This window comes from Malaya genurostris, chromosome 1 (genome assembly GCF_030247185.1).
Source record: "Malaya genurostris strain Urasoe2022 chromosome 1, Malgen_1.1, whole genome shotgun sequence".
NCBI classification, from domain to species: domain Eukaryota; kingdom Metazoa; phylum Arthropoda; class Insecta; order Diptera; family Culicidae; genus Malaya; species Malaya genurostris.
This window is the reverse complement of record NC_080570.1, coordinates 160808305-160952483: the sequence shown is the minus strand read 5'-3', so window position 1 is coordinate 160952483 and position 144179 is coordinate 160808305. Positions and strand designations below refer to the sequence as shown.

The 144179-nt window shown below is 37.5% G+C and overlaps 2 protein-coding genes across 2 annotated transcripts; both read right to left on the bottom strand.

Annotated features, from left to right (window-relative positions):
* Positions 1-23252: 23252 nt before the first annotated feature.
* On the bottom strand, positions 23253-135361 carry LOC131426504 (cholecystokinin receptor type A-like). The gene is made up of 5 exons (XM_058589297.1): positions 134517-135361; positions 47886-48083; positions 47381-47665; positions 42242-42572; positions 23253-24776 (listed from the first exon to the last, which is right to left on the bottom strand). Exons 1-5 carry the CDS (start codon positions 135004-135006, stop codon positions 24257-24259), a joined length of 1824 nt encoding a protein of 607 aa, XP_058445280.1. The 5' UTR covers positions 135007-135361; the 3' UTR covers positions 23253-24256.
* A 6269-nt stretch (positions 135362-141630) lies between these two features.
* On the bottom strand, positions 141631-143226 carry LOC131428626 (uncharacterized). The gene is made up of 3 exons (XM_058592674.1): positions 143036-143226; positions 142786-142981; positions 141631-142722 (listed from the first exon to the last, which is right to left on the bottom strand). Exons 1-3 carry the CDS (start codon positions 143185-143187, stop codon positions 141631-141633), a joined length of 1440 nt encoding a protein of 479 aa, XP_058448657.1. The 5' UTR covers positions 143188-143226.
* Positions 143227-144179: the final 953 nt, after the last annotated feature.

Below are 144179 nucleotides of genomic sequence, written 5' to 3'. Positions count from 1 at the left end.
AAGCAGTATAGTTCTTTATAATAAAAAAATGGTGACGATTTGAGTTAGTTCAGCACGCAGACTCTGAATTCTAAACCCATATTCCAGAACTAAGCTCTAAAACATGAAGACGATTTTTCGCCATGACTACCAGAATGGGTTTTATAGAGTACAGTAAAGTAAATTTCCGCATAATTCTTTAGGAGTATTATTATGGTTCTAAAAAGAACCGAATAGAAGAAGTCTGGAATAAAGAACTGGATCCTGAGTTCAAGAACTAAATTTAGAACCAATAACAGACTCAGAATCCAGTTTCAATTCTAGAATTGCAATTTCGAAACTCAAATTAGTTCCGGAATACAGTTCCAGAATCCAGTTTCAGCACGCAGGCTCCGAATTCTAAACCTATATTGCGGAACTACAATCTGAAAATTGAACTTCTCGTTATGATTACCGAAAACCAAATGATGGCAGGTGCTCTCTCCGTCGCTGATGGTTTAACTCTCGCGATGGCAGTCTGCTCGCCTTGAAGGCCAGCAAGCGAATGAAAGTTGCTACCTGAGCGTTTGAGGTTTTAACCACGCAGAAGGCGCTCTCTCCGTCGCTGCTGGTTGAAGGTTTAACTCCCACGACGTCTGCTCCCATCGAACGCACGAAAAGAAATGATCGATTTTCACCACGGTTCCCCTTTTATACGCATTCAGTTGAAGATATGTGCCTGACTACCTCAAAATCGTCGTCCTTGCGCGAAAAACCCAAGCGAAAGTAAAGAATTTTCCGCATTATTTTGAAATTTTGAGAAAACTTAATTTTTGAGTTGTTTGTGGTTATCTCACGCTGTTCAAAATATTATCCTAAATTCCTGATCATATTTTTGATGAAATGGTGAAAGAATTATGTTGCTACCATTAATACAAGTCGAGATATTCACGATTAAGTTCTGCCCATTCTTCCATATGGCTAATTTTGAAAAGGCACTCCATAGTGAAGTAAGTCGTATTCACGACAAAATGTTCCGAAAAGTGGTGAATATCGCAGTGAGTTCCTCAATTTGGTCCTTCTGAATGCTAGAAACGAATCCCTACAGCACATTGGTAGTTTCTTTCAATAAATTATGCAAATCCGAAATGAAATAATCGACATTAAATTTCTGTATGCTGCTATTTTTATAGCCGTTAGGACCGCCCATTAGTGAGAAAGCTACAAACGAAATCACATAAAAGGAAATCTCTTAACAAAAATTGAATCAGTTTGGATTCTATCGCCACTGCGAGCAGATGTGTTTTGTGTCGTCTGCACAGCTAGTTTCGCTTTCGACAAGAGCGATTACGTCACAGCTGCCAGTCATTAGCATTGAGAAAAAAAACAACGGTGGAGAGCATTACACAATATCAGCCGTTCTAATGGCTTCAAAAGTTTTCTAAAGAACTATTAAAATTTGTTGTTCGTAATTATCCTTAGTTTAGTGCAAATCAAGAACAGTTTGGTTAGATTTGTGCACTTTTCGCTGTGTGAAATTCACAGTAATCGAGATCAAGTGAAGCTCTCTTTGTTTTTGCGAAAAATGTGAAAAAAGGGGAATGCTTGCATAATTCATACAATTGATATTCGGAAATGTTAAGGAACATGTCAGTTGTTTTCGTATTCACGACATCCAGTTATGTCTCTGACATTACCCACCCGCCTTTTATTGTCGTGAATACGACTTACTTTACTATGGGGTGCCTTTTCAAAATTTACCCTCTGAGAGAGTGATAAGTTTTTGATCGTGAATATCTCTTGTTGTATCTAACGAATCAATATAATTTTTACTACATGCCATCGGAAATATGATCATAATTTTATGATAAAATTTTCAGTTGTGTGACATAATCTCAAATAATTCAAAATTAAACTTTTCTGAAATGTTTGGTATAAACGAGTATCAAAGAGTATCAAATTCATAAGGCGCGTTCGCCTTTCTCGTATTTTGAAAGATCATAGCTCAGTGATCTGTAGAAGGATTTATATAATCTAACTACCATTAGATTCGAAATTTTTCAACTTAAATGTGTATAGCAAAAGCATTGAAGTATTTTAATAGTACACTATTGGAAAACCTATTTTATTTGACCCATGTCAACACCAGCCAATCAGAACGCGTTCTGAGGAAGAGAACAAAATATCTGCTGCTGTACAACAATTCGATCGAGAAAAATGTTCCAAAAAGTGGTGAAAATCGTAGTGATACGATTTCCGGTTGCGGAATGGAAGACTAAGGTTAAACATTTAAATTTCAAGAGCATGTTTCCGTTAATAACCATAGAAAACCTAGTAAAATACTTTCAACTAACCGTATATTTCTTCAGGTCTGGTTAGTTGATGACCAAATACATATACCGGTTCTGTTTTCGGTTCCGGAAGCACCAGAAAAAACTACGAAACCGGAAATGACGCCGATTTCTGGTGATATAGTCCCATGGGCTACTATTGAATTTTGTCCGGATCCGACTTTCGGTTCTAGAGCTATAGGGTGAAGTGTGTTTAACATTTCAGTCCGTTATTTAGACCGACAATGACAAAAAACGGAATTCTAAATTTGGCTCAAAATTGTTTGGAAACCGATAAGCTTATCCCAAATAAACTTTCCTGTTAAACTAAATTCAGCATTTTGTTAGATTACGAAAAATCACTCAAGGAAACTTCTGACTGCGACGTACATTGACGTTAAGATATAAAGTAGATGCAATGAAGCGGGAATGTGCCTTTGTTAAGTGCATTCAATTGAAAACGATTGCACATGTGACGACAGGGTTGCAGAGACTGAAAACCGAAAGATACGGAATTCTATACCATTGTCATGCAACTAGATGATTAAAAACTGCTGCTCAAGCATCGAAAAAGACTTTCTGCAGACCATTTTCATTCCGTATCGAATAGAATACCTTCTTTATTGTCGGTGTTTGTTTACCTCCCCCGTTCGGATCCCATCACCAACGAGTCAAACAAACTCGGGCCACCCGCAGAGGCGGTTACAAAATCGATCATCACGGGAAGAGGCTTAAAAGCATCTTTACCGTCATCAAACCAATCCTCCAAATCGGTTTGAATACGATTTCGTTTGTTTGCTAACCAGGGTTTGGGGAGTTTGTGAAACGACTTTGTTATGATTCCAGCTTGGATACAAACAACAATAACACGCACATATGATTCATCCCCCCCTCACGCCATTTCCCGGTTTTTTAATCCTATCGGGTCTTGTTGACTGTTGATTGTTGTTACCAACCTACTGTTGTTTTGATGCCTGTCAGACCACACACACGGAACGGGTCGGTTTAGAGCTTTTCTGTAGTATAATAGCCTGTCCGCACTATACCGGGACGACCGGGACGGGACCGTCCGGGACTATCCGGGACGTTTTTTTTCCTCATCGGCGATGACTGAGCTGCCGGCGTGTGCATGTATTGGAATCCCGGACCCGGCATAAAATCCATTTGCTTGCCGCCGATATTCCTCACCGAGTTTTTCGCACCATGCCGACAGCCCACACAGAAAGAGAGTGAATTGAGAGAGCAAGAGCGAAAGGAAGACCGAAATGAATCCAAATCGTTTCATTGATATTTCTTAGCTTAATTGATTGATTGATTTAGTTAATCATCAAGAGTCCTTACAATCGAGTAATGTCATTATAATTAGCCATTACATTACATTTTATGATGGTGATTTTTAAATTATTGCTACTCATTACATATTGAATTACACTACAGATCCTCGTCTATGGTCCCTAATTGATTATGTTATCATTGAATTAAATAGAAATGTTCATGGTTCATTGTACATCTATTCGAAAAACTATTTTAAATAGAATAAATAAATGGTAGTTCAGTCTTATTATTATTGAAAGGTTTGGTCTGAAGGAACTAGGCTTATTTTGATTTACAGCAGCGCCGCTTTTACGTAATAATGGGCTCGGGAGCAACATATATTTGTGTGCTTATTACTAAGACCGTGGACACGTGCCCCACTGTCTCTCTTATTATTGTTATTATTAGAGATTGGAATTAATATGAAACAACGCAAGAAACAAGTACGATGTTTTACTTCAATTCGAATCCACTGCCATACATTATTAATAAAGCTATAAAGTGATAATGTGACGAAACTTCTTTACAAGCACAGTTACTTGTTGTATCTGAGATGTTTTAATAAATGTACTTATAGAGACAATGGGTATTTTTAACAATGGAGACGTACACTAAACATGAGGATTTAATTTAACCATATATTATGATTTTAAATTTTTTATTTTAATAAATGTTTATTGTTTGATTTATGAATAGAAGCTCTAGACTTAAGTAAAAAGAGGTGCGTGACAAACGAAGATTTTTACCCGCGAAGGAGAGGATTTGGAGGCAGCCAACGGGTAGATTTAGTTCATTCCACTAACTAGCGTCTTGACTCGTACTATGGCAGCAGTTTTGGTATTTCAGGTAGCCTTAAAAAAAACTGTTACATCCGGCAACTCTAGGAAGCCAGAAATACTTCTAGATTAGTATGCGGTGCAAACGGCTGTTTGAAATCGATTTATTTTCCCAATATTTCTCTGTATTCAGATGACAATGATTTTGCAGGTTTGAGTACAATTGTTTAACGGTTCGCTTCTGAGTTAACCAACCTTGAAGAAGGATAAGGGCCAGACTATGTCAATTTTCAACATTTAGTACTATTATTAAATTTTCTTTCACTTATTCAAATCAAATTGGACTGAATATAGTGAAAATAGATGGATTTTTTTCTTTAAAAGCGATTTAGTTCATTCCACCAACCGCTTTAATAAGTTAAGAATTTGGAGTGTGGATTGTTTATTGTAAAATTTGTTGCTTTAAATTATTTTGTGTACAAGTAGCCGGGTCAGTCCTTTACATGCTCTACATGCGGATTTTCGACTCGATGGGCCCTTCTCTATAGACACATAAAATCAATTATGTTTAATGGTTACCTGATAAAATGAACACTATACCACGTTCACAATTTCGTTACCTATCAATTAGCGAATCTGTGTACCTATATATTTATATTTTCAATAACGTTTGAATACCTACCAACAATTATTTATTGACTGAGTTAGGTGTAATAAAAGTAGTTTGAAACAAGTATCAGAAGCGTTAATATACGATATATTTCATGAGGGACGACGTAAAAACTTATACAGTGACGAGCGTTAAGTGTTAACGTAAAGTGATAAATAATATTTAGTTAGTAGAAAATGGAGAACTTCACTGATGACGATGTTATGATGATGGCTATTGCATTTGAAGACGAAGAGGAAGATGAGGATCAAACTCCCTCTGCTAAAAAAAAGAAGTGGGTTAATGAAGCTTGGACGAAACGTGAAACGGAGGGAGAATTTGCTACACTTTTCAAAGAGTTTGTAGCCGATGGATAAAAATTCCACGAATACTTCAGGATGACGCAACACTGCTTTGAATTACTTCTACGCAAACTAGAAGTTTATCTAAAAAAGGAAGACTCCAAATTTCGACTGGCGATGCCATCAGATTCTATCTTACCTGGAACTGATACAGGCACCTTGTTGGAGACGAGGCGTTCCCGTTGAAAACATATTCAGGACAAGATCTGAACAATCAAAAACGGATTATAGTTTAAGTTGGATGTTATGTCGCTGGGATTGATTATTTCCATAAAATTGTTGTTGATGGTATTGAATGCTGTTTTAACGACTTCACTTGGAGGCGTGTTCATATTGGTGATAATGTTGGTGTCAATGGTGATATTTTCAGATATTTTCTTATCATTGATTGAAGTATTGTAGGAGTTTTTATCGTCGCCGCTGTTTCCGCTTCCATTAATTGAACTATTGTAAGGGTCTTTATCGTCAGTGTCGTCGTAGTTATAAGGAGTGTCAATCGTGTTGTTCATGTCTTGTGATATTTCGCTGTTAAAGTCACTGCAAATCGAAATATTTATATATAATCAACAGATGTAACAGAAGCAGATACTAGTATTTTGGTCTGCTTATTACAACTTTCATCAATGTATCAGTTTTAATTCTTATTAGCGGCGGTTGGGGAACCACTGTATCCAATTTGATTTGAATAAGTGAAAGAAAATTTAATAATAGTACTAAATGTTGAAAATTGACATAGTCTGGCCCTTATCCTTCTTCAAGGTTGGTTAACTCAGAAGCGAACCGTTAAACAATTGTACTCAAACCTGCAAAATCATTGTCATCTGAATACAGAGAAATATTGGGAAAATAAATCGATTTCAAACAGCCGTTTGCACCGCATACTAATCTAGAAGTATTTCTGGCTTCCTAGAGTTGCCGGATGTAACAGTTTTTTTTAAGGCTACCTGAAATACCAAAACTGCTGCCATAGTACGAGTCAAGACGCTAGTTAGTGGAATGAACTAAATCTACCCGTTGGCTGCCTCCAAATCCTCTCCTTCGCGGGTAAAAATCTTCGTTTGTCACGCACCTCTTTTTACTTAAGTCTAGAGCTTCTATTCATAAATCAAACAATAAACATTTATTAAAATAAAAAATTTAAAATCATAATATATGGTTAAATTAAATCCTCATGTTTAGTGTACGTCTCCATTGTTAAAAATACCCATTGTCTCTATAAGTACATTTATTAAAACATCTCAGATACAACAAGTAACTGTGCTTGTAAAGAAGTTTCGTCACATTATCACTTTATAGCTTTATTAATAATGTATGGCAGTGGATTCGAATTGAAGTAAAACATCGTACTTGTTTCTTGCGTTGTTTCATATTAATTCCAATCTCTAATAATAACAATAATAAGAGAGACAGTGGGGCACGTGTCCACGGTCTTAGTAATAAGCACACAAATATATGTTGCTCCCGAGCCCATTATTACGTAAAAGCGGCGCTGCTGTAAATCAAAATAAGCCTAGTTCCTTCAGACCAAACCTTTCAATAATAATAAGACTGAACTACCATTTATTTATTCTATTTAAAATAGTTTTTCGAATAGATGTACAATGAACCATGAACATTTCTATTTAATTCAATGATAACATAATCAATAGGGGACCATAGACGAGGATCTGTAGTGTAATTCAATATGTAATGAGTAGCAATAATTTAAAAATCACCATCATAAAATGTAATGTAATGGCTAATTATAATGACATTACTCGATTGTAAGGACTCTTGATGATTAACTAAATCAATCAATCAATTAAGCTAAGAAATATTAATGAAACGATTTGGATTCATTTCGGTCTTCCTTTCGCTCTTGCTCTCTCAATTCACTCTCTTTCTGTGTGGGCTGTCGGCATGGTGCGAAAAACTCGGTGAGGAATATCGGCGGCAAGCAAATGGATTTTATGCCGGGTCCGGGATTCCAATACATGCACACGCCGGCAGCTCAGTCATCGCCGATGAGGAAAAAAAACGTCCCGGATAGTCCCGGACGGTCCCGTCCCGGTCGTCCCGGTATAGTGCGGACAGGCTATAACAGCAGGGTAAATGACCGGGAAAACTGACACTTGCCAATATTGAGTCAAAAAATATCACCACCATCTGATTGTTTGCTTTCCTCCGGGCAAAGCCTACTGCCGTAGGAAAAATTTAATCCATTAGAATTCAGTGCCGTATTGCATGCATTCGACCGGGGAAGCTGGCTGCGGATGAAATGGCCTGTGGGGAAAAGCTGCGGTAAAAAATTGTTTGCCGTAAGGTGCTTCGCGTTAACACTGGACCGGGGTGGGGCGGTGCGAGTGGTGCACGTATTCCGGCATGAAGCAAAATCGATTTACCGTGAATTAGAAGTTGGGATATTCGTTTTTCTTTTTTTTTCACGGGAAAGCGTCGACTTTACACCGAAAAGTTTCTTCATTAAACGACTACCGGTGCGAAGCTTGGCTTTTATTATCGCCAAAAATATTATTTTCGAACAAGTGTAATCGACTGGAAATGCCAATCAAAATGTTCAGCACAGATTTTTGTTACCGAAGTTGAATTAAACTTTGGTGATCTGCTTCTTGCTTCCCCAAATGTAAATTAAACTTTTCCCGATAACATCAACGCATTACGTACTAACGCGTAACACAAACAACATAATTTTCCTGTGGATGCAAACTAAAACAAAGCGGCAACTTGGGATCGCTTACGTTCATCATTTTCTCTAATGACCCTCTCAGTATTGATACCGTTACTGTTCGGGTTGTTGTTTTGTTACATTCGTCGAAACTTTGCACGTAAATTTTCACTACAAGCTCTCGAACGACCACCGAACGCCCGGGCGGGAAAATCGTAACCGTAAATAATAATGAATCGCAGCACATATCAGTGACAGCTTTCATTCATTGAATTTATGAAATGGACCGTTTCGCCTTTGGCAATTGACATTTTTATTTGCCCGATGTTGCCGTTAGGGCTGGCCAGAGGACGTGGTCCAACAGGTGGATGGTGTGGCCACCTTCAGTGGTGAAATTTCTCCATCATATTGGTTATTGCTGCGGTAGCTTTTCCTAGTTTCAGGCGGTGTTGATCTTTAAATGCGGAATCGAAATTCAATCTGGAAATTTACCAGAAACTATGCACCCGTAGTGGGAATTTGTGTTTGTCCGAATTGGAGAAAATGCACAAAGAATAAGATAAATGAGACCAAATTTAGGTCGGAAGCAAAACTTTTTTAGTTTTTTTCACACACTCGAATCGCGAATTTGAAATGAATCGCCAAACCATGAGTACTCTGACTGCTTCGCGTTCAAGCAAAATGCTCCGAACAGTGTTTAATATCGTAGAATATACCACAATTTGGCTCTTCAATCTTTAGTATAAATGCATCGTTACAATTCTGGAAACGAAGCAGCACAAGTCTTCCCGTTATGTCTGTGACATTACTCACCCGTCTTTTATTTTTGTCGTGAATACGACTTACTTTACTATGGGGCGCCTTTTCAAAATTAGCCATATGGAAGAATGGGCAGAACTTAATCGTGAATATCTCGACTTGTATTAATGGCAGCAACATAATTCTTTCACTATTTCATCAAAAATATGATCAGGAATTTAGGATAATATTTTGAACAGTGTGGGAAAACCACAAACAACTCAAAAATTAAGTTTTCTGAAAATTTCAAAACAGCGCGGAAAACTCTTTACTTTTGCTTGGGTTTTTCGAAAATCGTTCGAATAAATGTTCCGAAAATTGCTCGAGATAAATGTTCCGAACTGTGCTAAATATCGTAGAGAATTCCACAATTTGGTCCTTCTAAAAGGCAGAAATGAATTCTGTACAGCACCTTCATAGTTTCTTTCAATGAAATATGCAAATCCGAAATGAGATAATCGACATCAAAACTCGTTGAAAATCTTAGTAGTGAAAAGGGGGAAAGTTTCGCAATTCACACAATCAATCAACTATCAACTCGGAATCGAAAGTGCAAAGAAATTGTGTCAGTTTTATTCGTATTAACGACATCCAGTTATGTCTCTGACATAACACACCCGTACTTTTTAAGTTCAAATGAAATTAACGAAGCACCCCTCACAAAAAAAACTTAAAACTAAATCAAAACCCAATGGATAAATTCATGCGAACTTAGCGGAAAACTCGAAAAATAAAAATATATTGAGCAAAAATTTAAAATTACCTTAACTAATCAGCTACTTATTAGCAACAACAGCCTCGTTAAGTTCATCTTCATCGTTGCATCGCTAGTGCTGCGATCCTATTGACACTGAAAATCCTTTCAAGTCGATGTTCGAACATACAACTGATTTGTAGGAACAGCGCTCTGCGTATTGAACCACCAAGCACGAGGTTCAGATCTACTATGACTAAATAATGCGTATTTCCCGGCATAGTGAAGTTTTTTGTGGACGTCTGTTTTTCAACATATAACAACAAAGACTGTCCCAGAAAGTATGGCCGCAACCAAAAACCGCTGCCATTTCGCAATGAATCAGAATCTGTCAATTTTTATGGCTGCGTCCTGTTGTTTACACTCTTCTCTAACCACTTGTGCAGTTGTTTATTCGTTTTCATTAGTTTTTGTTTCGAAATGCGTACACTTTCAGAAGAATAACGTCGGAAAATTGTGTACAAATGGTGCACAAAACGCGGACTGTCACTGAGAAAGATAGCAAAAATGGTAAGAGTATGTGAAAAAGCCGTGCGAAATTCAATCAGGAAGTCCGGTGAGGATAACACCTTTGAGAATAAACCAAAATGGGTCGAAAAAAAGGTCCTGCTAACCCTCAGTTGGATAAACGTATACTGAAAGTCGAAAAATTTGGTAAAAAAGCTATGGTCTGGCAAGCAATTTGTAGCTGCGGTAATATTTCGAAACCCTTCATCACCACTGCTTCAATGAACAGCGAAATATACATCAAGGAATGTTTACAAAAACGACTTCTACCCATGATTCGAAGCCACAAGGATCCTGTTGTCTTCTGGGTAGATCTTGCTTCTTGCCACTACTCGAAATCAACGGTAGAATGGTATACTACCAAAAATGTCACTCGTCCCAAAAGACATGAATCCACCAAATTGCTCACAACTTCGACCAATTGAGGAATTTTGGGTATTAACGAAGGCACATCTTAGGAAACATCTTTCGGCAGCCGGAACCATTCAACAGTTCGAAAACGATTGCAAAAAAGTGTCAAAACTTGTCGCCAAGAAGTCTACGGAATTTAATGAGGAACGTTTGCAAGGTGCGCCAGCTAGTCTACAATGGCTAAGTAGCAAATGTTGAGAATAATATTCTATTGTAGTCTAATATTATCAGTATATCGAATAAAATTTGAATATCTAACACTTGTGAATTATTTACAGCGAAATCAAAGTGCGTCCATACTTCCTGGAACAGTCTTTAATCAAATACGATTGGTGGTGTTATTGTAAAGAATAAACTAGAAAGGGCTTTTGCCATTTATGAATAAATAATGAAAATCTACTATATGTTCAATACTTTTCTTTCGGGGGCGCAGAATGATTTGTTTCTTTATGTTTTATGTTGTTTTCCCACCTCACCCACTTCACATGTCCCTTCAATGTTCCTTTTATCCTTCCCTTCCCAATCCGGAAGATGATGAGACACCACGGCAAGGCACAAAGCTCCAAATAACTAGGGGAACGTGCCACTTGAGCTAATTAGTTCTGATTCCTAATAGGTTACGTATCACTCCAAAATAATACAAAATAAATCGATATTTTCTCGACAGCCTGCTGCCAAAAATGTAACGTTTACTTTCAGAATTTTCAATGATGCACTTACACCATAGTACGACTTAAACTGAATGAAAAGAGCGGGAGGTAATATCAGACAAACTGAAATGAAAACGACAAGAACTGACATTTGAGCTATTCCAACACCTTCCTATCTTGTATTCAATGTGTATAGTGTTCCGTCTGAACATGTAGTGCGTAAAATAAATACTGAAAATATAACGAAATAAAGCTAGGATTCGAAAATTCCAGAGACAACCACGAGATTGATGTAGGACTGCATTTGAGCTGCGTGTAAATACGTGACAGATCTAATCAAGGTCTTGCTGCAGATATTTTGAATTTTCTAAGTTCGTGTCATTTTTGGGGTCCTGAAAAATTAGGATTTTGGAGTCTTGAAGAGAATCACTTGAGATTTTAGAGTTCTGAAAAGGACCTTTTGGTTTCGATTGTGTTGGTGTGCAAGGAAGCATGGCGGCAGTTTAAGTTTGCTTTTGTACTCGTTTGGTACGAATTTGCATTCCGAACGGTGCACTAAACAGATTATTTTACTACAAATTTTCTCCAAACGGATTATTTTTACTACCGATTTACATAATTCAGTAGAAAAATAATTCTAATACTCCTTTGGGAATCATTTGCAGTCGTTAGATGGGGCGAATAATTTATTTTTCTCCGTCGTTTACTATCGAGTGTATTTTTCTCGAATGCAAACGACCTGCAATCAAACGGATGATGATGCAATCGCTCTTGTTCGAAACGAAACTCACACTGCGATCGTCTTGCAGCAGAACTGCTCACAGTGCAGATTGATTCAATACTGAAGCAGTTTTTTTGAAGGGTTTTCTTTTTACGTGATTTCGTTTGCACTTTTCGGCAAATGGACTGTCCTAACAGCCATAAAAACGTCAACATAACATATAGGATTTTGATGTTTTAATTTCATTTTGGATTTGCATGTTTTAGTGAAAAAAAAACTATCAAAATGTTGTACGGGATTGCTTTCAGGCTTTCAGAAGGCCCGAATTGTGGAATTCGCTACACTTGAAAACAATTTGGTGCATTTTTCTCAAACGAATGTTGGTTTTATTTGCTCTTATTCTAGATTTGCACTAAACTGATAATTGTTATTTCTGATGTAATCTTTATAAGTCTTTAATTAACATTTGGAGCCCTTAGAAGGGTCGGTTAGTGGACTGTTTTCCTTCATTGTTCACGTTTCGGTTTGTTTTTCTCGTATGCATACGACTAGTAGGTCCAGAATTTCTCACATCGAGAGCGTTTCGAAATCCCTCCAGGTTTGATTTAAAAAATTTTGGTGCAAATACGGTTTTGTTTTTTTTTCGCTGAAATTTGTAAATCCGAAATGAAGAAGTAATCAACATCAAAAATTTCAATGCTACATTTTTTGCGCCCGTCAGGACTGATCATTTTGATGAGATTGAAAGAGCAGCCTCATCTCAAGGGAGCTTTTCGCAAACATCGCTTCAGTGTGACATCAATCCGCACTGTGAGCAGTTCTGTTGCGGGGCAGTTTTTAGATCGATATTAGCATTTGAAGGAAATCATTGATTCCAATGTCTCAAACGGTTCTTTTCAGAGCCCAAATAATCATCTAGAAAGGTAAAATGCAGACTAGTATAGAGACTGCATTTTTATTTATCCCAGATGAACTCTTACGTCAATCTAGCAGTTATTTAACTAACATTATCTACCTCCCAATATCTATCATGGAGAATGTACTAAGAAAGAGCTAGTGATGGGCTGTAGGGACCAGTCTTGTAATTACTATTTTAAACATGAAATTATATCGTTCAACAGCCAAGAGATTACTGCCTTTGTTTTACATAAAAATGGATTGCAGATGTCCTCAGCATCACAGCTACGGGATGAATTGAACAGATTGACTTTGACTCCACGCATCGGTTCTGCACTTAATTGAGCAAAGATTCTGTTTGAGATTGTTAATTAATTTTACGCCTCCAGGGCCGGAGAATCTTGGTCTTTTGTCAGTTGTTTTTTTTTACCTTCTAATTACTATGGGATATGACAGTTACCATCAATGGAGCAGAACCTGCATTCAAAATTATGTTGACTTCAGCATCAGTTCAGATTAATAGCTTCGGGGTTTAAACTTTCCTTTCACGTGATCATACTTCTCTACTACCGTTTGAAATGCACCAAGTATCCGAATCATATTTCAACAGACGATGTTCATTGTTCCACATCTACAGTTCAGTATAAAGTCTTATGTCGTTTTCGTTTTTAAATTGCACTACACAGGTGTAGCGAAAGCTGCACTGAAACCGTTCGTTTTTACCAATTGCACTACACCAGTGCTACACTTTTTCTGCACCGATACCACTAGTGTAGCACTCATCAAAAGTTTGGTGTAGCTCTGTGCAATGGAATCGTTTATTGTAGTCAATGGTTACTGTTTATGTTTTCATCATTTTTGTTCGTTTATTCATGCCATGGTGTAGCACTCCACCGGTGTAGTGCAGTTTAAAAACGAAAACGACATTACATAAATAGTTCGATTCAGATAACGAACACAAGACGAGAAATCACACACAACGATGCGAAACGTGCCGTTTGCAGAACAACACATCACGAACGTGTCATTTATGCATTCGCAGGACTAGACTTACGTCCACGTCCTTTCGTAAGAGACTCGACTCAAACCCGGTTGCTTTGATGTGTTCCCTTTTTTCCCTCACTGCCTTTTGTGCTTGACAGCTCCGAATCGAAACCATTCGGTCAGTTGTTGGAGACCGTTCAATGCAAAGGTTAGAAAGTCACGAGCAGATTTCTTCCCTTTTGTACATTTGTGTGCGACTGTCGTTACGTAGCTGTGCGGTAGCCGCAGTCGTCGATCCCTAAAAGAAAAAGAAAACCCGATACGTATCTTGAAGTCATCGGATTATATCAGGGCTTAGTGTGCAAACTTCGGCTTTTTGTTGGCAGATTTAGACTGATATTTGCCAGCCGTTGAAAATGATTGTGTTGGTAGCCACTGATGTCATAAGTAAGTGTCATCCTTTCTGGAGTCCATAATATTTTGAAGCGCTATTGTGTCAATGTACAGTCCGATTGTTTAAACATTATTAATCGCTTCAATAATGAGCAGTAATTTTCGCTATTGATAGTTTTTCATCTTTTTTTCGACAGTCTGAAAAATATGCCACAGTAATCTCAGAAAATCGACACCATTGAGTCTCCCTAGGTCACTTCGGAGCACCCGGCACGGCCTCAGTCCATTGCCGAGAACTTAATCGGTTCTCTGGCATCCAATAGTGGATTGAGGTTGCTGCAACAATTATCAATCGACGCCAAAAGTCCAATCGATTTCAAATCAAAATGGCCAAACACGCTTCCGAAGTGCACTTGCGTTCGTGTTTGGGATCCAGAGCCCTGCATGCGCGACTTTCAGTGGTAGAAATATTTCCCATCTGCAGAGAAACCAAAAATATGATGTGCGTGGTTCAATACTAATATAATTTTACCAATCAACATTTTATGTTTTATTTTAGTCTTGTGCAATGGCATCAGAGAGCCTGCCACTGCGAACTTCATCGGCAGTGGTGTTTCGGTTATCGCAAAACTCGAGACCAAACAAAAATTCAATCTAAAGGACAACTAGAACTTATATATTATTTCAACTTTCACTAACAAAAATTGGCCAATTTCAAGGGTTTTGGTACCTCGTGGTTAGCTAGTTTGTGGGACGTTTATTTCAACATAATCTGATAATGGGTCGAAGACGAAACGCAAATTATGAAAATTGGCTGTCGAATCAAGCAAATGGCTAATCGCGCTGAAAGTTCACAGGTCTGCCTGAGCATGGTTATAGTAAATTCCATTCCTAATAAATTTACCTTTCCAATGGTGATACAATTTTCGAAATCAGTCAAAAAATAGCTAAGATGCAATCGATCAAAATTAACATTCCAACATTTTTCATCCCCTTGGTACCGCGGACCCACACGGACCGAAGAATACGGCCAGCATAGATATTCACCATCGCCATCTGGAAGACTCATGCACTATTCAATTCATCGGCCACTGCCGATCGCCAGCTGAAAGCTGGATTTTCGAGAACCCGAGATGACATAGTCTAATGATACTATTCTAGTTTTAAGTTAGTCGTTAATTAAGATTAGAAAATACCCTTGGCATCTTAGAGCTTAAGCAGTGTGCCTAAAATTATATTATATTATTGAATACAAAAATCCCCTTGGTAGTCTGCGTAACTTTTTCCCCTTCGGTATTTTATTGTGTGGCACTGTATTTTTGAAGGTTAGTCATCAGAAAAATACGTTTAGCCTTTCTCTAATTAATATTCTCATTAATATTATTGTTGGGTTCTTCGAAACAACTTCATTGACTAGGACAGAAAAAGATGTTCTTATGACCAGTAAAACGTTGCATGACGGTTTGAAATTTCTGAAACTTTCGTATCAACTTTTGACGCCATATAACAGGTCATTCGAACTCAAGAGGGGCTGGGGTCCACTAGGAGATTGATTAGCTCTCTCCGGACAGTACCAGCCTAGATGCCGTGTGGAATCCGGCGGAGAAAAATGAACCAAGAATAGATCCACTGGGTTCCTGCTTCCATGTCGTAAAAGGCGACAATTCGGGAGTTTCTTTTTCCTTTCAGTTATCAGATATTTTCAACGTTTCACTTCTGATTACTCTATTTTACTAAATTATCTCTTCATTCAACCTATCAATTTCCGTCTAGCTTTGGAGAAAAGTTTTATTTAGAATGTTTTCTTCCATGTTATTGATTGTCTTTCAGGATTATAAATTGAATGATAAAAATCAACTATTGCGCAAATCCGTTGATATTACAAAGTTAATAACAGCGATAACATATATCGGTACATTGAATGCATAGTTAAAAAATATTTGATATTAATATTTCAAACAAATTATATATTTCTCGGTAGCCGGCTGCCCAGATCAACCAATATAACCAATTAATATTTTTAATAAACAAGACGCGTGTGAAATCTGTTGACCTTTATTTGGTGATTTAAAATGATTTTAAACAACTATTTAGAATGTGTAAATGCAATGAATCAACAATTTTGTCTTAATCCTATTCAATCGTTTATTTTTATCACGTAATTTCATTTATAAAAATAGGGAAGTTTTTTTCTTTACACGGTAGTATTGCAAAGTTTTCTTCAGTTTCCTCGAATAAGGGCTGTTGATCAAGACTTCCCGGGACTTCAGTATCGGATATTGTTGAAATGTTCACTCGGGGAGTCATCGAGTTTAGTGGTGCATCCGAGCATAATTAAATTCTGGGATTACCAGAAGATGTACATTGAAGCATGATTTACCAGTCCCAGGTCGGATCATCTAGAAACTCCCTGTACAATTTCAGCTAATCCCGATCAGCTCAAGCTCATATAACAGGTCATTTGAGCTTAGGCTCGGGAAAATCCTGTTAACTGTCCGAGGAATCGTGGTGAGTTCCGTTCGTTCTAAAGGTTGAACCACTGCTTAAGGCTAGCGATGCCAGATAGTCATTACCGTAAATTGACATTTTCTCCGGAAACTAGACTGCTCTTTTTGCTTGCCTAACAAAATAGTCTCCCTAGTTTTTCGTAAAATGATTCGAATGTTCATAGATTTTGACGTGAGTACGTCTTACTTTAATATGAGGCGCATAACCAATCGAAACAATATTCAGAAATATACGATTAAATTTTCCAATAGTATGAGATAATATAAATATCAAATAACTCAAAATTACAGTTTTCTAACATGTTTGGTATGACCGAGCATTGCGGTGAATTTCAGTGCCAAAATATGGAGCCGTATGAATTGAACGAATCATCGCACAAAGCGTATCGTGTAAAGCCGACACAGAAATACGATTTTTTTAAATGATTGAGTGCAGTGCGCTTACAACACGTTTTGTTAGCTAGTAAAACAAGCACTAGCTTTTATGTAGTTATAAACCATAAGCATTTTCAGTTGACTAATATGACAGACACACTTTTGTGCATGTTGAGAACGGTCAATTGAATTATTTTTTGAATTTTCAAACGATTCATTTTTTTTGTAGAAAGATGGTGGCTTTCGGTATTCTTTCAAATCGCTATAAAATTGTATCTTCGGGTTTGACAATTGAGATGTTGAAATTAATGTGATATCAATTCTTTATTGAAATTAAGAAAGCCTAGATGACCACAAATAATCCAATACAAATGCGAATATTCTGTCCTATTTTATCAGCCGTAAATTAAAATAACCACATTTTTCTCTCGGTAACCGGCTGCCGAGAGATTGAGAAACAAAAAACTATAAGTTTAGAAACTAACATTTTGCCCTCCCGTGGTTGGTGGGCTTGACGGTATTGCAAACATCATCAGATACAATCAATTACCGTTAAAATTCAGTATAGATATATATTACAGCTTTAGCTTAATTATTGAATTTAATGAATCAAATACGGAACGACTTGAATAAGATGTTGATTGCATTACGCTCCAAACATCCGGGGTTTGGAGAGGCCGGTAGGGCTTAACTGAGCTCTGTTTTATGTTTCATTTTCATACTACCGGCCTTTATTACCAATGTGAAGTGAAATTTAAATGGAGTGAACGTATCCCAATTGGGTTTCACATGATGACATCAAACGAACGGTAAATGCAGTCCATCTTTGACGTTTATTGGAGGTTGGTGTACCATGGAATACTGTGGAGTGAGATAGAATATTGTAAAATAGAATAAAATAATACAGACTGAACATATGAGCAAACCACTGATAGCTGTCAAACGATGTTCATCCAATTCATTTTGTGAGGTTGTGTCGTTTTCATGTGATATATGTGAGTGAAGTGTAAGAAGAGGTGTATGCACGTTTCAGCTCAGGACTAACGATCGACCAATAGTAGAGATAAAAATTTATCTCAGCTCCATTCGTCATCTCATATACGAAAACCATTAGTTAGAGTGAGCTCTGTTGTCTTTGTTCGATAGACTGACTTCAAAAGTAAGATGAAATTAGGAGCATTCGCTTCAAGTTTTCGCGTCGCTATAGCAACAGTATTGAACAATTTTCGAACTACTTTTTCTGCGTTAGTGCTTCACAAATCCGAAGCAAAGATATTGTATTCAATTTGAGCACAATGCATTAATCGCTCGAGTCGAGTAATCACTAAAATAACATGGTGACACTACTAATGAGATGACTATTGGTACATTAACCCTAGTCAGAATCTATTAAGCTTTATTCACACTGAGAAAACTGGAAAATCGAACTAAGAGAAGCTCTTAAACTTGGAAAAGAAGGAAGAAGAAGAAAGAAGAAGCATGATGCAGAATACTAGAAATATAAAAAAGAAACGAATAAATAACGCAAGAGTATAGATAAGTATGTAAAAAAATACATCAAGTACCCAACACGTAAACCCATTTAAAAGCTTATTATTATTGTTATTACTATTACCTTTATTACATTATTATTACAATTATTACCACTACATTCCATACACACCATTACAAGAACCACATACCACAACTTACATTATCACAAAACCAGATGTACGATCATTGTCATTACAAAAACAACAACTAAACAATAAAACACAACCACACATTATGAGGACAATTTTATATAATCTATTTGAACAAAACAGTGACCAAGTGGGCACCATACCCTAAGAACTTCAAATCTTATCAAGGGTCCAGTGTAGAACCGAAGCAAGGGACTGCTGCCACTGTGACTACTTACAAAAAAAGTAGGAACTAACACTGCACTATGGTCCGAAACGGGAAATTAGCGTGACAAAAATATTTTCACTATTACATATTAGTTTTTTGTAGTTGGTGTCTTCACAAAAGTTGTTTGTAATCAAATGGCGCTCCTTTGGATGAAAAATGTTACTAGGATGGTCCTCATTTAGATTGAAATCTGAAATCTAACTTTCTTAATTGAACTCAAAAATGATTTTGTTTCTACAATTAAGTCGTAGAAAATTTGATTTTGAGCAACTTTGCTGAAAAAAGCACCTCTCTAGCTTTTCATTTGATCGAGTTACATCAATTTTCCCGAATAAAAGTAGGGTGGCTCCTGAAAATTGATTTTTGCCTTTCTCATATAGAAAGGCTATGCAATCACTGTGAAAATCGACTTTTTAACCGAGGCCCGGAGGGCCGAATGTCATATACCATTCGACTCAGCTCGACGAACTGAGCAAATGTCTGTGTGTGTGTGTCCGTCCGTGTGTGTGTGTGTGTGTGTGTGTATGTGTGTGTATGTAACAAAAATATGCACTCACTTTTCTCAGAGATGGCCAAACCGATTTTCACAAACAAAGATTCAAATGAAAGGTCTCATAGTCCCATAGCCTGCTATTGAATTTCATTCCGATCCGACTTCCGGTTCCGGAGATATAGGATGATATGTACCAAAAAAGTGAAAAAAATATGCACTCACTTTTGTCAGAGATGGCTGAACCGATTTTCACAAACTAAGATTCAAATAAAAGGTATTATGGTCCCATAGATTGCTATTGAATTTCGTTTAAATGTGACTTCCGGTTCCGGAGTTATATGGTAATATGTGAAAATTTGAGAAAAAGTTTACACTCAATTATCTCTGGAACAACTCAACCGATTTTCGCAAACTTAGATTCAAATGAAAGGTCTTATAATATCCTAAAAATTTGTGAAACATTTTATCTGGATCCGACTTCCGGTTCCGGAACTAAAGCGTGATAAGTGGAAAATTACCAATTTTATTAGTATTTTTCCACGAACGATGGTTAAAAACAGGTACAAATCCCATAAAACTGTCTGATAAATTCTTCTAGTTTGCAGAGCTTGTTAGTTTGTGGGCATAAAAACTTAATTCGGCACTACTGGTCCCCTCTTTTCCTGTTCCGAGAGCACCGACAGTGGAGAAGAAAAACTCCTAAAACTAAATTCACTTCGATTTCTCTGCGATGCTTGAACCGATTTTCACAAATCTTGATTTGAATTAAAGTTCATACTGTCTTTAAATCTACTGTGAAATTTCATCTGGATCCGACTTCCGGTTCCGCAGTTACAGGGCGATGAGTGTCAAAGTTTTCAAATCGCCATATAGAGTGACAATATGTACCACACCGAAAGAAGAAGAAAACAAAAAACGAACAAGGCGTGCTTGTTCTATTTCATACACGTTGTGTAGTGATGTCAATAATAATAATAACAATCCTACTACATGTTTCATGCTGCTGATTCATGCTGTTTAGCACGCAGTAGTAACAGAAACGCAGGTTCGTTTCGTTAGATTTAGTTAAATTGGTTTAAACGAAATAGAGCATGAGATAGTAAGTATAAGTTTAACTACGTTCAAAACTGTTCCAATTATTCGAAATTATCGTCTACCAGTTTATTCTCCGCCAAACCACTAGTTACATTTCACCTGACCAGCATGGATTTATGCCAGGCCGATCCGTTTCAACTAATCTACTGCAATTTGCGTCAACTTGCATTAACCATATAGAAGAGAAAGCACAGGTCGACGTTATATATACTGATTTGAAAGCAGCCTTCGATCGTATCGATCACGAAGTTCTTCTTCGTAAGCTCAGTTTACTTGGCGCCACACACCAGCTAACTACTTGGCTACGATCTTACCTCACCCAAAGAATTATACGTGTTAAATTAGGTTCTTGTGAATCGTCCGCATTCACCAATAGATCAGGTGTGCCACAAGGTAGTAATCTGGGTCCCCTGCTGTTTACTCTCTTTTTCAATGATGTGGCTACGGTTTTGGGTGCTGGATGCAAGCTTATATATGCTGACGATCTCAAGCTCTATCTAGTAGTAAAGTCGATTGAAGACTGCTATCGATTACAAACCGTATTAAATAGTTTCGTGGAGTGGTGTCGCTCCAATCTGCTGATCATTAGCATCGCTAAATGTTCCGTAATGACATTTCATAGGAAGAGCAATCCGATCATCTTCAGTTACAGTATTGATGGTATAAACCTACATAGAGTCAGTGAAATCAGCGATCTCGGCGTTATTTTTGACCACAAACTGAATTTTAACTCTCATATAGCTAACATAACTAAAAAAGCGTATAGGCAACTGGGATTCATTTCAAAAATATCCCGCGACTTTACTGACCCATATTGTTTGAAATCACTTTATTGCTCTTTAGTCAGGCCAATACTTGAGTTTGCATCGCCAGTTTGGAATCCACATCAGCTAACTTGGAGCTTGAAACTTGAAAGAATTCAGAAAAGGTTCATACGATTAGCGCTCAAGAATCTACCATGGCGTGATCCGCAGAACCTTCCACCATACAAAGATCGTTGTCAGCTACTAAACCTTGAATCATTAGAACGTCGTCGTCGTATACAACAAGCCGTAACAGTAGTGAAAATCCTGAATGGTGAAATTGATGTACCCGAACTGCTATCCCGTATAGATCTACGAACCTCTAGGAGAACTCGCGATGTATCGTTACTATCGACAAGATTTCATCGCACAAGTTTTGGATATCACGAGCCAGTTACTTCTATGATACGCACTTTTTCACAAGTAGATAGTGTCTTCGAGTTTGGCGACTCATCAAAAAAATTTGCATCTATCATACGCAGACTACAACTTCTGTGATATATTTTATTTTATTTAATTTTTGTATGTATTCTGCTTTTAATCAACGACAATTATATTAGTGTTATGTGTATTATGTCATTATTTTTAGTATAGTTGAAAAGATAGTGGTTTTTATGCCTGTTTGAGAACTATGCCATTGGATGTGTTGGTAAACTCAAATGGGCTTTTCCCCACTCAAATCATTTAGACTGCAATGTCCGATGATTCAAAACAAATAAATAAATAAATAAATAAATAAATTTGTAGGTCATATTTGTTGGTAGCAAACGAACCAACTTCGGCTATTCCGTTCATCTGAATCCGGTTTCGAGAGAATTGGAAATAGTGATTAGAAACTGCAAAAAAAGGATCTCACTCTTCTTGGAGATGGCCGAATAGATTTTCACAAACTTATAGGTTCAAAAGAAAAGTCTTACAGTTTCATACGGAATTCCTTAATTTGTTGTGGATACTACTTTCGGTTCCGGAACTACAGGTTAAACAGGATTTATAGAGTTTGTGCGATTAGATCCGAACAAAATATCCTATTCCTATTTAATAAACAGTTGTTTTTGCGAATTTCACGGTTATATTTATGATGTAATGAGTAATATGAGAACGGCATCATTACACCACTAGGTGGATTAAAATAGGTTTTTAAATCTAACTTTGTTGTTAAATGTTCTACGGAAAAGTTGTCTTCAGAAGAGTTGTTGTACTAATGATTGCGCATAATTTTGCTCAACTAAGCTTTTTCATATGAGCTACCTACTACTGCAATCTGTCTCATTTCTCGAAAGGACAATGTATGGAACACTTGTAGAACTAATTTGATACTATCATTTTGCTGAAGGAAGTATGTTAATAAGTTACGGCGTTTAAGAGTTATGCAATGTTTTTGAGTTTCTTGAAGGTATTTTTAAAACTAATTTTAATAAGTTAAAAAAATAACACCCTTCCAATTTTCTCTTAAACTTTTACTTATATTATGACGTTTCAGGAAACGCATAGGATACATTTTTATCGATCTGTCATCTAATGAATATTGATATTTGAAGCTTGACTAGTTTTTGATGAAAAAATAATCATAACTTTTTACTGGTAGCTCATATGAAAAAGCTTAGTTGAGCAAAATTATGCGCAATGATTAGTACAAACAACTCTTCTAAAGACAACTTTTCCGTAGAACGTTTCACAAAAAAGTTAGAACGAAAAAAGTGAATTTTCAGGAACCACCCTACTTTCATTCGGGAAAATTGATGTAACTCGATCAAATGAAAAGCTAGAGAGGTGCTTTTTTCAGCAAAGTTGCTCAAAATAAAATTTTCTACGACATAATTGTAGAAACAAAATCATTTTTGAGTTCAATTAAGAAAGTTAGATTTCAGATTTCAATCTAAATGAGGACCATCCTAGTAACATTTTTCATCCAAAGGAGCGCCATTTGATTACATACAACTTTTGTGAAGACACCAACTACAAAACACTAATATTTAATAGTGAAAATATTTTTGTCACGCTAATTTCCCGTTTCGGACCACTGTGCACTGTAAGAAATTTATCAAGACATTTTAAATATTTCAAATCAGACACCTATTATGAATGAGTCTTCGATATTGCGTTTCGAGGTACGATAGGGGATTTGGTCGGTTTAAAATCGAGTAATAACCATCCGGAGAATTTGAACATGTACTAAAATTCCTCTTCCGTTCCACAACCAATATAGGTTGCACTTTGAGCATGATCTACTATTCCCAAATATTATCCATGTGATTCAACATAGAGTGCTTAGAATCAGAGTGGCGACAGCTGTTCGTTTTGGAATGACAGCTACCAGTTCCATACGAGCAAACGACCTGTCAATTCAATGTAAAGCTAATGGAATGTTTTGAATTGTTGCCAACATTACGGATGAGATGTCGTCACTCTGGTTATAGGCACTCTAATTCAACATATAATTTCAACTGGTTTTTGATCAACCATAGGAAATGACCGATCAACTAAGCTAAACTGAGGGTCGTTGAAATCGGCCAAGCAATACCTGAGAATGCACCGAAATGCTACCTACACACACAATTCAAAATTCAAGGTTATGTTTCCGCGCAGTATTTATTACTGTACAATTGCATGAATTTACATTGGGTTGAAAACCTAGCGCACGAATGTCTAAATATTAATCTGTTTTTCAGTAGCCTACTACGATTGGCGCCTTTGAGCCAAGATACTTTCATATCATTGTTTTGTTTTTTTTTCCGATATCGCTCTATGGTAAATACGAAACACAAAACTGTTAGGTCGTTAAATTGAACTTTATTACGTACTTAATCAATCGAACCATGCATTTCCTGGTATGCCTCTTCAATTGTCCCTCAATTTGGTCCAAAAGCAATCCGATTTATTATCAATGCTACCGCAACCCTCTCCCGATATGGCGACATAACTATCGACTAGCGCTGCTGATGTAATCGATGCTGCAATCCCTTTGGCCGCTGTTCCCTGCCGTTCACCGTTGTTAGTCCATCATTGTTGTTTGAGAGCGCATCCGGCGCTAAGTCCGTGGACAGACCGGTTTCCTTTTCCAGCAGTGGTTGTTTGTTTCGTTTGCTGCTTCCACAGCTGACGTGCACCGAACAGTTCGCACTGTTCCGACGGTTACGCACGCTGGCACTGGTGGACGTCTCGCTGCTACCGCCCCGGAACCAGCGGAATAGGTTCAGAAATGCTTTCCGGAAGCCACTGCTCATGAAGCAGTAGGTGATTGGGTTACAGCACGAGGACGAATAGGCCAGCAGCTGGAGGAAGCTGATAGCCGTGTAGCCGAGATTGTGGTAGACCGTACTGGGCCAGAACAGGGCCATCGTGTTGATCACGTACAGCGGAGTCCAGCAGAGGAAAAACTCCAGCACCACGACGAACAGCATTTTGATGATGCGTTTCTTGTTCATCAGGCTTTTCTCCATGTTGGATCTACCGGGACGAAAGGAAAAAGAAAAGAAAAAATGAAATAAGACGAAGCAAGAACCGCGCACAATCTGTTACTTTATAACTGTAATTAGTTCGGCTTTGGGGCGGTCATGTGGCGTCACATGCCATCGCCGCCGTGGCCGTCGTATGTGGGTGTTCGTCGGTTAAAAGACAGGGTTTATATGTTTTAATTATAGTGATTATTTCTGCGAAAGTGTGCACTTCCGAGTGTGGAGGCTCACCGGAGCCACATTACATTAATCTTCACACAGTTTTCTTTGATCGAGTTCGCTTCGGAGGCTTCATCTTTCGTATTTTGCTCCCTGAGGGACTGGGAATAACGATCCGACTAACGACCGTTTCGCTTCGTTTATAAGCTTCTGGCAACATGTGGAACTGACACCGAACTCGAGTTAAACCGAGATGTCGTTTTTTGAATTGCTTTCCACATTTCATCAGGTTAAATAACGCACGTTTTTGCTCATTTATTTCTTTTTTTTTTGTGACACTAAAATTATCTCAACTGTCGCTGGCTTTGAAGAAGAGCACGTGTATTGAGGCCACGAGAAAACGTAAGAGTTTCCAAAAAAAGATTCATTCAAGCTGCAAAACGTTAACTCACTCTTCTAGAACGTAGTAATATTTCCTTGTCCTTATGTTCGTTGAGTTCCAAAGCTTCCTATTATTATTTATTCACCATAAGACAATAGAAGTGCACTTTGAATAACTATGTATTTTTTTCTGGAGGTCTAATTATTTTGTTTTCATGGTGACTCGTCCGAAACTCCGGAAGCTTGGGAAGTTTTGATGCATTCACCATATATTCCAGACTGGGCTCCAAACGTTTGCCTTTCTTCTATTGCATTGAAAAGCTCTCCTAAACGTTAATTTTGTCGTGAATACGACTTACTTTACTATGGGGTGCCTTTTCAAAATTAGCCATATGGAAGAATGGGCAGAACATAATCGTGAATATCTCGACTTGTATCAACGGTAGCAACATAATTCTTTCACCATTTCATCAAAAATATGATCAGGAATTTAGGATAATCTTTTGAACAGCGTGAGATAACCACAAACAACTCAAAAATTAGGTTTTCTCAAACTTTAAAAACAACGCGGAAAACTCTTTACTTTTGCTTGGCTTTTTCGCGCAAGGACGACGATTTTGAGGTAGTCAGGCACATATCTTCAACTGACTGCGTATAAAAGGGGCACCGTGGTCAAAAATCGATCATTCGTCATCTAACACTCGATGTGGATAGACGAATAACTCGATGTGGACTACGACTAATTTCGATTTTGTTTTATTTTTTATTCGCAGTTGTCTACCTACCCAAGCTATGGGTAAAAACCGCCATAGATCCGAGAAGGATCCAAAGGATGCTAAGCGTCTGAAGCCAAGTGATGTACAGGTAAACGACCGTTTGCTGAGTAAAAACCAATATGCTGATCTGCCAGTAGATGTCGAAGAGGAACTGCAGAAGAAGGAAAAAATGCCGCCTTTCTACCTGAAGGGCTTCCCACCAACTCTACGCTCGGATTTCAACACACTGATCAGCAAAGGACTACAGGCAACAATCCGTTTATGTACTGAAGGCTACAAAATAACTGTTCCGGCTTTGAACCACTACAAAGGAGTGGAATGCTATCTGAAGCAGACAAAAGCGGAATACTTCACACACGATATTGCCGCCAACAAACCTATGAAGGTTGTACTTCGAGGACTACCCGACATGATGGAAGCCGAACTAAAGCAGGCACTGTCGGAGGCTGGACTAAAGCCTTTGATGGTATTTAAAATGAAGCGACATAATACGGACAAAAAGTTTAGAGATCAACTGTACCTGATTCATCTGGAGAAGGGCTCCATCACCATGAGTCAACTGAAAACGATTAAATCGTTATTTCACATAATCATCGAATGGCAAAAGTATAAACCGGTACATCGGGATGTCACACAGTGCAGGAACTGTTTGAACTACGGCCATGGAGCGAGGAATTGCCACATGAAAAGTCGGTGCGGGAAATGTGCCGAACCACACAATACCAACGATTGCCTACTAGATGAAATCGCTGTAAAATGTGTGAACTGTGATGGCGACCATCCATCTACTAGCAAATCGTGTCCCAAACGTGCTGAGTTCACAAAAATTCGACAACAGGCGTCCCGCAAACAATCAACGCGCAAGAATGTTCCACAGAAGGATGAAGTTAATTTCCCACGGCTCCCACCGAAGAGGGATATTCCGAATTTGCCGCCACTTCCTCGCAGCAATCCAAAGACTTCAGCCGCTGGATCTCAAAAAGAATCTTCCTCAAGAATCCCTCCTGGATGGGGCAATGATCAACCACAAGCAAAGGATGACTCTGGTGATTTATTTTCTGCTGAACAACTGATCGTCATTTTTGAAACAATGACAACAAAACTACGAAACTGCAGAACGCGGTTAGATCAAATCAACGCCTTAGGCAAATTCATCATCGAATATGCAATATAATGAGTTGGTTATAGTAAATTGGAATGCTTGCTCACTCAGGAGCAAAACTGCTGAATTGTCCGACTTTCTTCAAGAGAAGAATGCCGATATTGCTATTTTAACTGAAACTCATCTTAAACCTGAAATTTCTATTTTTATTTCCAATTACAGGATTCACAGGCTCGACAGGGCAACTACCAGAGGAGGGGGAGTTGCCATTGCCATTAAACGATCCATTCAGCACAGACTTCTGTCAGCCTTTAAATTGCAACTCATAGAAGCCATCGGAATTGAGATTACAACGACGATGGGACCCATCATCATCATTGCAGCGTACTGCCCTAAACAAACAAATCTTCGAGATGGTACGTGTGCATCATTGAAGCGAGATCTGGCTATGCTCACTCGACGGCAGAACAAATTCATCATTGCTGGGGACCTGAACGCACGGCATGAGCTGTGGGGAAACAGAAGACAGAATCGAAACGGATTCGTACTTGCCGAAGACTACGAAGCTGGACAATACAACATCTTCGCTCCGGATCAACCAACGCGACTTTCCAGATCGGGAGTTCATTCCATTTTGGATATATTCATCAGCAACATCGCCATAGACAGCTCTCCGATTGTCTTCAACGAGCTCTCTTCCGACCACTTTCCAGTAATATTGACGTTGGGATCTTCACCAGAAACAGTGCCTATTCAACCTCGGAGGAACTATTATCGCACCGATTGGGTCCAATTTCAACAAATCGCCGACCAACATATTAATATCGATTTACCACTTGATTCCCCGATGGAAATCGATGCAGCCCTATCTTCCTTCCAGCATTCAATCACAGTCGCTCGTGATAGGACGGTTCCAGTACAACATATGCCGAGTTCCTCTCTTCAAATCGACAGTGTCACCAAGAAACTCATCCGACTTCGGAATATCTACCGGAGGCAGTATCAACGAACTGGCATCCTAGATAGGAAGACTTCTTATAACAACTTAACTAGGATAATCCAGGAAAGGATATCTGAGCTTCGCAACAGGAACTTCCAGCAAAAGCTTCGAGAAATTCTCCCACATTCAAAGCCCTTCTGGTCCTTAACGAAGGTGCTTAAGAAAAAACCGAAGCCTATTCCTCCTCTGATGTAACCCCAGGACGCAGCTGAAGGAATACCTTTAATCACACCAGTAGAGAAGGCAAATGCGCTAGGCCAGCAGTTTGTGTGTTCTCACAATTTAGGACTTAACATTGCTAGTCCATATGAAAGAGCCGTTGCTGATAGCGTAGCTGAGGTTGACCAATCAGACAGCTTGGTTCCTGAGGAAAGTAGAGTCACTGCGAATGAGCTGATGGCTATTGTGAACAAATCCAAAAATATGAAGGCCCCCGGTTTCGACAACACATTCAACATTGAGCTGAAACATTTGAGTATTCGCTCATTTGTCTTCTTAGCTAAAATTTTTAACAGGTGCTGGGAGCTTGGTTACTTCCCTTCAATGTGGAAGTTAGCTAAAGTCATCCCAGTTTTGAAACCGGGGAAACATCCTTCCTTTTCCAAGAGCTATCGGCCCATCAGCTTACTCTCTGCCCTATCCAAGCTGTTTGAAAAGTCAATACAAAGGCGAATTCTTGCTTTCGCAGATGAACAGGGCATATTTCTGGAAGAACAGTTTGGGTTCCGGAAAGGAAGATCCACCATCCACCAACTCACAAGGATTAACAACGTCATCCAGCAAAATAAATCAGTGTCCAAAACGACTGCCATGGCAATATTGGATATTGAAAAGGCATTCGATAATGTGTGGCATGATGGACTGGTGTTCAAACTGCATCGGTATAATTTTCCCATGTATCTTTTAAAATTATCAAAAATTATCTTGCAGATAGAGCATTCCAGGTTTCTCTGAATAATGCACTTTCAGAAAGATTTACTATTCCTGCTGGTGTACCCCAGGGAAGTATCCTAGGTCCCATTCTATACAACATTTTCACATCAGACATCCCACCTCTTCCGGGTGGTGGTGTTCTGTCACAATTTGCTGATGATACTGCCATTCTTTACAAAGACCGTGTCATTAATGCTCTGAAAAATAAACTACAGACAGGTCTGGATGCTTTAACGGAATATTTTACAAGCTGGAAAATTGTGATCAATGCAGCAAAAACTCAGGTCATCTTGTTTCCACATTCAAGATCTCCAAAACTTGTTCCATCAGACGAATGCAGAATACGATTCGGTGATGAGGTCATTCAATGGTCCGATGAAGTTATCTATCTAGGACTCACCTTTGACAGACATCTGATATTCAGGTCACATGTTGACAAAATCATTCAAAAATGCAGCACTCATTAGGTCTCTGTATCCGCTGATTTGTAGAACATCAAAACTATGCCTGAAGAATCAGATGGCTGTCTATAAACAAATCATCTACCCCGCAATTGAATACGCAGTCCCTGTTTGGCGGGGCTGTGCACGAACACACAAACTTAGGCTTCAGCGCATTTAAAGTAAGATCTTAAAGATGATTCTAAATCTACCCCCTTGGACAAGGACTAGTGAAGTACATGAGATGGCCTCACTGGATATACTAGAACAAAAATTCGAACAATACTGCACGAAATTTGAAGAGAGGTGCTCAATCTCTGAAACACAAATAATTCAAAATTTGTACGTATTAGGTTAGGGATAGTTATAAGTAGGTAGACATTTTATAAATAATTAAAATAAATATTATGATTAAACATTAGTATGTAAAACAAGAGTAACTAAAACACCTAATATTAATAACGAATCGTATTAACAACAAAGATGAAAGGCCAAAGGGTCAAAACACTTGTACTGTAAAATGTTGATGTAATACACAAAAATAAGATTAATAAACAGATATTTATGCAAAAAAAAAATTTATGCAAAAATCGATCATTTCTTATGCGTTGGACGGAAGCAATGCGTGGTACCAAACCTCAAACGCTCAGGCTCTCATTTGGACTTCAGCCGTCAGGTGGAGCAGTCTGCAATGCTTTTATATGGACTTCAGTCGTCAGGTGGAAATGCTTTTATAGGGACTCCAGCCGTCAGGTGGAGCAGTCGTCAATCAAAGCAGACCTTTTGCATGGTATAAAGCCTCAAACGCTTAGGTCATGCTTTCATTTGGACTTCAATCGCCAGGTGGAGCAGTCGGCAATGCTTTCATATGGACTTCGATCGTCAGGTGGAGCAGTTTGCAATGAAAGCAGACCTTTTGCGTAGTATAAAGCCTCAAACGTTCAGATGGCAGTGCCAGTTTCCCTTCGAAGAAGATCGATTACATCATCCTGTTGGTGGTCGTTTGCATTGGAGCAAAATACAACGGGAAATGGACGGCAATGTGGAATATTATGCAAAATCAGCTCTTCTAATGGCTCTAAATGTTACAGAAAGAACTATAAAGATTGCTTCTTTGTAAATCGAAAATTAAATTATTTTATCATAAAGAACTATACTGGTTATTTTGTAATATTTGTGTGCCAGAATGTTTGATGTAACTAATCTGTACTGTAGTTTGGGTGTATCGTTTCAAATTCTAGTAGTGAAAAATGGGAAAGCTTGCACAAGTAACACAATCGATCAACTAATTGATATTCGGAAGTATAAAGAAAGAGTGTCAGTTTTATTCGTATTCACGACATCCAGCTATGTCTGACATTACACACCTGTACTTTTTGCAACAATTTTCATAAAAACTACAAGCTTCAAACTCACTTTTCCGTGCCAAACTTCACTTGAATCGGATCAGGATTCAAGTCTTACCAAAACTAATCAGTAATTTTATGCAGCTTCCAAAGTTTCAGCATAAACCTAGTTTTCTTGTCAAAAATCCAAAATACTACAGAATACCAAACACAACTTTCTAACTCATCATCCAAAGCCTGTCTAAGCTTCAAAGAATAGCGCTCGGTTCCGGTAATAATGGCTCTAAAGTGACATCCCTTTTCCCGGTTCGCCGTCGAAACGATGCGAGCCATTCGTGCGCACGGAAAGCTAAACATGTTGCTCTTTTCAATTTTCTGTTTCATATGTGTGCGTGCTCAGCATATGAGACCGGGAGCCTGCTTTGATGGGTCCGATTGTATCCCATGATCCGAAATCAATTAACTCCGGAGCGCGAAACACGGAAACCCACTTCGCTCGTGATCCCCCAACGAAGGACGCCAGCCGGCTGTTTTCTTATTCATGTATTTCGGTTGTACAGTTTCTGTTCATTTGTCTGCTAGCACACACACACAGAGAGTAAATATATGTCGTCGGTCGGTCGGTCGGGACATTGTATTTGAAAGTAGCGCCGGTTCTCCGGAAAGCAACTAATCGAATCGGGTATGTAAATCAGCTTAAATTTTCATATCCACTCTGATGACAGTAGGTGTACTCCGAATCAGAATATGCAACGATATTCGTTCGTTTCGAGACGTGGTTGATGTTCTCAACCATGATCGGATTATCGAAGCCAGCACCAATTGATCGCGCTTTATTTACATAAACTTGATTAAATTTATTGTCATTAGAGTTGTTTTACTTTGATTAATTTCCATTAACTGAACGTTTTTCACACAAGTGAGATGATGACTAAAAACCTGTTTTAATACACCTAGTGGTGTAATGATGACTTTCTCATATATAATACTGTGGTTCACTATTAAATGAACTTCCAGCACCGGAACCTGAAAACCGGTATAATCGAAGTCGTACAAATTCTACTAGTTTTTATTCAAATTTTGAAGATTTATAAGATTTTGCCATCGTACTCTAAACGATGATTGAAATTTTTGAAAATATGCAGTAATTTTTGAACAAACCATAAGACCTTTCATTTGACCCTAAGATTGGGAATAACGGTTTTGAGTCCAGTTTAGAACATTTTTTAGGGTTTTCGTCTCGCCGGTTTAAGTGACGTTGTAAAGACTGTCCCAGGAAGTATGGACGCAACCAAAAACCGCTGTCAGAATCCAGGTTCCGAGGTTAATTATTGAACTTGAACTTAGGAACTGAGATGAGGAAGTAAATTCTGAATCTGAATTCAGGTTCAGAAGTCAGATCTAAAATTTTATTTTAGAATTCAGATCTAGAATTTACATCTTTAATTTTGTTTCAGAATTCTGAATTTTGTCCCAGAATACGAGTTCCGAACTTAAATTAAGTCACTAAATTCAGTTCCAATATCTAGTCAAAAAACTTCTTCGAAAAAACTAGTTCTAGTTGGAGTCTGTGCAGACTTCTCTGCCACCGATTAGTTGTTTTGACCCAAGATTTTCGAAATTTTTTTTCTAATTGCAGTATGCTGTTTAAAGACTGTCCCAGAAATTATGGACGCAACAAAAAATCGCTGCCATTTCGCAATGGTTCAGAATCTGTCAATTTTTATGGCTGCGTCCTGTTGTTTACTCTCTTCTCTAACCACTTGTGCAGTTGTTTATTCGTTTTCATTAGTTTGTTTCGAAATGCGTGGACTTTCAGCAGAACAACGTCGAAAAATTGTGTACAAACGGTGCACAGAACGCGGACTGTCACTGAGAAAGATAGCAAAAATGGAAGGAGTAAGTGAAAAAGCCGTGCGAAATGCAACCAGGAAGTTCGGTGAGGATAACATCTTTGAGGATAAACCGAAAACGGGTCGAAAAAAAGCTCCTGCTAACCCTCAGTTGGATAAACGTATACTGAAGGCGTTCGAGCAAAAGAAGGAGGTTTCAGTTCGGGATGTGGCCAAAAAAGTGGGCACTTCGAAGTCAAATGTTCTTCGTGCTAAAGAACGTTTGAATCTTCGAACCTATAAGAAGCAGAAACAACCAAAACGTAGTCCGAAACAAGAAGCATCGATCAGGCCGAGGGTTCGAAAGCTGTACAATATAATTCTTGCTGGAAATCTGAACTGCATAATCATGGACGACGAATCCTACGTGAAACTCGATTACAAATCCTTGCCTGGACCACAATATTATACGGTGCGAAAAGGGCAAGTGTTGAACCAGTCCGAGACATCGATTGAAGTCGAAAAATTTGGTAAGAAAGCTATGGTCTGGCAAGTAATTTGTAGCTGCGGTAAGATTTCGAAATCCTTCATCACCACTGCTTCAATGAACAGCGAAATATACACCAAGGAATGTTTACAAAAACGACTTTTACCCATGATTCGAAGCCACAAGGATCCTGTTGTCTTCTGACCAGATCTTGCTTCTTGCCACTGCTCGAAATCAACGGTAGAATGGTTTACTACCAAAAATGTCACTTTCGTCCCAAAAGACATGAATCCACCAAATTGCCCACAACTTCAACCAATTGAGGAATTTTGGGCATTAACGAAGGCACATCTTAGGAAACATGTCTCGGCAGCCGAAACCATTCAACAGTTCGAAAAAGATTGGAAAAAGTGTCAAAACTTGTCGCCAAGAATTCTGTACGGAATTTAATGAGAAACGTTCGCAAGGAGGTGCGCCAGCTAGTCTACAGGGTCCGGCACTCGAAGTGTAACCAATTAAAAAGGCCATAAATTCAGTTTGGAAAATTACTTTTACTTAATTCAAAGTACAAAATGTGTAAAAATAATACAAAATTCAGAATCAATTCACTTTTGCTCGATATGACCACCTTTTGCCTTGACTTGATGACTTGAGAGAGCGAAGGAGTTACTTCGTTTGGCCGAATGTGACTTGCAGGTATTTTGGCCCACTCGCGGACAATAACTTTTTTCAGCCCCTCGAGACTGGTGTATCTTTTAGTTCGGACTTTGCTCTCCAAAATGGCCCAAAGAGAATAATCCATTCGATTCGCATCTGGTGAATTCGAGAGCCATTGTGTGGACGTGATGAAGTTCGGAACGTTGTTTTTCAGCCATTCTTGGTTCACTCGAGCTTTGTGAGACGGTGCCGAGTCCTGCTGAAACGTCCATGGTCTGCCACCGAGATGTTTGTCTGCCCACGGCTTCAAAGCAACCTCCAGAATACTTTCCCGATAATATGTCGCATTTACCTTGACGCCAGGCTCGATGAAAACGATTGGAGAGCGACCAGGTTACACTTCGAGTGCCGGACCCTGTACAATGGCTAAGTAGCAAATGTTGAGAATAATATTCTGTTGTTGCCTAATATTATCAGTATATCGAATAAAATTTGAAAATCCAACACTTGTGAATTATTTACAGCGAAATCAAAGTGCGTCCATACTTTCTGGGACAGTCTTTAAATAAGTACGGGTGTGTAATGTCACAGACAACTGGATGTCGTGAATACGAATGTAACTGAAACGCTGTCTTCTTACTTTCGAATATCAATTAGTTGATCACTTGTATTAATTATGCCAGCTTCCCCCTTTCACTACTAGAATTTGAAACGATGCACCTAAACTAAGTCGGTACAATGTATTTTATATAGAAAACTAATAAAAAGTTCCTACAACAACTACGAACTTCAACTGGTTGAAAAAAGGACTGTATATAGTACAGTAAAGTAAAATTTCGCAGTTATTTGGGATTGGTTTAATGGTTCTAAAAAGAACCGACTCAAAGAATTCAGAAATTAGGGACTGGACCTGAGTTCAAGAACTTAAATCAGACTCAGAATTCAATTGCAATTCAGATCATGCAGATTCTGAATTCTATAACCTGTATTCTGGAACTAAGCCCCTGAAACATAAATTTGTAACTAAATTCTCCTTCCGACAATCGAAGTCCAAATGAAAGCACAACCTAAGCGTTTGGGGCTTTATACTTTATTTGTTCTTACTGATGTTGGCGGGAGAACCTCACCTCGACATCCAGTTCCGTCTGAAGCACTAGAAAAAATGAACGACTACCGTGCTTGACTACCTCAAAACCGTCGTCCGGGTGCGAAAAGGGCAAGCAAGCGTGATGAATTTTCCTCATTATTCCCAAAAGTTTTAGAAAGCTTCGCTTTTCAATTATTTGTGGTTTTCTCACGCTGTTGAAAATTCAATCACAAATTCCTGATCATATTTCCGGTAGCTTGTTTAAAAAATTATGTTGTTGGGTTAAGAACATCAAGAGATATTCGCGATAAAGTTCTGACCATTCTTGTACAGGGTAAATTTGGTGAGGCACCACATAGTAAAGTAAGTCGTATTCACGACAAAACCTGTTTTAATCCACCTAGTGGTGTAATGATGCCTTTCTCATATATAATACTGTGGTGTTCTATTCAAAATGTTTCTCTTCGATTTTTGAAAGAAACCAAGGGATTGTTTGCGCATTAACTAGTATAACATAAAGAATGAAACAGTTCTCTGATCGGTTAGGCCATCCATTAGAAAACAAAGTGGGTTCACTTCCAGCACCGGAACCAACCGGTATAATCGAAGTCGGTTCGTACGGCCACCAATTAACATGACGTACAAACTACTAATTTTTCAAATTTTGAATATTATATGATGTCGCCATCGTACTCTTAACGACGATTGAAATTTTCGTTGTATCCAAAAATATGCAGTAATTTTTGGACGTACCATAAGACCTTTTATTTGACCCTAAGATTGGGAATAACGGTTTTGAGTCCAGTTTAGAAATTTTTTTTAGGGTTTTTGTTTCGCCGGTTTAAGTGACGGTGTACAATATTGAACACACTTTACCCTATAACTCCGAAACCAGAAGTCGGATCCGGATGAAATACAGGTATTCCGTATGGGATCGTATGACCTTTCATTTGAATCTAAGTTTGTCAAAATCGGTTCAACCATCTCCGTGAAAACCTAGTGAGAATATTGGTATAGAATGGTATATGACAATTTTTACTAGTCGGTTTTCCAAGTGATTGCCTAACCTTTCTCTACGAGAAAGGCAAAAATGTACGCCTTTAACATTTAACAGCTTTAGTTCTGGTATGAATTTTTTGAGATTTGAATTTGAATCCACTGTAAACATTCGTGACGTTCAACAATTCAGTCCATCTAAAGACCAAAAATCGATCCCGGTGAATTATTTTTGACACTTTCGTCACAATAGTTAACGAAGAAATTTCGTTTGCTGTATTTTGTCGTGAATACGACTTACTTTACTATGGGGTGCCGTTTCAAAATTTACCCTCTGAGAGAGTGATAAGTTTTTGATCGTGAATATCTCTTGTTTTATCTAACGAATCAACATAATTTTTGCTACATGCCATCGGAAATATGATCACAATTTTATGATAAAATTTTCAATTGTGTGACATAATCTCAAATAGTTCAAAATTAAATTAATTTTCTGAAATGTTTGGTATAAACGAGTATCAAAGAGGATCTCGTATTTTGAAAGCTCATAGCTCAGTGATCTGTGGAAGGATTTATATAATCCAACTACCATTAGAATAGAAATTTTTCAACTTAAACGTGTATAGCAAAAGCATTGAAGTATTTCAATAGTACACTATTGAAAAATGTATCTCATTTGACCCATGCCAATCAGAACGCGTTCTGAGGAAGAGAACAAAATATCTGCTGCTGTACAAAAAATCGTTCGAGAAAAATGTTCCGAACAGTGCTTAATATCGTAGTGAGTTCCACAATTAGGTCCTTCTGAAAGGCAGGAATGAATCCCGTACATCATCCTGTAGTTTCTTTCAATAAATTATGCAAATCCGAAATGAAATAATCGACATTAAAATCCTGTATGCGGCTATTTTTATAGCCGTTAGGACCGCCCATTAGTGAAAAAGCTACAAAAGAAATCACGTAAAAGAAAGCTCCTAACAAAAATGGAATCAGTTTGGATTCTATCGCCAAAGCGAGCAGATGTATTTTGTGCTGTTTGCAAAGCTAGTTTCGCTTCCGACAAGAGCGATTACGTCACAGCTGCCAGTCATTTCGATGGATGAAAAAGCATCGTTGGAAAGCATTATAAAAAATCAGCCGTTCTAATGGCTCTAAAAGTTTTCTGAAGAACTATTAGGATGTGTTGTTCGCAAACCGAAAGGAAATATCCTCAGTTTAGTGCAAATCTAGAACAGTTTGGTTGGATTTTTGCACTTTTCGCTGTGTGAAATTCACAGTAATCGAGATCAAGTGAAGTCTATTTTGTTTTTGCGAAAAATGTGGACAAGGGGAATGCTTGCATAATTCATACAATTGATCAACTAATTGATATTCGGAAGTGTTAAGGAACATGTCAGTTGTTTTCGTATTCACGACATACAGTTATGTATCTGACATTACCCAACCGCCTTTTTTGTTTTCGTTTGCCCCGCCCTGCGAACACAACCGAATATTTAAAGGTTCAGTTTCATTCAACATCAACGTTTTGTGTTCGTCAGGCATAAGCCAAATGATAAGTTTGAAGATGAAGATATATGATAGTAAGCTCTTCATTCAATATTACTATCACAACATGGGATTGCAGGTCACTGATAATAGATGACGGACGTCAGTGACATCCATCGAAAATGAAATTGAACTCGTCATTCTTCAACACCGACATTACTTAACCAACAAGTTTTATACTCACATGGATTGTAAAAATTACATGCGAATACAACCAGGTAATGAGAACCGAGAAAAAGCTGCCGCATAGACGGGACTCGAACCCGTAGCTAGCTGCTTTCCGGGGAAATCGTTTTCCCAATTAAACTACCCTGCATGTGAAAACAATTCCTCAGTTCATCTTCGGTACACAATTCGATATTTTGACAACACGGTGAAAAAATATGTTAAATCTCCCAGTATTGGGAACTTTTAGTGAATTTCGTTCAATTTTAAAGTAATTCAATCCCAAGCTCTTTGTTCGAGTTATCACTCAAATATTGTGGACAACGTAAATTTCAGCGTAAGACCATCACAATCGATGGAAATGATGAAAGCGAGCTCATTTGTGAATAGAATAATTTAAAACAACAGCCGTACCCGGAAAATAGTATTCCAATAAAAATTCTAGAAGATTTAATGAAACCATGTCAGCGGACGCAGCGGCAGTGAAGCTTTTTAGTTTGAAAAACGACGCACTGGTAGTCGACCCATCATATTTTACCGGTGAACTTGTACTCAGAGGCGGCAATGTTTCGCTTGATGCAGCGGAATTTGACGAATGGTTTATTAATATGCGGAATGCTTCGGAGCGTGGGTTCGCTTGAACAGGGAAATCATCAGAGTAAGCAATATAACGGGTTTAATGTTTGTGAACAAAAGAACATCATTTCGTTCTGCTGTTCTATTTAGTAATACTGGCATGTCGAAGCAAAAGCGAAACAGTTGTATATATCGAAACACAATCCTTCGCTACAGTATGAAGTATGTTAGTATTTTTTTTATTGTGGATAAATCAAATAAATCTCATCTTACAGTGCTTAGCTGTTACGAAAGGCGAGCTTTCCTTTCATTTCAAAGTGTTTTTGCAGTCACTTGATGACCTGTTTGTTGCGCTCAACGACTATATTTTCGCTCTGATAAATACAAACACTTTCTCGCATACACTTTTTTAGCCGAGCGAACTTGACTGTGACTCGGTAGTGAAGTATGGGAAACGTGAAAGCATCTTCGCTGTCGGAAACCCGCTACACAGTGGGAAACGTTTTTGATGTGGAACACATCTTTATTTTCTATATAGTGGTGCAAATCAGAAACTCAAGAAAAACTACAGGTAGAAATGTGGTCTGGTTTTAAACACTTACAGCTCAGTCTATTTTGTATCAATTATTAATATTATTTCATCATTTGATAGGAAATATTTCTACGTTTCGATTTGAATGTATCAACCCACGTATTTTCATTTATATATGATTGAAATTTTGATTAGTAGCGAGCAGTGTCCTATGTCTGCTAAAAATTTCCCTGCCATAGACGACGGTTTTGAAGGAGTAAGCGATGAATCAAAGAGAGAGCATCGCTCTGATTGGTCAATCGATGCAAAAGCGAAGCTGTTGGAAGCACGCGAATCTATAAATAGAAGCGAAATTATAGCTAGCGTTTCAGTCGTACTCGTAGCATGCTAGAGGTAGGTTGCTGCTAGACAGCAAGACAGAAACGTGCCATAAAACGATTTGAAGCTTTAAGGGCTGAGGCCAGTTAGCGTAAAACCGTGTCGCTCGCTGTGCGTATTACATTTCTCTCAATGCTCTCGTAAATGTGTAAAATGACTCGATGTGGCCAAGAAAGTTTTGATATTTTCGGTTACAAGTTTGACTACATCTAATAAAATCCAATAAAGCTACCGCTTGTTTGGCAGCCTTGATGAACCGATTTTATTTCTCTCATGTTGCGTTACGTTACCAGGATACAAGAGCAGAAAAAAATGATGCCGTCATAGAAATGGACTTACCTTCACAAAAATAACATTCACTAAACTAAATTATCTAGACATTGTCAGGATAGATTTTTAATCCATGATTTTGAAGGCGAGATATTCAATGAAAAAGTTGAAAGTTGCCGTTTTCAGCTATGCAATTCTTCCTTCAGAAAAAAGACTCCCGACCGCTAAAGTCAAACAATCATTCTGAAATTTTCACAGAATAATTTAAACTAATTTTCTATAAGATTGTCAGTTGGGTTTTTTGATATTCGTCATCGTTTCTGAGAAAATCAGATTTGAAGCGTGAAAATAGCTCTTTAAAACGCCCTAAAACACACTGGCCTCAGCCCTTAATTAGTATACTCTGATCTTGTGTCATGCAAGCTCGGAATTCCATGTTATGTCGTTTCGCCATGAGAAATTGACAACTACCTCTGGATAAATTTTGAGTGCTTAAGATTAATTTCTAATTTATATTAGATGAACTCGATTGATAATCAGAAATAGTTTATCGCTTCAACCGAAATCGCAGAATGGTAGAGAAACTTAACGCTGAAAAAACTGCTTGCATAAAAAACTTGAACATAAGCTTGGCGTAGAGAAGCTTAATTATCGAAATCGCAAGTATGTACAAAGATATAATTGCATACATTTGGGATAATGGTGTAATTTCGTCGGTTATAAAACATGCAAATCAAGACAAATGAAATTCGGTGTTGGTTTGGATTGATTGAACTTTTTGAATGTAGATCATTAAAAATTTTGGTTGCCTTGTTCCACATCAATGGCTCGAACAACCCCATGTGACTGATCCTTGTAGTTTAAAAAAAAAAATTGAAGAATGGGAAAAGATCCAAGAAATGAGCCGGATCTCGCAATTCGCGCGGCCATTGAATCCATTGATATTCTTACAAACAAATTTTGTGACTCAAGGATTTCCTTTTTCATGCGGTTGTTCAAAGGATTGCTCCCATTGCACAGTGGTCCGAATCTACAATTTAGGGGGACAAAAATATTTGTGGCTTGGCCTTATACTTTAGAGCTATGATGTCTTCAGAACAAATGATCAGTGAAAGATAAGCCATATTTTGAAGCATATGGTAATAGGGTGGTTCTTATTAGGGTGATCCAAAAATTATTTTCCGTATGTGTTGAGATAGAGGACTGCATCCTTCGGCAAAATTGTAGGAAAACTTATATCAAGCAACTTTGTCGAACACTTTATTGTAGTATCTCTAACGGTTTTTGGGTTACAGCTATTTTAATAGAGCATCAGGGTGTTTCTAAAAAATCAGATTTTTTGCTCTAGCTTTCTTAATTTTCATTTCAGCGCAAGAGTCGAAATAAATCAATTCACAAGTATAGGCAGTTCCATCCGCAGAAATTCAATCGTTTAGTGAATCTAGAGGATGTATTCAAACGATTTCTTTTAACGTCTGATCCTGTAATAGCATTATTGAATAGAGTAACAACCAACGTAACTGTACTCCATCTTCCCGATTATGCAGCTGAATTAGTTTTAACACGCTTGAAGACAACAATACCTTAGTTTAATATATATAGCTAATAAATGTCTTACATGAAAGAACATTTTTGAATGAAAAAACCTAATGTTTGAACACAATTTAAAAAATTTAAAAAAATATCTCCACCACCATTATTTTTATAAACATGCTCGAAAGTATTTTTTATCAAATGAAAGAAACCGATTTTTTTTTTCATTTGCTCCAATGTTAGAAGTAACAGTTTAAAAATGATCTGTTTTTGAACTAGTTTTGCTCATAACTTCGGTTCAGAAAACGCTACCTGAATGCGCTAGTCATGAAAAAATTGGTTTCAACAAACTCTAAAAGATATTCAAAGACACCAAAATCGAGAAGTGAAAATTAAGAAAAATCTGATTTTTTTAGGAACACCCTAAGTTGCTCTATTAAAATAGCTGTAACACCAAAACCGTTAGAGATACTACAATAGGATTTTCGGCAAAGTTGCTTGATAAAAGTTTTCCTACAATTTTGCCGAAGGATGCAGTCTTCTATCTCAACACATACGGAAAATAATTTTTGAATCACCCTAATAATAAGAACCACCCTAATACCATATGCTTCAAAATATGGCTTATCTTTCACTGATCATTTGTTCTTAAGACATCATAGCTCTAAAGTATAAGGCCAAGCCACAAATGTTTTTGTCCCCCTGAATTGTGGATCCGGACCACTGTGCATTGTGCGCTAGATTCAATATCCATCTGAGCAGTTGACGGAAAGCATCATCAACGTGTCTTCTGAGAAACCCGACCATTCAAGTCAACGACAGGTGTCATAAATTTGATCTCAGTGGCAACGGAGTTCCGAATACTAAATGTAATAGTTTTTAAGAATAAATCAATATTATCGTCCTATGTCAACCATTTGCAAACTACCGAGAAGGCTTTTCCTTATTTATGATGACGAAAATGTCGCCCTTCATTTTGTTTGGTAGGTCGTACCTGACGATGATAAGTGCCAACCCATGTTACGGCAGTTACAACGGAAACGCATTTCAGTGATTTAAACATGAGATTGTCATCTTACACGAATCGGGCTTTTGAATTTTAAATCAATTGCGATTCGATCTAGCTTCCACTTTGGATGGGGCAGCTTTAGTTCAATGTTAATTATCAACCTAATTATCGACAACAAACAAAAGATACAACTACGGAGCTTTTCCCGTGCTAACCGACCGTGAGAAATCAGTTCGTTTCAATAGCAGCTTACTTTCTCAGAGCAGGATTCTTGGCCCGCATTGATTCCTTTCCACTAGAATCGCCACTGGCAGCGGAGCGTCCCCCAGGGCTGGAGCCGGTGGCGTTCGACGAGTAGCTACGGAATGGTGGCGATAGCTGCTCCGGAGGCCACTGAATGGCTGTTGTCTTCTCGTGACTCCAGCCGGAGCTGAACGACGACGTATTGATTTCCTTTCCTGTCGCATTATCCGCAAGTGCCAGCTGCCTTGCCGGTAGTGACTCTCGATGATGCTTCATCGATGGGCATCGGGTGCGGGTGCTACCGTTTGGTCGGATGTAAACCTCCATGTACTGATCAGCCGCTGTACGTACGACACGAGAAAGAAACAAAGAAGAAACAAGTTTTTAAAGATGCGAACGTAATTAGATTTTCTTCATCGATATATATAGAGAGAGAGAGAGAGACGGACAGAACAAATAGGCGAAGCAGGCTGTGAAACCGATCCTGGGGGATTGTTTGCTATTTGTTCACCGTTCCGGTGGTAATCAGTTTGACTGAACCTGCTGTCGCAATCAAGAGTTTTCTTTACACCCGGTTGTTGTTCTTGTGAACACTAATAAACCGTGACGGAGGTTTTTGATTTGCTTTCTTTACGAAACACGGAACAGGGAGCTCACCACCGAACGGAGAAAATAAATTCGATCTGGACGCTTATTACGAGATTTATATTCAATCAATGTCGAGTAAATATTAATTGTATGATTCTTCACAGGTACTGCTGCACAGAATCAACAGTAAAGAAGAATGCACTGATACTCAGTGCTGAGGTAGGTTAACACTCCTAATACCAAGCCTAAAAAAGTTACGCGAAGCACCAAGCCTCAAAAAAAGTTGGAACGGTAACTTTGAGCTACCATAGCTCAGTTGTTACTTGACCAATTTCGATAAATTTTTCACCCTCGATTTTTGTGATGTTTGTAGATTATTTTAAGTATATCATTATTGGCAATCTTTTGGGAAAAACTTATGAAAATCAGATTTTTCCCGTTCCAAGTTTTTTTTCGAGCTCAAAACGTGCCCTATCTGCATTCATGCGGCACCTGCATCGCGAATCGGATATTGAGAACTTCAACTTTACCGAGTCATAACTTTGTTGTTAGTCAACCGATCTTCAAAATTTGTTCACCATTGGAAAGGTAATACTTCCAGAAATCAAATGCTTTGAAAAAACCGAAAAATTGGGTTATCTACCCAAAGTTATAATGAAAACTGTAGATAGATGACCTAAGAAAAGATGAGACTTTTTACTATGATCGTAAATATCTCGAAATTCAAAGCGATGACCTATATATTTTTATACATCATTCGATTGCTAGTGATACCAGCTACAATTTTCGCTCAATTACCATTCCTACACAATCAGAAGAAAACATTGAGAAATCGATGAATTTATAAATATATATGAATTTTTCATTTTTTTCACATGTTTGTATATAACTCGAAAATTAAAGCGATGACATGTACATTTTTTTGATTCAAAATATTGGAATCATTACCAGAAACAATGTATTGATGATCAAAATTATATATCCGTTCAAAGAATCTCAAGAAATTTGGTACAAATACAGAGAATTTGTGTTATTGGGAAAATTTTGCCAAACAACATGAAATCAAAACTTTTAAATTTTATGACATATATTTTTTTATTATTTTAGTTGGAAATTTATTATAAACAAAATTTACAAAAAAAAAAACTGAAACTTGGATTTCACTGAAAATTTTAACATTTTTAGTAAATAACCTAAAACTCTTAAAATATTTTTATATTGGACAAACGATCTAAACAATTTTTATGCACAACACAAACGCATTTGATAACTACTAAAATTCTGGTTTTGTTGTAGGTTTGCCGTAGAATCTCAAAAAATAGATAAAAGATCGGAAATTTTAAAATTTCCGAGTTAAATTGCATTGCACAGTGGTCCGGATCCACAATTTAGGGGGACAAAAACATTTGTGGCTTAACCTTATACTTTAAAGCTATGATATCTTCAAAGCAAATGATCAATGAAAGATAAGCCATATTTTGATGTACATGGTATTAGGGTGGCTCTTATTATTAAGGTGATCCAAAACTTATTTTCCGGATGTATTGAGATAGAGGACTGCATTTTTCGGCAAAACTGTAGATAAACCTATATCGAGCAGCTTTGCTGAGGACATCATAGTAGTATCTGCAACGGTTTTAGTGTTACAGCTATTTTTAAAGAGCAACTTAGGGTGTTCCTCAAAAAATCAGATTTTTTGCTCTAGCATTTATATTTTTCTCTTTTCGTATAGGTATCTTTGAACATCTTTAAGAGTTTGTTAAAACCAATTTTTTAATGACTGGCGTGTTCAGGTAGCGTTTTCTGAACCGAAGTTATGAGCAAAACTAGTTCAAAAACAGGTTATTTTTAAAATGCTATATCTAACATTGAGGAAAACGAAAAAAATCCGTTTCTTGTATTTGACAAAAAAAATTTTCGAGCATGTTTATAAAAAAAGGCGGAGGAGATATTTTTTAAAATTTTTTTTTAATTATGTTCATACATTGGATTTTTTCATTGAAAAATATTCGTATCAGTCATTTATTAGCTATATAAGGTATTTTTGTCTTCTAAAGTGTCAAATTAATTCAAGTGCATATTCGGGAAGAAATCGTTCTGCATTCTTCGGGGAATGCAGAATGGTGTCGCTTTTGTAAAATCTCTAACGCCTCTCGGTGGTTGGAGGTTCTATCAACCGTGCATTTTGGCACCTGCAGATCGTTCAGCATCCTTTCGGGGATGCAGGACGACTTATTTTTTTATGTTTTGTGCTGTTTTCCCACCTCACTCAATTCTCAATTCCCTTCCATGTTCCTTTTATCCTTCCCTTCCCATCAGGAAGTTGATGAGAAGCTACGCAAGGCACGAATCTCCAAATAACTAGGGGAACATGCCACTTGAGCCAATTAGTTCTGATAACATAGGTGCAGGATTTCATTCAGTAAAAAGCATTCAAACGAAGAGGTTGTTTTTCGAGACGAAGACAACTTTAAGCTGCGAATAGATTGGTTGGTAGGTGCTAATCGCAAAGGCTACTTCAAAGCCAATATTCGGGGCGATTCCAGTTTCACAAGTACCTGAAATAGTGGAACTCACTTCACTGAGAAAGATGGCCCAACCAATTTGAGAACTGTTTCAATTTGTAGGTTACACTAGTTCATGCACTAGCTTTCATGTTTTTCAAAAATCAAACAAAACTGTTTGAAGAATACATTTTTATATGAGAATAAGAGAGATATTAGAAAGGCATCATTACACAACTAGGTGGAAAAAAACAAGTTTTACTTAATTTCGTATGATTTTTGTGCTAAATTCAGAATTCTACTTTTTCTAAATTGTTTACTAATAGAAAATTCATATAATTTTCGAATTCTATACATTCCGAAATAATTCTAAGTTTGTGATATTTAAATTCTAATATTCTATCGATTATAATTGATGTCGTTTAGGATAGCGGAAAATTTAAGATATATTTTTAGTTCTTAATTGCTAGTAAAACAAAAATCAAGCAATATTTTTGATTTTAATTTTAGTTGGTTTCTTTGGCCATGGGTCAGTACATGGAATTCGTAAAAATTTACGTTCTATTTCTTTTTGTACAAAGCCATTGAAATAATTTAAAATTTTCGTGTTGTCAAAAAATGTATTTTATTAATAGAAACAAATTCTACGTCTCTTTGAAACAGATGAAATCAAAACGGATTCCAATATTTTCACTTTGATTTGCAGAAACGTTGGAACGCAGTATATATCAGAAATTTTGAAATTTCCGATCTTCTACCGATTTTCTGAGATTTTATGGAAAACCTTAACCAAAAAAACCTAATTTTAGTAGTTAACAATTCCGTTTGGGTTGTGCATAAAAATTGTTTAGATCTTTTGTTCAATACAAAAACATTATTATTTTTAGAGTTTAGGTGTATTTACCAAAATTTTTATTTCAGTGAAATCCAAGTTTCAGTTTTTTTGTAAATTTTGTTCATAATAAATTTCCAACTAAAATAATAAAAAAATATATGTCATAAAATTTCAAAGTTTTGATTTGTTTTTTTTTTGGCAAAATTTTCCCAATAATAGAAATTCTCTGTATTTGTACCAAATTTCTTGAGATTCTTTGAACGGATATATAATTTTGATCATCAACACATTGTTTCTGGTAATGATTCCAATATTCTGAATCAAAAAAATGTACATGTCATCGCTTTAATTTTTGAGTTATACACAAACATGTGAAAAAAATTGAAAAATTCATATATATTTATAAATTCATCGATTGTTTAATGTTTTCTTTTGATTGTGCAGGAAAGGTAGTTGAGCAAAAATTGTAGCTGGTATCACTAGCAATCGAATGATGTATAAAAATATATAGGTCATCGCTTTGAATTTCAAGATATTTACGATCATTGTAAAAAGTCTCATCTTTTCTTAGGTCATCTATCTACAGTTTTCATTATAACTTTGGGTAGACAACCCTATTTTCGGTTTTTTTAGTGCATTTTATTTCTGGAAGTAATACCTTTCCAATGGTGAACAAATTTTGAAGATCGGTTGATTAACAACAAAGTTATGACTCGGTAAAGTTGAAGTATTCAATATTTTCTATGCGACGTTTATGCCAAAGGAAAGAAAATTGGAAAGCAGATAGGGCATATTGGGCGCGTGAAAAAAACTTGGAACGGGAAAAATCAAATTTTCATTGGTTTTCCTTTGCCAATCGTCAGCTACAAAGTTTTGGAATCAATCTACGAACTTCACAAAATTCGAGGGTGTAAAATTTATTGAGATTCGTTGAAAAACAGCTGAGCTATGACAGCTCAAAGTTACCGTTCCAACTTTTTTTGAGGCTTGGTATTTGGAGTGTTAAAGTACTATGATAAATTGTAGAAATTCTTCGAAATTTGAGGTTTAAATTATCGGGCGTTGGTGTTATAAAATGATGATGACAAATCATCATTTTAAATGTGAATTAAACTGTGGAGCAGACAATTTTCTAATCATACAAGGTAAGCATTTCATTTTTAAAAATAGGAATCGCAACTTTAAAATAGTAAAACCAGAAACGCCGGAATTAGCCACTTACCTCGATTATTATTCTTCCGGTGGGACGACCATCGATTTCCCGGACCGGCACTATCAAATCGAATATCTTCTGCACCCGTCGCTGGCCTCGGTTGGCGAGACGTTGCCGTTGCCTTTGAGCACCGCCGAAAGCCTTGTTTCATCCCACGGCACAGATTTCGCGTTATCAGTGCGTACGTCACGCCCAGTATGACCAACGGCAGCACCAGCAGCATCACATCCAGAAACAAATTGTAGGCCCGTTCGTAGCCCCGATCGAACCATAGCTCCCGGCACTTGTGATGGCCTGTATGGAGGTGAAAGTAACGAACAAAAAAACATTGAAGTGTTTTCTTTGATGAGGCCAAACCTCCCCCGGGCGGGTATATGATAAATATCACAGACAGAGCAATGCAAATAGGTGATTAAAAGTTTTCCCTGAAAAGTTTTCCACTTTGTCACCAGAGGTAAAATTAATTCATTCACCCATTGCTAATCGGCATTAGGCGTGGGGTTTTGGTTCTCACCTTGATTGGTTGGTATAAGCTTGCTGAGGGCGGCAATCGGTAGCATGAAAAACAAACTGCCGCACCAAATAAGCGCAATCAGACGATAGGCGTGGCTCAGTGTTTGCCAGCGACGCGACCGCAACGGATGGCAGATGGCGTAGTAGCGCTCCACCGAGATCACCACCAGCGTCCATGCCGATACCGCCACTGAAGACGCTGTGGAAGATATAATGGTTGGCATTAGTTAGGATCTATATAGGTATCGAGTCGGATATCCTCGTGACGGATCAAATAATGTGAACGATTTACTAAGTCTTTGACTAACCTACATAAATATTCGATTGGGAGTCTCATTTTTTAATTGGATTAGAAGATTATAGTCATTCAGTGCGGCGAACAGCTGTAGCAGCTCATTACTCATTGACCGACCCAACGGTCGACCGGTTGAATTCGAAAAAGGACTTTTCCGCTTAAGAAGTAAATTTTATCGCCCACTCAATTTACAGTGTAGATCCATCGTAAGCTGCAGATTTATACAGTCAAGCAGTACTGCCTGATGGCTTGCGGTTAGCTCAGTCGACCCAAATCAATTCGGTGAGCCTCAAGCCTCAATTTCTGATTTCTGCTCGGCATTCATTGTTAAATGAGTAGGTGGATTGATTACGGAGTGTAACCTTTTTCAAACAGTTGTCAAATCAGTGGGCATCATCGACTGTGTGTAAGTTTGAGGTTGGCAACAGGTGTGGACAGAGAAATTGTTGACCGGTGTTTTTTAATTAAGCCTTTTGAAAGTCTCCGTGATTTCAATATTCAGCTCGTTCATACCAAGCATTTAAGAAAACTCATTTTGAATTATTTGTGGTTTTGTCACAGCAAAAAATATTATAAATTGTTCATATTTCCGATGGTATGTAGCAAAAAATATGTTGATACGTTAAATACAATAACACGGAAAGAAATCCGTTACTGCTGTTATGATTAGAAAATCATGAAACCAATCATTTTAACTTATCATGAAATCATGAGCAATAACTCTTCTCCCACGAAAATTAGTCATGGTTCGAAAATGCGTTACTTGAATGCATTTCTTTCAAAGCTCGTAACTCTAATTTTCTACCCGGATATCACTTTGAACCCTCTGCCTCAAGTGATGTGATAGATTAATAGATTAATGGTAAACCACAAAGCAGACATTGAAAAGCAAGTTCTACTGAAAGTGTTTACTTGATCCTGAGGCATGCTATTTAATAATGTGTTGTTTTACCAACATAACACAAAAATAAAGATAATGAACTGAAAATTGACATCATAAGAGACACTTTTCATTTGACAAACATCAATGTTACAATTTGTTCGAATGTATTCTTACATATTTGATGTGATCGTTGTTGCTAGAATAATATTCCGAGAGCTGGCGTTTAATTCGATTGTGAATTTGGAACACCATCAAACGAAAATCAGAAAAATATTTTGTTCAACCACTTTGATTATTTGTTTCATAGATATAACAACACAAGCTGTATTTATGCACCTAAATATTATGAATAAGACGATTTTTTTGCAAGAATTCGACAAAGTTTCTTTTTAAGAGGCTTGATTCACTCGTGTTTTTTCATGCAGTTCGTTTAAGTGTAATTCTGAAACACAAAATCAAAACTGAAGTAATGAACACGTTATCTCTTGCGTCGTTTTTCAAAAACAGAATATTTTCATTTTAAAAGAAGTTCGCCGTGCTCTTCACTGAATTTATATTGCAAAAATCACATAACGCCTGAAGTTATTTCCAACAACTTCAAGTGCGTTACCTTTAAATTTCTTCGAAATCAGTCCGAATGGATCATGATCCGAGAAATTGTAATGGTGTATTATCATAACATGAAAATATATTATTTTTCCCAAATCATGACTCGTTTTGCTCATTTCTAGAATCGGAATTTTGCCCGTGAAGAGAATTCACAACCAATAACTTATCACTCTCCTAGTGGGTAAATTTTTAGAAGGTAAGTAAAGTAAGATATCTTTCAGGAAAAGCCTTATTGTAATTCATAACTAGTAGCGACGAAGGATGAATTTCCATCGAAAGTAAACGATCAATCAACTTTACAAATAATTTCATATTTATTCTCGTTGCCAGTATAATGATTCGCACTAGATTAATTCTTTGAAATGAAAAAGTCACTTCACTATGGGGTATCTTTACAAAATTCGCCCTTGAACAAATTGATAGAACTTAATCGTGAGTACCTCGGGTTGTACTGTTTTGAGGTAATATCAGGCAAGGAACGCAATTACCTTCAACCAGCAGAGGCAAAAACAGACCTGTAGGATCTGCATAATCAAACGCTCAGGTTGTGCTCTCATTCGCTTTTGAAGCGTCTTTTGGATTGGCTCTAACTAGATTCTAAAACTAAATTCTGGTCCTGAATTTTGAACTTAATTTTAAGTATACAATTTAATTTTAGAAATCAGATTCAGAATTCAGTTCCAGGATACAGATTCAAAAGTTAAAATCAAGACTATGGAACAGTATTCTTATTCTAGATTTTGGGACTTGATTTTTGGAACTGATTTAATTTAAGTTCGGAATTCGTATCCAGAATAAAAATTCTTCAACGAAATTCAAAATTCTGAAACAGAAGTCAAGAAATAAATTCTTGATTCTGGAACAAAATTTTAGGTATGAAATTCGAACTAGTTTTGAAACTGATTTCTGAACTTGAATTTAATTCCTGATATCAGTTTCAGAATTAAGGTCCTAAATTCAGTTTCTCAGTTCATTTTCCGAATTTAGATTAAGCATACTGGAGTCGAATTCGGAACTTAGGTTCTTGAATTAGATTTTGGAACTGAAAATAGTGCCATTGTTTTGTCGTGAATACGACTTACTTTACTATGGGGTGCCTTTTCAAAATTTACCCTCTGAGAGAGTGATAAGTTTTTGATCGTGAATATCTCTTGTATCTAACGAATCAACATAATTTTGGCTACATGCCATCGGAAATATGATCACAATTTTATGATAAAATTTTCATTTGTGTGACATAATCTCCAATAATTCAAAATTAAACTTTTCTGAAATGTTTGGTATAAACGAGTATCAAAGAGGATCTCGTATTTTGAAAGCTCATAGCTCAGTGATCTGTGATAGGATTTATATAATTCAACTACCAATAGAATCGAAATTTTTCAACTTAAACGTGTATAGCAAAAGCATTGAAGTATTTCAATAGTACACTATTGAAAAATGTATCTCATCTGACCCATGCCAATCAGAACGCGTTCTGAGGAAGAGAACAAAATATCTGCTGCTGTACAACAAATCGTTCGAGAAAAATGTTCCGAACAGTGCTTAATATCGTAGTGAGTTCCACAATTTGGTCCTTCTGGAAGGCAGGAACGAATCCCGTACAGAATCCTGATAGTTTCTTTCAATGAAATGCAAATCCAAAATGAAATAATCGACATTAAAATTCTGTATGCGGCTATTTTTATAGCCGTTAAAACCGCCCATTAGTGAAAAAGCTACAAACGAAATCACGTAAAAAGAAATTTCTTAACAAAAATTGGATCAGTTTGGATTCTATCGCCACTGCGAGCAGATGTATTGTATGTCGTTTGCAAAGCTAGTTTCGCTTTCGACAATAGCGATTACGTCACAGCCCCCAGTTGTTTGCATTGGTGAAAAAACAACGATTGAGAGCATCACACCAAATCAGCCGTTCTAATGGCTCTAAAAGTTTTCTAAAGAACTATTCGGATTTCTTGCTCGCAAATCGAAGGTAAAATCTTCAGTTTAGTGCAAATCTAGAACAGTTTGATTAGATTTGTGCACTTTTCGCTGTGTGAAATTCACAGTAATCGAGATCAAGTGAAGTCTTCTTTGTTTTTGCGAAAAATGTCAAAAAGGGGAATGCTTGCATAATTCATACGATTGATCTACTAATTGATATTCGGAAGTGTTAAGGAACATGTCAGTTGTTTTCGTATTCACGACATCCAGTTATGTCTCTGACATTACCCACCCGCCTTTTTTAGTTCGGAATTCGTATCCAGATTTTTTTTCAATTATAGAGGTTTTAACCTTAAGGTCATTCATCTCTTCGGGCCAGAAACACTTTCTGACCCTATGTGCGGGGTTGGAAATCGAACCCAGGTGGGCTGCATGAAAGGCATCGACTAACCCATCACGCTGTACCCGTCCCCTACGTATCCAGACTTCTTATTCTGCGACAAAATTCTGAATTATGACACAATTCTAAATATAATCTTAAGATCTGGATTCTGAAACAAAATTTTTAATATGGCCTCCGTATCCAAATTTTAAAACTGACTAATTCCTGAGTTCATTTCCAGAATTAAGATTAAGCATGCTGGAGTCGCTTTCGTAACTTGGGTTCTGGGACTTGATTTTGGAACTGATTTTGGTACCTCAATTCAGGTTCTGAATACAAGTTCAACATTCAGCTCTAAAATTAAATTCGGATTGTAAAAATTAGATTCTGAAACTGAATTCCGAATCTGAATTTTACTACTGATTAGTCATTCCCTGGATCCGTATTAATTCCTCAATTCAGTTCCAGTCATACTTTAGAAAATTACCGTTACAATTCTGAAAGTGAAGCTAAAATAATGCAAAATTCACACAATCATTTATCTAATACGAACATTTATTGGTATTTGGAAGTGTGAAAGAAGCATGTAAGTTTATTTCGTACTCACGTTCTCCAGTTATGACTCCTGCATTACCCTCCCATCTTTTTTGTACGGCACATTCTGTTATGAATTGCAGGGTTTAAAAATGGAAGTGAATAAAAAGACAGGGACAGTCAATGTCACTGATAAAATCTTTGTGTTAAAATTGGAAAAATCACAGTGATATTAGAAGTTTAGCGTCATGTTAGTAGTCGTAGTATCGACTAGTGATGGGCGAGCGCTCACGAGCCGTTCATTTGAATCGACTCGTACCAATGAGCGGACGAACCACGGCTCTTCAAAATTGAACCGCGGCTCTCAAGCAGAGCTGCCATTTTAAAATCTGCGTTTCAACTTGGAAAATCTGTGTGCCTGTGTACGCCCAAATTTGATTGCGTTGTTGGTTAAACGATGATGTTTTCTAATGAAGCAGTCAAAAATACATAGAACATTTATCCAGCAGTGAATTTTCAAAGAATTCTGTCGTAATTGGAGAAGAAAAATAGATTTTTTTCCGAAACGGAATTTCAACTAATTTATTTCAATATCCCGCTTCCCCGCACACGGACACCTCTAGTTGTGAAACACAATTTTAGATCGCCCATACCGCTCATGCATTTCCGTGGCTCTCACACTCACTCTCTCGAACCGCTTGTCCACATTGACGTTTATTGAAAAAGAGCCAATAAGCCGTTCAATTGAACCGGCTCTTACGAAAGAGTGTTCGGTTCAGAGCCGCTCATTGAAATGAGCCGTATTGCCCATCACTAGTATCGACAGGGGCTAAAAATAAATTTGGACAAATATGGTTGAGAAAAAGTGAAGGTTTTGCAGTGCGTTTGATGAAATGGATGGAATGAAGTCTTGGGGCTCTCACAGAAAAGATCAAATTTCATGACATTCTATCCACTAGTGTCTGAATAACAGCTGATCGTGTCAGTTCTAGTTTTCATCGAGCTATGGAAAAAGATGCACCAGCTCATTAATGAATAAAAAGTACGGGTGTTTAATGTCAGATACATAACTGGATGTCATGAATACGAATATGACACGCTTTATGCTTCCGAATCCGAATCGGTAGTTAATCGATTGTTTGAATTGTGCAACTTTCCCCTCTTTTATTACTAGAAATTTAAACGATGCGCCTAGAGTAAATAACAGATTAGTTACATTGAACATTGGGAAACGCAATTAAATATTATGAAATAAGCAGTATAGTTCTTTATAATAAAATAATGGTGGCTCTTAAAAGAAATTTTTATGAAAGCGTTTGTGATGGAGAGTGACGAGTTGAGTTAGTTCAGCACGCAGACTCTGAATTCTAATCCCATATTCCGGAACTAAGCTCTGAAACTTGAAGGCGATTTTTCGCCCTGACTATCAAAATGAGTTGCATAGAGTACAGTAAAGCAAAATTTCTCATAATTCTTTGGAAGTATTATTATGGTTCTAAAAAGAACCGAATATAAGAAGTCTGGAATAAAAAACTGGACCCTGAGTTCAAGAACAAAATTTAGAACCAATAACAGACTCAGAATCCAGTTTCTATTCTAGAACTGCAATTTCGAAACTCAAATTAGTTCCGGAATACAGTTCCAGAATCCAGTTTCAGCACGCAGGCTCTGAATTCTAAACCTATATAGCGGAACTACAATCTGAAAATTGAACTTCTCGTTATGATTACCGAAAACCAAATGATGGCAGGTGCTCTCTCCGTCGCTGATGGTTTAACTCTCGCGATGGCAGTCTGCTCGCCTTGAAGGCCAGCAAGCGAATGAAAGTTGCTACCTGAGCGTTTCAGGTTTTAACCACGCAAAAGGCGCCCTCTCCGTCGCTGCTGGTTGAAGGTTTAACTCCCACGACGTCTGCTCCCATCGAACGCATGAAAAGAAATGATCGGTTTTCACCACGGTTCCCCTTTTATACGCATTCAGTTGAAGATATGTGCCTGACTACCTCAAAATCGTCGTCCTTGCGCGAAAAACTCAAGCGAAAGTAAAGAGTTTTCCGCATTATTTTGAAATTTTGAGAAAACTTAATTTTTGAGTTGTTTGTGGTTATCTCACACTGTTCAAAATATTATCCTAAATTCCTGATCATATTTTTGATGAAATGGTGAAAGAATTATGTTGCTACCATTAATACAAGTCGAGATATTCACGATTAAGTTCTGCCCATTCTTCCATATGGCTAATTTTGAAAAGGCACCCCATAGTAAAGTAAGTCGTATTCATGACAAAAGAATACAATTTGATGTGCTGTTCGTATATATCCATTACTTAATTTGCTATCGTTTTGGTCATTTAACGGTTAAAAGATCAAAATTGAAAGCAAAAAAGTACGGGTGTGTAATGTCAGAGACATAACTGGATGTCGTGAATACGAATATGACACGCTTTATTTATGCTTCCGGATTCGAATTGGTAGTTGATCGATTCTTTGAATTGTGCAACTTTCCCCTCTTTCATTACTAGAAATTTAAACGATGCGCCTAGACTAAATTACAGATAAATTACATTAAACATTCTGAAAAGCAATTAAATATTATGAAATAAGCAGTATAGTTCTTTATAACAAAATAATGGTGGCTCTGAAAAGAACTTTTTATGAAAGCGTTCGTGATGGAGAGTGACGAGTTGAGTTAGTTCAGCACGCAGACTCTGAATTCTAAACCCATATTCCGGAACTAAGCTCTGAAACTTGACGATTTTTCGCCATGACTACCAGAATGGGTTGCATAGAGTACAGTAAAGCAAAATTTCGCATAATTCTTTGGAAGTATTATGATTCTAAAAAGAACCGAATAGAAGAAGTCTGGAATAAAGAACTGAACCCTGAGTTCAAGAACAAAATTTAGAACCAATAAGACTCAGAATCCAGTTTCTATTCTAGAACTGCAATTTCGAAACACAAATCAGTTCCGAAACACAGTTTTAGAATCCAGTTTCAGCACGCAGGATCTGAATTCTAAACCTATATTACGGAACTAAAATCTGAAACTTTAACTTCTCGTTACGACTACCGAAAAGCAAATGAGAGTTGCGACCTGAGCGTTTGAGGTTTTAACCACGCAGAAGGTGCACTCTTCGTCGTTGCTGGTTGAAGGTTTAACTCCCACAACGTCTACTTCCATCGAACGCACGAAAAGAAATGATCGATTTCCACCACGGTTCCCCTTTTATACGCATTCTGTTGAAGATATGTGCCTGATTCCCTCAAAATCGTCGCCCTTCGCGAAAAACCCAAGCGAAAGTAAAGAGTAAACTTAACTTTTGTGTTGTTTGTGGTTATCTCACACGGTTCAAAATATCCTAAATTCTTAATCATATTTTTGATGAAATGGTGAATGAATTATGTTGCTACCATTAATACAAGTCGAGATATTCACGATTAAGTTCTGCCCATTCTTCCATATGGCTAATTTTGAAAAGGCACCCCATAGTAAAGCAAGTCGTATTCACGACAAAACAACGGTAAAATTAAATAATTTGCGGTATGCATTGGTCCACCATCCCCCGTATTCTCCAGACCTGGCCCCCAGCGACTATTATCTATTTGCAAACCTGAAAAGGTTTCTCCAGGGAAAGAAAGCCTATTTTTTATCGCTCTAGTTGTAGATTATACGGAGGAATAAAATGGTTTTCACGGAAAAAATGACATTTTCCTAGTTAGACCCGGGACTTCTCATTCCGAGCTGTATGTGGTTGAACACTAAATCGATACATCTGCTGTGTACAATTCGCCTTTACAACTTGACTCGAAATTTACAGAACTGTCCGACAGAGGTGGTGTCATGTTTCATTAAGATACGACTCAAAAGTTTCTTAAAGCTTAAATAGATGCAAGTTACCAATTATTTCCTTGTTATTAAGTCAATAAACACTTCTAACGGACTATTGGTATTGAATCAATTGTAACATCTATCCCAATGCAAATCTTTCAATAAATTCGTAATCAGCTGACCTAGATATTCCATATCTGCTTCTAACTGAAGGCTTCATCTATTCGCCAAAACATCCGTCAAAAACTTAAAACGTGGGTTCGCTGAATAGATGATTACTTCGAAGCCTGTATGGCACTAAACATACCAACCACATACAGCAACATCGCTCATGGCAGTCGCGTCGTAGTTCATAGTCATATGCCTAATCAAAGATTTACAATTCGTCATGGCAAACCGCGATGAGACGGATGATGTGCGGGCTCTGCTGTGTAATTTTTCCCTTTTCTCTATGCGATTTCGTTCAGCTTTTCGTATTAACATCAGCGGACAGCTGCAAGTCAGTGGAAATAGAAGATAAAGTATATGAGCAGTGGTTCGCGTAAAAGCTTAACCCAACCACAATCCTCGTTCCGTCGTCCAAAAGAGTGGAGTAAAGGCCCGAGTCTGTTGTGGCGGTAAAGGGTCTGATGTTGCCATTCGTTTTCAATCTATTCAAGACAGAGATTGTGCATCATGGAAGGGACCATTCATGCATTCGCATGGTGTTTATGGGAATGCCAGATACCAGGCGTGTCCATCAAAGCAATCGAAAAACCGTTCTAGTGAGGCACCATTTGATGGTGTGGTGAATATTGAATTTAAAGCAGAAAAATGTTGCGATCCAAGGCAAGCTTATCCCTTCCCGGAATTACATTACATTTCTACATTTCAAGTTCGGCTTGTCAATCAAATGGCACGCAGTTTGAAACGGAGCTTGTTTACTTCCTGTTGGATGTTTTGTATGTCTACATCTAGATATTGTGGTGCTTGTAAAGCCACTTATATTTATTTCAGAATGTTGATGTCCCTACTTCACTTCGACGGTTTACATGATTTGTTTCGAAATGAAGCAATGATTACGAGACTGCGCTTCGAATTTTCTTAAGAACGATTACTACGAATGTGAGTGGAAATTTGACAATTGCACGTGTCGAAAAACAGCGAATTGCCAATCAAAGTCGAATTTGTTTATTTCCTCCATGGGACTCCGGCATATGACGAGAGTTTTCCTGAATTCGGAAAGCTTCAATATCATCTCAGCGTGTTGATATCTATTCTTTGTGGCAGCTGTCAACATTCGCTCAAATTTCTGCAAACGAAACTTCTAGGCTACTTCCAGTTTGCGAGTGGTTCGTTAGCTTAACTAAACAATTTAGAGAACACCCATCAAACACGGTTTAATATCAGTTCTCCGTATGCGGCAGCCGGCACTATCCAACCAACAGGCAAGAGTAACTCTAACTTCACTCTACGGGGAACTTATTGTCATTATGTTGACGGTGATGCTTATCAAACATTCAGAAACAACACATCAAACAGCGTAGCACGTGAACACCTTGTCGAATTTGAAAACACTGATTCAGACACAGCCTACTGCGGGGGATGTCTCGTCAATATCATGTCACTTGATGTGCTGTCATGGCGACAACCGCGATAAGGGCCTCCGCACTGACAGTAAACACCACGCTGCGAACATCATATATCTTCATTAGTTGCTTTCTTTTGTACTATAGTCAGTTAATTTGGATTATTTGGAAGAGTGTGACACACTGCAAGTCACTATCACCCGGAGAACAGTTGACCACCGATCCTATGTGCGGTCGGTTTGCAGGCGTTGACTCCATCCATTGTGTTGTGATTTTGATGATGACTCCATGAGGGGTCATTTCCGAGCGTTCTCTCTCTCGCTTGCTTTCTGTGCCGACGAGTACGGGTGTCATTTCATACATGGCGCTGAAAACATTATCTGTCTGTCGCACGTCGGATTTTATATGATTTCGGTACCTTCCCGGAGGATTCCACTTGTGTCGTGTAGGTTGACGATTTTGCTCTAGATCAATGAAACGAAGTTTGGCCATTCAAGCTAACAAAAGAAAAACAAAAACCCATCAATTTAATGATGGCTTTCCCTGTACTTTTCAGAAAGACTGAACGTCTTCTGCGGGGAAGGCTTTGAAAGTTGAAATGGTCACACATCAGTCCTAATAACTTACGTTGACAAAAAAGAGAAACATCTCCGCTGTGGCATTTTTATTAATTATTTATTATTCGTGACAGTACTAAACACTAGGGCGAGTCGGGTTCGTGATGATGGAAGAATACAACTGCAAACGGGGAACATTTTCTCAATCGCGGATTCTCATTTTGCAATCATTCAAAATTTCAAATCTATGAATCCCACAATGTCCATTTCGACATATCGGAACCCAAAATTCTGGAGCAAAATTCTAGATTCTAGAACAAAATCTGAACTTCGAACAAAAATTTTAGAAACTTCTGAACCAGAATTTGATTCCTAAATTCAGCTCCGAAATTCATATCCAGAACTCTGAGCCTGCTGGTTGGAATTGACTTCGAAACGTAAATTATGTAACTAGATTCTGAAACTGAATTGACTTCTTCAATTCAGGTTCGAAGTTGAGCTCAGTATTCAGTTCTAGAATTGAATTCGGAGTCTGGATTCTAAGAATGAGTTCAGTTCAAGAATTCTAGAATCAAATTCATGAATTACCCTCAATCTAGATTCCGAACATGAATTCTTTAACTGAATTCGAAGCGAGTCTCTAAATTTAGTTCTTTAATTCAGTTCCAGTCCCTGAATGTTCAGGTTCTAGTGCAGATATATAATTATAATAGCCAAAAGTATTCAACAGTTGTAAACATCGGATAAATTTTACATATCTGTTCATTTAAGAACTATTTAAATTCCCTCATTTGAGTATGTAAATCTATTGAAAACAATTATAATATTTTTGTATTTTGTTACTCTCATTAGTTCCGTATTATTTACTGGTATGGTAGAATATGTTTGTCGTCAATAAGTCAAGTTTTAATATAGGATTCTGGAAGTTAAGCAGTAAAAGTTGCAAAATCACACAATCCTTCAACTATTACAACGATTATGGATATCCGGATGTCAGTTTAATTCGTTTTCACGTCCTCCAGTTATGACTGGCTTTTTTCATGCGAACCAGTGAAATTTCAAAAGAAATGGACACTCAATTGTCACTCCGAGAAACACTCCCGATAGTAAGGATGTGGAGCTCGATCATGCTTAGGTCTGAATTCTGGACCAGAGTTTTGGGTTCAGAACCCAGTTTCTCAATCCAGGATTAGAATCCAGTGAAGCAGAATTCTGGCTTAGAAATCAGTTTTCTGATTTAAATTGCACAATTCAGTTCCAGAAATGAGGTTCAAAATTTGGACTCAGAATGCATATCTAGATTCCGTTCCATAATTCAGGTCGGAATTCAGTTTTGAAGTTTTGGTCCCAGCATTCGGTTCAAAAATGCGGGTGGGTAATGTCAGAGCAATAACTGGATGACGTGAATATGAATAAAATTAGAACGCTTCCTTCAAACATCCAAATATCAGTGAGTTGATCGATTGTGTGAATTGTGCAAGCTTACCTCTTCTTCACTACTAGAGTTTGAAACGATACACCTACATGAAAGTTCGGATTATTTGCATTAAACATTCTGACACAGTTAAATATTACGAAATAATTTGTATAATTCTTTATTATAATGGATTACTGAGTTACTGATATCGCATTTATAGCGTTCATAACCGATTATTATCTTCCAATGAAGAAAATTAATTCGATCAATGATACAATACAGGCCTATGATATGAAAAGTATGAAATATATCTACGGCTTTCTGCATTGATGTTTTTAGCAAACACTAAATTGATCATTTTCACTTCCGCTTTGCATATTTTAACAGATAAGTAATTCTAATAGTTCTTTAGATAACATTTAGAGCACTTAGAATGTATGACGAAATCGCTCTTGTTTACAACTTTTTCCCAAATGGGCAGTTATAGCAGCTCTCTGAATAACAACAAACTGAATTTTGTTGTTTATTATTTCATTTCGAAATCGCATATTTTTGTGAAAGAAACTAACAAAATGCTGTACGGGATTCATTTCTGGCTTTCAGAAGGGTCGAATTATGGAATTCTCTGCGATATTAAACCATATTGTTTCGAATATTTTTCTCGAATGCGAAGCAGTCAAATGCTGGCTTTATTTGTGCTCATTTGGTGCGAAGTTCGCACCGCGAAAGTGCACAGAGCTAATAAAATGATTCTAGATTTGCACTAAACTGATTATTTTTACCTTCGATTTGCAGAGAATTAGTCCAAAGTTGTTTAGATAACATTTAGAGCCTTAGAAAAGGCTGAACTTGTAGAATGTTCCCCATCGTTGTTCACTTTTCGTTGAATTTTGCTCCAATGCAAACGACCAGCAGCTGGATGACACAATCGCTCTTGGTTAAAGCGAAACTCGCACTGTGAATGTTCCGCAGCGTCTTTGATACGCGCTGAACCAAACCTTTCAGAAAATTTTTATTTTTGAATTATATGTGATTGTCATACAACTGAAAATGTTACCATAAATTGATGATCATATTTCCGATGGCATGTAGCAAAAATTATATTGATACGTTAGATACCACAAAATATATTCACTATCAAAACCGTATCATTCTCCCAGAGGGTAAATTTTGAAAAGGCATCCCATAGTAATTTAAGTCGTATTCACGCAGAACATAGTTCCATAATTCAGGTCCAGAATTTTGCCCTAGAATCCAGGTCCAGATTAAGGTTCCCGAATTCAGTTTTAGAATTCACATCCAGCTCCTGAATCCAGAATTTACTACAGCTCCTGAATCCAGACCTTTAATTCAGGTTCAGACACCAGATCCTTAATTAAGAATCCACGTCCAGAATTTAGGTATCAAATTCAGGTTCAGAACTCAGTTCCAGAATCCTCGTTTTGAGTTCAGTTCCAGAATCCAGAGCTATGATCTATAGAATTTTTCTGCTACAAATTATTCGAATCATTACCAAAAACAAGGTATTGAATAACAAAATTATATATCCGTTTCAAGAATTTCAAGACATTTGGTACAAACAATTTTTAGTATTGAAAATATGTTGCCTAACATAGTCAAGTCAAAACTTTCAAAGTTTATGACTTACATAGTTTGTATTAGTTTAAAATGTATTTTGGCCACAATTTACAAAAAAAAAACTGAAACGAATAATAAGAAGTCCCAAGCCTAACAAATGTGGTATACCTAAACTCTAAAAAATATACATTGTATTGGACCAAAAATGCACACAAGGATTTGAACATTTTTTTATGCACAACACAATCGCAATCTATATTTTCGAACTGTTGAATGGTTTCGGCTGCCGAGACATGTTTCCTAAGATGTGCCTTCGTTAATGCCCAAAATTCCTCAATTGGTCGAAGTTGTGGGCAATTTGGTGGATTCATGTCTTTTGGGACGAAAGTGACATTTTTGATAGTATACCATTCTACCGTTGATTTCGAGTAGTGGCAAGAAGCAAGATCTGGCCAGAAGACAACAGGATCCTTGTGGCTTCGAATCATGGGTAGAAGTCGTTTTTGTAAACATTCCTTGATGTATATTTCGCTGTTCATTGAAGCAGTGGTAATGAAGGGTTTCGAAATCATACCGCAGCTACAAATTGCTTGCCAGACCATAACTTTCTTACCAAATTTTTCGACTTCAATCGATGTCTCGGACTGGTTTAACACTTGCCCATCTCGCACCGTATAATATTGTAGTTCCGGCAAGGATTTGTAATCGAGTTTCACGTAGGTCTCGTCGTCCATGATTATGCAGTTCAAATTTCCAGCAAGAATCGTATTGTACAGCTTTCGAACCCTCGGCCTGATCGATGCTTCTTGTTTCGGACTACGTTTTGATTGTTTCTGCTTCTTATAGGTTCGAAGATTCAAACGTTCTTTAACACGAAGAACATTTGACTTTGAAGTGCCCACTTCACTTTGGCCACATCCCGAACTGAAACCTCCTTCTTTTGCTCGAACGCCTTCAGTATACGTTTATCCAACTGAGGGTTAGCAGGACCTTTTTTTCGACCCGTTTTCGGATTATCCTCAAAGGTGTTATCCTCACCGAACTTCCTGATTGCATTTCGCACGGCTTTTTCACTTACTCCTTTCATTTTTGCTATCTTTCTCAGTGACAGTCTGCACCATTTGTACACAATTTTTCGACGTTCTGCTGAAAGTCCACACATTTCGAAACAAACTAATGAAAACGAATAAACAACTGCACAAGTGGTTAGAGAAGAGTGTAAACAACAGGGCGCAGCCATAAAAATTGACAGATTCTGAACCATTGCGAAAAAATATAAAAACTACAAGGATCAGCCCCATGGGGTTGTTCGAGCCATTGATGTGGAACAAGGCAACCAAAATTTCTAATGATCTACTTATATCTTAGATCAGCTTAGATTGATCTTGATTAGAAACCAAAACCGAACATTGTTGGTTTTATAGCCGATGAAATTACACCAATATGCCAAATGTATGCAATTATATCTTTGTACATACTTGCGATACGATTTTGATATTTAAGCTTCTCTTCACCAAGCTTGTGTTCAAGTTTTGTATGCAAGCTGTTATTTTTGTAGCGTTAAGTTTCTCTACTATTCTGCGATTTTGGTTGAAGCGATAAACTCTTTCTCATTATCAATCGAGTTCATCTTATATAAATTAGAAGTTAATCTTATGCACTCAAAATTTACCCTGGGGTAGTTCTCAATTTCTCAGGCGAAACGACATAACATGGAATTTCATCCGATCTTGCATGACTCAAGATCAGAGCATACCAATCAAAACTTCACATCGTTTTATGGTACTTTTTATCTTGCTGTCCAGCAACATCCTACCTCTAGCATGCTAAGCGTAGGACTGAAACGTTAGCTATAATTTCGCTTCTATTTGTTGGTTCGCGTGCTTCCAACAGCTTCGCTTTTGCATCTATTGACCAATCAGAGCGGTGCTTTCCCATTGATATATCGCTTACTCCTTCAAAACCGTCGTCTATGGCAGGGAAATCCGATATGCCGGAGATTTTTAGCAGACAAAATAGGACACTAATCAAAATTTCAAGCATTTATAATTGAAAATACGTGACTTGATACATTCAAAACGAATCTTAGAAATATTTCCAATCAAGTGATGAAATGATGTTTAAAAGTGATACAAAATATACTGAGCTGTAAGTGTTTATAACCTGACCACATTTCTACGTCTATTTTTCCTTGAGTTTCTGATTTGCATCCCTATACAGAAAATAAAGATGTGTTCCACATCAAAACTGCAAAGCTTCTCGACAATGTTTAAAACATTCCTGATTTTGGCATAGCACGGAACTAACACATCCCAAGTAACCATGAGGCGATAGCACGAGGTTGGCATGAAATCAAAATTAATACGACATAAAAGTCGAATTGTAGCCTTAGCATTGCCGCTATCGAGCAATCAATCTGTGCATTATATCATTTATATCAGCTTTACAGTGGCATGTAGGACCGAAGAGTCTTCACAATTATGAGTCAATAATTCGAGATAACTGAAAGGGTTATTTTCATACTATTGTTGTTGGAGAAAAAGCTTGTTCATCGTGATATTACAAAGTGCCGAAACTGTTGCACCAAAATTGCAGTCAGCTCCAATCACACATCCCAAATGATTACCCGCTAGATGATAGATATGTTAAATGCATACATTGTGTGACGGTGGTCAAACAACCAAAAGTAAATCGTTGCTCCAAGGTACCTTAGCTCATGACAATTCGAAGCCAGACGGTCTACTCGTGAGCAAGAATATTATCCAATTGAACGAAACAAAGTACCCGCAGCTAATGCCACGAATGAACACATACCCGGTTGGGAATCGCTTCCTTCGCAATCAGTCGTAATGGTGAAGCTGCAGCAATGGGGATGGGCGCTTCTTTGCCAACCCCATCAAACAATCCATGTTTCCATTTGAACTTCAACTTTTGGAAGCCATTGCGATTGTGATTACATCGACAAAGGAAGAAGGGACCAATTGTCTTCAGTTTCAGCGTTGCACTGCCCCAAGCAAACCAGCATCCAAGATGGTAATAGTGCCGCTATTAAAAGCGTGATCATTTCTGGGAACCTGAACGTTTGGCACGGGATGAGGGACAACACAGAAGACGGAATCCGAGTCGGGCGCGGTTTGATGTGAAACTTAAGCTTTGTATGGAAACACTTTACGACAAAAGCGGTAAAGGAAATGCACAGTAAAGTGGTATACTTGTGAATACCACTCAAATAGGGCTGTTTGAGTTGTTCTAATTCTATATTTATCTAATCTGCGGATGCCTGAACCACAATTCGACTGATAAAAATCTGATTTTCATAGGTTAACGATGTTGTCTAGGTGCACAAAGGGCCGTGACCGATGGTTATGAACGATGGAATCCACAGGAACAGAACAGCAGAGGGAGCAGGGTTCCATTAAAGCAGAAGTTTTTGTCAATATCCTATTTTTTTCTGGAAGCGTAAAATTTTCGTCCAGGAGCAGCTTGCTTTGATAGTCGAAAGTTTTTTACCTGGCAGATTATTTCATGCTGTCTCATTTCCATCTGCGCTTTATTAAAAACGGTGGCCTAAATATGGCAACATTGCTGTGGACTCCCGCGTGACGGTGTCATGAAACCGACTACCATTAGCACCTTCAACCGTTCGACGGTAGAAACAATGTACCCCACTTACATGCATTATAATGATAATGATGCCCTGCAGAGAGAGAGGTATCGTTATGAAAGCCTTTCACTTCGGTTCGCGAAGTAGCGAAATATCACTGAAAACTCAGAGTGGTGCTTTTTTTTGTCCATTTCCACTAGAACGTGAAGGGAAAATTTCAAGCCGTTTTAGTTTCCAAAATGGTACTGCACTACCCTGGGGCTGTGAGTGGAATATATAAATACGTACACTTTCCCAAGTGAATGTCACATCAGTCTACCAAAACATGATCCACTTGAGCACTGAAAGACTCGCTCGGGTTGGTTGTTGAAACCAAAACAACAAAAAAAAAACAATTCTGAATAAACTTACTTTGCACCCAACCCAAATTTTAGTGCCATGCTACCTTTGAACCTATGCCGTAGCTCGACTGCCAAATTAGTCGGTTTGACAGCAGTTAGCTCAAAAGCTTTAGCTAGTTTTAGCTTCCGGCGAAAACGACATAATTCAACCATCTCAGAACGATCGCAGCAATCTGTTCTGGTCTTTGACAGCTGAAACGACACAAACAAGATAGTTGTTTATCATTATTTCTCCATCGTCGGGTAAATTATGTCTCTGTTTGGTTAAGGCAAACTAATTTACACTATCAGATGAAAGTGAAAACTAGAGAGTCCTATGCTTTCAGTTCCCATCAAGAACGAATGAATTCAGACTACCATTTTTTGTGGATTTTGTAATTTATCCGGCACTGATTTTTGGGTTTCGAATAAGATAATTACTTTTTGTCGTCAGAGTAGATAAGCTGTTATCAAACAATAATTGGTGGTTTTACTGTATTATGAATTGGAATATTACGATTCATTTGGCAATAAAGAAAAAGTAGTTTCAAAGGCCGATGAGTAAGTGAGGACTTACTTCGGTTATTCTGGTTCCAAGTTCACGGTTCCAGAAGTACCGGAAATAGTGGTCAAAAAGTAAAACGAGACTCAGTCAATTTTTAGATTTGAATAAAAGTTCCTATCGTCTCATAGGGTCTAGTGCGATAATACAAAATAAAGAAAAAAATTAATAACTTGACAACTGTTTACAAATTGAAAAGGTTATATTAGTTTCTACCCAAAGAAGGTTTCTTATTTTAAAAAATTAATTAAAGATTGAAAAAAAAAATTTCTTCACAGAATCTTCTAGTGATATTTTTGAAAATATAAGTAATATGACAAAGGCAACGTTACACCATTAGGTGGATTGAAAAAGGTTTCTTCTTTCAAACTGAGACAGTATGCTTAAAATGGATTGAATAGTACACCAGTGTTAGTACTTTAGCTGATTTGCTGTTGCAGTAAAAACCTGTAAGATATTTCACACATGATTACACAAAACCTCGATGCGGTATGTACCCAATAATGCTTATGACAGACATGTGATATCGGAATCACTGTACACCATGAAATCACATGTCTGTCACCCTGAATCACGGTGGTATCACGCGAGCATCATGATACAACGGTGATATCCGTACTACGGTCTTGCATCGTTGTACGTGCAAAATCACATAACTACTTACTGTCACCAGCGCCATTGACGAGTGGTGGTGAACTCAAGAACCGATATTTCTCGCTGCTAAATGTCAAATGATAATAAAATCGTCATAAACAGTACTTTGTAGGCTTTTCATTTTCGGAAACAATAAATTATCCCAACTAACATTAAAACATGAATTCTTATAAAGAAATTCATGGAAAAAACGCGGTAAAATATTGAGTTCTGTTGAAATAAATAAAGTGATTGATGTGTGGAGAGAAAATGTAGCCAAAATGTATGCCAAAATGTGCAAAGAACTGGAATGTTACGGAATTCTTCTAACCCCGAACGAATTGCGGACTCGTATCAACAATTTATCTAGAAAATATAGGTAAGTTAAATTGTTTTTCAACTATGCATAATAATTTAATCTGTTTCTTTTTTCGTTTTTAGATCGGAAAAAAATAAAATGGGTAAATCAGGTGGTTCACGATCTGTATGGGCATACTTAGAGACGCTCAATGAATTTTTACAAGCATACAAACAAAACAATACAGTTGATTTGATGGATGAGAGCTTAGTTACAGGTGAGAATTTCCAATGAAATTCGATTTTATAAATATTAAATTTATTTTACTTCGTTGTTTCAGTTTCTCATACATCATCTGAAAAATCTCTTGGTTTAGAGAATTCGAAGGAAATGAACTTGGAGGATTTTGAGTTCGACGAAGACTCAGAATACTGTGTGCTATATACACAAGTTTCAGAGCCAATATCTCCTCAATCGCTTAAGGATGAGTTTCCGAATAATGGTAAGTGAACCGTTAAATTCTATTCTTAAGAATAAAAAGAATTTAAAAAAATGGTCTTGTAACTGTCATAAACTCAAATATCCATATTATAAAATGTACATCGATTGCTTTATTGGTGTAGACATAGGATATTTGTTATAAATCTTCAATATAATTTATTTATTCGATATTGAAATTTTCTTTCAAAAAGTATTCAAAATTTTGTATTCACTTTCCAGATGAACCTTCGACGTCCGGATTATATTCAACAGAAGCATCTATACCGTCATCATCTAGTCTGTTGTCCGTATCTTCTACGAAACCGTCTAGCTCAGCTAAACATTCAAGAAGAAGAAACATTCAAGAACAGTTATTTGAAATGGCGCAGAACGAAAATGAAAAATTTGAACAGTTCTTGAAAGAATCGCAAAAGATTGATCAGCAGGTGATTGAGTTGATGAAAGAAAATAATCAACTGATTGAGAAAATGATAAACAAAATGTGATTTTCTTATAAATGTCCAATTTTCGAAAAAAAAATTTAAATTTACCCAAATGTCTCTTTAATGCACTTCGCACGGCAAATCCTGATTCACTGTCAGCTCTAATGGGTATTCCCCTTTGTGGTTGCGGTCTTGAAGGATTCGTTTTCCTATCTGCAGTCCATGACTTGTTAATTTTATCGTTTCGATCATTGCATATGTTGTGTAATATGCAACATGCTTTTATAACACGATTAGCATTAGAAATATCTACTTCTAATCCTCGACCAATCTTTTGAAATCGTGATTTAAGATGTCCGAAAGCGTTCTCTACCACTCTTCTACATCGTGATAGATTATAATTAAACAAACGCTCATCATTATTTTGATTGGGGTCAAATGGAAATGGTTTCATTACGTTTGGAGAGAGTTTGAACGCCGAGTCTCCTATGAGAAGAATTGGCTCATTCACACCGCAAAATGTTCTGGTATATTGCTGAAATAACGGATTTGAGTCATGTTCGAATTTCAAAGACGAAATTTCGTAAATCGTTGAATCATTTGATCGCCCTGGTACTCCAACATTTATATAAGTAAACCGATATCGATAGTCAACTGCCGCGAACAACACAATCGAATGCCAACCTTTAAAATTGTAATAATCTACGGCTTCCGCTTTCGGTACGTTAACTTCGATGTGGCAACCGTCAATAGCGCCATAGCATTGTGGAAATCCGAGGGTTGAGAATCCTTTTGTAATTTCTTCAATTTTTTCTATACTTGGTGGATAGGATGTAAATGCTTCATTATGGAAAGAAGAAATCATTGCATCACAAACTTCCAAAACAAGTTCTCCTACAGTGGTTCTCCCAGCACCAAATAAACTTGCTACGGTGCGATATTCAGCAGAAGATCCCAATGCATACAGAGCAATCGCAATCCGTTTTTTTAGGGTATTGCCAATCGCCAACGTGTATCCTCCTTTGTGAGAAAAAAACATTTTTTTTACTGAATGATCCAATGTTTTCCTGTCCACTCTGAAAGTGTTCTTACACTTTTCATCGGAAAATTTTTTAACCTCTACTTCCCAGTACAATGATTGTTCTACCTGAAGTTTAAGAAATCATATTGTCATTTATGCTAATTATATAATGTATAACTACCGAACCCAACCTACCATCGACCAAATTCGACGATTCGGACTCGATTTTATCATCATCACAATTTTAAAAAAATAGTTTGTTTTCATTTTATAATAAAGTGCTAATAATTTAAATCTTCTTCGCTTATTCAGGAGCGAAATTATTTTCAAATAGTTACTGTAGAGTAAAATAAAATTAATTCTGTAATCGTACATTTTCAACTATACTGCACGAATATGTTGTGACTTGGATTTGTTTGGAAATGAGCTGTCAAAACTTATGAACGACAGGGTCTAGAAGTAGAGTGATGACATCTCATTATGGCTCACGACAATTCAAACGATTATAAATACTTTAAATGCACCTGTAGTAATACTGAACGATAAAAATCCATTCCATCAATACGCAATTTGTGTAATTATATTTGTTATATTTGACACAAAGGTTTTCTATACTCACTTCCGAAAACTCTAAAATCCTAATTAAAAGTGCAATAACCGTATTTCTATTGTATTCAAGTAATTACTCCAATTACAATGTTCATTACTTTATTGTTCTTTAAATTTTTTTTAAAGAATTAAAACCCGTTGGACGTTTTTTTTAATTATTAAAAATAATTTGTTTGTTGAGTATGGCAAACAGTGAAATATGTCTTTCACTGTGTGTAAATAGAAGTTGAATACATACGCTATTATGTGCTAAAATTGTTAGTTCCGATGCCATTATTCGAAGCAAGAAAAATTAAACTTACTTTTGTGTTGTTTCGTGCCACTGGCCCACTGTATATGCATTCTGTACGCAAAAAAACATGTCTGTCACCTCATCGTTGTACGCGTACAGCGTTGTACAGAAATCATTGTACGGAAATCACATGTCTGTCAGGGGTATAAGTGCGATCATTTGAACTCCGTTTCAGCGCAGTAGATACCCGCACCAGTGCATTCCCTCCAGCAGTGAACTACCAGTCTGTTAGTCTACATGCTCTAGCTGTTGCGGATTTTCGAGAAAAATAAAATTGGGACTCCTGCAGAGAGGGTATTATGTGAAATTTCTACTACGGAAAAAAGTGAAGAATACTCGAAAAGTAGGGACCGTTCGGTTATAAATAAAAGTGGGTGGGTTATATAAGAAATAACTGGATGACGTGAATACGAATAGCACTAACACGTATCTTCACAATCCTGAATATATGAAATCGTTCGCATAAGTTGCTATATTGTGTGATTAGTGCAAGGTTTCACTAAAGTATGACCAGTTAACGACGCACTTATTTTAACACACAAATTTATGAGACAGGGTAAAAAAGAATAAAAAAAAAAGGCGGGTGAGTAATGCCACAGACATAACTGAAGGACGTGAATACGAATAGGAATTACGATCGTTCGTATTAGTAGATTGTGTGAATTTCACAAATACACTTATTGGCGACAAATATTTCCTACCACACAATTAAATAACACGGAGTATATGAAAGTGAAAAAATAGCAACATACAATATTTTAATGTTGATTATTTCATTCAAGATTTACATATTTCAGTGAAAGAAATGATCATTTCTGGCTTACCGAAGAGCAAAATTGTGGAAATTTCTACGATATTAAACACTGTTCGGAGCATTTTTCTCGAACGCAAAGTAGTCAAATGCTTACTTTATTCCCACACGTTTCGTGCGAATTTTGAACTGCGAAAAATGCATAAATCTAATTAAATTTTCCTAGGTTAGCACGAAACTGAAAATTTTTATCTCCAATTTGTAATAAAACGATCTTTGTATTTCGTGAGCTAACATTTGGAGCCATTAGAAGGGCTGATTTTGCATAATGTTCCCCATCGTTGTCCACTTTTTGTTGTATTTCGTTCCAATGCAAACGACCAGCAGCAAGACGACGCAATCGTTCTTCTTTGAAATTGTAAAAATTTTGCTGAAACGTTAGATACAACAAAAGATATTCACGATCAAAAATTGTTTGCCTGCAGAGGTACACACGGTACGAATTATAATAATTTCCTTCGAAGAAAATATCAAAAAGTTAATTAATAATCAATTTACTGATATTAAAAGTCAGCTGTACAGACTAGAACAAATTAAACGTGTTTTATACCTATCCAATTGGTAATGCAAGAATGCAATGTAGCTGCATCATAACCGTCTTCCGAGCATGAGAAAGACCAGTAAGCGGCATGACTTTTTCTTTTCAATACTCGTAGAAACCAAACATTTTAAAAAACTATAATTTTGAGTTATTTGTGTTTATTTCATACTACTGAAAATTTTATCTTAACTTGTTTATCATATTTCCGATAGCATGGAGAAAAAATTATATTGTTGGGTTTAATAAAACAAGAGATTTAGTTCAACCCATTCTTGTACAGGATGAGTTTTGAAAATGTAAGTAAGTATTTACGACAAAATTTAAAACTGGCGCATATCTGTACGTACGATGTTCGTGCAACTATTTCAGTTTCCAATATTCAGAAGTTCCGGTGAATGTTGTAGGCTCATTCTTCCGTTGGATCGGAACCACTTCAACACGTTTCGGGCATAGTGGCAGGATGCTAGATCCGGCCAAAACTGAATTGATTCTTTTAATGCTTTCTTATAAAGGGAAAGAGACGCTTCGCAGACCTCATCCGCAAATCGCCTATCAGATCGGGAATTTTTATGCAAAATTTCGAAAATTTATTCTCTCGAACGCCCTTTGGAACATCGATCTTAGGCTTGGCAACGAAGTTGACGGAAGTCCAAATACAAATAATAATACCCCTAAGTCCCATACAAACGAACCGCCAATGTTTGGTTCACAGCCTGAACAAGTAAGCCTAGCAAATTACTCCCTTTCGTTGCGATAGTTTGAAAATGTGGAAGGAGATCGTTTCTGGCAACGCTTTATGCTAGTTGCTACGGCGCAAAACAAGTTTGTTTGTTTATGTTTTCCGTTGTTGTATTGCAACAAATTCAAAGATACACTCCAGCTAATCGATGAATGAAGAATTGCGATATTTTTTGGCAGTGATGGGACTTTATTTCATAGACGGGCCTTGGTGTGGAACATGGGTACGGTTCGTATACGTACCACGGAAACAGCGATTAGCGCTCTACACGATAAAATAAAAGTTAAAAGAGAAACAAATGCAAGCTGTGTATGCGTTTTCCCAATAGTCACTCATATATGCGTGACCCAGACAAATTGATTATAGCACGAACGGTGGCAGACACAACAGTTTTTCTTTCATGATGGATAAACTTATTAATTGAATTATTTTCTATTAGTATTATGACGTAAAGGTTCCCCGCATTTAGCAGATGTTGGAAAAATTCCTACTCCTCTGACGGGAGTGATTTGCAATGTGAAGAACGGATGGCTACCATAACGATTCGGTGAACAGTGCCGAGACATTCTAACATATAATACTGAGCAATTTCCGAAAAGCCAAGGAGCAAATTTCTGAAAAGCCAAGGAGGACAAAAAACAAAATCCGATATGGAATAACCATATCTCATACACAACAACATAGTTCAAGTTTATTTTTCACTACAATAAACAGTAACTATGGTGAACTTGTTCTTATCCTTCAGTGTTGCTAGTTTTATAGAAAACTCGTTAAAGTACATTGTCACTCTGACAGTGTTTCATGACAGTGTACCGCACGATGCAAAATGTGTCCTTGAAAATTTGTCGAAGTACTCCGTATTATAATTTGTATTTGGGAAGTCGGCCTTGATGCAAGTTCAGTGATACGTCACGATGCAACACGATTTGGTGAGCAGCTTTGTGTAAAGTTTCCGGGAACGGGTTTTCACAGTGAAGTCTTCTTTTTCCTTGCTCTTTAGAAAGGTAACAAGCTCGATGAGATCGGAAAATGTCTGCATGTGTGTTACTTCCAAAGATTTTGCCTCCTGCTCAATTTTCTTGGAGATTATTTAAATTGATCAAGTTCGAAGATCAGCTGACTTTCAGCTCTGGCTCAAAAGATATAAGATATAATATAAGAGACATAATCGACGAAACGTGTTGTTTTTTTACTGTTCATTTTTTTCAGAGATGGCTGAGAGTTCGAAGATCAAATGGCTGGCACTTCCGGTTCTGAAGATATAATGGTATAAGTGACGTAAGCGACTAACCGCACATTTTTCATCGGTTGAATTTTCTCGAAGATGACTAACAATTAGGTTTATTTGAAAGCTGACAGTTAAGACGAACTCTTCCGGTTCGGGAGATATAATTTTAAAAGTGACCTTACCGACAAATCCCAATGTTTTTCAAAGCACTACAATAACAGTTCGGCTGAAAAGTTCGTATCGTTTAATAGAAACACACATTTTTTTGCCAAAATTCGTTTGTATTATTCAACATAATTGCCATCAGAGGCGACACAGCGATTATAGCGATCTTCCAACTTTTCGATACCATTTTTGTAGTACGATTTGTCTTTTTCCTCAAAATAGGCCTCAGTTTGAGCGATTACCTTTTCATTGCTTCTAAATTTTTTACCAGCGAGCATTCTCTTGAGGTCTGAGAACAGGAAAAAGTCACTGGGGGCCAAATCTGGAGAATACGGGGGATGAGGGAGCAATTCGAAGCCCAAATCGTTCAATTTCAGCATGGTTTTCATCGACTTGTGACACGGTGCATTGTCTTGATGAAACAAAACTTTTTTCTTCTTGAAATAAGGCCGTTTTTTTAAATTTCGTCCTTCAAACGCTCTAATAACGCTAAATAATAGTCACTGTTGATGATCCCAAAATACAGACGCCATAACCTTACCGGCCGATTGTTGAGTCTTTCCACGCTTTGGGTTCGGTTCATCGTGTGCAGTCCACTCAGCTGACTGTCGATTGGACTCCGGAGTGAAGTGATGGAGCCATGTTTCGTCCATTGTTATATATCGATGAAAAAAATCGGTTTTATTTCGATATAACAGCTCCAAACACTGCTCAGAATCATCAATTCGTTGTTGTTTTTGATCGATTGTGAGCTCACGCGGCACCCATTTTGCACAAAGCTTTCTCATATCCAAATATTCGTGAATAATATGTCCAACACGTTCCTTTGATATCTTTAGGGTGTCAGCTATCTCGATCAACTTCACTTTACGGTCATTGAAAATCATTTTGTGGATTTTTTTCACGTTTTGGACGTCCACTGCGTTCATCGTCTTCGGTGCTCATATGACCAGTACGAAATTTTGCAAACGACTTAAGAATTGTTGCTTCGCCCGGTGCAGAGTCTGGATAACACTCATCAAGCCATTTTTTGGTATCGGCGGCACTTTTTTTCATCAAAAAGTAGTGTTTCATCGACACACGAAATTCTTTTTTTCCCATTTTTTTCACAATAACAAAAGTAGCTTCACTCAAAATGCAATATCTCACAAACTAATAATCAGACAGCTGTCAAATTTATACACGTATCTTTTGAAGGTTGGTACTAACTGAAAATGGTATGGATTTAATTCTAGTGGCGCCCTCTCATAGAAACGATACGAACTTTTCAGCCGATCTGTTATCTCGGTGATGGCTGAATCGCTTTCGGAAGGATTAGACTCGTTTGATAGATAGTGTTAGGTCGTTTGATAATCTTACATTACGGATGGCCAAGAATAGAATTTTATAAATGTTTTTATAAGACTGAATGGCAACGTCTTAATTGGCATTTGGACGGTTCTTGTACTGCTGCAGCCATTTTTCGGGCCACTTTACTGTCCATTGAACCACTTCTACGACCGCTCCCTTCCTTCCTTTGTACACTCAGACGCTTCCTGAAGGAAGGTTTTTACCACACGAGACACAGTTGTATTTTGTATATTTCTGGCGATCTGATTTTTTTTTTGAGTGCACAAATCCAAGACGAAACTTGACGTAAGCATACGTTCAAATTGAACTGCCGAGTTTTACATTAAGCAGATCAATTTGAACTGATTTAATGAGTCTAAGACAAAACGCAAACAAAATTCAAATGCACATTTTTTTTCACGGAAAATGAAACGTGACGAATTTAAACAATAAACTATGAGTAAGATTGACTGAATTATTCAGGGTTTAACTCAAACGGTTCAAAACTTGCAGAAAATGTTCGGAATAACCCTACCTTAAACCAAGGCTAAACTTTTGAGGAAGGCAATTCGTGTCGGCCTCAACACGATCAAGCCAAGCCTGGTTAAAAACTCATCGAATCTTCTGATTAGTGCAGAAGAATTAAAAATTGCGATCGGTATAAAATGATTTCCTTGGATAAAATAACTTTTTGGACGTGGGTACCAGTTGAAGCGTGTCTGGTTAGGAAACAGAACCGATTTTGAACAGCGCACTGTCAAATATCAGACGAAAGTGAATCATCAAAGATAACAATTGTAAAATAAGGCACATCTGCTGCAACTAATCTTCTTTCTAACTCGGACAATAACCACGCCGTCGCCAACAACAACAACAACAAAAAATGGATGAAGACACGATCTGTGAGCCATCTGCTACTAAAAATCAGTGGAATAATATCGACTCGCCTCTATGCCAAGTGCTAACAACAGGATTCGATAAAACGTTTGTTTAAATGACATCATTTACACATAATCTAATATATTCGGCTGTTTAGCTTTTTCATGACTTTATACTGCGTCCTAAAAAATTAATGAACGAGTGAGTAAAAATGAAGTGCAATCGCAGACCCGTCTTCTGAAGAAGTGGTCGGGCATTCAAACATTCAAAGCGCAGTCCTCAAGAACAATGTTTATTGACAAACACTCATGCTTTCACTTTTGGACCTATCAAAATCTAGTCAATTTAATGAAATTCCATCTAGAAGGAATAAAAAAGATTCTAAATCTACAATCTAATTTTCCGTTGATGGTTCCCTGCTGGAAAGTTGCTAAAGCTGGAATTTATGTAAACTTAAGGGTGAAAAAAAAATTTGCACGTACAAATTGATCCGAACCACATTTTTGCTGGAGAATGGAATCAGCTGTCAGAACCAGTCCGGAAATTGATGACGTGTTCGGTGGTATAAACAAGAAGCGGAAACCACCATGTAAAGTAAATGCCTGCTGAGATGTCGCAGCATGCTTCGTTCGCATAATGTTTATGTTGCGAAAGAAGAAAACATAATAACAGGAACACAGCAGTAAAATCGAAAAACAGAAGTAAAAATACAACATTCCCAGCGGTAATTCGAGGGCTGCTGCAGGTATTGTGCTGTTGGACATTCGAGTGCCACCAACCAACCGACCGTATCTTGCTGGATGAGAGTCCTACAAGTGGTTTCAGGAAGGTAACACCGTTGACAAAACCAATTATTTTTATTGTGCCATAAAAAAAAGTGTAACGAACAGATTTCCATAATCATCAGGGGCTTAACCACTTTCTGAGTAGACTATGGATTGCAACAATCTGTGGATTTGGGATTTATGTTCCGAATCCCAACGTGTAAGCAGTTACGAACCCCCGGTCCGGACGCAAAAAGTGCACTTTACAGAACTGTCAGTCCCTTCTCAGCAAAAAACAACGGTTTTTCGTCGGTTGGTCGGCCAGGGGCACCCTTGTCAAATTTCCACCCGGACTGGCAGCGCTGCAATCGACGGTCGGCGGGATCGGTTTACAACTGATTAAACAACGTTGTGTTGTGTGTTTTTTTTTTTCGTTGTTGTGGCTGCAACCCTTTGTGTTCGTTCAGGTGAAATAACTTCCTAATACCTTTAGACAAAAGTCCGTTTCTTAAAATTTTAAATGAATGGATTATTTTGTGCTTAATCGACTCTAGACAGAACACTAAATGCGTTTTCTCGAGTGTATATAATCCCATCAGGATCTGGTCACAGACGAATAGCTTTGGCTCCATTGTCTAAAGGAAAACAGTTTAAACGCAATGCGACCGTTCTTCGGTGAAAAATCGCACAAAGCATGCAATTAAGATCTGAAATTAGAAAAGGGATCAAGTTGATCAACCAAGTAAGAACCCTGTTAAAAAAAGGCTCAAGCCTTCCACGAATGGTTTCACGATTCCACTGTATAGTGACAGCTTATCAAATTAGACCAAAAATTGTCAGATTCATTGTGAGCTTCAATGCACTGAAGATTGTGCATTTTTTGGCAGTTTTGCTCATACATTTGTTTTGTTTATCACGAAAACTCGGGTTTTTATACGCAGCTTCAAATGCCTTGCCAGATTATAAAATTGGTTGCAAATTATTTGGTCAAAACGAATTTAAACTTACTAGGGGCCTCGATTATGAGTACGAGATTTTTGTCCGGGAAATTGATTCATCAAAGATCCAGATGACGCTGCATTCCTACAGAACGAACACTTGGTTAAACTTGTCAAATAGTGCTCTGGTGCTCAAATTATTTCATATAAATTCAGAGTCCTTCCAAATGGTTAGGATTCGTTTTTCGAATAGGAGACTTTTCTGAAACACCCTCTCCTGCTAGCTCCAGTTTATTTATTCATGATATACTAATGTCAGAATAGCTTTAGTTTTTCGATGCATTTGCTTTTCTCTATATAAAAATGTAATAGAATTACTGGAAAAATGATACTGTTGATCCGGAGCTCATTCGACTCTGCTCGATGAGATCGGAAAATGTCTTTTCAATTTCGCTCAATTTTCTTGGAGATGGCTAAACCGATTTCAACAAGCTCGTTTGAAAGCTGCTCTTGGCTTGTGAATTAAGTTCGAAGACCTGAATTAAATTCGAAGGTTTATCTACTGTTGGTTCCGAAGATATAATGGTATAACTGACCTAACCGACAAATCGACTAATTTTTACGGAGATAATTGCACCATTTTCAACATTTCTAGGCTCGTGTGAGAGTTGCTATTGAGCCACTCGTCAAGTTTGGAAATAAAAATTGCAGGTACTTCTTATTCCGAATATGTAATCGTATAAGTGACGTAACCGACAAAACAAACTTATTTTCTTTCCGCTCCGGTGCCGGTCGAATCGATTCGATCAAACTTAGGCTCGCTTGAAGGCTACTCTTGGGTTGTGATTAAAGTTCAAAGCCCATTTGGCTCTCTCTTTCAGTTCCGCCCCAAGGTAATAACAGTATAAGTGACCTAACCGACTGAACGAACCTTTTTTCTCCGCTCAATTTTCTCGATGACGGTTGAACCGATTCTAACGAGCTTAGACTCGTTGAAAAGCTAGTTTTTGGTTTTAAATCAAGTTTGAAGATAAATTGACTATCACTTCCCGATCTGTATATATAATGGTATGAGTGACGTAACCGACAAAACGCCTTTTTTTCTCCGCTTATTTTTTAGGTGTTGGCTGAATCGATTTCAACAATCCTAGACTCGTTTGAAAGCTGCTATTAAACCATTGATCAAGTTCGAAGATACAATTGGTTTCGGAGATTAAATCGTATATGTGACGTTACTGACGAATCGCGTTTTTTATCCGCACATTTTTTAATACAATAACCAATGATCATGTTTAAATGTATTATTGCTGATACTTTTAGTTGCAAAAATGTCGGGTATGCAACGTAACCACTAAAGCTCGCTTTTGTGAACTAACCGAATCAATGTGAATGAACTTTTGTCATCCCAATATCGTGTATGAAAATTATTTTAATGAAAAAGTATGTTATAATGCGACAGTTTTAATGACAAGAGAAAGGTCGGATTAAGAACAGGATTTTACATTAGATTGAAATGTTTGTGATAATTATTTTATTAAGTAGAATTATACATCCGTTGGATTTCTGTACTCTGTTGATACAAAGGAGGAGGATGTTTTATGCCTGCTGGAAAACACAGCGAAGCCTTGATAATATATTTCTTTTTTTTGTGGAATTTGACCGTTTCATGGCTGGTGCTACGATCCGGATCAGGGTCATTTCGCCGAAAGGGTCATTTCGCCGAATCCGAGTCCGAATCGTAATTAGAATTGATTCAAAATTAAGACAAATGTAAGATGATAGCGTTAACGCCCGTTTTGTTGACCTACAACTGTACTTCTTGAATAAAGATTGATTCTTGTACTCTTGAATAAAAATTGATTCATGAACCTAACTAAAGCAAAGAAACCTAGCTTTGAGTAGAGCGAGCAAACGAGGCGGTTACAAGTTTGTATTCAAGAGGCCGCCACTTCCGACGGCGGGTCGGCGGCCGATTCATCTGGCTGCGCCACATCAGTTACACAGGAGACATTACCCTTTCGGCGAAATGACCTTTTCGGCCAAATGACCCTTACGGCAAAATGACCCTTTCGGCGAAATGACTCTTTCTGCGAAATTACCCTTTCGGCGAAATGACCTATTCGGCGAAACTACTTTCGGCAAAATGACCTATTCGGCGAAACGGCTTTCGGCGAAATGACCCCTACGATCCTACTGACACTAAGAACCCTTCCAGATAGGAAGATTCGAAATAAGTCAGATTTTCATTGAATTTTATCGTTTTTAGACTTCGACACGGAAAGCCACTTTCCGTGTTTTGTTTTGTCAAAATTAATCTACACTATCTTTAAAAAAAAAGGGTAGAACTTTTTTCACCAAATTTGTTCAAATAGTAGTATTCGAAAAATGACAAGTGATGTGATGTTTACAAAATAAGTGAAAATAAGTAACAAATCGAGTTTAAAAATTTCAAGCCAAATTACTAGAAGTACCATTTTTTGATTTGAATGAAACTTCGCCCGAAGTCAGATAAATATGTTCCATACCAACCGTCCATTTATTTCAAAATATGTGTTTCAAGGGGAAAAAAGTTAAGCATAAGCTCGTTCGAAAGCAACTTGTGTCAAGTTTGACGATCACAAAGGTCACAACTCCGGTTCCGGAAATATCATCGTAGAAGTGGCGTAACCGACAAACCGAACTATACGTTCAATTTTCCCGGAGGTGACTGAACCGATGTTAACAAGCTTCGACCTGTTTTGACAGCTGATATTGGAATATGAATTGAAATCGTAGATCATATGACTAACTCTTCCAAAAGAGACATAATCGTATAAGTGGCGTAAACGACAAAAAGCTTCTTTTTCTATCCGCGCATTTTTTTTTTCTAAGATCCCGGGTAGAAGTGATTTGCGAATCCAATGGCAAACTTTATTAATAATACCAGATAATTCGATGGTGAAATTTAATATTATTTTGCTTTTTTATAAAACAAAAAAAGGGAAAATAGTTAAAATCTCAAAAATAATAGTTCAATCGGCAGGAGAATATAACAAAGTAGCAAATTGTCATTGTGATATGAAAACAAAAGTAAAATAGAATAAGAATAGATGACAAATTTCTCAGAGGGCTGTTATTTAAACACTAAGAATAGAATAGCTACTAATAACACAGGTGTTTTATTATGCGTTTTTAGGCAGTTTTTTTTACGTATTTCAAAAGTTACGCGTATTTTCAAAGTTTTCCATTTGTTTGTTTTGTGTTACAAATGCATGAAACGTCGAGATCTGGTGTTATTCCGAATTTTTTTAGCCAACACTCTAACACTTGGAAAATTTTCGATTTAAAAAATAAATTACCCCGGATCTGGACGTTTCATGCATTCCTAAGACATTTGGCACAAACAATTTTTTTTTAAACAAGCCTTAGAACAGCTTCATTTTTAGCAGCATTTGTTGATGCAAACCGGCTTTGATTGTACGTCACATTTTAGCGGTTTTCGAGCAAGTTTCACGTCCCAAAAATTGATTTTTATACGTTACCAACGTTTCCAATGAATTTTAACTTGCACTGACCCAAGTGTAACGTATGAAGGAATAGATTTTGTTTAGTCTATATGCAATACTACGAAAACACAGCAAAATTTGGCCGACGAAAAAATCTTCACTTCAAAGGAAAGGCCAAAGCAGTACAGGGATCGGGTGCTCTGGAATTTTAGCTAGATTTCGAACCCACAACAATCTGTCAATGAATCGATAGTTTAAAGTTTTGCTACGACGTTATTTTTATTACCTGTTGTTTCTGGAATGCAACGAGTAAAGAAACATTTTAAATGTTTCCTCTCGGGGACCAACACGAGTAAGCTCTCTGGCACTGACTGGCCTGTCTGGTATCTGATTGGAGTGGATTTATTTGCATCGTACAGAAAAAAACCATTCAGAGATCATTCTAGCGTGTTATTTGGTGGCTCTTGAATACGTGTAATTATGCCAATTAGCATTGATACGCTAATTAGATTTTAGCAATTATTATTGCGTTAATTTAAAAAAATGTGAGCTCTGAGGTTCTGAATTTTTCATGCTGCTATGAATAAATTATTACGAACAATGCCTGATCAGTTGCCTGGCCTGCCCTTCAGCGATAATTGAAATAATTGGCAAAAAATTTGCTCTAGCTGTGGATGCAATTGAAGTTTTTTTTTTCACTTGTCCGATGCGATCTGAGATCATTCATATTTAATTTGGCTTGTGTTTGTTCTATTCCAAAACTGAACCTTCGACAGGTCAAATCTGGTCGAGACAGCTCTGGATTAAAGCGAAGAATAATTAGCAAACCAAATCATTTAAAACACGAACCGACCAACGACCACCGGTTTCTCATTACTTGATAAATGATTGCGGGTGGCAAATTATGAACCAGACGGGATAGTGTCCTCCGAGAAAACGTATTTCAATTAATATTTCTCAATTGCAACCCTTCAAATGTTGTGTCTTAGAGCTGCCAGGGGGGACCAGAAGCGACTCACTGCCACTTCCACACCCACAGCCGCATTAACCGACCGCAAGCAACAGGAAACCTTTTCTTTCCTTCGCCTACTATGATTAACGGTGCGGTATGACAAATGTCATTACTTACCCAAGGAAGCGGCAGAGCAAAAAGAAAAAAAAAGCTTGCGAGCGCTTTTCCGTTCCACCAATGGAACATTCAATTTTCCGCAACGTATCTCCCTCAGCTGGGGATTACATCACCCAAAGGGGGGGGGGGGGGGGGGGAATATTTCGAGTATGAATGGAACACCCTTTTTCTGCAGAAATAGACATACTATCTGAGGTGGTTGTCTTCGACTGGGAGATTTTTTGTTTATTTTCATCAGAAAAACTGCTTCGCTTCTTGGTTAAGGTGACCGTTCCGTGGGAAGACTGCCAAATTACTCCCAGGGATTGGAATATACCTTGGGAACGGGAGAGATTGCGGTACTGTAGATGATTTCTTTGTAGTTTTCCAGGAAACTGTGATTCTCAACTCCTCTAATCAAATCCCTTCATCTTAAGCTCATTTTCTTTCACTAGTGGATCCATTTTAATGCAATGGTTTCATATTTCTCAACAGGACTCAAATCGAAGCTTGAAATATTTCAAGCTAGTGGAATGATGATACGTTTCTCTTATTACTCTTACTCTTGTAAATATTACTGTAATGTTTTTTAAAAAAAAAAACTTTTCATTGAATCTAGAACAAAAATTTGTTTATTTTTGTATATATCACTTTGTAATTCCGGAACCGGTAGTCGGATCCGGATAAATTTCAATAGCGTTCTATGGGAAAGAATGACCTCTCAAGTTTGTGAAAATCTGTTGAGAATATTGAGTGTATATTTTTTGAACTTTTCGATCTATGGAAAAGTTCAGTAGCGTTCTATAAAAATCTTTCTGAACATATTTAACATAAATAGTAATTCTAAAGCAATTGTAGAACATCTTGAAACTTCAAAAAGTTATATTTGCAACCTGGGCAATCCTAGATGCAGAGTCCTATCTCAAAATCCAGGGTCATCATTTAGGTTTATAGCAAAATCAAAGTCCTGTTCTATGTCCCGAATCTAGATTTGGAACTCAAGTACAGAAACTACATGTATAATCGAAATTTAGAACTCAGGTTCAAAATCCAACTCTGGAATCTTGTTTCATAATCCAGTACCAACATTTAAGTCCAGAATCCTAGTTAAAAACAGATTTCAAGCTCACAACTCATGTACAAAATACATGTAAATTCAGGTGTAGAATCCATGTCCGGAATTTGGTTCCAGATGCAGAATCCAGTTCCAAAATCCAAGTTTATTAGTTAGGTCTAAGCCAAAATCAAGATCCAGAACCAAGTTCCAGATCTCAAGTGCAGAATCCAGTTTAAAAAATCCCAGGACTTACTACTTAAAATCTGATCCAGAAAGCAAGTCCTGGTCTGAAACCAACATCCAGAATTCTGGTTGAAAATTCAAGCGCAAAGTCCAGATCTGCAATTATTTACTGCAATTAATGTCTAAAGGCAGATTCCTTTTTCAAACTACAAGGTCATAATTCAGATGTAGGCCAAATTCCGGAATCGAGATTCGCATCTCAAGTACAGACCTCATGTCAAGAATTCAGTTTTAGAATCTAGTACCAAAAATCAGGTTCACAGAACGCAGGTCCTGGTCTGAACGCATGGTCCAAAATTCAAGTGAATTGAATTGCAGAATCCGGATCTATCATTCAGGTGTAGAATCCACCTTCAGATACAGAATCATGTTCCAAAAATTTCAACCCGTCTAGGCCAAAATCAAGGCCCTGATTCAGGCTCAAAATCCAGATGTACAGAATGATGTACAGAAACGATCTGTAGAATCCAGGTCTGAAATTTAGGTCCAGAAACCAAATCTGAAATCTTATTTCAGAATCCAGTACCAAAGTTCAGCTCCAGAATCCATGTTGAAAATTTGACTGCAAGTTCAGAACTCATTTACAAAACAAGTCTAAAATCCAAGTTCGGCTTGGCTTCAGATGCAGAATCCAGTTCCAAAATCCAAGCTCGTTATTTAGGTCTAGGTCAAAATCAAGCTCCTGGTTTAGGTCCAGAATCCAGTTTCAGATCTCAAGTGCAGAATCCAGTTCCTAAATCCAGATCCAGAATTTGCCTACAGAAATTCAGATCCAGAAAGCAGATCCTGGTCTGAAACCAAATTTCTTTGCCTAGATGCAGAATCCCGTTTGAAAATCCAGGGTCATAATTGAAGGTCTAGGCAAAAATCAAGACCCGCAACCGAGATTCAGATCTCAAGCACAAAAGTCAGATTCACAGAAGGCAGGTTCTGATCTGAACTCATAGTCCAGAGCTCAAGTGAATTGATTTGCAGAATCCGGATCTATCATTCAGGTGTAGAATCCAAGTCCAGATGCAGAATTCTGTTTCAACATCCAGATTCATCATTCAGGTCTTTTCAAGGTTCTGGTCTAGGTCCCAAACCCGAATTTGGAACTCAAGTAATGAAACCACTGTAGAATCCAAACCTAGAATTCAAGTTCTGAATCCAACTCCGAAGTCTTGTTCCAGAATACACTAACCGAAATTCAGATCCAGAATACATGTTAAAAATCAAACTTCAAGTTCAGAGCTCATGTACAAATTACAAGTCTAAAATTTAGGTCTAAAATTCGAATTTTGGCTCCAGATGCAAAATCCAGTTCCAAAATACAGGTTCATTATTTAAGTCTAGGTAATAATCAAGAACCAAAAGCCAGAACCATGCTCCAGATCTCAAGTGCAGAACTCAGTTCCAAAATCCAGGATTCACTACTGAAAATCTGATCCAGAAAGCAAAGTATGTCTGTGGTTAAAAATTCATGCGCAGAATCCTTGTGTGAAATCAATGTCTGAATGCAAAATCCTGTTTCAAAACTCAAGGTCATAATTCAGATCTTGGCAAAAATCCGGAATGGAGATTCAAGTACAGATTTTATGTGAAGAATTCAGTTCGGCACGTCAGCATAGACATTGCATTTCGATGCAAATAAAACAAGTGTTCTGTAAGTAGCAGAAACTTTACGTCTACTTAGCGGTTCAAATTGAACTGCCGAGTTTAGCACTAAGCAGTTCAATTTGAACTGCTCTGCACTGATGAGTCAAAGACGAAACGTAAAAATAATTAAAAAATTTGGTTGGGTTTCTGGTTATCTCGGGTTCGAATCGGGTACGGGCAAAAGTTTCGGGTTCGGGTTCGAAAGAATTCTTATCCGACCATCTTTAATATGAATGTAGTTTTGTTCAGAAATCTTCAAGAAAATGAAATTAATTTTTTGATACATACACACTCACATACATTTTGCGATCTCGACGAACTGATTCAAATATGACACTCGGCACTCCGGGCATCTGATCAAAAGTCAGTTTTTCGCATTTTCGTTCTATACGAGAAAGGCAAAAATTAGTTGTTTAACAGGCGATTTGAGAACGTGTCAAAATGAATGTATACAATGTGACTCACAAGCGCATCTAGCGATATGTTTCGTTGACTCAAAGAAATTGCACTTCTAAATAGTAATCGTTGAACAAATTCCAAAACCCAGTCCTTTGTTGGACCAATAAATTTTTAACTAAGAATAGGCTTTGATTTTTTCCCCTATCAAAGCTATCTCATCAACATTGGAATGACATTCGGTTGTAAAACATTTTACGGGTTTTCCTGATTCGAATTGATAACTTTCCGTTTGATAACACCTAGAAATTTGGTAGATTTGATTCTAAACCAGTGATTCTAAGTGCGCAACGGTACAGTTGTATTATGGTAAACAACTAATAAAAAATTGTTCTTCAAAGCTTGCGATAATCCGAGTCTTATGGTAGAAATTTCGAGTAGAATACTTCCATTTTCATAAAAAATAACTCAGAAAAAAATTGTCACTTAATAAGCGATTTGAAGCTGTGGTAAAATGACAAAACAATTTTTAATCCATCTCTGTTTCCGGTACTGAAATTCGATATTTCTATTTTCTTAGATCTGGAAAATTCAAGAATTGTACGGCTAGTTGAAAGTATCTGGCTCATTTTTTCAGCATCATGTATAAAAACACGCACCCGTATTTGAAATTTTTACATTTATTTGTCTGTAATTCCGGAACCGGAAGTGATATTCGGATAAAATTCAACAGCTTTTAATTTCAATCTAAACTAAGCTTGTAAAAATCGGTTGGGAAGTCAATGAGAAAATCGTGTGAACTTTATTCGTTTTTGTTCTGCGCATTTTACATCGTTACTCTGGAACCGGAAGTAGGATCTGGATAAAATTCAACAGCAATTTATGGGACGACAGGGTTATTTATTAGAGTATAAGTTTGTGAAAATCGGGCCCGGTTGTCCAGAAGAACATGGAGTGTGCTCCTTTTTTTTTGGAATTTTGACCGCTTTTTCTGGTACTTTTTTGGAACCATCTGGTATAGTCGATCCAGATAAAATTCTGGAATTCCCTATGAGACAGTAAGCCCTATAAGTATAAATTATAGAAAATGTAGGCTATATCGGAGATAACTTAATTCCGTTTGAGGATTTTGAACACTGTTTCCGATACTATGAGCTACCATAACCTACAAATTGGAACAGTTTCGAATTTCGTATGGGCGCACAAGGCTTCTCATTTGAAACTAAGTAAATGCAAATCAGATCTGTGAGTGAGTGAGAGCTTTTCAAACTACTCGATATGGTAAATACCTCATTCTAGTTAGCTTTCTGATAAGCTTTGAATCCGACCAGAATGTTTACTTGTTTGGAAATGAGAAATACTGCTAATCCGATGAATGTTATTAGTAACGACCGAGAAATTCTCTGCATTTCCGCCTGCAGCACAGAAACGAGTCGTTTGTAGTTAAATATGAACAATGTTATCATGTTTCCATTGCTCTGGGCAGCCGGCTTCCGAGAAATCTTTAGAATTTTATCTTGCGATATTTTGAATTGTGTTTTCTGTGTCTGAGATGACGAAATACCAAAAATTTGAGCGACAAATTTCGTGATTCCAATTAATAATCTATTTCGTAAAGAAAGAATCAATCAAACTTGTGGCAATAATGGGGAATAATCTATATAGCGAGGCATGCACTTCCATTCCAAACGGTAGCAAGTCTGATTCCTCAAAACGCTTTACAGAATTATGCCTTGGCTTGTATTGGTTTTGATTTTTACTCTAATATGAAGGTAGTATATTCCTACCAGGTTTGGAATTTAGGGAGCGTTTCAATGGATTATTTCGACTTCATTTTTTCATCTTTACCCCGGGACTAATTACCGGTTGAAGTAAACTGTTAATTTCCGGCCTCATAAATGATGGCTTTTCTTCTGATTCCCACGAAATGAAACAACCAATTTCTTGCACACCTGGTGAGTGCAACTAATTAATTCTTGGTCACGTGCACACAGCCAGCTACTGAAATCATAAACATTGCCATCGGCTCGTTGTTTACAACGAACGTTTCCGCATCGATGATTTTGTTTTCGGTTATTTTTCTGCAGTTTTATTCAACCGTGGTCGGATTCAGGTGCGGATTCTTTTATTATAATTAAAAAGTGTAATTTTTATTCCGGAAATTCCTCGGCACCGGCAGAGAGTCGAAAGCAAAAGACCAACGAGCTGATGCTAGCTTGCTGAAGTTCACTCTGAATTGGCAAATATTGGTTTGTATCGAGTGTAGAGGAAATTGTTTTTAAAAAAATTGTTCAGTTAAAGCGAAAACTTTTTTTCTTAATTTAAAACCGAAGTGTACGCACAAACTCCGGATGCGCAAAGATCCGGATATGAAAAACAAAAAAAAACAGAACGATGAAAATGAAAACTGTTTGGAAATGCTAATTTCAACATCATCCGGGAGAGCTCCGTTGAAAAAAAGTTGAGTTTTCAATCTCAGCAGGCTGCTCCATTCTACGTCGGTGAATGTGAATTTCCACTTGAAGTTGGCGTAGAACCTTGCGGCATTTATTGACACCTAAGAATCCTTTTAAGGTCGAGGCTCGAACATACGACAACTGGTTTTTAAGACCAGAAATCCAGTACTCTGTATTACATTATTCTAGAGTACATTTATTTTGGACAACTGCTGCCTAGTTTAGAATCCACATATTATTTGTCATGAAGAACGCATTGAATCAATCCAGAAATAATCAAACTGAATAGCATTTCCTCTTCCATCATATGAAGCACGCTGCATGACCATCAGTATACAAATACTTGAAGAACGACGTGAATCAGCGATGCTTCATTTTATCGACGACATTATTTCTCAGCATATTCAATTATTTACTATTCATAATTATTTATTATTCTTTATTCATTATGCTCACCTGGATGCATTTTCAAACTTTCACAACACGACACTTTATTTCTTAATAACTTTTTCTCTGTTTGAGTATTTTCTCCTATTCTTTCACGAAACGAATGGAAGAAGTCTATGACCATTAATGAACGGAGGTGCTTCGAGTGCGCAGGCACTATGTCTATGTTCTTCTATGAGCAGATCTGCTGTTGGACGTTCGCAGTATGAGTTTTGCTTCAAACAAAAGCGATTGCGTCATCCAGCTACTGGTCGTTTGCATTGGAGAAAAAGAAAACGAAAAGTGGACAACGATGGGGAACATTATACAAATTAAACCCCTTCTAATGCCTCCCAATGTTATCTAAGAAACAGCTTACTTCGTTTCAAATCGAAGGTAAAAATCAGTTTAGTGCCAATCTAGAATAGCTTTGTTCTATTTTTGCAGTGCGAAATTCGCATCAAACGAGCGCAAATAAAGCTAGCGTTTGACTGCTTCGCGTTCGAGAAAAATGCTTGAAAAGTGTTTATATTGTAGAGAATTCCACAACTTCTTTCACAACCTTCCAAAAGCCGTAAATGGATTTTTCCCGTACAGCATTTTTATAGTTTCTTCCACTCAAATATTGAGATGTAGGAAATATTGAAGTGTATGAGCGATTGTACGACTTGCGTTACGATTTTAGTTATGTAATGATTTCTTCTAGGCCAAAGCTCAAACTTGGCTTGAGATACAAACGTAAACTTCCGTCATTTCCTAGACTCCAAAGCCTCAAAACTCAGAAATAACCTAATGAACTTATTTCAAAAACTGTCTTGAACTGTCACCCTAATTCCTGTAATACAAACGCCATCTTCCAAAACCGAATGGTCATTTTCAGAACTATGAAATCCTAAACGATCAAACGGTATCAAATCCGTTAATATCTATACACATCTCAAATGCAGTCCTACGCCTATCTCGCGGTTATGTCTCTGACATTACCCACTCCAAGGTTTTTGTACATGGTCGTCAATAACGAACCTGAAAATTATTTCTAGAAAGACACAATAGATTAAATGATGCCAAAAATAGTCAACAGTCAATCGAATAACGTGTCACTCTAATCAATTTTGTAATCATCTTGTTCTTAATATGTTCAAAAATCAAATTGAATTTCAGCTTTATCGTAGAAGTTACTTCTGATTTTGGATATTTAACGGCATTAGCGACGTAACCGACAAAACGCATCAATTTTTTCCTTTTCTCGGAGATGGCTAAACCGGTTTCATCAAACTTAGGCTAGTTTGAATGCTACTATGGCTGACATTTTTGGTTCTGGAGCTATAATGGTATAAGTGACGTAACCGACAAAACGCGTAATTTTGTTACCACTCAATTTTCTCAAAGATGACTGCACTGATTTTATCAAACTTAGGCTCGTTTAAAAGCTACTATTGAGCCATTGATCAAGTTCGAAGATCAAATGGTTGTGACTTCTTGTTCCGGATAAAAAATGGCATAAGTGATGTAACCGACAAAACGCGTTGTTTTTTCCACCTCTCAATTTTGTCACACATGGCTGAGCCGATTTCAACAAGCTTATGCTTGTTTGCAAGCTACTACTGAATTGTGCATCAAGTTTGAAGCTCAAGTGCATGTGATGGCTGGTTCTGGAGATATAATGGTATAAATGACATAACCGACAGAACGCGTTGATTTTTATCGCTCAATTTTTTAGAGATTATTGAACCGATTTTTACAAACTTAAGCTCGTTTGAAAGCTATTATTGAGTCATTGATCAAGTTCAAAGATCAAATGGCTTTCACTCCTGTTTCCGGAGATATAATGGCATAAGTGACGTAACCGACAAAACGCGTTATTTTGTTATCACTCAATTTTCTTAAAGATGACTGCACTGATTTTAACAAACTTAGGCTCGTTTAAAAGCTTCTATTGAGCCATTGATCAAGTTCGAAGATCAAATGGTTGTGACTTCTTGTTCCGGAGATAAAATGGAATAAGTGATGTAACCGACAAAACGCGTTGTTTTTTCCACCTCTCAATTTTGTCACACATGGCTGAGCCGATTTCAACAAGCTTATGCTTGTTTGCAAGCTACTACTGAATTGTGCATCAAGTTTGAAGCTCAAGTGGCTGTGATGTTTGGTTCTGGGGATGTAATGGTATAAATGACATAACCGACAGAACGCGTTGATTTTTATCGCTCAATTTTCTTAGAGATTACTGAACCGATTTTAACAAACTTAGGCTCGTTTAAAAGCTACTATTGAGCCATTGATCAAGTTCGAAGATCAAATGGTTGTGACTTCTTGTTCCGGAGATAAAATGACATAAGTGATGTAACCGACAAAACGCGTTGATTTTTATCGCTCAATTTTTTTTTAGAGATTACTGAACCGATTTTAACAAACTTAGGCTCGTTTAAAAGCTACTATTGAGCCATTGATCAAGTTCGAAGATCAAATGGTTGTGACTTCTTGTTCCGGAGATAAAATGACATAAGTGATGTAACCGACAAAACGCGTTGATTTTTATCGCTCAATTTTTTTTTAGAGATTATTGAACCTATTTTAACAAACTTAAGCTCGTTTGAAAGCTATTGTTGATTCATTGATCAAGTTCAAATATCAAATGGCTGTCACTCCTGTTCCCGGAGATATAATGGTATATGTGACGTAACCGACAAAACGTACTTTTTCTTACTGCTCAATTATCTCTGAGATGGCTGAACCGATTTTTAAATGCTGCTTTTTTTTTGCTTTGGCCTAGAAGAAATCATTGCATAAATTTGCTCAGAGATGGCTGAACCGATTTGAACAAACTTAATCTCATTTGAAAGCTACTATTGAGTCATTGATCAAGTTCAAAGATCAAATGGCTGAAACTTCTAGTATGCGATATATAATGGTATAAGTGACATAACCGACAAAACGCACTTTTTCTTACTGCTCAATTTTCTCTGAGATGGCTGAACCGATTTTAATATGTCTTGGCTTGTTTGGAAGCTACCACCGCATTCTACATCAAGTTCGAAGGTCAAATGGCTATCCTTTTTGGTTCCGGAGATATAATGGTATTAATGACGTAAACGACAAAATTCGTTTTTGTAACGTTCGATTTTCTCAAAGATAGCAGAGCCGATTTTTACTAGTCTAGGCCCGTTTGATAGCTTCTATTGAATTGTGGATGAAGATCGAAAAATCAAATGGTTGTCACTTTCGATTCAGAAGATATAATAGTATAAGTGACGTATCCGACTAACCGCAAATTTTCTCGAAGATGACTCAACGAATTTCAGTTTATTTGAAGGAACATTTCCGGTTCGAGAGATATAAAGTTATAAGTGACGTAACCGACAAACCTCCGTGTTTTTCAAAGCGCTAAAATTTCTCGGAAATGATAGAATCGATTTCGAAATCGACTTAGATTCGTTTTAATGCTACTATTGGGTTATTTGATAAGCTCACTATACTTATAGGCGAGGATAGGATCTTACCAATGTTTTAATGAGACTAATTAAATGGCAAACTCACACCACTCGGTGGATTAAGAAGAGTTTTTACTCTTCAAACCTAGGGGGCAGTTTAATATTTCTTCAACTGGCATGAGAATGAAAATCGATGTCTAACAAAAATCGACTATCAGATCAAAACAAAGTAAGAATATACCCAAGTTTTCATTGAGAAATTTCGTTACAAAATTTTAGATTCGACCAGCGGTTCAAAGCTGCGGATAACAAATCTAAGCTATCGCCACGAGTGAGTTCATACAAGGAGTAAATTGAACATGGTATTCTTCACACTGGCCCGTTTCACAATGTTGGCTTGATTTGGCTCTCAACCACTACAATCGAAAGATGCTTCTGGATGGATTTTAGCCACAATCGAGAAAAATATTTGACACAAACTGATGACCCGGGATCCTTTAGAGGTGAGGTGGAAAAAAATTGTCACCCCACTTTTTTCTGTTAAGTAGAATGAAAATTTTATTAGAGTGAATAGTTGATTGGTGCCATTCAATCACTATATTAAAAAATTGGAGATTCTTCATCGAAAGCTGAATTTTCGGTGATCAGTAAGTATACCGCAAGTTAGATTTTTACTACCTATAATTTTCATTTGTATTGCGATTTTAAAAGCTGATGATCAGGTACACCAAAAAAAGCACTAAATAACCCATTTTACTCTAACACCTACCAACGGTTTGTAATCAAACGAAATATTCCATTTTCATTTGCCCCCCTGGCACTTTGTGGACGCACTACAGTCCTTTTAATGCCATTGTCCTTGATGAGGAATCAGTGCGATTTCAGTTTGCTCAGTTTCACAATCTGAAATACGATGCAATCAATTATCAGTTGGCCTCACTTAATGTGCGATGACAAGAGGGCGCCAATTGGGAATCGGAAATCGGGATGAAAGGTGAAAATTTGCTGTAGCGCAAAGTTGAATTGAATATGAAATCATAATGAGAAATCCACGCCAAGCAGCAACAGTTGCTCGTATTCGCATCGCATTCATTGTCTGAGTTGCTAACTCGAAACACTATCTCTTTTTCATGGCCTCTCTTGATGCCATTAGCAATTGATAGAAACCGTTTTATTTCCCACAAAAAAAAAATACTCTGCTCAGATCAACGTTTCGATCCATTATTCTTTCATCTTCAGGGCAAAACCACTAGAATCATTTTTCGTTAACCAAGAGTTGCAACATTGAAAATGTTTGCCACGGGAACAGCGACTCTACAGTAGCCGCAAATTCCCACGCGAATCAATTCGGATTGATCATTCAACGATCGAAAAGTTGAGTGTTATACCGGTTTGCAAGCGAAGTAACGAAAAAAAATCCAGCCAATCAGAAATGAAATTCGAACGAACGGAAGCTACTTCTGAATGGTCTATCAAAATTTGTAGCCTAATCATTGAAACGTTTTTTTTTCTCTGGCCGAGTCAGAAGGTCAGGTTATGCTTTTGTGATTCGCCATATGCAATATTGTGCAGCGGTAAAATCCTAGATGTCAAGCACTATCGAGAAAGCTATTCCACACGACGGATGGAGAAAATTTTCCCTCCATACGTGAATGCTGATATGAAAAAATCCCAAGGATCCAAGAGCAAGTGGCAGCAGTGGAGCAACAGCAACGAACAAACGTACGTGCTCGAAAAAGTGCTACAAGGATGAATGGTTCGTGTGTGTGTGTATGCGGTTTACGGGCCCGGGATGACAGACCAAACGGGGAGGTTTCATTTGAGCAACGCAATACGTCACGTTCACTTCATCCGTTATATTACTATGAAGGTAAATATGTCAACCAGAAACGATGTAAATAATTGTTTTTTTTTATCGTAGATAAAATCGCACGCGAATCATGCAGGCATAGGGACTGAAATGGATGAACACAAAATTAAAAATAGAGCATACTTTAGCGAGTAAATAAAAAAGTGTTTTCCGATTCATTTTTGTGTCTGTTTAAAGTTTGGTATCAGAAGACAGCTCATCGTTTTTTATTACACTCATAGGGCTGAGTTTTATCGTTTAGTTTCGAATGTCATATTTTAATTTTTATCCACTAATGTTGAACAACATTTGGAAGACGATTTATTAATTTTAGTTGTTTGACGTAAAGCCGCCATAACTAAGTTCAGTTTTCGCAATGACTGAGTGGAAACATATATTGGAGAAACCAAATGAATGAATAACTAACAGAAAAGATGAATTTTTGGAAAAAGAAACGCTCAGAGACTGGATTCGAACCTGTGTTCTTATGCAATCCGTGCATGACCATGTTCGATGTACGCGCTATTGTGTCTGACTGGCGTTTTTGAGTGACTAAAACAAGATTCAGAGTGGCGAAATGGTAGCGCGTATGCACGGAATGGATAAGAACGCAGGTTCGAGTCCTGTCTCTGAGCGTTTCTTTTTCCAAAAATTCATCTTTTCTGTTAGTTTTTCATTCATTTGGCTTCTCCGAAATATGTTTCCGCTCAGTCATTGCAAAAACTGAACATTTGGAAGTGTCAATAATTAATTGGCTATACAGTGCAGGACAAAATTAATCGAACACCAACTTAGCGCGCACCACTCGCGAAAAAACAAATTTGTTGGGCAACAGTTTCGAAACTACATTTACTAATTAGAAACAAATTATTTACTGGGTATCGATTGCTGAGGAAGGATCCTTGGTCAACGTTATGTGAATTTAGCGAAGTAATAGTAAAAATAAAAACAAATTTGAAGCCGCTGTAATTTATTAGCAACTAATTAGAAACAAAATATTCACCGAGTTTGGATATGTGTGCAACCCAATTAAAGACCGTCCCAGAAAGTATGGACGCACTTTGATTTCGCTGTTAATTATTCACAAGTGTTAAATATTCAAATTTTATTCCATATACTGATAATATTTGACTACAACAACAGAATATTATTCTCAACATTTTGCTACCTAACCATTGTAGACTAACTGGCGCACCTTCTTGCGAACGTTCCTCATAAAATTCCGTACAGACTTCTTGGCGACAATTTTTTCCAATCTTTTTCGAACTGTTGAATGGTTTCGGCTGCCGAGACATGCTTCCTAAGATGTGCCTTCGTTAATGCCGAAAATTCCTCAATTGGTCGAAGTTGTGGGCAATTTGGTGGATTCATGTCTTTTGAGACGAAAGTGACATTTTTGGTAGTATACCATTCTACCGTTGATTTCGAGTAGTGGCAAGAAGCAAGATCTGGCCAGAAGACAACAGGATCCTTGTGGCTTCGAATCATAGGTAGAAGTCGTTTTTGTAAACATTCCTTGATGTATATTTCGCTGTTCATTGAAGCAGTGGCGATCAAGGGTTTTGAAATCTTACCGCAGCTACAAATTGCTTGCCAGACCATAGTTTTCTTACCAAATTTTTCGACTGTCTCGGACTGGTTCAACACTTGCCGTTCTCGCACCGTATAATATTTTAGGATTTGTAATCGACTTTCACGTGGGTTTCGTTGTCCATGATTATGCAGTTCAAATTTCCAGCAAGAATCGTATTGTTCAGCTTTCGAACCCTCGGCCTGATCGATGCTTCTTGTTTCGGACTATGTTTTGATTGTTTCTGCTCCTTATAGGTTCGAAGATTCAAACGTTTTTTAACACGAATAACATTTGACTTCGAAGTGCCCACTAATACACTCCCGAACTAAAACCTCCTTCTTTTGCTCGAACGCCTTCAGTATACGTTTATCCAACTAAGGGTTAGAAGGGCCTTTTTTCGACCCGTTTTCGGTTTATCCTCAAAGGTGTTATCCTTGCCGAACTTCTTGATTGCATTTCTCACGGCTTTTTCACTTACTCCTTCCATCTTTCTCAAAGACAGTCCGCGTTCTGTGCACCGTTTGTACACAATTTTTCAACGTCGTTCTGCTGAAAGTCCACGCATTTCGAAACAAACTAATGAAAACGAATAAACAACTGCACAAGTGGTTAGAGAAGAGTGTAAACAACAGGACGCAGCCATAAAAATTGACAGATTCTGAACCATTGCGAAATGGCAGCGGTTTTTGGTTGCGTCCATACTTTCTGGGACAGTCTTTAGGAGGAGTGTTTCGTTATCTTCTATCGCAATCGCAAAAATGAAACATAAATTAAGCCTAGTGAAAAATTAGTTTCTTGTAAGTTACTAATTGGTTAACTTGCTGACGGTTTTTTTTAAAGAGTGCATCGCTAAGTTCACAGAGAAGTTGCGGTTACTAAGAAGTTACGGTGATTTCGCAATTGTTGCCCAATCTATTTTTATTTTTACGAGTAGTTCATTTTGTTAATATGAAGTTAACAAAGCATCCCTCCTGAACGAGCTTGAAAACAAATCGAAACCTAGTGAAGAACTAGTTTCTTATAAGTTGCTAATTAGTTGCCTGGTTGTAGATTTTTTTATGAGTGCGTCGCTAAGTTCATAGAGTGCGTCGGCAACAAGTTCAAAATCTTCGCAACTGCCCTCGACATCTTAAAGCTTAAGCAGTGTGCCTTTAAACTTATATTATGAAATTAAAAAAATCTTCGCAACTAATTAACAACATATAAGAAACCTCTTATTCACTAGATTTTTATTTGTTTTCAAGGTTATAACGGAAGGATGTGTCGTTTACTAAAAAGCTTGAAATTGCTTAAAAATTGAATCGAAACCTAGTGAATAAATAGTTTCTTATATGCTGCTAATTAGTTGCGAAGATTTTTTTTATTTAATAATATAAATTTAAAGGCACTTAAGCTTAAGCTTTCAGATGCCGAGGGCAATTGCGAAAATTTCGAACTTGACGCATTCTATGAACTTAGCGACGCACTCTTGAAACAAATCGACAACAAGGCAACTAATTAGCAACTTATAAGAAACTGATTCTTCACTAGGTTTCGATTTGTTTACAAGCTTGTTCAGGAGGTAAATTCATAACAGATCGGCTGAAAAGTTCGTATCGTTTCTATGAGAGGGCGCCACTGGAATTAAATCCATACCATTTTCAGTTAGTACCAACCTTCAAAAGATACGTGTATAAATTTGACAGCTGTCTGATTATTAGTTTGTGAGATATTGCATTTTGAGTGAAGCTACTTTTGTTATTGTGAAAAAAATGGAAAAAAAGAATTTCGTGTGTTGATGAAACACTACTTTTTGATGAAAAAAAGTGCCGCCGATACCAAAAAATGGCTTGATGAGTGTTATCCAGATTCTGCACCGGGCGAAGCAACAATTCGTAAGTGGTTTGCAAAGTTTCGTACTGGTCATATGAGCACCGAAGACGATGAACGCAGTGGACGTCCAAAAGAGGCTGTTACCGATGAAAACGTGAAAAAAATCCACAAAATGATTTTCAATGACCGTAAAGTGAAGTTGATCGAGATAGCTGACACCCTAAAGATATCAAAGGAACGTGTTGAACATATTATTCACGAATATTTGGACATGAGAAAGCTTTGTGCAAAATGGGTGCCGCGTGAGCTCACAATCGATCAAAAACAACAACGAAAAACCATGCTGAAATTGGACGAATTGGGCTTCGAATTGCTCCCTCATCCACCGTATTCTCCAGATTTGGCCCCCAGTGACTTTTTCCTGTTCTCAGACCTCAAGAGAATGCTCGCTGGTAAAAAATTTAGAAGCAATGAAAAGGTAATCGCTCAAACTGAGGCCTATTTTGAGGCAAAAGACAAATCGTACTACAAAAATGGTATCGAAAAGTTGGAAGATCGCTATAATCGCTGTGTCGCCTCTGATGGCAATTATGTTGACTAATAAAAACGAATTTTGGCAAAAAATGTGTGTTTCTATTAAACGATACGAACTTTTCAGCCGAACTGTTATATGTTTTCAAGCTTATTCAGGGCCCAAGCGCCAATTGTTGTTACGGTAGCTTATTTGTGACTAGTTGGCAACAAGAAATTTGAGTGGTTGTTTCTAATATCTAAGCACTTGCGTTACTCAAAAAGCGCAGTTTTGACTAGTGAGCTGCGACATATTGGAGATTAATTAATTGTCGTTACGTACGTTGTAATGGTTTCAAATAATTTGTCTTTTCATAATATCGAAATAATTTGTTTTAAAGTAAACTAGTTGCAAATCAGTCACCAACGACATTGAAAACAGTGAATGAACGCAGAATGCTTTTCGAATCCGAAATTCAGCAACCCTCAATTCTAGAAGTGTAACTGAATTCAGGAACTAGATTTTGAAGATTTTTGAACTAAAAGGCTTCTAAAATTGAATTCCGGTGCTAAATTTGGGATCCGAATTCGAAAACTGAAGTCTGGAACGGGATTGCGCAACTGAAATTCATACTGTAGACCAGAATTCAGTCGATGGTTCTGTGTTAGAAATTCAAATTCAGAATCCTGGTCTCGAATTCAGTTCCAGAACACAGGTTCAGTGAACACAGTTTAACAATCCAGATCCCGAGTTCAGGTTCAGCTAAAGTTTTGCGTAGGGATTTTTTTTCTGAGGTGTTTTAACTTTTGAACACTACCTCTTTACAAAATTCGAGGAGACCCCAAAATATTGGCACCCTAATAAGGAGTGTATCGATAAGTAGTTAGCAACATTCAAACAGTTATTACTCTGAAATGGCACAATTTTTTGCAGCGTGTTTTGCGGTGACATTTTTGTTCACATGTCAATAACAGCTGCGCAATCGATTGGTTTCGGTACGGTTTATCGTTTCAATGATGAGTCGAATTGATCCGGAAACGCGAATAAAAATTCTGCACACTTGGTGCTCAGAAAGTGGTGTCACGTACAACGAAATTACAAAACGGGCGAAAGTGCACCACAACAGTGTCAAAAATACTATCGAGAAGTTCGGTAAGACCCTTTCCATGAAGGATTTGCTCCGATCCGGTAGGAAAACGGGTCCCAACCAGCCCGGCTGGGACTTAAAAGTGGTTGAGTACATCAGGAAAAACCCATCGGCGTCGACACGGGATTTGGCCAAGCAGTTCAACACCAGCATCGGAATGAATCAACGGATCAAAGTTCGGAACTCCCTGAAAACGTACAAGAAACAGAAGGTGCCGAAAAAGTCCATGGTACAGGAAGTTCAGGCCAAAACAAGAGCGCGAAAACTCTATAACCGGATTCTACAGAATAAAGACGGATGCATCCTGATCGACGACGAAACCTACGCCAAGGAAGACTCTCGAGCGCTGCCCGGACCGCAATATTATACGAAATCGATGTACCAGGTACTGGACGACGCTGACACCACGATGGCGATGGAAAAGTTTGGGCAGAAGGTATTGGTCTGGCAAGCAATTTGTACCTGTGGTTTGCTGTCGTCGATTTTCTTCACGAAGGGCACAATTAACGCCAAGGTGTACGAGGAAGAATGTTTGAAGAAGAGAATGCTGCCACTGTACAGAAAGCATAAGGCTCCTCCTCTCTTCTGGCTGGATTTGGCTTCAGCCCACTACGCCAACTCCGTTCTACAGTGGTTGTCAAAAAATAATGTACAATTCGTGGAAAAGGACATCAACCCACCGAACTGCCCGGATCTTCGGCCAATTGAAAGGTATTGGACAATTGTCAAGCGGCTCTTTCGGAAGGAAGGTACAGTGTCCCAAAACATGCAGGAGTTCAAAAAAAAAACTGGACAGCTGCCACCAGGAAAGTCACAAAAGTAACTGTGCAGAATTTAATGAAGAATGTCAAGTTCAAAGTGCGAGCGTTTCACAGAAACTAGGATTTTCTTCAATATAATCAGTGAAATGCATAAAAATGTAATTTTTCTACAATATATCGAAAACTGATGTCAAAATATGTTTTTTTTCGCTTTTTTATTCAATACTCAATGTTGCTAACTACTTTTCGATACACTCTTTATACTTGGACATAAAATTGTTTAACTGATTTTTACTTAGAATGACGAATCAGAATGATGCATTCCAACTGATACTTCGCTTACAACGTCAATATTGACGTCTCTGATCGGGAAAGTACGTAGCCAAGCACAACGTTTTAGATTTATAACAGGCGACAGTAGACAGGTAATACAATTGCTGGAAAAAACGATTTTAGATTGGAACTCCAGAGACTCAGCACGATGGAATCTCAATATTCAATTTTCTCGGAGATGGTCGAACCGATTCTAACAACCTTAGGCTCTTTTGAAAGTTACGTTTGGGTTGTGAATCAAGTTCGAAGATCAGTTCGTTGTCTTTTCCGGCTCCAGAGATATAATGGTATAAATGACTTAACCGATAACACTCTTTTTTCTCTCTGCTCAATAAGATGGCTAAACCGATTTCAACAAACTAAGGATCGTTTGGAAGTTACGTTTAGGTAGTGAATCGAAGATTGATCGACTATCGCTTCCGGTTCCAGAGATATAATGGTATAAGTGACGTAAGCGACAAAGAGAAATTTTTTTTTTCCGCTCAATTTTCTCCTAGATGGCTGAACCGATTTTAACTAGTTTTAGGCTTGTTTGAGGTTGTGAATCAAGTTTAAAGATCAATTGGCTGTCACTTCCGGATCCAGACATATAATGGTATGAGTGACGTTACCGACAAGTTTATTTCTCCGCGCATTTTTTTCTGAAACTGATAAATGATCAGGTTCAAATGTATTATCTCGTTGTATCCCGTTGTTGTGAACGACCCGAACCAATCGAAATGAATTTGCGTTAAAAATCAATCCGATTTCGTGTCAGCTTATCCAAATCAATATAATATAATATGTATAAATGAGATTGTTTGCACGATAAGAGAAAGGCATTATCACACCACTAGGTGGATTAAGAAGAGGTTTCATCTATTCAATGCGATACGTATAGATATTTTCAATCTATGCTTGTAATGAAATCGTAAATTTGAACCGAATTAAGTTAGTTGTAGTTGTTTAAAATCTCACCACTCGAATCTAGAAAATTCACTCCTACATAGAAAACGAACCGGTAACGGATTTTCTTCCTTTATATTGGTAGAGTACGGAATCAGAATCGAAAGCACTACCACAAAATTAAATCATCAATTAGTCATAATTTAACAATAACTGATACCTTTATTCATTCGATAATTACTTCGTTGGCCTAATTGAAAACCAAATAAACGAATATGTTTACTCTGATGACATTTTAAATATGGCAACCGAAGTGATTATTATTGATGATATTATACTCGGTACAATCACGGCCCGAACGTCATATTTATAGTATGTATTCACACATACACACACATACACTTTAAATTATCGGAACTCAAATTAGGTAGCAATTCAGATGGGCTATCATTCCAAAACAAAAAAAAACATTAATGGGATTTGACACAACAAGCTGTCCATTACCGCATGTGAAATACGTTGACGCTCGCCTACTCGGCTACGGAAGTGGGCCAAAGTGGCAACCGGTAATGGGCATGGCACGCTTCGATTGCCGTGCGCCCTGCCTTTCAGCATTTCATTTATGATGGGCAATTGGAAATTGATGTTCATTCAATATTCCGTGCCATAGCGAAGTCTTATTGGCTTAAGTGATTAAGTGATTCAATATGCGATTAAACTGATTGACGAAACGAATTATTAAGCGTCAACAATTTATGCTCTGGGTTGTTTTCCTGCCGCAAAAGGGGCTGACAATTTTGATATCCAAAGAAGATAACCTTCGACAGCACGGACAGGCCGAGTCGCCGAAAGCCATAAGTTGTAAGTTGTTGTTAAATTAATAAACCCTGCTAATCAACAATTTAAACTAACTTTGCGAAGTTCTTGCGGTTCAGGCCGAACCGTTCCCGAGTTAAATGCCCGGGAGGGGAAATACTGGCCGACGGACGACGAAAAGTTTCAACGGGTTGTCGATCCTAGCAACCGGCGTCCGACCAGCTGCGGTTGCAGTGGTTAACTATATCCTTTCGTGTCTTTCTTTTTCTCTCTCTTTCTAACTCTGTCTCGTTTACGCTCTGAAAACTAACTCTTCTGACGAGCTCATCATTAGGGGAACTCGTGGCATTGGGATGTAGGGCAAAAGAAAAGGGAAGAATAGCAATGCAGCGAACGTCTTCCGACGGCAATAGAAAAACAGTTTGGCCCCGGGTTTCCCTACAGCTTCCCCGGCTGGACTCGCAAATGTGGCAGATTATTGCGCTGATAAGTTTCAACCGGGTTACCGCAGCACCGTCATTCGTCCGGAATACTAAAACATCGCAGCTTAGCCCAGCAGCTAGCAGCTGCTCGCCCAGTAGTGCCGCCACACGTTGGACGACGGATTAAGTGAGACACGTGACGAAATCGGAACCCGGTGAGGGCAAGAACACCCGCCGGACACCGGAACGTGAGGGTAATTCGTTCTGCTTACCGCGCATCGATTGGGTGTTCATGGTTCGTGCAACAGTTGTCTGAAAGCATGTAGCAATAAAATTATTAGATTCATGCATGTTATCAGATAACATTTTCCGTAGGCTTCCTATAAGCTTGTAGACTGATTTGTGTGTGCGTTTATTAGGCTATAGTTGGAGAATTGGTCTTGGTTGGTGTCAACTAGCGGCTATCAGGCTTCCAGGCTTTTATTTACTTCAGAAAATAAGTTTTGTGTGAAGAATGTGGCTATTTTCAGAACGAATGGGAAGAGTAGATGGCAGAAAATGATGTTAGGGGTCTTTTCAAAATCCAAGATGATAATTTTCGGTTTATTGATATTTCCTAAAAACCCCTACAATTTGGGTATTTTCGGAACGGATTTGATGCAAAGGTGCCGGAAAACAATGTTCAGGTCACTCCAAAATCCAAGATTGTTCCAGGATTCGTAAGTTGAATTCCTAAATCAGAATTCTGGTTACGAATTCCGAACTTAGATGAAGTCACTAAATTCAGTTCCGAAGTCTAGTCAAGAACAGTTCCAAATACCGAATTACAGAACCTAGAACTAGGATTTTGAATCTGCATACTGGAACTAAAATCTAAACTAAAAAATTAAGATTAGAATTCAGGTGGACCAGTTTCCAGGTTCTACCTCAAGCGTGATGAGTTCGTCATCATTGTTTCCAAAAGTTTGAGACAACTAAATTACATTTCATTGGATTCTTGTGTGATATGAGCATTTAACACTAAATCTCCTCACACATTTCAGACCATGTAAAATATGCAAGACTAAATCTTTCTCACACCCCAGACCACACGCACTTGACAAATTTCCACTCGACACCATTTCACGAAAACCCAAAAACCTATATATAATAAATACATTACCTACATGAAGGCACTTTACGCTGACCTAAAGAAAGGAGCTACGTAGACATAAATTTCGACGACCGAAATGAGGAAGCATTAAGTTTCACACCGGTGCATTGAAAATAAACAGACCTGACCTACTGTGACACTTCCCCTTTCCTTGACACCCCTCATGCCCACAATTGAATACCAACCGGCAAGAACTAGAACGACAAGTAACTCAAGAACACACACTAACTCAAACCGACACTCACGAGAATAACCCAACATGCTATCGCCCGCTCCTCTCCGTATCACACCCGCTCACTCTCATCAAGAAGCTTATTTCCTCTCTTACTCACAAAACATACAATGGCCGACGTTATACAACTGATCCCATTGGTTAAACCTGACTTACACTGCGCGTTATAACTCCTCCCACCTAGATTCTCACTAATTGTAAAGTAAATAAAATAACTAGCTAGCTCAGGAGAGGATAGACTATAAATTAAGACATTGATGAAATAAAGAAAGATTCTTGATTCTTAATCACACAAGAACAGTGCGTATCTATGATTAAAGATTATTATGATTTTCAGTTCAGCTTAGTTTTCGATCAAGAGACACTGGAAAAAAGCAGTCTGGACAAGAACATGCTTTTGTAATAAAAACTTCTTGTCTTTCTCATATCGAAAGGCTATACAATCACTGTGAAAACCGACTTTTGAACCGAGTGAAAACCGACGTGTGTGTGTGTGAGTGTGTGTGTGACAAATAATGTCACTCGATTTTCTCATAGATGGCTGAACCAATTTTCACAAACTCAGATTCAAACGATAGGTCTTATAGTACCGTAGATCGTTATTGAATTTTATCTTTATTCGACTTCCGGTTCCGGAATTACAAGGCAATATGTGCAGATATATAAAAATAAATGCACATTCGGAAGTTTCTCAACCGATTTTTACAAACAAAGATGAACAAATGAAAGGTTTTGAGATTCTTCGAGAAGTCCTCGAAAAAATGACCCAGATTTGACTTTCGGTACCGGTATTACAGTGAGATTAGTACAAATTTTCAATTTCATGACGATTCTTTTCACAAGCGATGGCGAAACGAGGTGCACATTTCTTTGATATTCACTAGTAAATTCATCTAGTTGACGGACCTTGTTAGTTGGTGGATATTTAATAGTATATAAGTAATAGTGAAAAAAACGCTCCAAAAACGGAGCTCACTTCGATTTCTTAGCAAATTAAAGGTCTCATTGCACTATGGTCATAGGCGTCTCGGCACGATGTTGATAAAAATATTTGCATTTTACTAACTTGCACCAACTTGTTGGAATGGTTGTCGAGATTATGGAAATTTCTGTTCATAGATTTATCATGGCCAACTAGTTCGAAATATCCATATTACACAGTATCTCTAATCCTCAGTTGCTCAAACTCAATTGAAGTAGTTATTTTGGTAATAAATGATTAAAATTGTTCTGCAATCTATTTTCGGCTGTAGTTTTTGTGCTTTTTATTTCTCGAATGGACAATGTATGGAACACTTGTAGAACTAATTTGATACTATCATTTTCCCGAAGGAAGTATGTTGATACGTTAAGGTGTTTAAGAGTTATGCAATGTTTTTGAGCTTTTTGAAGGTATTTTTAAATAACTAATTTAAATAAGTTAAAAAAATAACACCCTTACAACTTTCTCTTAAACTTTTACTTATATTATGACCTTCCAGGAACCGCATAGGATACATTTTTATCGATCTGGCATCTAATGAATATTGATATTTGAAGCTTGACTAGTTTTTGATGAAAAAATAATCATGACTTTTTGCTGATTGCTCATATGAAAAAGCTTGGTTGAACAAAATTGTGCGCAATGATTAGTACAACAACTCTTCTGAAGACAACTTTCCCGTAGAACGTTTTACAAAAAAGTTAGAACAAAAAAAGTGAAGCCACCCTACTTTTATTCGGGAAAATTGATGTAACTCGATCAAATGAAAAGCTAGAGAGGTGCTTTTTTCAGCAAAGTGGCTCAAAATAATATTTCCTGCAACTTTATTGTACAATAAAATCATTTTTGAGTTCAATTAAGAAAGTTAGATCTCAGATTTCAATCTAAATGAGGACCACCCTAGTAACATTTTTCATTAAAAGGAGCGCCATTTGATTACAAACAACTTTTGTGAAGACACCAACTACAAAAAACTATTATTTAATAGTGAAAATATTTTTGTCACGCTAATTTCTCGTTTCGGACCACTGTGCATTGTCTTAGAAGACACTACGTGTTGGTACGGAAGAAAAAGAAAACGCATCGGCCTAGCACACAGCGTGCTTGGTTCATTTTTTTTTATATCGTGCGGGGTTGCCACATTTGAATCTTTATCAACTTGACATAACTGTTTACGAATTGAAAAGGTGATGGTAGTTGACACCGAAGAAAGTTTTTGATTTAATTCAAAACTCAAAAAAAGAAACTTGACAGAATGTTCTAGTGCAGCGCCCTTAGCAAATTTTCCTTCGAATTTGCTAATATTGTAGAAAAAGTAGGAAATTGTGAAGGAAACTCTCATATCAGCGTAGCTGCAACCTTCAAGTATAAAATTTGTTATTGAAGCGTGCACATTTGCGAGCATTAGTCATCGCAACGATGTTTAAGAAACTTCGTTATAAAACCATAGACAGTTCCGAGCATTAGTCAGCGCAGCAATGTTGTAAAAACAAAGCTATTATTTTCGCGGACACTGGTCACTGCCTCTGGCCTAGCGACAGTGGTCTCGACTTTCGGTAGAACTTCGGGAGAAAGTCGGATGAACTTTCTACTTGAAATCACAAGCTCGGCTTGTACTAAAATCTTCGGGCTTCACCCGAAAGTAAATGTTAGGAGCTTAAAAAAACCATAGTTGGGAAGAGTTAGGAGTCAGTTCAGTCTCAGAGTGCGCGGAAAATATCCGTTAGTCTCGGGCGTCGGCCCGTAGACAAGTTAGTAGCTAGTTCAGTTCAGTTCGGAGTATAATACAGTAGCTATAGGAACATGTGTGCATTGTGAGACTTGAGTATCAAGTGACATCAAAATCAAGTAAGAAATATTGTTTATAATGGGATATAATAGATTTCGGAAGGCACCTAAAGAATTGAGTGAAAGATTGCTGTAATGAGTGAAGATTTAATAGTTTCCCGTGCAGGTTTGATATTCACATGCAAAAGAAAAATAGTTAGACACAACCATTGTTCGTGTTAGGGTAGTGTTGATAATATATGACAACAAAAGTACGTGTTGAAGAATAACTTCTTTTATTAATGTAAACAAGTAAATGTGGAGACATATATCCGACGAGTTCACCATGAAGTGTTGTGAATAGTTGAAACTCAAAAAAGGTGAATTTCGTGATATTAATCTCAAATACGTGGATGAATCAATACAATGACATAAAAGAGAAACCGAATTGGAGAGTGTTACTCCGTATAGAACTGAAAGAAACATCCTCTTCGTTATTCTTCTCCCGCCTCCGCTCGGCCGGGAGCTTGCACTAGTGATCTTTTTGAAAACATGAGTAATATGAGAAAGGCATCATTATACCACCAGGTGAATTAAAAAGATTTTTTTTCCTTAAAATTTGGCAAAGGACATGTACGCTATCTTGGCACAAAATTTTATCAAAATCAGATCTGGCGTTTTTTTTTGTAAATCGACTTAAATTTTTTAAAATCGATTTTTTGGCATTAAAAATGCCTTACTCTTCACTATACGGGGCCGGGTGTCAATTAAAAGTTTCAAAAATAGCCGCGTAACCTTTTTGTGTCATAATTTTGAACGTTAATAACTCGGTCATTTGTTGATGGATTGTTATAATTTAACAACCAATCGATTCGGAAACTTTCAACTTAAACATGTATGACGACGTCGTTTCAGTATTTTAATAGCATACTATTGAAAAAATGGTTGGAATCGACCTATGTTTTCATCCACCAATCCCTGCTTTACAAAATGACGTCAACTTCTTGTTCGGCATAGGAGGCTTTGCGTCATGCATAAAAAACACCGCATCGTTCTGCGTAGTATGAAGAGAAATCTATAAATATAGGCTGCACAATATTTCTTTGCCTAGTTGATGTTTGACTGTGAATGAAACAAGTAGCTCGTCCAGTGAGCTGATGATTTAATTGTATATGCGTTCACTTGCTGGATTGTCGCTTTTGTATTATGCGTTGGTGAAACTTCCTGCTGTCTGCACAACACCGCTTCGTGTTCGCTTGAATATCTTATATATCATCTAGCTATTGAAGAACCGAATCAGCGTGGTTATCGGTTCTTTTGAAACATCCCATGTATTTAGCAAATTGTTGGTCGATTTTGCCATTAAAAATGCCTTACACTTCGCTTCCCGAGGCTGGGTGTCAAATTAAAACATGCAAAACTAATCGCGTAACATTTTTCTGCCATAATTTTGAACGCTCATACCTCAGTCATTTGTTGATGGATTTATATAATTCAACAACCAATCGATTCGGAAACATTTAACTTAAACTTATGAGAAAACGTCATTTGAATATTTCAATTGCATTCCATTGAAAAATTCATTTGAATTGAGTATTTTATTTTGGTTCTCTGGTAACTATCAGGCTAATTTAGTATTATCGGCAATAGATCTAATTCGGATCTAATTTGCAGTGCTTGTTCCTCGATGATTTGTTAATGGATTTTCCTCATTTAAATGATTCCAAAGCTTCAATATTGTAAGCTTAAAAATGTTTAAATTTGTCAACGGATCGGTTTGCATACTTAAATCTCCATTCCCATACAAACAAAACGGTGGCGCGAAAATGGATTCAGTATAAAGTTGTGTTATTATGATAATCATAGAAACTTCTTCTTAATTATATGTGACTGAACAAGTTGTTGTCCCACCAGGTATTAAACGCTTCAAAAGATTCAAAATTAAATTCTGAAACTTCTAAAAGCGGCCTCCTCGGTTTGGTAGTATAAATGAGTTCCACAGGCTCACATATACAGTACAATTAGATGCAATATCATAGAGTATCAAAGATAAACTAAAGGTAAGTTTACTTGCGATTTTACATGTATCGTTTGAATAGCAATTCTCGTAGAATTTGGTTAACCGCCAGTTTCAGTTCAATTATTATTTGCTTCAAAACACGCGTTGTAACTATGACAATGTTAATTCATGTGTTAATAACATCAAGTTACAATATGAACAAAATTTCTGAATTTTGTTGCGTATCCATTTCGTATATTCCTAATATGCCAAAGCGAAAATCAATGTAAGTAACTAAATATTTTATGCGGACTGTTTCACATTTTTCTTCCTCGTATTGTTGCCATATTATTTACTGACACTTTCCGAAGATTATCGACGATTTTGAAGAAGGATTAATAAAATTACACTATTACTGAGCTTACTGGTACAACATTTTTCGTTAAAATAAATAAAATCTTCTCTTGGATCGATTTACTGTTTATAAAATTAATAAGTTTGTACGTTTCTCGAAGATTATTGTCATAAAATAAAACAGTTTCATTTGTTCAGGATTAAATCTTTAGGTTGTTTGTATCTAAAATTGAGCTTTCAAGTAACTTTGAGTTCTAGTTAAAGGACGTTATTCAAAATCTTAACAATGTAAAAAATTGTGGAAAGGGATCAAAATTGAATTAGAAAAAATCTAATTGTCAATTTTATCATTCGCCAACAATCTAAGCGCTTAAACTAGAGCAAGTTTGTAATTAGTCAATAGAAAAAGTTTTTAGTTTAGTGTATCATCATCTCTTTATTTTTGTATATATTATGAAGACCCTAGAAACGTTTCATTTTTAATGTTATTGTGCTCGGTCGTGTCTTGAATACAACCCTCTAATTTTTTCAGTGTAGGACTGGATTTTGATTGTTTTCAGTATTTTTTCAACGCACGACTGGATTTGGAATTTTTTCAGTACTTTTATCCGAAAATTTATCAAAATACTACAATTTAAAAATGTTTAGAAAAGAGTTTTGAAGTTTTTTTGTTGCATAATACTACTGCATTGATATATTAAATTTGTGTTTAAGTTAGTGAAAATGAAATGAGAAAAAGTGGTGAGCTCTTTTTGCCTTTCTTATATAGGAAGGTTATGCAATCACAGTGAAAACCGACTTTTGAACCGAGGCCCGGAGGGCCGAGTGTCATATACCATTCGACTCAGTTCGTCGAGTACGCAAAATGTCTGTGTGTGTATGTGCGTATGTATGTGCGTTTTTTTTGCACTAACTTTTCTCGGAGATGGCTGAACCTATTTTCACATTTTCACTTAGATTCAAATGAAAGGTCTTGTGGTTACATACAAAATTCCTGAATATTATTTGGATACGACTTCCGGTTCCGAAGTTATGGGGTAAAATGTGCAAAAAAATGAAAATATGTGTTCTAACTTTTCTCATAGATGGCGCGACTGGTTTTCACAAACTTAGGTTCAAATGAAAGGTCCTGTGGTCTCATACGTAATTCCTAAATTTCATCCGGATCCGACTTCCGGATCCGGAAATATAGGGTAAAGTGTGTTGAAAATTTTATACCATCACTGAAAAGGGCGAAAAACCGTAAAAAGTTTTCTAAATCGACCTCGAATCTATCAAAGTTTTTATCAGTAGAAGATCAAACAAACCGATTTCGGTTTTAAGAATCGAAGAAAATTATTTTGAAGAATACCATAATATTATATATGATAGTATGATTGATATGAGAAAGGCATCATTACACCACTAGGTGGATTTAAACAGTTTTTTTCACATTTGATTACTATTGTCGGTACTTCTGGAACCGAAAACCGGTTATCGGCATAGTGACATTCGGTTCATACAATCATTAACTAATATGACCTAATTTTTTTTTACATTTCTCTATGACGGTGGAAAAATGTGTCGGGCTTGGATAAAATTCAGCATTTATGGGACTATCAGTCCTTGATTTGGTTACAGACTATCACGATCTGCAAACTAGAGAAAGTTACCAACCAATTTAAAGAATTGGTAATATATGGAAGAAAATAATCTTGAAATTGACATTTTTACACTAAGCCCTCATCCTTTGGAACCAGGCTTTGAATCCAAACGAAAATTGGTAGATTCTTATTGCATCTCAAGATCTTTCATTGGAATCTGATCTAATCTAATCGTGAAAATCAGTTCAGTTATCTGCGAGAAAAGTGAGTGACATTTTCACAGCTTTGCTATATATTACCCTATAATTCCGGAACCGGAAGTCGAATCTTAATGAAATTCAGGAACTTTGTATAGAACTATGAGACCTTTCATTTGAATCTAAGTTCGTGAAAATCGGTTCCGTCATCCAGGGTGGCAAGTGACCGGGAAAATCGGGAAAACCGGGAAAAAGTCGGGAATTTGATTTCACCGGGAAAAAGTCGGGAATTTTAGTGAAAAACCGGGAAAAATAGTATTGTTGTTAGTATAATGATTTTTTTCAACAATTGAAAAGTAGGAGACAATACCCAAGTTTGCGTATGAGCGAAATGTTCAGTACAAGTTTTGAAATAACTTATTGTCCATTGGAAATTGGGCCAACACCCCATGTCTCGTCCAACGATTTTTAGAGGCTTGCAGGCAGTTTTAAATCAAACAGGAAGCATCAGAATTTTTTCAGTTGTTATCAATAACAGCATAATGAAAGCTCATTTTGAAAAATAAGGATAATTTGGATACATCTGTTGGATTTTTATTTAATTTTTGAATAAGTATTCAACACACTTGCAAAATTTATGGCAAAATCTCAGGGTAACAAAGAGAAAATTTTTAATAAAATTATTGAACATTTTTAGGAGCCTTCATGTTTTTAAGTTTCATCATAATTTGTCTCAGTAATGTCATCTTTAGGCAACACTTGTGTTATGCTTATATTTCTGTGAGATGTCAAAAGGACTAGCAAGATTGGAAGAGTTGTCGACTTTGATCTTATTCGCCGTTTACAGTATTTGAGTTCCTTTTTGAGAGTTGAAACTGGTTTCTGAGGACTACTATAGAATCTTAGAAAGATTTAGAAAATGGATTGATTTGTTCAGTGAATCTATGTTTAATTTTCTTTTAATGGTTCTCAACTATTCCATAGTAGTATCACAAGAACGTTGATATTGATGTAGATAAAGGTGAATTGAATTTAGTTTGAGCTTTTGGAACTTCAATAAAATAATGATTTAAATTATATACTACGGCCATATCTATTTTTCCCAAAACAATTTCAGGTTTACATTCGATAGTATTCTAGTCGATTAGTTCTAAGCTGGTAGAATGTATAACTAATTGAGCTAATCATTGCTTAATTTGAGACCCTGAATGTTATTGATTGATCTGCTAGAATCAGATCAATTATAGAAAAATTTCTCATATAGATAAATTAGTTGAGCTATTGGAAATAAAACTGGTTTAAAACCAGCGGAGAGTTTATCATGAAGAAGTCGTTCTTTCTGATTACTCTACGAGCATTTAGAATCCTATTAGGAAAAAATTAGAGGGTTGTATTCAAGACACGACCGAGCACAATAACATTAAAAATGGAACTAAACCATTAAACTAAACTAAAAACTTTTTCAATTGACTAATTACAAACTTGCTCTAGTTTAAGCGCTTAGATTGTTATTCAATTTTGATCCCTTTCCACAATTTTTTACATTGTTAAGATTTTGAATAACGTCCTTTAACTAGAATTCAAAGTTACTTGAAAGCTCAATTTTAGATACAAACAACCTAAAGATTTGAACCTGAGCAAATGAAACTGTTTTATTTTATGATAATAATCTTCGAGGAACGTACAAACTTATTAATTTTATAAACAGTTAATCGATCCAAGAGAAGATTTTATTTATTTTAACGAAAAATGTTGTACCAGTAAACCAGTAAACCAGCAACAATACGAGGAAGAAAAATGTGAAACAGTCCGCATAAAATATTTAGTTACTTACATTGATTTTCGCTTTGACATATTAGAAATATACGGAATGGATACGCAACAAAATTCAGAAATTTTGTTCATATCGTAGCTTGATGCTATTGACACATAAATGAACATTGTCATAGTTACAACGCGTGTAGCCATCAGACGCTTATTGTTTTAAAGTAAATAATAATTAAACTGAAACTGGCGAATAACCAAATTCCACGAATGACGAAAATCCATTAACAAATCATCGAGGAACAAGCGCTGAAAATCAGATCCGAATTAGATCTATCGCCGATAATTCTAAATTAGCCTGATAGTTACCAGAGAACCAAAATAAAATACTCAATTCAAACCAATCTTTCAATTGTATGCAATTGAAATATTCAAATGAAGTTAGCTCATAAATTTATGGTGAATGTTTCAGAATCGATTGGTTGTTGAATTATATAAAACCATCAACTAATGACTGAGGTATGAGCGTTCAAAATTATGACAGAAAAATGTTAGGCGATTAGTTTGGCATGTTTTAAATTGACACCCAGCCTCGGGAAGTGAAGTGTTAGGCATTTTTAATGGCAAAATCGACCAAAAATTTGCTAAATGCATGGGATATTTCAAAAGAACAGATAACCACGCTGATTCGGTTCTTCAATAGCTAGATGATATATAAGATATTCGAGCGAACACGAAGTGCAGACAACAGGAAATTTCACCAACACATAATGCAAAAGCGACAATCCAGTAAGTGAACGCATATACAATCCAGTCATCAGCTCACTGGACGAGCTACTTGTTTCATTCGCAGTCAATCATCAACTAGGCAAATTAATATTGTGCAGCATATATTTATAGATTTTTCTTCATACTACGCAGAACGATGCGGTGTTTTATTGCATGACGCAAAGCCTCCTATGCCGAACAAGAAGTTGACGTCATTTTGTACAACTATGATTGGTGGATGAAAACATAGGTCGATTCTAACCATTTTTTCAATAGTATGCTATTGAAATACTGAAACGACATTGCCATACATGTTTAAGGTAAAAGTTTCCGAATCGATTGGTTGTTAAATTATAACAATCCATCAACAAATGACCGAGTTATTAACGTTCAAAATTATGACACAAAAAGGTTACGCGACTATTTTTGAAACTTTTAATTGACACCCGACCCCATATAGTGAAGAGTAAGGCATTTTTAATGCCAAAAACAGATCGATATATTGTGCATTTTAACTGATATCATTTGATTTATTTGCCCATCAACAAATTGAAATCGTAAACATTGTTTATTGACTAACAGATACATTAGCAAAAATTGCTGTTTTAAAAGAGCAAGTCGTGGCAGCCGTGCAAGCGACATAATTTAAACAGTATATGTCCATATAACAATTTATTGTACCATGGCCGAAGCCCTGGCAATGACGATATTATGTTAGATTCGCTGTGCCATCATCAGTGTTTGTTATTGCCGATAATATGGCAGAAAGTGGCTCGATATTGCTCTACATTGTATACAACATTTTCAATCTGGTAGAAGATGCTACAAGAACTCAATGCATGAACCGTGAGAGAATTCACTCCACTTCATACTCTGAGTATTTCGCAGCCCTTAACAAAATATGTACAGTCCGGCAACGATCGGCGCGGTGAGGAATTTACCAAGAGAGAATCGCAAGTTGATAATTATCGCATATAATTCGACTTGATTTTCATACTAGGTCACAATATACAATATTTCAAAACCCTGGTCTGGAGCATTCGCAGCTATTTTCATAGATACAATTTATACAAAGGTTATATGCACATAGTTAGAATAAGCGGCAATAGTAAAATGATTCTATCGCAATTATCCACTGCCTGTATAGAATCGGATCGCAAAACGAGAATAAGCGACCGTTTGTTGCTTGAGAGAGAATCCCCACAGCAGCGAGCTAACCTTTGATTCTCAGACAGGTCATCGAGAGAAATTCGCTTTCGCACTGGTGTCCATTCTATGTTATATGAACCATGACGGTGTTTTGTTGCTGAGATGATATCCGTCTCTCTTTGATGGCACTGATTGAATCGTGTGAAGAGTTGCTGGCGAGCGTTCTTTGATACGATAAAAGCCCTCCTTGGCCATCATGCCGTTTATAATTTTCCCGCCGAACTGAGATTTCCACTTTCACTTCCGGAAGGAACGATGAAAAAAAAATGTACAAAATGATTTGAAGTTGCAAGCATAGATTGTTGTTTTTTTCTGAGTGGCAAGCGTCCGTTTTTGGGATTGTTGTTCCTTATTGATTTATTTTCAGTCATATGTATATCAAAAAATAATAAAAACAGTCATGTGCACTCGGAAGAAATCGGTTACGTGTAACCAAAACCCCTGAATGACTTGAAAAAGGTTTTATACTTTTCTTATATGCACATGTTATAATGAATATTTTCTAGTTATACGTCGAAATGCCTCAATTAGCGGGCCTATTACAATGATCCTTTTTGAACATGGGATATCTGTTTAAAGTTTGAATTAAAAAATATTTAAAAAAAAACTAAACAGGAGCGATTTGAGCCTATTCCAAAAACCGGGAATTTTTATCTCGAAAAACCGGGAAAAAACCGGGAAATTGAAATCGGCTATTCACTTGCCACCCTGGTCATCTCTGAGCAAAGTGAGTGACAATATTTGTCACGCATACACACACAGGCATTTGCTCTGTTCGTCGAGCTGAATGGATTGGTATATGACATTCGGCCCTCCGGGCTTTAGCTTTGAAAATTTTCAAAGCTTTGAAATTTGAAAATTTTCAATCTTGAAAAAGCACCATAGGGGGGAGTACATGAAATTTCCAAAATCGAAAACTTTGTTGATGCCAAAAGTCTCAAAACTGCACGAAACGTCGAGATTCAATGTCATCTCAAAAAAATTTTTTTTTGGAAAAATCAACTTTCTTGGACTTAGAAAAATTTTGATATTTTTTCTAAGTCCCAAAAAGTCGATTTAAAAAAAAAAATTTTTTTTCGAGATGACACTAAATCTCGACGTTTCATGCAATTTTAAGCCTTTTGGCATCAAAATTTTTTTTTCGATTTCGGAAATTTCATGTAACGGAAATTTCATGAAATGTACTTTATGAGTGACATTATTTGGCACATACTAACACACAGACATTGCTCAGCTCGATGAAGTGTGTCGAATGATATAGAATATTTAGCCCTCTGGGCCAATTTTCACTAGTCAATTTTTCAAGAGATTGCATAAACTTTCTATATGGGAAAGGCAATAAGTGTGCTTTTATAGAAAAGCAACGTTATCATGATCTTGTAATAACACTAAAAAGTAGGTACAAATTAAATAGAAGAAAAATATAAATTTTAATGTGGCAGTCCTGCGTACCAGTGTTGCATCGTCATGTTGAATGACGATTTGAATGTTTTGACACTCATCGACCTATAATTTCGGAGTCGGAAGTCGGAACCGGATGAAATTGCACAGTATATTTAAAGACAATGAGAGCTTCAATTTGAATCGTGATTCGTGAAAATCGGCTTAACCGTTCCTGAGAAATCGAAGCGAGTTCCGTTTTTTGGAGAGTTTCTTCACTATTATCGGTGCTTTCGGAGGCGGAAACCGAGGACTAGTAGTCCCAAAGTAATTTGATATATTCACTACCTAACAAGGTCTGCCAAGTAGATGAGTTTAGCAGTAAGTTTAAAAAAAATGTGCACCTCGTTTCGCTATCGCTTGTGAAAAAATACTCATGAAATTGAAAATTTCATCACTAATCGCACTGTAATACCGGAACCGGTAGTCGGATCTGAATAATTTTTTCGGGGACCTTTTTAAGAATTTCAAGACCTTTTATTTGCTCAGGGTGGCAAGTGACCGGGAAAATCGGGAAAACCGGGAAAAAGTCGGGAATTTTAGTGTAAATCCAGGAAAAAGATTACTAGTTCTAATCTTAGTAAAGATTTTCAGCATCATGATTTTCCCGATTAAAGAAATGAAAAGTTGGAGACAATATTCCATTTTGTGTTTGAGTGAGAAGTTCAATAAAAGTTTTGAAACATCGTATTGTCCCAAAATCCCATGTTTAGTTCAACAATTTTTGTAAGGGTTTGGCAGTTTCCCCCCTTTGTCACAAATTGTCACAGAAGCAAAGACCCCACACCCCTATGTCACATGTCACGAATTCAAAATAAATAAAATTCATCTCAGTACATTCTCAATATGTATGACAAACCATACAATTATTAGGGAAAAATCGATTTATTACATGCTCTCATTAGATTAAAAAATATCCCTAAAACTTCAAAATCATCGGAATTATTTTATTAATGTTAATTATATAATTTTACAAATGTATTTGTTTGGAATTGATGAAACATTTAAATCATCTGTTTCAATCCTTCTATGGGATACATAGATACATAATTTCTTAAGCTAAGGAATAATATTTCCTTAGTGTAGCATACAGGGCTGAGAAAATAAAGTTCAAAACCTCATAAAAACTCATAAAAGACTCATTTCAAGATCAGTTGATTTATGTAAGTTCAATCATTGGATGATTCGATAAGCTAATATAATATACTATTATCAATGCTGGAAATTACTGAAAAATATGTCAGTGCATAACTTAAGTTAAACATCTTTTTCTTTTTTACTCATATTAGGCAAAATTCATTAATTTCGCTAATTTACTCGCTCCTCCGTGCACTTTTGCTGATCACAACAGAAATGATTTCCTGCATCATTCATTTCCGAATTTACAAGAAGAAGCTTTTACACGTTTTCCTATAGAATGTAAACGTTTATTGTGGAGATTTTTTCAGGAAATAAGGGAAAGCAGTAATATAATTAGGTATTTAAAAATGCGCTCATTGAAAATAGTGGACGTCACATTCCAAAAACCTCCCCCCCCCCCCCTTCCCCCAGTCACAAAAGGTCACGTTTTATGAAACACCCCCCTCCCCCTGGTGGCGTGACGTCTTTTATGGACAGCCCCCAACAACAGCACATCGAATGAATGCTTTGACTGGATTTCTGTTAAATTTCAGAATAAGTTTGCAAAATATGATTGCAAAAGAAATATCAGGTAACATGTTTAATAAAATTATGAACAATTCTTTTTTTTTTTTTTCAGATATATTTTATTAAGGCACAATCTGTTAAAGTTTATGATGCCAAGGGCTTGTCCCTGTGGGTCCTCAGGAAACACTCTTGAAGATCCGGCGTGTGTCCCTCATCGATGGGAGTGGTTCTTCGTGGCGGTGATGATGGAAACATGGGAATAATTCTCGTGACATGGAAACATTTCAAAGGTTGCCGTATTCTTTTGTGGGTCCGCGGTAAACACCCCCGGGTTACGAGAATCCGGCGGGTGGCCCGCATGTTGACTGGGGCGGCTTTCCGTGTGCGTTTATAATGATGTTGCCGAAGAGAATGAAAAAAAAAAAAAACAAAAACATGGGGAAGTAAATGTTGTGGAAAACGGAGTGGAAAAAAGGGTATGGGAACGAATGACTAAAAACGACAAAGATCTAATTAGTTTACATCGAGATGGTGAAGAGACGGGGGAAGGGATATGCGAAAAAGTTAGTGACAGCAAGAAGATCTTGTTAGTTTCGATAGAGATGGTAGACAGGCAGGGGATCGGGAGAATCGAGCGGATGTTAGTGCCGAACCTGTAGGTGAAGATTATTCTTAACCTCGCCAAGGAAAGGAGAACTTTCTATGCTAGATGCAACGGATCACACTTGTATATTTATGTGTTTAAGGTACTTGTATATGAGCATCATATATGAAATATCCCGATTTGCCAACACATCTCGAACAGGTACATCAGGTGGTCTACCTCGGGCCCTGAGGGAGTCCTTCAATAAAAACCTGGCGTCAGTATACTCCACGCACGTCCACACGATATGCTCGATGTCCTGATAACCGTTACCACAAGCGCAGAGACCGCTCTCTGCGAGCCCAATACGCCGGAGATGCGCGTTGAATGTGTAGTGATTTGACATGAGCCGAGACATCACGCGAATGAAATCGCGACTCACGTTCATCCCCTTGAACCAAGGTTTCGTCGATACCCTAGGGATAATGGAATGCAGCCATCGTCCCAGTTCGCCATTGCTCCATGAAGTTTGCCAACTTTCGAGAGTTTTCTGACGAGAAATACTGAAAAATTCATTGAAGCAGATTGGTCTTTCATAAATATCACCTTCCAATGCGCCCAGTTTAGCCAATGAGTCTGTCTTTTCATTGCCCGGAATGGAACAATGCGAAGGGACCCAGACTAACGATATTGAATAAGACCGTCCAGCTAAAGTTCTCAAGTGTTCCCGTATTTTCCCCAGAAAATATGGGGGATACTTTCCTGGCTTCATTGCCCGGAGAGCTTCTATTGAGCTTAGACTGTCCGTGACGATGAAGTAATGGTCTTTGGGCAAGGTTTCAATGATCTCGAGGGTGTACTGAATGGCAGCTAATTCTGCGACGTAAACTGAAGCCGGATCACTGAGTTTGTACGAAGCGGTGATGTTCTGATTGAAGATACCGAAGCCTGTGGACTCGTTGATGTTTGATCCGTCAGTGTAAAACAATTTTTCACAGTTGACTGTTCTAAGTTTGTTATAAAAAATATTAGGGGCTACTTGAGGGCGTATGTGATCCGGAATTCCACGAATCTCTTCTTTCATGGATGTGTCGAAAAACACAGTAGAATCAGAAGTATCCAAGAAATGAGCACGGTTGGAAACAAACGAAGAAGGATTAATATTCTGAGCCATGTAATCAAAATACAAGGACATAAAACGGGTCTGAGAATTGAGCTCGACAAGCCTTTCGAAGTTTTCAATCACCATCGGATTCAAGATGTCGCATCGGATTAGCAAACGATATGAGAGATCCCAGAATCGATTTTTCAACGGTAAGACGCCCGCAAGCACTTCGGGACTCATCGTATGAGTCGACTGCATGCAACCTAAGGCAATACGCAAACAACGATACTGAATTCTTTCCAGTTTAATGAAATGGGTGTTCGCGGCGGATCGGAAACAGAAGCATCCATATTCCATTACGGACAATATCGTTGTTTGGTACAGCCTGATCAGGTCTCCTGGGTGGGCACCCCACCAAGTTCCGGTTATTGTACGAAGAAAATTGATTCTCTGTTGGCATTTTTGTTTCAGATACCTAATGTGACATCCCCAGGTGCCTTTGGAGTCGAACCAGACCCCGAGATATTTAAATGTGAAGACCTGAGCTATGGTTTCACCCCTGAGTTGAAGCTGTAATTGGGCTGGCTCTTGCTTCCTTGAAAATACAACCAGCTCAGTTTTCTCAGTAGAGAATTCAATACCCATTTGAATAGCCCATGCGGATAAGTTGGCAAGAGTATCTTGTAACGGTCCTTGCAGATTGCCAGCTTTGGGTCCTATAATGGACACAACGCTGTCGTCGGCAAGTTGTCTTAGCGTGCAAGATGTGTTTATACATTTGTCGATGTCGTTTACGTAAAAATTGTATAAAAGGGGGCTTAAACATGAGCCCTGAGGAAGACCCATGTAACTGAATCGTATTGTCGACAAATCACCCTGTTCAAAATGCATGTGTTTCTCGAACAATAGATTATATAAAAAGTTATTCAAAACTGGTGAAAGACCATGCTGATGCAACTTCTCAGATAGAATTTTTATAGAAACTGAATCGAAAGCCCCCTTGATGTCAAGGAAAACAGATGCCATTTGTTCTTTACGAGCAAATGCCATTTGAATTTCGGTTGAGAGTAACGCAAGACAATCGTTCGTTCCTTTGCCCCTGCGGAAACCGAATTGTGTATCTGAAAGTAAGCCATTAGTCTCGACCCAAGTATCTAAACGAAAGAGAATCATTTTTTCGAACAATTTCCGGATACAGGAAAGCATAGCAATCGGCCGATACGAATTGTGGTTAGAGACTGGTTTCCCTGGTTTTTGGATAGCGATAACTCTCACTTGTCTCCAGTCATGTGGCACAATATTACCCTCTAGCAACTTGTTGAATAAATTCAATAAGCGCCTTTTGGCAGAGACAGGCAAATTTTTCAACAAGTTGAATTTAATTCTGTCTAGCCCTGGGGCTTTATTGTTACACGACAAGAGCGCAAGTGAGAACTCCATCATCGTAAACGGTGTTTCGTTTATGTTCGATGTCGCGACGCGGGTGATCTTCTCTTCCGGAACAGAGTCGGGGCATACCTTTTTCGCGAAGTCGAATATCCAGCGATTTGAATATTCCTTACATTCATTCGTATTATTTCGATTGCGCATTCGTCGGGCGGTGTTCCAAAGAGTGCTCATTGATGTTTCTTTTGTTAGTCCATCCACGAATCGACGCCAGTAACCACGTTTTTTAGCTTTAATCAAACTTTTCATTTTAATTTCTAGCGCCGCGTATTCGCGATAATTATCCGGTGTTCCATATTTCCTAAAATTTTTATACGCTGAAAACTTTTCTGCGTTAAGTTCTGAGCACTCTTTGTCCCACCATGGGTTTGGAGTACGAATGTTAGTTTTTGTGCCAGGTACACGTTTCGTCTGAGCTTGAATCGCGGTTTCGAGTATTAGGCCAGCCAAAAACGTGTATTCATCGTTCGGAGGAAGCTCTTGAGTAAATTCGATCTTCTCGGATATCGAGGACGCGTAGCTTTTCCAATCAATGTTTCGTGTGAGGTCATACGAAACATTGATTGTCTCCGATGGTCTTAATCCGCAGGTGATTGAGATTATGATAGGTAGATGATCGCTACCGTGGGGATCAGGGATCACCTTCCACTTGCAATCTAACCGTAGCGATGTCGAGCAGAGGGATAAATCCAGCGCACTTGGTCTTGCTGGTGGTGCAGGAATTCGTGTCATTTCTCCCGTATTCAAAATTGTCATATTGAAGTTGTCGCAGATATCATGGATCATAGTTGATCTATTGTCATCAAGAAGACAACCCCATCCCACACCATGTGAGTTAAAGTCTCCTAAAACTAACGTAGGTGCAGGAAAGAGTTCTATGATATCACAAAGCCGTCGGTGCCCGACCGAGGTTCTAGGAGGAATATATATAGAAGCAATGCAAAGATCTTTACCTTTGATTCTAGCTTGACATGCGACTACTTCAATGCCTGGAGTCAGAGGGAGGTTAATTCTATAGAACGAATAGCACTTTCTGATCCCTAAAAGTACTCCTCCGTAGGGGTTTTCTCGATCCAAGCGTATTATATTAAAATCGTGGAAGGTAAGGGGTACCTGAGAAGTTAACCAAGTTTCGCATAATGCAAATGCATCACATTGTAGGTTTCTTATTAGCATTTTGAAGGAATCTATTTTAGAGATAATACTTCTACTGTTCCACTGTAAAACAGTAATCGAATCCATGACCTCGTTCGAAAAATTAGCCATCGAAGGATACGATTGCTGAAAGAAGGGGCCATTTTGCAGTCAACTGCATCAAAAACGTTTTAACTACTGGAATAAAAGTCATCAAAAGACTCTTAAGGGGGTCAGATATGTTGAAGGTAGAGAATATGAAGTCCACAATGTCAGTGAATTTTACAAGTCCAGCACATGGTATGTTCTTTGGCTCCTTGGGAGTTTTTGGTGTCCCCGGAAGTGCTGGGTATTCTTTTTCGCATTGTAGGTCTCCGGAACTAGGAGCTTTTGGCTTTGTATTTTTGTTTTTTCCACCAGCACTCCCTGTTGATGTTATTTTTGGAGGGCCCTTAAGAGATACCTTCGAACCCTTGCTAGGAAGCTTAGGAGATGATATGTTTCTCCTTTTCCTAGAACTTTGAGGGACAGTTGAAGATGTACCTTCGAGAGGATCATCAGAGTCGCACTCGTCCGTTGACAAGCAAGTGTAGAGATTTGTTGATTGTCTCGGTGGTGTAACATTTTTCAGTATTTCTGCGAAAGAGCGCTGTGAGCGTTGCTTGAGGGATTGCTTCAAGTGATCTCCTCGTAATTTATACGTTGGACATGCTGGGAGATCATGCGGACCTGTGTTACAGTAAAGACACTTTTCAATGTTTTTTTCACAAGTGTCACTCGCATGACTCCCTCCGCACTTCGAACAGCGGGGCCGATTTCCACAATGGGAAGCTGTGTGTCCTAGCTGTTGACAACTAGTGCAATTCATTACCCGTGGTACGAAAAGTCGTACAGGCAGACGAACCCTGTCCAGGAGAACGAATTTCGGCAAAGCCGAGCCGGAGAAGGTCACCCGATACGAGTCCGAGTGGGGATAAGACTTTGTCCCATCCGCGGCGATCGATACTGATATGAACAATTCTTAGGAGCCTTCATGTTTTTGTGTGGGCTAATAATTGTCCTAATTTCATCATAATGTTTCAGTAATGTTATCTTGAGACAATACTTGTGTTGTAATCTTTATATTGATTTCAATAGGATTTACAAAATTTAAAAAGCTGTCGACTTTGACCTTGTACACCGTTTGCAATCAGTATTTGATTTCCTTCTTTGAGAGCTGAAATCGGTTCCTGAGAGTTTGTGAAAGGTGTAGAAGATGGTTTGATTTGTTTAGTGAATGTTTAATGTTTAATTTATATTAAAGATAGATTTCATAGTAGGATCACAAGAATGCGGGTGTTGATGTCGACGAAGAATCAACCTTAGATCATCTCAGTCATTAGAGGCATAGATTGTTGCTGTTTTTTAGAGCGACAAGATTCCATTTCAAGAATTTTAGAAGGATTTTGTTCTATTTCGAAAAAATTCAATTTTGAATGAATATCGTATATGTTGTTAGATGGAATCGGGAGGAGAATTGTTTCTTGTTCATTTTTAACCTTAGGTATACTTTTTTTAGACTATACTAGGCTAATATAGTATTGTAATATACTAGAGATGGGCAATCCGTTCACGAACAGTTCAACGAGTTATATCTCCTCGAAAGGTGAGTGTATTGGAGTCCTTATTTAAGAATGATGGTTCTCTATATAGAAATGAAAGTAATCGAATTCTTTGAGGATGTATACAAGTTAGTTGCGTTTTTTTGGAGTGTTTGCTGGTCCGAGGAATCTGGTAGAAGTTACACACATTCGTGACCTTTGATAACGTATGAAAAGAGAATGATTGTTGGAAGAAATACATGCAAAAAGTACTCACTATCAGTGCGGTAAAATTTCATTTTCAATCGAATAATATAAGATGAAAATAAAATTAATGGCCCCTGACCGTCAGCATATTTCTACTAATGCATTTGACTTTTGCTGCCATTTTCAAGTGAAGCTCCCAGAATTCATCGTCAGTTGAATAATCGTACCTAGTCATTTGAAGTTTTCCTGGTCAGTTTCAAGTGCCAAGTAGTCTAGGTGCTTCATTATCTTCGCAGTTGGTAGTGAACAAGTGCGAATGAATAGAATTATAAATGGAGTAAAGCATTGAAAATGAAAACTAAAGGAGGAAACTATTAATTTTTGTGTATTCTGTAATTGATATTTCAGCTATCTAATTTGTCTTTCATTTTATTGTCTTGAACCAATTCGAATGTTTACATAAACCTCATTTCAAGGCCGCTCTCTCAAACAATTGAAAGAGATATTTTGTTACTACGAGAGATCAGGTGGTGAAACTGAGCTTCGATTGGAAGTGTGAAGAGTGACGAACTGAATGCTGCTCGTTAGGTACGCCACGGAACATTGTGTGTGTCAGAGTGAGAAGTTTACTGCAGTAGGGTGATCGTCAATGTGTTCCACATTCAGTTTCAATTGAATTGAATGAAGTTTCACTGCACAGCTCACTATTATTGAACCTGTATCTCTCATATTATTTTCGAAGAAACATACAAAGTTTCAGAAGAACGAAATCAACCGGAATAAAACAAATGATATATAAAAAAAGAAGAACGAAAGAACGGTTCAACAGAACTAATTCTTTCGGTAGCACTATCAAGTTTTGAGCGATTCTTTGTAATTAACGGTTTTGCCCATCTCTAGAATACACTCCTAGTTTGAATCCTAAGAGTCTTAAGAACTGCTGATTTTCAGATAGCCCAAATAAGACCTATTTAGTGGTAGTCTTACAAAGTACTGAATAGTTCGGAAAATCGATTCAGCCATCTCTGAGAAAATTGATCGCACGTTTCATACACAATTTCAGATCTTGACGAACTGATTCGAATGGTATATGACACTCAGCCCTCCGGGCCTTGGTTCCAAAATCGGTTTTCACAGTGATTTCTCAACTTATCTATATTAGAAAGCCAAGTAAGACTTCTTACCATTGTTATGTGCACTTGGTATATATTTCCTATTTCTAAATCGAGACACTCAAAAAATACTTTATTTCTCAATTCTCGATGTTCTTTTGGATATGGGATTTATCGAAAAATTCAAAAAAATGCTGAACATAGGCGATATGAGCCTGTTCAAAAAACCGGGAATTTTTTTGTCTCGCGCACCGGGAGAACCGGGAAAAAACCGGGAAATTGAAATCGGCAATTCACTTGCCACCCTGTTTGCTCCTTAGTTTGTGAAAGTCGGTGAAGGAATTTCCGAGAACATTGAGTGCGCATTTTTTTTTTATAAGTTTGCACAAATTTCCTTGTAATTACGGAACCGGAACTTTGGATCCAAATGAAACGTAGGAACTTTGTATGGGACCTTAAGACCTTTCATTTGAATTATGAATATGAAATTTCACTTCAAGACCTTTCATTTGAATCTAAGAATTCGACAGACAGACATTTTGTGATCTCGACGAACTGAGTCGAATGGTATGTGGCCTCGGTTTCTATATGAGAAAGGCAAAAAAAAATTATCGTGATGACATTAAATCTCAACATTTCATGCAATTCTATCACTTTGACCGCCGAGCGGCATCGCTTTTCCCATATCCGATTTGGCTCAAATTTTGCTTGGAAGCTTTATTTTAGGGTGTTTAAACTTTTGAGCACTGCCGCTTAACGAAATTAGAGACGCCCTAATAAAGTAGCGTGAAATCGACGCTCCGTTTTTTTTTTTCGAACTGTGCACAAAAAAATCTTTGAGAGTGCCGCGAATTCCGAATACGAATTTGGCACTAAATTCGTCTAAAGCATTCGTCCGCAATAAATTAATCGTAAAAGTAACAAATGACGAAAATGATGGAGGCGCTTAGTTGTTCCGAATTAACTGTCACCGTAAGAAAAAAAACCCTCCAAAACACAGTTGTGGTACCCAGAAAAATAAGGCCAATAATATCTTATTCCTTTGTGTTGAATGTCAAGTTCACGACGGCTTTTATTTTCTGACATAATCCAAAAACGACCCAGTTATGACAAGTGATAAATGTTAAGCCTTAGATTACAGCGATCAATGCACGTCCGGACGCTTAACAGCTTTCTCTCTCTCTCTCTCACACAGCTGATTACTTTCTTTCTGCCCAATCAACTTCCTCCTTTCAGATAGTAGCAAAGCAGGCGGAATAGTCTACTACCCATCAATTGTCGCCTAATCCAAGCAGACCGTCTGTACTATCGCATGTTGTCGTGACACACGCCATCCCGTCCATACTGTCGGAGATATTAATTTCTCCACCCTGTTCCTTCTCCCTCCTCTTCCTCCCCAACCATTGCCGCACCCTACTGGTGGTATGATGAACAACGACTAGGCGCATATTTTCTGTCTTTCCTTCACTATCCACAAATGGTGGCGCTGCCTGACGACGCACAAAATTCACCGGATGATAATCATTCACTACCCACCGCCCACCGGATAGCCTCAGGTCCTTCACTTGACATTTACTCTTATAGCTGGGACAGACCTACCCTACCCCAACACCCTGCTCCCCTTCGAGCCAGTCGCCAAAGAGGATTTTCGTTTTTTGAAAAATGTATGAAAGGTTTTTTTTCGTCCTTCCTCGCCAGCCTGTGGAAGGCAGCTACAGTCCTGCTACGTTTCGGTTCGTGAATTACACTATAAATTATTCTCTTCGATCTGTTCCGGTGGAGTGCATCTCGCTGAGAGACCCGGGTTGGGGGTTGGGATGACGCCAATTTGAAATTACCTTTGTTTCAGGATTCCGTCGTGCATTGCATGACAATTTCACGTGTCGTCATCCGAACAAAGCGAACCAGTGCGGAATGGAACGCAGGATGGCTTTGTACACTCGCTCAAATTTCACTGTCACGAGCTTTTCCAGGGCCACCGGACCCCGACCGGAGGTGGTTGGTTGGTTGCGTGTCTTGAACTTGATAGTTTACCGAGTGTCTGAGCGGATTGGATTGGGATTGCGTGGAAGCCGGTGCTCGAACATTCCGTCTCCAATTTGATACGTGTCAGGGAATCGACCGCAGTAAGGAAACAAAGAACAGTCCTTGAGTGATTGGAAGTTCGCCTATATTCGGTACTCCCGAATTAGTGCGAAATCAGATCTTTTCGAAGCTGTCATAGTAAGCTCTGCTTTTTCATTATCCGTTTCCAGTCAAGAGGTTTTCACCCCATCGCAGTACGAAGGCTTTCTTTGTTGTTGAAAAAAAAATCTCGGTTTACTTAGATCAAGTTCGTACTTTGTTTTACCGACACTCACACGGACTTCGAGTGCATCAAAACAACTTCGCAGTTGTCTTTCATCTTGTGAAGGATTAACAAAACAAACGAAAAATAAAGATTCCCAGAGCAATTCTCATCGGCACTTTCCAGCGAAACCCGGTGAATAACAATCGCTACACGCCGGAAAACTACATGTGACAGCAGGATGGCAAACAGCAGATGATGCCTTGCACGCAATCGGCAGTCTGTCGAGCATCTTCCTCGGGCCGCCCAGCTTTCTCGACAGGCAATACAATGCTCGATTTTCAATCACTCCTGCTTCGTGTTGCCATCGTCCTGAGGGCAGAACCGAACCGGGATTCGTTTCCTCGGGACGCCTGTCCGACAGTGTGTCTGAACTTATCTGAAAAGTATCATTCACAGAAATTGTTTCTACTCGAGGGCTTACTCTTGCAACACAAGGAACACATTTGTCTTCGTCATTGTTCCGAGTTGCTACGATTGCTGTCTTGCGTGTCAGTTCGACCGGATTGTTCTTCACTGTCTCCGTAACAATTATCTCAAACAATACCAAAGTGACGCCGGAAACAGCACTTGTTCGCAATTAATGACGTTTAAGCAAAGCTTTTGTAGACTGTTCTCCAGGAAATTCAGGGCGTGGGGGTCCTCATCGCCGTGCTAGTCGGGACAACCGAACCTGCTAATTCAATTATGCCGGAAAATGCCGTCTGAGTAATCCGATTAAACTCACAGCTATAAATCCAGTGTATAACATTTAACTCACGTTTGCTCGAGTTTTCCGAGAACAGAGCACATTTTTCCAGTCGCTTAACTGGTCTGTATATATATATAGAAATTTCAACTTGTGCAAATAGAAAAAACGGAAATTCCTTGTTCGGTATGTTTGTCTGTGAGTAAATCCCTTGATAGTTACCAGTCGTCTACCAGCAGAGTAAAGCAGCAGATTTAAATCGCATTAGAATTAAAATTTTACTTCTTATTATCTAGTCTAAATACAACTTAACTTCTATGTCCGGATATATTTTCAATTCTAGCGAATCGACAAACAATTGAATGACATTCTCAAATAGTCGAGACGAGATGCTTTTTCGATTCTCCTTTTACAGAGTAACGAGACCAATGAGGTACCATCTGATTTTTAGCTTTTAGAATTGCAAATCAACTATAAAACACTCAAAAGAGCAATTCCAGGAATTAACCGCAGGAAAGGTGGCGAAATCAGGATAGACTTGCTCCAATACTCAATATTCAATACTGAGTACTCAATACTCAAAACTCAATATTCAATAATTCAATAATCAATATTAATAGTTCAATTTTCAATAATTAGTACTTATTACCAACACTCAATACTCAAAACTCAATACTCGAAACTTAATACTCAAAACACAATACTCACAACTCAATTCTACTCAATACTTCTTACCAACACTCAATATTCAACACTCAATAATCGATACTCAAATTTCAATATTCAATAATTCAATAATCAATACTTATTACCAACACTCAAAACTCAAAACTCAACACTCAATACTCAAATTTCTATATTCAATAATCAATACTTCTTACCAACACTCAATATTCAATACTCGAAACTTAATACTTAAAACACTACTCCCAACTCGAGACTCAAAACTCAATACTCGAGACTCGAAACTCAATACTCGAGACTCAATATTTAATATTCAATATTCAATAATTAAATAATCAATACTTATTACCAACACTCAATACTCAAAAATCATTAATCAATACTCAAAACTCAATACTCAATACTCAAAACTCAATATTCAATACTCAATAATCGATACTCAAAACTTAACACAGTACTCACAACTCAATTTTCAAAACTAGAGACTCAAAACTCAATACTCGAGACCAGTGTTGGTGATTGCCGAAAATTTGACAGAAGCTGCTATATTGCTATATATATTGTATACCACATTTTCAATCCGGTAGAAGATGCTACAAGATCTCGAGTCTCTCAATGCATGAACCGTGAGATAATTTTGCTATATTTCTTCGCTCCATTTCATACTCAGAGTATTTCACGCCGTTAAAAAAAATTTACAGTCTGATAATGATCGTTGCTGTGTGGAATTTCCCAAGAGAGAATCGCAAGTTGACAATTACCGCAGAAAATCGAGTCGATGATTCAACTTGATGATTCTCATACTAGGTTGTAATATTTCAAAACCCTTGTGTGGAGCATTCAAAGACATTTTCATAGACACAACTTATACAAAGGTTATATGCACATAGTTAGAATAAGCGGCAATAGCAAAATAATTCTATAGCAATTATCAACTGCCTGTATAGAATCGAATCGCGAAACGAGAATAAGCGACCGTTCGTTGCTTCAGAGAAGATCCCCACAGCAGCGTGCTAACCTTTGATTCTCAGAAATGTCATCGAGAGAAATTCGCACTCGCACTGGTGTCGATTCTATGTTAAATGAGCCATACCGGGTTTTTCTTGTTTCGATGATTTCCGTCTCTCTTTGATGGCACTGATTCAATCGTTGAAGAGTTGCCAGTGAACGTTCTTTGATACGATAAAGGCCATCCTTACTCGAGACTCAATATTCAATATTCAATAATTCAATAATCAATACTTATTACCAACACTCAATACTCAAAACTCATTACTCAATACTCAAAACTCAATACTCGAAATTCCATATTCAATAATCAATACTTCTTACCAACACTCAATACTCAAAACTCATTACTCAATACTCAAAACTCAATACTCGAAATTCCATATTCAATAATCAATACTTCTTACCAACACTCAATATTCAATACTCAATACTCGATACTCAAATTTCAATTCTCAAAACTTAACACAATACTCACAACTCAATTTTCGAAACTCAAAACTCGAGGCTCAATATTCAATATTCAATAATTAAATAATCAAATCTTTATACCAACACTTATTTTTTTCATAAGATATACTTATTAAGGCACAATGCGTTAGCTCTATGATGCCAAAGGCATAATACCAACACTTAATTCTCAAAACTCAATACTCAAAACTCAATATTCAATCATCAATACTTATTATCAACACTCCATATTCAATATTGAATACTCGATACTCGATTCAATATTGAATACTCAATACTCAAAACTCATTACTCGATACTCAAATGTCAATACTCAAAATTTAACACAGTACTCACAACTCATTTTTCAAAACTCGAGACTCAAAACGCAAGACTCGAGACTCAATATTCAATATTCAATAATTCAATAATCAATACTTATTACCAACACTCAATATTCAATACTCAATACTCGATACTCAAATTTCAATACTCAAAATTTAACACAATACTCACAACTCAATTTTCGAAACTCAAAACTCAATACTCGAGACTCAATATTCAATAATTCAATAATCAACACTTATTGCCATCACTCAATACTTAAAACTCATTGCTCAATACTCAAAACTCATTGCTCAATACTCAAAACTCAATACTCAATACTCAAAACTCAAAACTCAATATTCAATAATCAATACTTCTTACCAACACTCAATATTCAATACTCAATACTCGATACTCAAATTTCAATACTCAAAGCTTAACACAATACTCAAAACTCAATTTTCGAAACTTAAAACTCGAAACGCAAAACTCAATACTCGAGACTCAATATTCAATAATTCAATAATCAATACTCAATACTCAAATCTCAAAACTCAATATTCAATAATCAATACTTCTTACCAACACTCAATACTTAAAACTCAATACTCAATCTTCAATATTCAATAATTTTTTTTTGTTTCAATTTAGAGGCTTTAACATCTTATGTCATTCGCCTCTTCGGACCAGAAAATCTTTCTGACCCTATGTGCGGGGTTGGGAATCGAACCCAGGCGGGCTGCGTGAAAGGCATCGACTATCCCATCACGCTACACCCGTCCCCTGATATTCAATAATTAAATAATCAATAGTTATAACCAACACTCAATATTCAACAATTCAATACTCAATATTAAATAATTCAATAATCAATAGTTATTACCAATACTCAATATTCAAAACAGGGGTGGAAATATGATAATTTTTTTATTCACAGTAAGTAAAAATAATCAGCATTATCTTTTTTTATCACATATTTATTGGAGATATTATAATGAATTTTGAAATGAATGACTCTTGATAAGATAAATTTTGGTTTTACATAGAATTTAAAAATGTCTTCATCGTTATTAGTATCACTGTCTGATTCGGAATCAACATTTCAACAAAGTTAGGATCGTTTTAATGTTACTCTGTGTTTATTAAGCAACAAGACATTTTGCAAGCGTATGAGAAATGTCAACAATGTGTGCGTAGAAACAAATTCTTGCGCTTCTTCTCATGATTTTAATCAATAAATCTTCCATTCGGTTGAAAAATAAACAAATCAGTTCATTTTGCTTAAAATTGCAATTCAAGAAAAGCGAAAATCTTAGTCTAAAACTCTTCCGTTTTTCTAAAAACTGCTCGAGAAATATTATTTTAGTTTCAGCTTACTTTCACTAACACATTTGATTAGCAACAAACACATTTCTATATGGATTTCCTCTTGCAGAAATTATTGCGAAACAAAAATTCACTTATCTTCTTTTAGTAATTCCTTTATTTTAACACGCGAAAGGCAATGGATATGGATATCAATTTTCCTCGGATATGGATTATCCGATATCAATCATTTTAAGCTCGTTAGGTGAGTGTATTTCGTTGGTCGCATCGAAATTCCTTGTTCCGCGATGTATTTGAAATTTATTCAGTGATACCGTCGTGGTGGAGTCATATCATCAATAAAAACAGCTATTAATATTAACATACAGGCTGCGATAAATAATAATTATAATGATAAGAAATACATGCCTAATCACTATTGCTGTGCGTGCTATGCAGCTGATTAATATTACTCTATCTGGAATATCATACACAAATGTAACAGGAGTGCAGGATTTTGCGCGAACGCTGTCTACTGAGAACGAGAGAGTTTGTCTCAGCGCAATAAAAAGAGTACGTATGTGTGTTGTAAAAATAATCGCAATTTTAGTTTTGTTACTCAATTTTATAATTCACGGTGTTCGGTTTTATGATTCACAATCGGAAATCTTGATTCACATTTTGCTGTGCGTGCTATGCAGCTGATTAATATTACTCTATTTAGCTGGAATATCATACACAAATGTAACAGGAGTGCAGGATTTTGCGCGAACGAGTTTTTGTGAGGGCAGCTAAAGCTCTTCGCCTGCGCATGGCTGTCTACTGAGAACGAGAGAGTTTGTCTCAGCGCAATAAAAAGAGTACGTATGTGTGTTGTAAAAATAATCGCAATTTTAGTTTTGTTACTCAATTTTTTAATTCACGGTGTTCGGTTTTATGATTCACAATCGGAAATCTTGATTCACATTTTCGTGCGCAAAATGGGCTTATTTCCACCTCTGATTCAAAACTCAAGCTCACGAGTCAGAACACAGAACTCATATCTCATAATTCATAACCAATGACTTATAAAATAAAATTCCAAATTCTGAGCTTTAAACATCAAATTTACCATTCAACCGGAAAATCTCAAATTCCAACATTCGAATTTCGCAATACCAATTTCATATGTCTTTTCGAATTTATATTGAGCCTAGAAAAATTGGGCTTATATTATCGTTATCTTTCATAATGAATGATGACTATTGGAAATTTAGAACATTTTTGTTTGCTTAGCGGTTCACCAGTAATTTAGTATTAACTGCTACTGCACTGATGATTCGAAGACGAAACGTAAATAAACAAATAACACGGTTATGTGCACCATTGCATGAAACGCTCAGTAGTCTTAAGTCCTGAGCGCCAAAGTATTCTCATCTTCTGAACCGACGGAGGAATTGAACCTATTTTTCGGTAGGAACATCCTGCTCTGCTGTTCACAACAAGTGACAGTCGGATGGTGCCAAGTATGGAATAGAAGGCGTGTGAGCTAGAATCGCACATTCACTTTTATCCATATTATATATACTATTTGACTCAGTTCAACGAGATCCGACAATGTCTGGTCGTGTGAGCTTCTCCACTCAATTTTCTCGGAGGAGGCTTAACTGATTTTAACTATCTTATAATGGCATTAGTGACGTAACCGGCAAAACGCAATTTTTCTGTGCTCAATATGAACAAGTTTGTATTAAAAATTAGCATGAATTTATTTCATATAAGAAATTATCAAAGTGAAATAACTATGTTTTAATGAGATTGTTTGAATGAAAAAAGAAAGACATTATCACGCCACTACGGGGGTTTAAAAAGAAGTGTTCTGTTCTGTTTTGATTGAGATTTTCAAAATGGGAATATATTTCGTAACCTGTAAAAGTCACAATTACCTATTTTTATGTCACTCCAGCAATATTGCGGTCGTTCAACTTCATTGCTTCAACTTGAATGGCATCCAATTTACAACCTTTTGGAAAATCGTCTCAAAAGTAGTTGTAAAGTTGCAGAATTCGTTTGATACCAAGAAAAAGGTGTATTCACAATTTTTCATGAGCATTTGAATTTGAAAAAACTATTGTTTACAAAGTAGGTTTCACTTTCTCCCACAGCTGAACAAAGTCGTCGATCGTTGAAGTGGTTAAATTCCATGATTTGTTATTCTTATTCTTATTATTATTATTATTATTATTATTACTATTACTATTACTATTACTATTACTATTGCTATTACTATTACTATTACTATTACTATTACTATTACTATTACTATTACTATTACTATTACTATTACTATTACTATTACTATTACTATTACTATTACTATTACTATTACTATTACTATTACTATTACTATTACTATTACTATTACTATTACTATTACTATTACTATTACTATTACTATTACTACTACTATTACTATTACTATTACTATTACTATTACTATTACTATTACTATTACTATTACTATTACTATTACTATTACTATTACTATTACTATTACTATTACTATTACTATTACTATTGATATTAATATTATATATAGTTTATTTAGACCCGACTTGAAATTCGAATTGCTACCGAATCCAACACATTCGCCAGATTTAGCACCCAGTGACTATTTTATGTTCTCAGATTGCAAAATAACAAGTTTGCTGGAATGAGATTTGTATTGAATTAGGAGGACATCACTGAAACTGAAGCATTTATTTTTGGGTGGCTAACCAGCAATCGTGGGTTCAAAGTGAAGTGTGGAAACGCTCTGTATTCTGATAAATAAAATCGAAATGTGGGAAAAAAGTGTTGCGGAGGTTTTACTTTTTGTTTGCTACTCGTCGACAAAACAGAAGATAATTTTCCCATATAAAACCGTGGAAGCAGAGACCAATCGTTTCCGTATTGCAGATGGACGATGTTTGCGATCACAAAACATCCACTCGCGTAAAGAAACTTTTCGGTCAATTTACAATCTTAGGAAAACTATAAACGAAAAGCAGTTTTCTATGCTGCCTTTGAATGCAAATTTAGAGAAGAAATGTCAGCTCTTCGATAACGTTGTTTTAAAATAAATAATGCGCTTTCACGCATTTATTGAATAAACTGATTATACACTTTTCAACAATGACTGTTTACCTATTTGTATTCCTTCTCAAAGTAAAAAATATAAGACAAGTTATTCAAGTGTGGAGTACAAAACAACGAAAGTGTTATTTACCCATGAAACAAATTATGTTGCAACAACTTATTCCTAACAAGTTTTCAATGAAAATTGCTTATAGTTTTAGTTTCAAACTGGGCACCGAAAAAGAATTTTCTGCTAGGAATGTTTAAGACTGAAATTATTCTCAAAGATTTTACTTATAATTAAAACTAAAAAAACGCGTTTACAATTCAGCCAATATCAAAACAACTATCGTAAAAACATTTGACCATCACAACGGCCTTGAAAAATGTTGTCTGAAGCCGTCGGCTCGAAGCACAGCCTACTACTCTGATTGTTACAAAAAAAAAAAAAACTGGGATGAACTGTACGTTGGCATTCAAAAATAATACGAACATCTAGAGTACCATGTTATTGCCTCGTGGAAGAATTGTGACTTTCACACGAATACCTTTTTGGCACTTTAATCGATTAGAAACTGTTTTTTTTTGTTACTACGAGTAAAACTGTATCGAAATACCGTTTCCTCCTTCCCGTGAAAGAGGCCATTCGATGAATATAAAATAGCATCCTAGATAATTTTTTTCCCGTTGGCTACCGCACAAACTTTTCCGGTAACGTGAACTCATTAACCAAACCAAGCACTGTTTTTTTTTGTTCTGTTCCGGTCGATATAAAACTTTCCCCCTCCCCTCGATAACTCCGACCGTTTCCACCTCTCACTTACCTTGCAGGTACGGTAGCAGCTTGCACATGACCTCTCCGAAGATGAAATCCCGCAGCAGTGTTCCCACCAGGGTGAACGGCATGCAAAACACCCCCAGGAACAGATCCGACACGGCCAGGTTCAGCAGAAACAGGTTGGTGATCGTTCGCATCCGTTTGTTCTGAACCAACGTCAGAATGACCAGGGAGTTACCGATGACCGCAAGCAGAAAGATTACGCTGTACAGTGGGATCTGGAAGCGACCGGCATCAAAAAGGTAAGCTAACGTGCCGGACAATGCGGTATCACCGCCGGCCACGGATTTCGGAACGGATCCGTTCCCAAGCTCGGTGGCATTTACAACCAAAGATACAAAATTTTCGTTCACATCACTAAACGGTGTCTCCTCGCTAGCGATTGTTCCATTTCCGGTTTCGCCGGAAAGCGCCGATGCCATCAGCAGCAAAGGCATCTTAGCCACCGATAGAATTGATTCACTACTACTCATCATTTATCACAATTTTTCACGCTTATGGAGCCGGAAAACTAACTTTTTCCTTCACTTTTAAACTTCCGTTGATTCCAACGGTTTCCGTTACACACCACCGAACACTGAGACCGGGGAGAACCGTAATCCGGGAAGCCTTTCCCAAAGGGACCCGAACTCACAACCCATCGAAACGGATAAACGTACGGAGAAGGTCAGGAGCTAGCTTCGGGGGGTAATAATTTGCAGCATTTAGCACTGCTAGGGCTGTCCACATGAACAACCGCAATTTCAGCGCCTTCTTCGATTCCAGTGAAACAGATAGAAAGCATAAAAATCCTACGCGCACTTTCCTACGATTGCGTCATCATTGCACGGCAGTCACTGGCAGACTGACTGCTTGGATGATAGCGCTTTTTTTCTTCGTCTTCTGTGTTTTGACGGCCGGCGCGTTTTTCATTTGACCCAAGCACCCACAGGGTAGTACCGCAACCGGTCACGTCGTGGCGCTCTCGGCACGGTATTTCTTATCATCAGCTGTTTTGTTGCCTTCGCTTCGAACGCGCATGCTTTCGGTGCCGGTGAGATCGGGGAAGAAAAGGCGCGAAATTTATACTGTTTATGGTGCCACACGCTCTTGACACCCTCGCACTTCGTTGTTTGCTTTGAGAGCCTGAATCGGGAAGCCTTGTTTGTTTGCTTTTTATTTCGGCTTATGGAAATTGATTTGTTTAGCTTAAAGTTCACTTTGTCCGGCTTTATCTTGACAGGAAAAAAGATTTGCTCTCTATTTTTTTGCATAAATTTTCTAAACTTCTTCGAGTCAAGTTTTAAACACATTAACTCTTTTGCTCTTGAGCTATCTGATTCGTTGACTCCTGGAATACAGGATAAATCGTTTCAAACCCACATTCAAAATCGTTTCGAGGTGCTTTTTAACTTTTGGCCTTCTGAATTCTTGGACTTCTCGTCGTTTGGGCTGTTTCGATGCTCGAATCCATCACCTCTTGGACTTTCCGACATTTAGATTTTGCGACTCTCTGATGCCAGGACCATTACACACTTCGCTCTTCGATTGTTGCTTATTCGACTTTTGGGCTTTCCACAGCTTTAACTTCTTCGACAGATCAGTTCTTCTATGGTTGAACTGAATTCGTCGACTTTTTCTCTTCGATTTTGACTGTATTCGAGTTTTGAGTTCTTTGACTCTTCGATTTTGAAATTATAGGAGTTCGAATTTTTGCGCTCCTCGATTGTTATTGAACTCTTGGACTTTTCAACTCTAAAACTCTTCGATTATCGAGCGTTATGATTCCTGGACTTCGATTCTTGGTTTTATCGACAATTCAACTGGTTTCACGATTTTTGTACTCTTCGATTTTCGGCTTGTTTTACTCTTGGGTTTTCGCCTCTTGAACACTTGAATTCTTTGATTCTTCGACTTCTAGCCACTTCAACTCTTTTACTTTTCGATTCTTGAGCTCTTCGATTCGTGGTCTTCAACTCTTGAATTCTTTAATTCTTGATTCTTCGACTCTTGGCTATTTTTACGGTTGAATTCTTTTACTCTTAGACTTTTGGCCTCTTCAACTCTTACTTTTCGATTCTTGAGCTCTTTGAATCGTGGTCTTGAACTCTTGAGTCTTCGGCTCCTGGCCATTTTCACGGTTTAATTTTTGACTCTTCGACATTCGGCCTCTTAAATTCTTTTACTTTTCGATTCTTGAGCTCTTCGATTCGTGGTCTTGAACTCTTGAATTCTCTGACTCTTGACTCTTCGACTCTTGACTATTTTTACGGTTGAATGTTTGATTCTTCGACTTGTGGCCTCTTCAACTCTTTTACTCTTCAATTCTTGAGCTTTTCGATTCGTGGTCTTGAACTCTTGCATTCTTTGACTCTTGATTCTTCGACTCTTGGCTCTTTTTACGGTTGAATTTTTGACTCTTCGACTTTTGGCCTCTTCAACTCTTTTACTTTTCAATTCTGGAGCTCTTCGATTCGTGGTCTTGAACTCTTGAATCCTTTGACTCTTGATTCTTCGACTCTTGGCTCTTTTTACGGTTGAATTTTTGACTCTCCGACTTTTGGCCTCTTCAACTCTTACTTTTCAATTCTTGAGCTCTTCGATTCGCGGTCTTAAACTCTTGATTATTCGGCTCCTGGCCATTTTCACGGTTTAATTTTTGACTCTTCGTTATTCGGCCTCTAAAATTCTTTTACTTTTCGATTCTTGAGCTCTTCGGTTCGTGGTCTTGAACTCTTAAATTCTTTGATTCTTCGACTCTTTCTTCTAGATTCTTGAGCTCTTCGATTCGTGGTCTTGAACTCTTGAATTCTTTGACTCTTCGACTCTTGACTATTTTTACGGTTGAATTTTTGATTCTTCGACTTTTGGCCTCTTCAACTCTTAATTTTCGATTCTTGAGCTCTTCGATTCGTAGTCTTGAACTCTTGAATTCGTTGAATCTTCGACTTTTGGCCTCTTCAACTCTTTTTTTTTTCGATTCTTGAACTCTTCGATTCGTAGTCTTAAACTCTTGAATTCGTTGACTCTTGATTCTTCGATTCTTCGCTATTTTTACGGTTGAATTTTTGACTTTTTGGTTTTTGACCTCTTCAACTATTTTACTTTTCGATTCTTGAACTCTTCGATTCGTGGTCTTGATTATTCGGCTCCTGGTCATGTTCACGGTTTAATTTTTGACTCTTCGATATTTGGCCTCTTAAATGCTTTTACTTTTCGATTCGTGAGCTCTACGATTCCTTGTCTTGAACTCTTGAATTCTTTGACTCTTCAACTTTTGGCCTCTTCAACTCTTACTTTTCGATTCTTGAGCTTTTCGATTCGTGGTTTTGAACTCTTGAATTTTTTGACTCTTGATTCTTCGACTCTTGGCTCTTTTTACGGTTGAATTTTTGACTCTTCGACTTTTGATCTCTTTAACTCTTACTCTTATTCTTGAGCTCTTCGATTCGTGGTCTTGAAGTTATGATTCTTCGGCTCCTGGCCATTTTCACGGTTTAAGTTTTGACTCTTCGATATTCGGCCTCTTAAATTCTTTTATTTTTCGATTCTTGAGCTCTTCGATTCGTGGTCTTGAACTCTTGAATTCTTTGAATCTTGATTCTTCGACTTTTGGCTATTTTTACGGTTGAATGTTTGACTTTTCGACTTTTGGCCTCTTCAACTCTTTTACTTTTTAATCCTTGAGCTCTTTGATTCGTGGTTATGAACTCTTGAATTCTTTGACTCTTCGACCTTTGGCCTCTTCAACTCTTACTTTTCGATTCTTGAGCTCTTTGATTCATGGTCTTTAACTATTGAATGCTTTGAATCTTCATCCTTGGACTCTTGGCTACTTTTACGGTTGCACTTTTCACCCTTCAACTTTCGATCTCTTCAACTCTTTTACTTTTCGATTCTTGAGCTCTTCGATTCGTGGTATTCGACTTTCATTCTCCTCTAGATTGTTGAGTTCTTCGTTACTTGAGTTCTCTGACTCGTAAGTTCTTCAGCTCTTGGACTTTTCAATTATTGGAGTTCGAATTGTAGACTCCTCAACTGTTGAACTCTTGACTCTTCGACTCTTGTCGTCGTGAACTCTTGGCCTTTTAGATGTGTGAGCTCTTCGCTCTTCAACTCTATGATTATTGCACTCTTCGATTTTTAGCTTATTCGACTCTTGGTTTTTCCGCCTATTGAATTCTTTGATTCCTAGACTCTTCGATTTTTGGGTTTTTTTACTGTTGAACTGGATTCGTCGACTTTTCGATTTTTTGACAACTCTAGGTATTTTCGACTCTTGAACTTCAAGGTTCACACGCTCTTCCACACTCAGCTCTTCGAATTTTATAATTATTAATATCGCCTTAACCGTTTGCCTGGAGGCATTCGAATTTTACGCTCCTCGACTGTTGAGTTCTTGGCTCTTCCAATCTCAGCTTCTTCAATTCTTCTACTTTTCGACTCTTGGGCTCTTCGATTTTTGAACTCTTCGATTCCTGCTTTTTGGCACTACGATTATACAATCATTACACTCTTCAATATTTGACTTATTTGCCTCTAGGATCCTCTGTCTGTTGACTTCTCCTGCATTCATCGACTCTTGGTTTCTTCTACGATTGAACTGACTTCATCGACGATGAATTTTTCGACTTTCTGATACTTGGCCGACTTTTGATCTTAAGCTCTTCGATTCATGGTCTTCAACTCTTGTTCTTCTGCACTCTTCAGTTCACCGGCACTTAATACTTCGACTCGTGGACTTTTCGATTATTGGAGTTCAAATCTTAGGCTACTCGACAGTTGAACTCTTGAATCTTCGCCTTCGTTCTTTTCAACTCTTGGACTCTTCGAGTTTTGAGCTTTCTTACGATTTCTTGACTATTGTACTCTTCGATATTTGGACTTTTGGGCTTCCCACCTCTTGAACCGTGTGACTTATGGAGTCATGCGCTCTTCTACGGTTAAACTAGATTTGTCGACTGACACTTGGAATTTTCGACTTTTGAACTCTAAGGTTCTTAAGATCTTCGACACTTAGACCGATTTTTTGAGTTCGAATTAAAGGCTCCTCGACTTTTGAACTCCTGGTTCTTCTAGTCTTGGCCTCTTCAATTCCTTTCCTTTTTGACTCCTCGTTGCTTGATCTTCAGCTTTTGTGCTCCTAGCTTCTTGAGTTCTGCTATACTTGAGGTTTTCTAACCCTTGGGCTCTTCATAACTTGAGTTCTCTAACGCTTGAGTACTTCGAATCTTAGACTTTTCGATTATTGGAGTTCGAATCTTAGACTCCTCAACAGTTCAACTCTTGGCTTTTCAACTCTTGGCTCTTTGACTTTTAGCCTTCTCAACTCTTATAGTTTTTGACTCTTGGACTTTTATATGTTTAGCTCTATGAATTTTCGACACTAGGATTCTACGATTATTATACTTTTCGATTTTTTGCCCTTTCAACTTTTAGGCTTTTCGTCAAATGAATTCTTTAGTTCCTTAACTCTTGAGCTTTTGTAATTATCGAATCCTGGGTTTTTCTACAGTTGAGCTGGGTTCGTTGACTTTTCGACTCTTCGACACTTAGCCTCTTCAACTCTTGGCACTTTAGAAATACGAAACTACGGATTTAAGGACCGCGATTCTTCGTGTTCAACTCTTGCTCTCATCGACTCTTCAGTTCTTCGACAGTTTAGTTGATCGATTCGTGGACTTCTGGATTATTGGATTTCGAATCTTAGGCTACGCGACTGTTGATCCCTTGGCTCGTTGATTCATGGTCTTTTCAGCTCTTGGACTTATTGGCCTCTTCGATTTTTGAGCTTCTCCTGGTCTTCCACTCTCCGTTTTCTCTACTGTTGTACTCTTCGATTCTTCGACTCTTGGACTTTTCGAATATTTATTATTTATTTCGGATTTTGCGCTCCTCAACTGTTGAGCTCTTGGCTCTTGAATATTGCGACTCATGGTCTTAACCACCTTTGGGCTTTTTGACTCTTGGACTGTTCGATTCTTGGTCTCTTCGATAGTAGAGCTCTACGATTCTTGCACTATTCGCTTTTTGGATTCGTGGGCTTTCCGCTTCTTGAACTTTTGAATCCTGAGCTCTTGGACTCCTCGAATGTTGCGTTTGTTTTTTTCGATTGAACTGGATTCGTCGACTTTCTCATTCTTAACTACTTACTTACTCCTAGATTGTTTCGCTCTTCGATTATTGGTTTTGAGTTCTTCGATACTTATGTTCTTTGACTCTTGAGTTCTTCGGCTCTTGGACCTCTTTTACTCTTAAATATCTTAGAGATCTTGGGTCCTTCTACTCGTCATCTTGAACACTTCATCTCTCGGTACTTGGACTTTGGCTATTAGACTCCGAAACTTTTCGTTTCTTGGATTAATGGACTCCTGAACTCTTCAACTGTTGGACGCATGAACTTGTTAGACATTTTGAATCGTAGCCATTTGTAATATTGGATTAGCTTGAACTTCTCGATTTTCTGGTTCTTGGAATAATGAACACTTGGACTCTCGGATTTTTCGACTTGGACTCATGGATTCTTCGAGTATTGGGCCCATCGATTCTTGGATTCTTCGAACCTTGGGGTCTTCAGTCCTTGATTTTCATTTCAACTCATGAGCTTCTAAATTCATTTTTCTTGGAGTTAGAGATTGGAGTTCTTAGCGTGTTGGACTCTTCGACTTTTAAAGTCTTTGACTTTTCCTCTTTGAATCTTTTTTGGTTTTTGACCACCTCTTCAACTGTTGGCGCTCTAGATCTTTTCGGCAACTTTTGGGATCTTCGACGCTTTGGATTCCACAACTGCTGAACTCCGGTATTTAGGTCCATTATCTTTTGAACTCTCAGGTTCTCTAACTTTTGAGCTTAGAGATTTCTGGACTATGTTATTTGACTCTTGGGTTCCTCGACTCTAGGCCACCATCTTCAACTATTGGACTATTTGGCTCTCGAGTTGTTGAACTCGTAGGCTCGTGGGTCGTTGCACTCCTGTTAGATTATTGTAGGATTTTTAGAATCTCAAAGTTTTAGACCCTTTTAGTTTAGCATTTGGATATTATGGTCAATTAGATCGATTGAAAAACCTCTAGAAATGTAATTCAGTGATTTATTCTACATTTTGAATTTCATTTGACAACTCATATTGAAGCAGCTTGACTTTCCTCTGACCAGCTTTCCTCCTGTCCCCAACCGTGATAAATGTGATCCGATTCGAAACTAAACGAACCCGGCCATCGTTTGGACCGATGCCAAACAATTTTTGGTAATGGTTGTCGACCGTTGAGATTCCGCACGCTCCAGTCACGGTCAAGCCTCGTCTCTCTGTAGTACACAGACACATCCCGCTTAGAAAATAAAAGTGATCCGGAAGCCCTCGAAACCTGATCCATACTAATCCGAGCTACTACCGCTCTTAGGTAGTCTTTCTCGTGAGACAAAAACTTCCGTCCTATGCTGCCTCCGATCGGCGCTGCAAGATCACCTTTGAAATACGATCTTAAATCGCAAGAAGCTTTAATTTTATCCAAACTTATTCCTGGCAGCTCTATCCAATCCTCTTTGATGGGATCCTGGCAGACAAAATACCGTAATGCATTCATTTTAACTTCCAGCAACTTTTTGGCCGCTACGAATTTCAACCCATCCAAACTCAGTTCGGACACACCGGATACGGTCGCATTACAAGAAACCACATCCAAGCTTCCCATGACGCTGAGTTCCACCTCCGGTTCCTGGGCGACGTCAATGGCTTCCTGAAGGATTGCTTCCATCGTAGGAAAAGCCACGATCGCCGCCAGATCCTCATCAGTGTTAGGTGGAATCGCGTCCTCAAGTATGAAATCCAACATGTCCGCCACCATCGATTCCGCTCCGCACCAGTCGGATACAATCGAGTCATCGGAGACACAGGATCGCAACAGTCCGGAGATAATATCACTGGCCAGCTCGACCTTTTCCCGGCTCAACTCACGCTCCAGTTGAAGCGCCTCCAGATCGTCCCGTTCCAGCTCGATTATATAGTAGTCGGAGTTGAGGTTATGAATGACACCCCAGAAACGAACCCGTTTTACTTGATTACCTCCAAGTCGAATTGACTCCAGCTTACGATCGATGAAGTAGTCCAACGTTGGCGGAAGAGTGAATCCAATTTGTGACCAAATCAACGAAAGTTGCGCGATTGTCGGCCCCGTACCAGGAGGAGATGATCGATCAGGAGATGTTTCCAGTAACTGCGAAGCGGTATGAAACTGATTAGCTTTTTAGGTTTTGATAGCTTATGTGGAAAGTCTCACCTCGACCTGTCGAATCAGATCTTTTGAATACGTTAGCCTTCGGTCGTGTTCGAGTCCTTTCACGTCTCTGATTCTATAATCCGGATGGATAAAGTGTCCCTGCTTAACCAGTCGGCAGTATTCCTCGAACAGAGCCACTCCGTGTTCGGATCGATCCGACAGGATCCGGGAAACGAGTCGCAACAGTAGGGCAAACCTGATCGGATGGTGATGAATCAGAAGGACAAATCTGGATGTTTGATGAACTTACATATTGTCACCATTTTCACCGATTTGGGACTGGAGGAAATTACGTCCATTGAGCAGAGCATTGTCCACGCTCAGACGGTACTGATCCGAGTCTGACTTGGCCCGTAGGATGTCTCCTTCCAACGCGATCGGGTAGGAAGTTTCGTGATTCATTTTCTAACGTTGACAGTTTTCTCGGTGCGACTGGTGGGAGAAAAGTCATGGCCTGCTGGAAGATTTGATGTAAATGAAAGACGCTGCCGAGAGAGGATTCATTATCAGTAGAGGGACGAAAGTAGGTCGTATTAGAGTGCCTTAAACCAGAATGACGACAGCTGTTCGTTTGGAATGACAGCTTTGTTCCAAACGAGCAAACGACCTGTCAAATACAATACAAAGAGAACGAAACTGACATCATCTCGCTTTAACCGTTTTGAGTTGTTGCCAGCATAACGGATGAGATGTCGTCACTCTGTTTATAGGCACTCTAGGTCGTATGGAACAACTCTTTTTTTAGTGTCATTCCAACCGACCAAACGAACAGCCAAATCGAATTCGACCCAAGACTGATTTTTAAAAATAGCGGATGTATTTTTGAATACATTTTCTTCAAATCATGGTGACTCAAAAACGGCCAAGAAGAAGTAGTAGGAGATCAATTGAACACTCTTAAAATACATGCAATGAATAAAAACTGAATACTTTTTTTTTAACAATTAGAATATCAACGTTTGTTTGATATATAAAAAAATAATCATTTCAAACCTTAGCTCAGAGTTCACATTCGATGCAAATTTGATTAGTATTTATTTTTTTAATTCGCGAATTTATGCTAGGTGCTATTCATAGTTTAAGTTTTACGTTTCGTCTTCGACTGATTAGTGTATATCAGTTTATGTTGAACTGCTATCGCGACCTGTCATTTCAACGGTAAAATCAAACTAAATCGAATTACAAATACTCAAAAAATTCTACCGTTTTTTCGATTTTTCAAAATTAACCAGATCAGCAAATATTTACAAATCTACCTTGTCTACACTAATTTTACAAGAATTCAAACGATTAGCCCCTTCTCAATGCAACTTTCGTATCAAATGGATTTATGTTCCATATCGATTACTCTACTACGGAACTCTCAGGAACTAAATTTGGAAGGACAAGGACTG

What these genes read in the sequence shown, in the direction of transcription:
- LOC131426504 (XM_058589297.1), bottom strand. Translation starts at nt 135,006, where the DNA reads ATGATGAGTAGTAGTGAATCAATTCTATCGGTGGCTAAGATGCCTTTG. An exon ending in GCTGCTACCGTACCTGCAAG is followed by an intron (nt 48,084 to 134,516) that starts GTAAGTGAGAGG and finishes TATCTTCCACAG; the next exon opens with CGTCTTCAGTGGCGGTATCG. An exon ending in CCGGAAGAATAATAATCGAG is followed by an intron (nt 42,573 to 47,380) that starts GTAAGTGGCTAA and finishes TCGTACGTACAG; the next exon opens with CGGCTGATCAGTACATGGAG.
- LOC131428626 (XM_058592674.1), bottom strand. Translation starts at nt 143,187, where the DNA reads ATGAATCACGAAACTTCCTACCCGATCGCGTTGGAAGGAGACATCCTA. An exon ending in GGTGAAAATGGTGACAATAT is followed by an intron (nt 142,982 to 143,035) that starts GTAAGTTCATCA and finishes CCATCCGATCAG; the next exon opens with GTTTGCCCTACTGTTGCGAC. An exon ending in ATCTGATTCGACAGGTCGAG is followed by an intron (nt 142,723 to 142,785) that starts GTGAGACTTTCC and finishes ACCGCTTCGCAG; the next exon opens with TTACTGGAAACATCTCCTGA.